The 144,179-nt window shown below is 38.1% G+C and overlaps 8 protein-coding genes across 12 annotated transcripts; 2 read left to right on the top strand and 6 right to left on the bottom strand.

Moving 5' to 3' along the window:
• Positions 1–22,880: 22,880 nt before the first annotated feature.
• LOC111908185 (pentatricopeptide repeat-containing protein At1g01970) lies at positions 22,881–24,711 on the bottom strand. The gene is made up of 2 exons (XM_023904021.3): positions 24,048–24,711; positions 22,881–23,819 (listed from the first exon to the last, which is right to left on the bottom strand). Exons 1-2 carry the CDS (start codon positions 24,483–24,485, stop codon positions 23,049–23,051), a joined length of 1,209 nt encoding a protein of 402 aa, XP_023759789.1. The 5' UTR covers positions 24,486–24,711; the 3' UTR covers positions 22,881–23,048.
• A 15,508-nt stretch (positions 24,712–40,219) lies between these two features.
• LOC111908186 (brefeldin A-inhibited guanine nucleotide-exchange protein 3) lies at positions 40,220–48,486 on the top strand. Its single transcript, XM_023904022.3, has 11 exons — positions 40,220–41,655; positions 42,329–42,646; positions 42,874–43,231; positions 43,326–43,748; positions 43,846–44,132; positions 44,209–44,482; positions 45,222–45,721; positions 45,832–46,153; positions 46,452–46,815; positions 46,894–47,564; positions 47,663–48,486. Exons 1-11 carry the CDS (start codon positions 40,427–40,429, stop codon positions 48,269–48,271), a joined length of 5,355 nt encoding a protein of 1,784 aa, XP_023759790.1. The 5' UTR covers positions 40,220–40,426; the 3' UTR covers positions 48,272–48,486.
• Positions 48,487–49,852: 1,366 nt separating this feature from the next.
• Positions 49,853–53,489, bottom strand: LOC111908187 (uncharacterized). Its single transcript, XM_023904023.3, has 7 exons — positions 53,043–53,489; positions 52,032–52,483; positions 51,603–51,717; positions 50,788–51,423; positions 50,458–50,535; positions 50,256–50,327; positions 49,853–50,174 (listed from the first exon to the last, which is right to left on the bottom strand). The coding sequence occupies exons 1-7, from the start codon at positions 53,391–53,393 to the stop codon at positions 49,944–49,946; spliced, it is 1,935 nt and encodes a 644-aa protein (XP_023759791.1). The 5' UTR covers positions 53,394–53,489; the 3' UTR covers positions 49,853–49,943.
• A 405-nt stretch (positions 53,490–53,894) lies between these two features.
• LOC111908188 (tobamovirus multiplication protein 1) lies at positions 53,895–59,184 on the bottom strand. The gene is made up of 13 exons (XM_023904024.2): positions 58,818–59,184; positions 58,126–58,176; positions 57,443–57,476; positions 57,178–57,264; positions 57,033–57,084; positions 56,363–56,552; positions 56,148–56,243; positions 55,833–55,893; positions 55,283–55,347; positions 54,812–54,886; positions 54,660–54,735; positions 54,317–54,483; positions 53,895–54,175 (listed from the first exon to the last, which is right to left on the bottom strand). The coding sequence occupies exons 1-13, from the start codon at positions 58,980–58,982 to the stop codon at positions 54,152–54,154; spliced, it is 1,143 nt and encodes a 380-aa protein (XP_023759792.1). The 5' UTR covers positions 58,983–59,184; the 3' UTR covers positions 53,895–54,151.
• A 1,956-nt stretch (positions 59,185–61,140) lies between these two features.
• On the bottom strand, positions 61,141–61,672 carry LOC111908150 (uncharacterized). Its single transcript, XM_023903985.3, has one exon. It carries the CDS (start codon positions 61,662–61,664, stop codon positions 61,428–61,430), a length of 237 nt encoding a protein of 78 aa, XP_023759753.2. The 5' UTR covers positions 61,665–61,672; the 3' UTR covers positions 61,141–61,427.
• Positions 61,673–74,343: 12,671 nt separating this feature from the next.
• Positions 74,344–87,903, bottom strand: LOC111908189 (vacuolar protein sorting-associated protein 53 A-like). Of its 3 annotated transcripts, none has more exons than XM_052765531.1 (25): positions 87,704–87,903; positions 87,481–87,599; positions 86,819–86,913; positions 86,646–86,702; positions 86,381–86,531; positions 86,220–86,290; positions 85,937–86,061; positions 85,690–85,850; positions 85,461–85,602; positions 85,181–85,244; positions 84,897–85,097; positions 84,750–84,779; positions 84,050–84,154; positions 83,904–83,963; positions 83,687–83,764; positions 83,206–83,313; positions 83,051–83,116; positions 82,813–82,890; positions 82,577–82,713; positions 82,395–82,488; positions 82,220–82,297; positions 82,046–82,108; positions 75,362–75,439; positions 75,193–75,288; positions 74,344–74,849 (listed from the first exon to the last, which is right to left on the bottom strand). In XM_052765531.1, the coding sequence occupies exons 2-25, from the start codon at positions 87,527–87,529 to the stop codon at positions 74,511–74,513; spliced, it is 2,526 nt and encodes an 841-aa protein (XP_052621491.1). In that variant the 5' UTR covers positions 87,530–87,599; positions 87,704–87,903; the 3' UTR covers positions 74,344–74,510. The 3 variants fall into 3 exon arrangements, with proteins under 3 accessions (XP_052621491.1, XP_052621490.1, XP_052621492.1); XM_052765530.1 differs by having other exon boundaries at positions 87,481–87,581; XM_052765532.1 differs by having other exon boundaries at positions 75,362–75,433; positions 87,481–87,581.
• A 2,171-nt stretch (positions 87,904–90,074) lies between these two features.
• LOC111908192 (pentatricopeptide repeat-containing protein At3g02650, mitochondrial) lies at positions 90,075–92,157 on the top strand. The gene is made up of 2 exons (XM_023904028.2): positions 90,075–91,964; positions 92,052–92,157. The coding sequence occupies exon 1, from the start codon at positions 90,150–90,152 to the stop codon at positions 91,935–91,937; it is 1,788 nt and encodes a 595-aa protein (XP_023759796.1). The 5' UTR covers positions 90,075–90,149; the 3' UTR covers positions 91,938–91,964; positions 92,052–92,157.
• An 847-nt stretch (positions 92,158–93,004) lies between these two features.
• Positions 93,005–113,259, bottom strand: LOC111908190 (BEACH domain-containing protein C2). 3 transcript variants are annotated; one of them, XM_042896225.1, is made up of 33 exons: positions 112,941–113,136; positions 110,535–112,558; positions 109,664–110,448; positions 108,708–109,355; positions 108,491–108,625; positions 108,312–108,416; positions 108,036–108,149; positions 107,588–107,664; positions 107,397–107,478; positions 106,751–107,062; positions 105,522–106,132; positions 104,952–105,036; positions 104,396–104,590; positions 102,992–103,555; positions 102,301–102,444; positions 101,764–102,216; positions 101,004–101,149; positions 100,781–100,850; positions 100,603–100,686; positions 100,035–100,091; positions 99,896–99,964; positions 99,735–99,821; positions 99,536–99,652; positions 98,464–98,613; positions 98,282–98,366; positions 98,074–98,194; positions 97,480–97,576; positions 97,284–97,397; positions 96,057–96,426; positions 94,603–95,381; positions 93,521–93,643; positions 93,304–93,402; positions 93,005–93,227 (listed from the first exon to the last, which is right to left on the bottom strand). In XM_042896225.1, the coding sequence occupies exons 2-32, from the start codon at positions 112,510–112,512 to the stop codon at positions 93,328–93,330; spliced, it is 8,832 nt and encodes a 2,943-aa protein (XP_042752159.1). In that variant the 5' UTR covers positions 112,513–112,558; positions 112,941–113,136; the 3' UTR covers positions 93,005–93,227; positions 93,304–93,327. The 3 variants fall into 3 exon arrangements, with proteins under 3 accessions (XP_042752159.1, XP_023759794.1, XP_023759793.1); XM_023904026.3 differs by lacking the exon at positions 112,941–113,136 and adding an exon at positions 113,143–113,259 and having other exon boundaries at positions 93,005–93,402; XM_023904025.1 differs by having other exon boundaries at positions 93,005–93,402.
• Between the last annotated feature and the right edge of the window lie 30,920 nt (positions 113,260–144,179).

The following is a 144,179-nucleotide window of genomic DNA, read 5'->3' as shown; positions in this document are numbered from 1 at the left end:
TATTCTTCATGTAGCCCGGATATAACAAAAAGGACCAGATCCTTGTCTTTAACATGTTCACCTATGTTGGCAAGTGCAGTAGCATATTCTTGTGCACATGCAAGGTAGGTAAGAGGAGTTTCATCGCCTTTCATAGCAAGTTTTAGCGACTGAGTTTTCAGTGTGTACTCTCTTGAAGATTTGTTTGGAGCATAAACACGTTCTAATTGTAACCAGAGATCTCATGAGGTAGTACCTTGGACATGTTGGAAGGCATACTTTGAGATGGTGGAGATGATGATCATATGAACATGAGCATCATTACAGATCCAACGAGGGTAACTAGGGTTGTCTGTGATTGCATCTCCTGTGCTAACTTTGAACTCCGAGCATGTTATTGTACCATCGACATAACCGAACAGATTGTTGAAGACAAGGAAATGTTCGATCATAGCCTTCCAATTCCCATAGTTCATGGGTAAGAGGGTAAAAGCAAACTTGTGAGAGTTATGAGAGTTTTTCTCTTGTGTAGTGAAGGCAACTATGGTCGCCATGAAGCTTCTTGATTGATTGACGATTAGGGTTTAGGCCGTGTAAAAGGTTGCAGACATGAGGGATAACTTGGCTCTGATACCAAGTAAAACCGTGTATTATTATTATTGATCAAAGATTAGACGATCCTAATATATATATATATATATATATATATATATATATTGAAAAATACTATTAGATAAATACAATTAGCTACCCTCTAATATAAACAATGTATTATGCTAAGCTAAACTTAGTCTAACATCCAGGATGGATCGATTTAGGGTTTCAGATAGTCAAAAGGTGGAATTTTGGAAGAAATAGGGCCTCACGACGTGACCTTTTAGTTGTCACGACATGAGAATGGTTGTTATGTGAATAGTGTTTTGGACTAATCTCACGATTTGATATATAGAGGCTCACGACATGACAGCTGATGCAGCCCAAGCCCATGATCTTTTAAGGTTTCCTCCAAAACCCTTTCACCTCAGAAAACCCTAGCATTCATTCCTTGTTTGAATCTTGGCCTTTTTGGAACATTTCTTTGTTTGAAGAAGAAGAAAAAAAGGGTGATCTTTTGGTGAGGCTTGCAAGGAATCATCATCATCTTCACTTCACATTGTTTTTGGACCCTTGTAAGTGTCAAAGCTTCCATCTTTATTGTTGTTTGTTGCTAGATCTAAGTTTTGTCCCACTTTTTTCTTTGAATGAGCAAGTTGAATGAATGGAAACCATAAAGTGGGCAAATTTATGGGTTATAAGGGTCTTTAGAGTGTCATGAAGTTCAGATCTAGTGAATGGTTGGGTTTTGGAACCTTGCATGAAAGTTTGATGACTTTTTCTTCAATTTTTGACCCAAATGAGATCTAGACATGTATCAGACATACATGCCTTAAAAGCATCGATTGTCAAGTATATTATGGAGTTATAAGACCTTCTGGAAAGTTTGAGTAAAAGGCTTAATGGATTAAGGACTTATGAAACGACCCAAAAATACGACCCAAAAAAATTCGTTTTTAATACCATCAAAACTATAATCAGAGTATCATATAGATAAACCATGCGTGTGACATCCCCAAAATCTCGGCCAGAAAAGACCGATTTTCATTTATGCTTTTAAATATTTTCAGAGTAAATCCTTTTGATTTGAAAGAATTGCGGAATTTGTTCCCAAAAACAAAACATGATAAAACATTGTTTACCGAAGCATTTCATAAAAGAAATGTATTTTCATTATAATCAAAACTCAGGGTGTCATGTTCCGATACAGACCAATAAGCATAAACGAATACATTACAAGTCATATAACAAATATAAACATATGCAGACTTGTAAACAAAACAACTTGATGGTTCATCCATCTCATGCCCTTCCGCCACTACCTGTAATACAATTTAAAACTGAGTGGGTCAGGCTTGGGAGCCTGGTGAGCATATAGGGTTTTCAACCCACAATAAATATCATATTTAATTTTCACCAACCAACAATAACCCAATTACCCATTCCCGTTATTCTCACTTTAATGTCCCTAAAACAACTAACATAAGGGACCTAGTCTAAGAATATTTCATCGGGGTGACAACACATGCTTCGGGGGTACCTCAGCAATATAAGTCAAATAAGGCAACCATGAGGGGGATGGAGTACAGCGAATGAACACCCAAGTTCATTAACACCTACAGGTGGCGAACCTGCTAATGTTTCCACAAGACTGTCTAGAATAGCCAGTGGTCGTCATCTAAACTCCGCTAGATGACTCAATCAAACAACAACGAGGCCTCTCATCTGTTTATTACACACCAACTGTCTACCCATGTTCTACCCAACATATTAGTAGATAAAAATATACATTTGTATACATAGTTTAAAGAAAACCTGTATAGCATGCTTTAATCAACACATATATCACATAACAGATGAGGCACACACACACATAACACATATCTCATAAAGAAATAAGCAGATCTATAAGATAGAAGAGAGTGAATACTCATTCACACATAACACAACCAAATATATACACATAGCACGTATTTTTATATAAAATACTTCGTATTATTGTATTAGAAGAAATAACTACACACTCACTTGATCAGAAGATGATCGGACAACACTACGGCTTATAGAAGTAGTAATCCACAGCAGATCTGGAAGATCTTCTTGAAAATCGAACTTCTCGCGGGCAGAGCTTCGACTCGGGAACCGCACTTTTCGGGATCTTCAGGATCTCGGGACTTGCCTCGGGGCTAGAGTATGATACCGGGACTTCGGGGTAGCTTCGGGGGTTTTTGCACAGAGCTTCGACACGAAAACGAGAGGGAATTGGCAAAAATACCCGGAACCCTCGCATCCTATTTATAGGAGGCTGGAGCCTCGGAGTACGCGGGGCGTACTGCGTTACGCGGGGCGTACTGCCCAAAACGTCATTGCTTACGTATCCGAAGTGCTCGAGTGCGAGTGTCGACATCCCTCGGAGTACGCGGGGCGTACTCGAGTACGCGGGGCGTACCTCGGATCAGATCGGTGACTCCTTCGGATAATGCTTCCGAATTTTGATTTAAATATAAATACAAAATGATTAATAAACTTCGGAAATTCATAACTTCTTCATACGAACTCCGTTTTCGACGTTCTTTATATCCACGGAAAGGTGAGACCATGCTCTACGACTTTCGTTTAGACTCCGTCGGCTAATTTTGACTTTATTTTTATTAATTATTTTTAATAGGCCGGGACAGAAACTTTCGTTATAAATTCATAACTTCTTCGTTTGACGTCCGTTCTCGCCTAACTTTTTATCGTTTCAATACCAACAATGAGATCTTCGATTCTCATTTAGATTGCTTCGGCTAACAACCGCTCGATCTCAAATCGAGTAAAACAGGCTGTATATCGCTAAGCCGGAACTTCGATAAATCATAACTTCCTCATACGAAGTCAGATTTGGGCGTTCTATATATATTCGGAAACCTCGTTTCAACTACTACAACATTAACCAAATATATTAAGTTTATTTTACACTTAAATTTTGACGCTTATTTTTATTCTTAATTAATCAAACCACATAATTAAGCAATTTAGCACAAAACACACAATACTCAAATAATACAATCTTATTATTTCAAAACGGGTTACAGAGGTTAACCTAGACTATTACATTGCTACAAATGGCAAGCCCGAAACACAGGCGTTACAATTCTCTCCACCTTAGAATGATTCCGTCCCCGGAATCACACATCAACAAACAAATGCGGATAGCGACTCAACATGTCACTCTCCGTCTCCCAGGTGAGATTCGGCCCATTCGTGTGTTTCCATCGGACAAGCACTAACCCAACCATTTTGCGTCGCAACTTCTTAGTCTTTCGGTCAACAATTGCCTCTGGTTCTTCAATCAACCTTTTGTTCTCATCAATTCTCAATTCAGAAATTGGAATTATATCGGGAACTTCTCCCGTGAACTTCCTCAAATAACACACATGAAAGGTGTTGTGAATTCCATTCAGTTCTTCGGGTAATTCGAGCTTGTAAGCTTGATTCCCAATCCTCTGAAGGACTCTAAACGGTCCAATAAACCTTGGACTCAACTTTCCCCTTTTTCCAAATCTTATAAGTCCCTTCCACGGCGAGACTTTAAGCAAAACCGAATCTCCAACCTCAAAAGTCATCGGTCTTCGCTTCTTGTCAGCATAGCTCTTTTGACGATCTTGAGCTGCTAACATTCTTTCCCTAATTATTTTCAACTTTTCAGCAGTTTGATGAACCAACTCCGGTCCCATAAACTGCTTTTCCCCAGCCTCAAGCCAACAAGACGGCGTACGACACTTTTGTCCATACAAAGCTTGGTACGGTGCCATCTTAATGCTCGAGTGAAAACTATTATTATAGGAAAATTCTACCAACGGTAAATGTTCATCCCAATTACCTAGGAATTCCAAGGTACATGCTCTCAGCATATCTTCAAGTGTTTGTATTGTTCTTTCACTCTGACCATCAGTCTGCGGATGGTAAGCTGTGCTTAAACATAACTTGGTACCCATTTCCTCTTGTAGACTTTTCCAAAACCTTGAGGTGAAACGGCTATCACGATCCGATACAATCGTTAACGGAACACCGTGAAGCCTCACAATTTCCTTCACGTAAGAATTCGCAAGCTTTTCCATAGACCATTTCTCCCTGGCCGCTATGAAATGCGCACTCTTAGTGAATCGATCAACGACCACCCAAATCATGTCGTGACCATTCTTTGTTCTGGGCAGTTTAGTGACAAAATCCATAGCAATGTCTTCCCACTTACCCATAGGCACAGGCAAAGGTTCTAAACTCCCGTACGGTTTCTGATGTTGTGTCTTGACTCTCGCACAAGTCACACACTCGGCCACATACTTTGCAACATCAAGCTTCATCGTCGGCCACCAGTAGTAGGGTTTCAGGTCCCTATACATTTTAGTGCTACCCGGATGAATCGAGTACATGGTCTTGTGAGCTTCTTCCATCAGAAGATCCCTAATTCCTCCTGACTTAGGTACCCAAATACGATCTTGGAATACCTTCAGTCCATGACCGTTAGTACCAAACACCAACGTTTTACCCAAACGTTCCTCCTTTCGGTCATTTTTCTCAGAAGCCTCCTCTTGAGCTTTCCTTATACTTTCCACAATAGTCGAGACAACTTCAATTTTCAACGCTCTTGGCCTCTTCTTTTCAAGATTGACTTTCCGACTGAGAGCATCAGCAACAACATTAGCTTTACCGGGGTGGTAAAGTATCTCGCAGTCGTAGTCTTTAAGTAATTCTAGCCAGCGTCGTTGCCTCATATTCAATTCTTTCTGATTAAAGAGGTATTGGAGACTCTTATGATCAGTGAAAAGTTTGCACTTCGTGCCATAGAGGTAATGCCTCCATATTTTCAGAGCGAAAACTACCGCTGCCAACTCCAAATCATGAGTCGGGTAATTCTTTTCATGCTCTTTCAACTGTCGAGACGCATATGCTATCACCTTTTCTCTTTGGGTCAAAACACAACCCAATCCAACACCAGACGCATCGCTATAAACAGCGAAGTCTTCGACTCCATCGGGTAGAGAAAGTATCGGTGCCTCGCATAGCTTCTTCTTTAACTTCTCGAATGCTTCTTTATGCTTCTCACTCCAAGCATAAGTAGCTCCTTTGTGGGTCAAGGCTGTTAATGGAGTAGCAATCGAAGAAAAGCCTTGGATAAACCTTCGGTAATATCCGGCTAATCCTAAAAAGCTTCGAATCTCCGTGGGACTTTTCGGTTGTTCCCACTTCGTCACAGCTTCGATCTTCGCTGGATCAACCATTATCCCTTCTTGGTTGACCACGTGACCCAAGAATTGGACCTCACGAATCCAAAAATCACATTTGGAGAACTTCGCATAAAGCTTCTCCTTCTTCAAAACTTCTAACACTTCTCGCAAGTGCCTGCCATGCTCCTCCTGGCTTTTCGAGTAGATCAGAATGTCGTCTATGAACACTATCACGGATTTATCAAGGAAAGGATTACAAACCCTATTCATCAAATCCATGAACGCTGCTGGAGCATTGGTTAGTCCAAACGACATAACCAAGAACTCGTAGTGTCCATATCTAGTTCTGAATGCAGTCTTCTCGATATCTTGCTCTCTTACTTTCAGCTGATGATATCCTGACCTAAGATCGATCTTCGAGAAATAGCTCGAACCTTGCAATTGATCAAACAGGTCATCAATCCTCGGCAACGGATATCTATTCTTTATTGTTGCCTTGTTCAGCTCTCTGTAATCGATGCACATTCTCATACTTCCATCTTTCTTCTTTACAAATAACACCGGAGCTCCCCAGGGCGATGAACTAGGTCTAATGAAACCTTTGTCCAATAACTCCTGAAGTTGCATCATCAGCTCCTTCATCTCCGTCGGTGCTAATCGATAAGGTGCTTTTGCTATTGGCGTGGTTCCTGGTAACAAGTCTATTCTGAACTCCACTTGTCTATCAGGTGGTAATCCAGGAAGATCCTCGGGAAATACTTCCGGATAATCACACACCACTGGAATGCTCTGCATCACCTTCTTTTCTTTCTTAGCATCAATCACGAATGCTAAATATGATGTACATCCCTTGGTCAAACACTTTCTGGCTTTCATTAGAGAAATGATTCCAGAATTCACTCTGCGTTTGTCCCCATACACCATAAACGAATCTTTCCCAGGCGGGTTTACTTTAACTATCTTCTTCTTGCACAAAATTTCGGCATCATTGGCGCTAAGCCAATCCATTCCCAAGACGATGTCGAAACCATTTAGTTCGATAGGCAATAATTCCTCGAGAAACTTATTCCCATTAAGGTCGATCAAGACGTTTTTCATACGATGGCTAACAGGTACAAACTTGCCACTAGCTACTTCGACTAATAAAGCATTATTTAGTCTATCAACAGGCAAAGCTAGCTTTCTACCAAACTCATGCGAAATAAAGGAGTAGTTGGCTCCAGAATCAAACAATATATGAGCAGGTAATTCGTTTACGAGAAAGGTACCTGAAGCGACATCAGCTTCATCTTTCGCAGCCTCAAGTGTCATCTGGAAGGCTCTTGCCTTCGGCTTTGGTGGAATGTTGGGCCTAGCTGCCTCCTTCTTCTTCGGACAGTCTTTCAAAATATGCCCCTCTTCATTACACCCAAAACACATCCTTTTGTTGTTCGGACATTCATTGGCAAAATGTCCAACCTTTCCACACTTGTAGCAGGTTACATCCTCGCTACATTTCCCAAAGTGCTTTTTCCTACACTTATCACACCACTTCGCTTCGCCTCCTTTTCCTCCAAACTTTTTCGAATCAAATTTCGAAAATTTACTCTTCTTACTGGAACCAGATGTTCCTTCAAACTTCCTTTTCTCACCAACCTCAACCTTGACGGTGGTTCTCCCTTTGATCATGTTCTCCACAGACTTGGCAGCCCAGATAGCTGCCTCTAGAGTAAGTGCCTGACGTACCGGCACCTCGTACTCCCATGGAAGTCCCTTCGCATACCGATCCACCTTTGTCAGCTCGTCTGGAACGATACGCAAGGCAAACTCCATCTTATCGGTGAAGTTATTGGTGTATTCATCTACTGACATGCTACCCTTCGTCAATGTCAGAAACTTGTTCTCCAACTCCAACAGATTTTGAGCCGAGCAGAACTTGCGCTTAAACTGCACCAAGAACTCTGCCCATGACAATTGCAGTGGCTCGCTAGGGCTTAAGGTCTTCCCTAGAGTGTTCCACCAACGAACGGCTCCACCTCGGAATTGTCGCACGGCATAGATAGTCTGCAACTTGCCTCTACAGCCACATGTCATAAAGGCTAACTCCATTTCGGAGATCCAATCCATAACCCCAATCGGATCCTCCTTTCCATTGAAGGTCGATGGTTTACAAGTCAAAAAGTCCTTGTACTTGCATCCCATTCCATCATTCCTTCCATCATGGTTATCTTGCCTAACTATCGGTGGGTTGGCTGGACCAACAGACCCACTGAAGTTTCCACCTTCCGAGTGCCCTTCATTCAGTTCAGGCTCTTCCACACGAATCGACAGTTCTTCACGATTTTGTTGAAGCAACCGTCTAGTTTCATCCATCTGACGATCCAACATCGTCTGAATCATCAATTGCACACCAGCCATGGTTATTGGCTCAGGTGCTGCTGCTACGACAGGTATTGGCTCAATCACTGGTGGTTGATTCCTGTTTTCGTCAGCATTTCCAACTCCACTTCTTGTTCTCACCATTTTGATCTACACCGAATAAGGTGAAATTAGATCCTCAATCATGATAGATATTCAAATCATCCTTATCACTCCGAAACGTTTACATGCTAGTTCTAATATCGTAGACGTACGCTTAGAATCCTACACACATAAGGTTTCTAGATCCGGTCGGCAACAGACCATAGATCCGAACAAATAATATCATATATGGCAACATATAACATTTAGCACATAAATCATTTTAGGCAACTTTCCTAAAATAAACTAGTGCACGCGTCTAAATCACAACAGACACACATCTCAAAACTTCACTTAGCATTCTAAGTTTAAGTCTAGAAATCCTACAAATTCCTAGTTCGCTTAAACTAATGCTCTGATACCAACTGTGACATCCCCAAAATCTCGGCCAGAAAAGACCGATTTTCATTTATGCTTTTAAATATTTTCAGAGTAAATCCTTTTGATTTGAAAGAATTGCGGAATTTGTTCCCAAAAACAAAACATGATAAAACATTGTTTACCGAAGCATTTCATAAAAGAAATGTATTTTCATTATAATCAAAACTCAGGGTGTCATGTTCCGATACAGACCAATAAGCATAAACGAATACATTACAAGTCATATAACAAATATAAACATATGCAGACTTGTAAACAAAACAACTTGATGGTTCATCCATCTCATGCCCTTCCGCCACTACCTGTAATACAATTTAAAACTGAGTGGGTCAGGCTTGGGAGCCTGGTGAGCATATAGGGTTTTCAACTCACAATAAATATCATATTTAATTTTCACCAACCAACAATAACCCAATTACCCATTCCCGTTATTCTCACTTTAATGTCCCTAAAACAACTAACATAAGGGACCTAGTCTAAGAATATTTCATCGGGGTGACAACACATGCTTCGGGGGTACCTCAGCAATATAAGTCAAATAAGGCAACCATGAGGGGGATGGAGTACAGCGAATGAACACCCAAGTTCATTAACACCTACAGGTGGCGAACCTGCTAATGTTTCCACAAGACTGTCTAGAATAGCCAGTGGTCGTCATCTAAACTCCGCTAGATGACTCAATCAAACAACAACGAGGCCTCTCATCTGTTTATTACACACCAACTGTCTACCCATGTTCTACCCAACATATTAGTAGATAAAAATATACATTTGTATACATAGTTTAAAGAAAACCTGTATAGCATGCTTTAATCAACACATATATCACATAACAGATGAGGCACACACACACATAACACATATCTCATAAAGAAATAAGCAGATCTATAAGATAGAAGAGAGTGAATACTCATTCACACATAACACAACCAAATATATACACATAGCACGTATTTTTATATAAAATACTTCGTATTATTGTATTAGAAGAAATAACTACACACTCACTTGATCAGAAGATGATCGGACAACACTACGGCTTATAGAAGTAGTAATCCACAGCAGATCTGGAAGATCTTCTTGAAAATCGAACTTCTCGCGGGCAGAGCTTCGACTCGGGAACCGCACTTTTCGGGATCTTCAGGATCTCGGGACTTGCCTCGGGGCTAGAGTATGATACCGGGACTTCGGGGTAGCTTCGGGGGTTTTTGCACAGAGCTTCGACACGAAAACGAGAGGGAATTGGCAAAAATACCCGGAACCCTCGCATCCTATTTATAGGAGGCTGGAGCCTCGGAGTACGCGGGGCGTACTGCGTTACGCGGGGCGTACTGCCCAAAACGTCATTGCTTACGTATCCGAAGTGCTCGAGTGCGAGTGTCGACATCCCTCGGAGTACGCGGGGCGTACTCGAGTACGCGGGGCGTACCTCGGATCAGATCGGTGACTCCTTCGGATAATGCTTCCGAATTTTGATTTAAATATAAATACAAAATGATTAATAAACTTCGGAAATTCATAACTTCTTCATACGAACTCCGTTTTCGACGTTCTTTATATCCACGGAAAGGTGAGACCATGCTCTACGACTTTCGTTTAGACTCCGTCGGCTAATTTTGACTTTATTTTTATTAATTATTTTTAATAGGCCGGGACAGAAACTTTCGTTATAAATTCATAACTTCTTCGTTTGACGTCCGTTCTCGCCTAACTTTTTATCGTTTCAATACCAACAATGAGATCTTCGATTCTCATTTAGATTGCTTCGGCTAACAACCGCTCGATCTCAAATCGAGTAAAACAGGCTGTATATCGCTAAGCCGGAACTTCGATAAATCATAACTTCCTCATACGAAGTCAGATTTGGGCGTTCTATATATATTCGGAAACCTCGTTTCAACTACTACAACATTAACCAAATATATTAAGTTTATTTTACACTTAAATTTTGACGCTTATTTTTATTCTTAATTAATCAAACCACATAATTAAGCAATTTAGCACAAAACACACAATACTCAAATAATACAATCTTATTATTTCAAAACGGGTTACAGAGGTTAACCTAGACTATTACATTGCTACAAATGGCAAGCCCGAAACACAGGCGTTACAATGCGTGATATGTCCCAAAAGATAATAAAGTACTGTGCGGAAAATGTAACATGCTATATCCAAAACAACAACTAAATCAAAACCAACTAAAGCTGAAACGGTGGTGTGTGCGATGCCGTCATCCAGAGCTCTTCCCTTTGCTTGCGGAAGTACCTGAAACCAAAACTGAAACTGTAAGCATGAAGCTTAGTGAGCTCCCCCAACTTACCACATACCATACAACAACATATAAACACATATTGGGCCTTGCCCACTGCATCGGGTCGGGACCCGGAAAAACTGCATCGGACCGAAGTCCGGAACTGACTGGGACCTTGTCCCCTGCATCGGACCGATGTCCGGAACTAACTGCATCGGACCGAAGTCCGGAACTGACTGCATCGGACCGAAGTCCGGAACTAACTGCATCGGACCGAAGTCCGGAACTAACTGGGACCGTGTCCCCTGCATCGGACCGAGGTCCGGGACTGACTGCACATAGTATAGCATATCATAACAATTTATACTACATACTGCATCGGGTCGTGGCCCGGAACATAACACATACACATAGCACATAAAACATGTCTGAACCACGAAGGCATCAACATACTAACTACTACATCGGACCGAAGTCTGGAAACTACTATTAACTGGACGGGCCGGCATTGTGGCCTTAGACCCGCCCCTACGGGAAGGAAACTCACCTCGTAAGCTAGCGGATGAGAGTACGGCTCGGAAAGCTAACGGCTGCTGCTCCTGAATCTCCTCGGCTACAAATCCATAAACACACTCAATCAATCACTAGCACTACACCCAGGGTAAAATGACTCTTTTACCCTTGGTCAAAGTTGACTTACTCAGGGCTGACTCGCCGAGTCGGGATACCCGACTCGCCGAGTCCTAGACTCTCCGCTCAACTCTTACCAGCTGTCACTCGTCGAGTGTGGCATCGACTCGACGAGTATCCTCTGGATCCAAAAACTCAGATGATCTTCATCCGACTCGCCGAGTCAGATGAACAGACTCGACGAGTTGTTCTTAATCCTCAAGGAGATTGCCTTGGACTCGCCGAGTTGTATGAACAACTCGCCGAGTCCCTCCATTACTGAGTCTACTCTTAACTCGCTGAGTCCACTCCCTAACTCACCTCGGACACTCGACACTGAAGAAACTGAAGAATTCGGGACTCGCGACCTGACTCGTCGAGTCGTTCCTCCGACTCGCCGAGTCGCCGCCATGCAACATATTTTTACTCGATTTCTCTTGAATCCATCACATGCAAATGATAGATCTAGGTCCATTAAGTTGTTTTACCACGTAAAGTTTCCAACTTTACGTGCACAACCACATGAATGAGGGAAAAAAGACTAAAATATGCACAATAAGGGTAGATCCATGGCTAATAAGCAATGTAACTCCAAAAAGACAGTGGATCTGGACTCTTCAACACCCCAACACTCAGATCCAAAGGTATATCGGCTCAATAACACAATCAAGCAAGCATAAAGCTTGGAACAAGCATCAAATAGCCCTTAAAAGAGCTCTAATGGAAGTTTAAGCATGAAACCAGAAGAGAACTCCGAAAATACCTCAATAAGTTCACACTTGGTCTTGGATCTTGGCACTAGAACTCGTTTCCTTGCTTCCTTCTTCTTCTCCTTCTTCACCCCTTCACAAAATGGAACAAGATCACTTATAAGCTCACAAGAGGAAGGTTTAGGGTTTCTCACAGTGCTCTCAGGGGGAAAGTGACGAGATGGAGGCTATAATGGGGTTTAAATAGTGAGCAAACCCAGGGAGTTAGGGTTTCACCCAGACGGACGGACTCGCCGAGTCCAGGATATGGACTCGCCGAGTCGCCGGCTCCCGCGTGCACAAGGTGCGCGTCCTGACTCGGCGAGTCAGGCTAGAACTCGCCGAGTCCCTCTTGAAAACTTAGCCCAAATCAAATTAATTAACATACCGAAAACGGGTCGTTACAATTCTCCCCCACTTGTCTCAGACTTCGTCCTCGAAGTCTGCTACGGCTGGACCTGCGAATAACTCCGGGTAGTGCGTTCTCATTTCTTCTTCAGCCTCCCATGTCCATTCAGACCCCTTCCGATGCTGCCACTGCACCTTTACCAGCTGAATTACCTTGTTCCTCAAGGTCTTGGTCTTCCGTTCCAAAATTGCTATCGGCTTCTCGATATAATTCAAGCCGCTATCGACCTGGATATCCTCCAAGGGAACGACCGCTGTCTCGTCCACTAGACACTTCCTCAACTGCGACACGTGGAAGGTGTTGTGTATCAAACTGAGCTCCGCAGGAAGATCTAACCGGTAAGCAACCCGACCCACCCGGGCCAAAACCCTGAAAGGACCAATAAATCTGGGGCCCAATTTGCCCCTCTTCCGGAACCTGATGACACCTTTCCAAGGTGAGACTTTCAGAAGAACCATGTCTCCTACCTGGAACTCCAAGTCTGAACGCCTCTTGTCGGCGTAGCTCTTCTGCCGACTCTGCGCAGTCTGCAGTCTACTACGGACCTGCTGGATCAGTTCCGTTGTCTTGAGCACCACTTCAGTGCTCCCCATAACCCGCTGACCGACCTCGCCCCAACAAATCGGGGTCCTGCACTTCCTGCCATATAACATCTCAAAAGGAGGTCGATCAATGCTCGCATGATAGCTGTTGTTATACGAGAATTCCGCTAAAGGAAGATACGTATCCCAACAGCCCCCAAAATCCAGGACGCATGCCCTAAGCATGTCCTCGAGAGTCTGAATCGTCCTCTCGCTCTGCCCGTCAGTCTGAGGATGAAAAGCGGTGCTGAAATGGAGACGAGTACCCATCTCGTCGTGAAACCGCTTCCAGAATCTGGACGTGAAGCGAACATCTCGGTCCGACACTACCGATACCGGCACTCCATGACGTGCCACAATCTCTCGCACATAGATATCGGCTAACCTTTCCGCCGATATACTCTCCTGGATCGTAATAAAATGGGCACTCTTCGTCAGCCGATCCACCACTACCCATATCGAATCTACTCCACGTGCGGTCCTGGGAAGTTTGGTGATAAAATCCATGGTGATGTCCTCCCATTTCCACACGGGAATATCCAACGGCTGCATCTTGCCGTGAGGTCTCTGGTGCTCCGCCTTGACCTTCCGGCAGGTCAAGCACCTCTCAACGTACCAAGCGACGTCCCGCTTCATGCAGGGCCACCAATAATCAGGTCGAAGATCTCGATACATCTTCGTCGCCCCTGGATGGATAGAAAATCGAGACTTATGAGCCTCGTCCATCAATACCTGCCGTACCCCACCCCAGTACGGTACCCACACCCTACCATGAAGCGTCATCAAACCCCGACTGTCGTAGTCGAACGAAGCTACTCGACCCACTATCCTCTCGCACTTCTGCCTCTCCTCCTTGAGACCCTCCATCTGAGCCTCCTTGATCCGCTCCAACAAAGGAGTGATTACCGTCATCCTCGTACACAAATCCCTGATAGGGGCCGCCGACACCTTGCGGCTCAGGGCATCGGCCACCACGTTGGCCTTCCCTGGATGATACAGGATCTCACAGTCATAGTCCTTCAGCACGTCCAACCATCTCCTCTGTCTCATATTCAAACTCGGCTGATCCATAAGGTATCGCAAACTCTTGTGGTCCGTGTAGATAGTACAGCGGACCCCATACAGGTAATGCCTCCAAATCTTGAGGGCAAATACAACTGCCCCCAGCTCCAAGTCGTGGGTAGGATAATTAGCCTCGTGAGGCTTCAACTGTCTCGAAGCATAAGCCACCACATGGCCTCGCTGCATCAACACTGCTCCCATACCCGTGATCGAAGCATCACAATAGACCACGAAATCCTCAACACCCTCTGGCAAGGTAAGGATCGGAGCCTCGCACAATTTCTGCCTGAGAGTTTCGAACGCCGCCTGCTGCTCAGGCCCCCAACGAAAAACTACCGACTTCTTGGTTAGTCGGGTGAGCGGCACTGCTATCTTGGAGAAATCCTGAATAAACCTCCGGTAATACCCTGCCAATCCTAGGAAGCTCCGAATCTCAGATGGAGACCTCGGGACCTCCCACTGCATCACGGCCTCAATCTTAGCCGGGTCAACCAAAATACCCTTCTGATTAACGAGATGCCCAAGAAACTGCACCTCGCGTAACCAGAACTCGCACTTGGAGAACTTAGCGAACAGTCTCTCCCTCCTCAAAGTCTCCAACACCTCCCGCAGGTGCTCCTCGTGCTGACCCTGCGTCTTGGAATACACCAAGATGTCATCGATGAACACTATTACTGACCGATCCAGCATCGGCCTACACACGCGGTTCATGAGATCCATGAACGCGGCTGGGGCATTGGTGAGCCCAAATGGCATCACCACAAACTCATAATGACCATACCGGGTCCTGAAAGCAGTCTTCTGTACATCCTCATCCCTGACCCTCATCTGGTGGTAACCGGAGCGTAGGTCGATCTTGGAGAACCAAGACGCTCCCTGGAGCTGATCAAACAAGTCATCTATCCTCGGAAGTGGGTAACGGTTCTTCACCGTTACCTTGTTCAACTCCCGGTAATCAATACACATCCGATGCGACCCGTCTTTCTTCCTCACAAATAAGATCGGAGCTCCCCAAGGCGAACTGCTCGGTCGAATGAAACCCTTGTCTAACAGCTCCTGAAGCTGTGTAGACAACTCCTGCATCTCAGGGGGAGCAAGTCGATATGGTGCTTTGGCTATCGGAGCCGCACCAGGAACCAGGTCGATCCTGAACTCAACCTGCCTCTCAGGAGGTATCCCCGGCAAATCCTCGGGAAACACATCCGGGTAATCTCGAACAATAGGAACATCATCGATCGTCGTCTTGCCCTTATCCCGGGCATCCAAGACGTAGGCTACGTAACCGGCGCAACCCTGCTGAACGTAGCGCCTCGCCCTAGCGGCAGAGCAGAAGGTCAACCCTCGCTGGGGCCTCTCGCCCTGAACCACTATCTCTCCCCCACTGGGAGTGCGAACCCTCACTAGCTGAAGCTCACAATCAATCACCGCCCCATTGGGGCTTAGCCAATCCATTCCCACAATAACTTTATTCCCGCGCAGGGGAATCGGAACCAAATCCGCTGAAAACTGCTCCTCAAATATCTGAAGGGAACACCCTCTATATACTTTGTCGACCCTCACGGTCCTATCATCTGCTATCTCCACCTCTAACGGACAATCCAGTTCCCCCGGAGCTCTGCTAAATCTCTTGCTAAGCGCAAGCGATACAAATGATCGGGTGGCCCCCGAGTCAAACAATACCAAAGCAGGGATGCCGTTCACCGAGAACGACCCTAAATAAAGCGTACCATCAAATAATATTCAAACGATATATTAATAATTAAGAGATGAAAGAAATATACATACCCGTCACCACATCAGGAGTCGCTCGCGCCTCCTCTGCTGTCATCTGAAATGCCCTGCTCTTCGCCACCGGCGCATCAGCTCGGCCCTGACGGCCATCCGTGATCCTCAAAGTAGCAGGGGCGGGTGCATGCACCTTCCCTGCTGCAGCTAAACTGGGACACTGGGACCTTTTGTGTCCCCTCTGATTGCACTGAAAGCAAATCAGATCCGATGCTGTAACCGTAGTGGCAGGGGCCGTACAATCCCTACTCATATGCCCGATCCGTCCGCACTTGTAGCAGCCGGAACTCCCTGCCTTGCACGCCCCCTCGTGCAACCTCCCACACTTGCCACATCGACCGTGGCTCTGCTGACCCCTGGACCTGTGATCTGAAACCTTGGGCTTTTTGCCCACACTGCCTGCACCCGAAACCGCCTCCGGTTTCCTCTTCCTCTCCATCTCGAGATCAATCTCCCTCTCTCTGGCTCTAGCAATCATGTCGTCCAGTGTTTTGCAACTGGACCGGCTCACAAACATACGAATGTCGCTCCGCAACATCTCGTGATAACGGGCCTTCTTCATCTCCTCGTCTGCTGCATACTGAGGAACAAGAAGGGCCCGTTCCCTGAACTTGGCGGTGATCTCCGCCACTGACTCGGTAGTCTGGGTAAGATCCTGGAACTCCCTGGCTAACTGTTGCACCTCAATGACCGGTGCGAACTCTGCTCTGAACCTGGTAGAAAAATCAGCCCAGGTCATGGCATCCAATGCCGCATCATCCCCGATGGTATGTCCTACCTCCTCCCACCAGTCACGTGCCCTGTCCTTCAGGAGACAGGACGCCAATCTGACCTTGTCCCCCTCGGGACATCTGCTAGTGCGGAACGCGTTGGCCACATCCGCCAACCACCTGGTACTCGCTATGGGGTCCCGTGCCCCGTGGTAGTCAGGAGCCCCGCACGCCCTGAACTCCCTGAAAGTGAGTGCGCGCGACCCCATCACGGCCGCCATCTCAGTACGGAAGGTACTCAGTCTCTCATCCATCATCTCCAAAATGCCCTCCTTGATCGAACCGAAGATCACAGGAGTCTGCTCAAGTATGATGCGAGTAATCTCGGAAGAAAGGAACTCTCTGGTCTGCTCATCCATCTGTCCGACCTCCGGGTCGGATCCCGATCCTGATCCTCCTCCGGCATCTGAACTGCCGGCTGCTGGCCTCGGACGCAAAACTACCATTCTGAAACATATCATAGCAACATCAGAACATTGAAATATTTCAAGGGATCATAATACGACTACTAGCTTCCTGGTCTAATCTTGGCCTTTCTTGATTCGAGTACGGATCCTCTGTTTCCAGTAGTATGGGCCCCTACTACCTTCCACATCTATCCGTACTTTCCTCAAGAACTGCCTCGACTTCCCCAAGTCACTTCTACCGCTGCTATTTTCTGCTACTCTCACCCTAGGCTTGCCCTAGAGAAAACTCGAGCTCAATACGACTGGTCCTCAGCTGCTGTAGGTCTCCTTGCACTGCCAGTTAGCCATCACCTGAACACCATCACATGTGATGAGGGTCGGATAATCCTTCAAGTAAAAGATCCGTCCCTACAACGGTTGGACTCAAACAAGAGCTGCGCAGTAGGGCCAGTTCCAGCACTCTGGGATTATTCAAACCTGATTACATGTGGTGTGACGTGTCCACCTAATGGCTAACTCCCATTACTCGGAATCCCACTAAGCACAAAGCAAGCAGCATTCGGACAAGGGAAACAGACTCACGCAAGCTATTCTTATAACAAGAAATTGCACTAGCATAGGATGCTAAGCTCACACTATCAGGCATAACCTAAACAAGCTATCCTACTGCTGTCTACTCAATTCTAGCATGCAATATTCATAGAGCTGTAACACATAAGCAGGCACATAAGGCATTCTCCTACACCCTTAGCCCTATTCTAGCATGCTGTTCTACTAAACTGAAATTGAACAAGTAACTTGTATGGGTAATTTGGGAGTACTTACTTGAGCTCGGTTGACCGCATGCACACACCTCTATCTTAAAACAATTCTTTTCCTTCTAAGTGTTCTCAAAATTCTTTTGTAAAAACATTTTATTAAAAATCTTTTATTTCCCCTTAGTTTGAGTTCAGATACACCCGAGAGTGTATCCGAATCCCTCAAACCAGGGCTCTGATACCAACTTGAAACGACCCAAAAATACGACCCAAAAAAATTCGTTTTTAATACCATCAAAACTATAATCAGAGTATCATATAGATAAACCATGCGTGATATGTCCCAAAAGATAATAAAGTACTGTGCGGAAAATGTAACATGCTATATCCAAAACAACAACTAAATCAAAACCAACTAAAGCTGAAACGGTGGTGTGTGCGATGCCGTCATCCAGAGCTCTTCCCTTTGCTTGCGGAAGTACCTGAAACCAAAACTGAAACTGTAAGCATGAAGCTTAGTGAGCTCCCCCAACTTACCACATACCATACAACAACATATAAACACATATTGGGCCTTGCCCACTGCATCGGGTCGGGACCCGGAAAAACTGCATCGGACCGAAGTCCGGAACTGACTGGGACCTTGTCCCCTGCATCGGACCGATGTCCGGAACTAACTGCATCGGACCGAAGTCCGGAACTGACTGCATCGGACCGAAGTCCGGAACTAACTGCATCGGACCGAAGTCCGGAACTAACTGGGACCGTGTCCCCTGCATCGGACCGAGGTCCGGGACTGACTGCACATAGTATAGCATATCATAACAATTTATACTACATACTGCATCGGGCCGTGGCCCGGAACATAACACATACACATAGCACATAAAACATGTCTGAACCACGAAGGCATCAACATACTAACTACTACATCGGACCGAAGTCTGGAAACTACTATTAACTGGACGGGCCGGCATTGTGGCCTTAGACCCGCCCCTACGGGAAGGAAACTCACCTCGTAAGCTAGCGGATGAGAGTGCGGCTCGGAAAGCTAACGGCTGCTGCTCCTGAATCTCCTCGGCTACAAATCCATAAACACACTCAATCAATCACTAGCACTACACCCAGGGTAAAATGACTCTTTTACCCTTGGTCAAAGTTGACTTACTCAGGGCTGACTCGCCGAGTCGGGATACCCGACTCGCCGAGTCCTAGACTCTCCGCTCAACTCTTACCAGCTGTCACTCGTCGAGTGTGGCATCGACTCGACGAGTATCCTCTGGATCCAAAAACTCAGATGATCTTCATCCGACTCGCCGAGTCAGATGAACAGACTCGACGAGTTGTTCTTAATCCTCAAGGAGATTGCCTTGGACTCGCCGAGTTGTATGAACAACTCGCCGAGTCCCTCCATTACTGAGTCTACTCTTAACTCGCTGAGTCCACTCCCTAACTCACCTCGGACACTCGACACTGAAGAAACTGAAGAATTCGGGACTCGCGACCTGACTCGTCGAGTCGTTCCTCCGACTCGCCGAGTCGCCGCCATGCAACATATTTTTACTCGATTTCTCTTGAATCCATCACATGCAAATGATAGATCTAGGTCCATTAAGTTGTTTTACCACGTAAAGTTTCCAACTTTACGTGCACAACCACATGAATGAGGGAAAAAAGACTAAAATATGCACAATAAGGGTAGATCCATGGCTAATAAGCAATGTAACTCCAAAAAGACAGTGGATCTGGACTCTTCAACACCCCAACACTCAGATCCAAAGGTATATCGGCTCAATAACACAATCAAGCAAGCATAAAGCTTGGAACAAGCATCAAATAGCCCTTAAAAGAGCTCTAATGGAAGTTTAAGCATGAAACCAGAAGAGAACTCCGAAAATACCTCAATAAGTTCACACTTGGTCTTGGATCTTGGCACTAGAACTCGTTTCCTTGCTTCCTTCTTCTTCTCCTTCTTCACCCCTTCACAAAATGGAACAAGATCACTTATAAGCTCACAAGAGGAAGGTTTAGGGTTTCTCACAGTGCTCTCAGGGGGAAAGTGACGAGATGGAGGCTATAATGGGGTTTAAATAGTGAGCAAACCCGGGGAGTTAGGGTTTCACCCAGACGGACGGACTCGTCGAGTCCAGGATATGGACTCGCCGAGTCGCCGGCTCCCGCGTGCACAAGGTGCGCGTCCTGACTCGGCGAGTCAGGCTAGAACTCGCCGAGTCCCTCTTGAAAACTTAGCCCAAATCAAATTAATTAACATACCGAAAACGGGTCGTTACAACTTAAATCTTTGGATTTTAGCCTCAGGCTGTACTCACGACGTGAGACATGAGGTCTTACGACATGAGATTAGAAAATCTCGTTTTCTGCTGGCTTATCTAGGGTTCATGACGTGATATAAGGCTGCTCATCATAAGGTCAGCTCATATGATTTTCCTTGTCTGAGTTGGCTAGGTTAAGTCGAGTCAAGTTGGAATCGTATCGAGTTGGCTCTCACTACGTGACCAAGCGCTGGTCACGACATGAGGCTGAATAGTTAACATCATTATGGGATGTTGACTTTAACCATTGACTTTTAACATGTGTTGACTTTTGGTCAAGATTGTTGATTTTAGTGTGTAGTCTAAGATTGGACCTTGGATGATGTGATAAGAGTGTTGTAATAGCGGTTGCGAGGCTTTTAGTTGTGATTTAGTTGATTCGTGATTCTGGTGAGTCTCCTCACTATACTTAGGGGTCGAAGGCACCAATATCGGCCCATTGGAATATGTTATGTAAGATGTTAGTTGTTTGTGTGACTCTTGCATTGTATGTTGGAGTGGGCCCAATGGTGTGCACGTAGGGTTGGGCCCATTTGCATGAGTGGGTTGGGCCCATAGTATATCGGGCTAGGCCCATTGTGGGACAGGCTAGGCCCAACTATATGTTGGGTTGGGCTCATTGATTATGAAGGGCTAGGTCCATTATTATGGGTTAGGCCCAATGCGCAGGCTAGGCCTAATGATATGTATAGTATGTGGTATTTTGGGGAACTCATTAAACTTTGTGCTTACGGTTTCATGTTTATGGTTTCGATACTTCTAGTACGAAAGAGAAGGGTCCGGCGTGACTGCATAGCATCCCCCAGAGTTTATTTTGCGCTAATAATTTTTACTATGATTTTTAAATATTATTTTTCACCTAGAATGTTTTGTGAACAAATTGCTGTATGGATTAATGTTTTAAAATTGAAAATTTTTCTTTGGGACGTTACACATATTTAAAAATATTTGAGCATATAACTGATTTTGTTACCATTAATCAACCATTTAATATTCTTCAATCACTAAATTATCAATTATGGTATCACATTTTATCTTTCTAATCAATAATATTTTTATTTTAACTAATTAATCAAAAATATAAATAATTATAATGAAAATGAGTATTTTTATAGAGACATAGTTTATAAAAAAAATCAATTCCACATATAATATATGTTTAAAATAAAGGAGGAAGATTAGAAAATGTTTCAAAAATATGATGATATACTAAACAAGCAATGAAAGTAGGTTGTTTATAACTAGTTAAAATTTGGTGTAACTATGTTTGGGTCGCGACAGATAAACGTAGCATGAAAACATGACTAAATTGGTCCTAGTTACTCTTTGGGACGGAGTGGAAGAAGGGAGGGGATTCTCGAACGTGGAAAAGGATCCAATAACTCCGAAAGAATTGAGCGAGGAGTCGTATCAAGTGAAAATCTCATGTACGGTTCTGTAGAGTGACAGTAAAGATGACTTATTTGTCAACTTTTTCACTATTACCCAAAAAAAACCAAACCCTACCTTACGTAAAGTTGCCAAATTACGATAGATTTCATGTTGGTGATGGTGGTTATGGGTACACATATTTGGAGGAATTTGAAGAACATGGTGGCAACTTGCCAAATTATGATAGATTTCATGTTGGTGATGGTGGTTATGGGTACACATATTTGGAGGAATTTGAAGAACATGGTGGCAACTACGATGTAACTACATGTAATTTTTATTGATTTAGGTTCTTTTCTAATGACGATCACTAAACACATGCACACAGAGACACACACATTTTTTTCATACTTTCTACTTCATCCATCATTTAATACTTCTTTAACATTTTTTACCTCGCTCACTGAATTGAATCTATTTTGGCATATTTATAATCTATTATCAACCCGCAATTAATTCTAACAATATTTCCTAGCCATTTTCATCGACATTAATAAGTTAAAATCTAAATAAAGAAAGTTTGATCATCTATACATTGGAAAAGAACATTGCTTCCTAGCCATTTTCATCGACATTAATAAATTAAAATCTAAATAAAGAAAGTTTCACCATCTATACATTGGAAAAGAACATTGCTTCTATAATATCCCTCGACTGGAGTGGAATATAGTTATAGAAGTTCTAATTCTCTTGCCTCCAAATTCATTGTTTTGGCCCCTACGATTGAATTTTTTTTTTGGTTATTATTTTTACCTTAAAAAATAGCAGTTACTCGGTGGCATACATAAATAGATACAATTTCATCTACAATAAAACTAAGAATCAAGTTGAATGATAATTTTCATTTGTTTATATCGTTTTTTCTTCTGAATCTACTTTATGTGGGTCCCATCTTAGTTTCGTATGCATTATAGAGCGGAGACTGCGTCATGCATGCATCTGAGATGTCAATGAGACAAAACTGCAATCTCTATCCATCTAAAAAGATGGAACAAGGTGGGATAGAAACTCACTCTCGATCTCTGTCTATGCAATAGACATGCATTCCTGATAAAAAAAAAATAGTTTGTCCGGTCCTATATGTACAATGTTATAATCAAAAGAAACAAAAAAAGGGGCAAATATAAGAAAGTAGTTTACTGATTCTTGCATTTAACTCGAGTAAATTCCCGTTATATTACACCTCTATTGAACCATAATCTCTTAGGACAAGCTCAACTTCTTCTACAACTCCCAATTCCCGAAACCAACGAGCCAATTTCTCGGAAGCTTCTTTCCCGATCATAATCCCATCACTCTCCAAATCCATCAAAAAATCCAACACTTCCTTAAGCTTCTTCTCCTTCTCATAAACATCCAACATCAAAGCCACACACTTATCATTGGGCCTAATACCCGCTCTCCTCATATTCTCAAATGCAACACAAGCTTCTCGATTTTGACCCGAAGTTACATATGCGTTAATTAAAAGCGTGCATATTTTATCATCAGGAATAATACCCGCAATTTGAATTGCATCAAAGATTCTTTGAGATCCCACACTATCGCCACTCATGGAGTATGCTCTTAACATCGCCTTGTAAACTTCACTTTTGGCATAAACTTGTTGAGATTCCATTTCTCTAAGTAGAATTTCTCCTTCTTTTAACATTCCAGCTCTAATGTATGCCATAACCATTGACCCGTAAGCTCGGTTATCTAAAGGAAGACTCAGAAGCTTCATTTTTTCAAATGTATCTTTTGCAAGATTGAATTTTCCAGATTTACTATACATGTGAATTAAAGACGTTAAAATTACTTGATCGCATTCAAGACCTTCATTTCTCATGGCTTGTAACGTGTTTTCAGCATCTTGTAATCGACTTTGCTTAGCATAACCATGAATGATCTTTGTATAGTCACGGATATTGGGTTCAAATGATTCTTCAAGAAGGGCAAATTCCGCCACCTATATCAAGATTTCAGAAATCAGGAAAATTAGTTAGAACTTATATATCGATTTGTTGATTGAAAATTAATCCTTTTCAACTCAAAATGTTGAAGCCCGATGAAGAGGTATGTCAATCATCTAAACATGAATAAAGAAATCGACACATGTATGCAGAAAAATGCAAAGGAAGGTTGACCAGATGCGCGAAAATTTTATCAGTGAGTAGAAAATTTAAGAAAACTATACCTCGAAACGCAATGGATGATTCATGTTTCCCATTTCTTTGAGAACAACAAGCCAATCAGCTCGAACAGGCTTCATACTCCTTACCCACGCAGCCAACAATATCGATAGGTTAGTTTTTTCAGGCGAAAAACAAATCAGTTGTTTCATCAAGGCTCTGCATCGATTAGTCATGTTTTTCGGCAATCGAGATATATGGTTCCTTTGCGCGTCATTGATTTCATCAAGGTTGATTTCCGCCCATCTAATCTGCGGTCTCTCATCTTCAACTTTCTGCATTTGCCCTAGGTCGCCAACGGCACATACCAACCGGAAAATTTGGGGTTTTAGAAGGTTTAAATTTGTTAGTTTTGTAAACGAAGATTGTTTCCATGAATGCGAGCAATGTGACACTTGAATTTTGCATATTAGAGTACAGTTATTGTTGGAGAAAGATAACATGATTACAAGGAAAGGGAACAGGTAAACCTAGACAAAATTCATGAAACTGAAGAGCATTGACGAAAAATCAGGTCATGGAAACAGAATCACATCGCAAACCTTGCTGATTTTTGGTTCTAAAATCAGCCGGAATTCATGATAGCCAGAGCACACAAAAAAGAGGGGATGAGTTTGCTGCAGGCGAGAGTGCAAACGAAGGATGAATCAGATAGGATGAAGGTTAACTTTTGTTTTTTTGTACATATTTTAGAAAGAAATTTGGTCCCTTGTTTACGAACAGAAGGTGTATAATGTCCAAAAAGTTTTAAACTTGTACCAATTAAGTCCAAAATAAGAATTTTTTGTGGTCTTGGTCAAGAGAGAAACGACAAGATCAGAGATGAGAAAAATAAGAAGAACAAATGTAAGTACCCATATGTGGGACGACGATGCAGTGGTGTTGTGACTGTATTGGGTTGGCGAATGGTGGTGAGATTCGGTGTTGAAGCACAATAGAACTCTTTTTTAAATACGGCATGCGAGGTGCTCGATTGTTCCTTATTTATTAGCAACTTGGTGCTTGAAAAAGGGTACATGGTGACATGAATATCAATTTTTCTTTCCTGGGTCCTTGAATCACCTAAGCCTTCTTCACCACACAATGTGTTATCAATTAGAACATGATTTTCGAACAAGTTTTTTGTGGATTTGTGTTATTTATGTAACATTCTAAAAATTAAGGGTAAAAATTTCGTTTTATTATGCACAAAACATTCATTAACCTTTAATCCAACATCTAGAAGAGTTTCAAAATAAAACAATTATCAGAGTTAAAATCCCAAAATCACATATTGCGGAAAACACGCGTGTATGCGCTGCGATAAAGTCGGGCCCTTCCATTTTGAACCGGAGATACCTGAAACCAAAAATCACAAACTATAAGCACGAAGCTTAGTGAGTTCCCAAAATACCACATATCATACATACAATAAACATCTAGTAAACACATAGTGGGCCTCACCCTGTCATCGGCCCCTGCCCAGCATCGGACCCCATCCGGCATCGGGCCCCGCCCGACATCGAGTTGAGCTCGGTAAAATGGGCCCCGCCCAACATACAATAACATATATCAAATAAACACATACACATGCAATAATCACATAGTTACATAGCATACAAATATTCATCAGGCCCTACCCCACATCGGGCCTTACCCAGAAAACATATAAACACCGGTATACTAACAACACAACACAAACATGGGTCGGCATTGTTTCCTTCGACCCGCTAAAACCGATAAGGAAACTCACCTCGAATGCAGAAGCTCATTAAAAGAATTCCCTAACTGTTGCCCTGACGACACCTCCGAACTATCAAATCAAAAATAACACCCAATTAGCATTTGAGTTCCAATCCATAACCACAACTTCATACCTGGGGTAAAAAGACCATTTTACCCCTAACCTAGCCTTGTCCAAATGCATAACCCAAACTACAATCTGAAAGGCCCAAAGGCCCACTAATCAACCAATGGCCCAATTTTTCAAATTAGGCCCAACCCCATATGGGCCTTATCCTAAGCCAATAATTCCCTTAATTACAATTCAGATTACCTCAAGTACCCTTTGGGACAAACTTGATCAAAGACATAAATTGAAAGTCAAAGTCAACGGTCCAAGTTGACCCAACTCGTTGAGTTGTCCTTCAACTCGCCGAGTTTCTCCATCAACTGCACAGATCGGAAAAAACCAAGTCAACTCTCCGAGTTGACCAACAAACTCGTTGAGTTCTCCCAAGAACCAACAGCTTAATGCATTAAGTTGCCTTCATCGAATCCAAGAGCTCCAAAGCTCAGATCTCGACCAAAATGAGATCAAGAAGGGTAAAGTTTCCAACTTTACCCCTAGGAACCACCTAAATGGGTCCAAACCCATACCCTAGACTTAAAAGAGTGAAGGCTTAATCATTAAGCACTTAATCATCAGAGACAAACCCCAAAATGCAGATCTGACCCCATAAGGCTAGATGGTCACGTAAAGTTTCCAACTTTACGCTTAAGCATGACTAGGAGGAGCTCAAAAGCTCAAAAAGGGGTAAATGACAGACTTAATGAATGCATGAAGTCCTTAAATCCATAAAGTTGGCAGCTTTATGCCAAAAGAGCTCATGTAGACCTTAGATCTAAAAGAATAATCATTTGGGACGTCCTAATCCCCAACATCCACCCAACCATGGCTAAGAAGCATAAACTCTTGTTGGAAATAACTTGTTAGTGTGGCCTTCATACTATTCTTGTAACGTATATTACATGTTGAGTACTATTATATTATGTACTATAGTGTTTGTCATAATGACGTGCTAGGTCCATATACATAAGTATATGTAGTATGATGGATATGACATTTTTTTGTAACATGAGGGGCTAAATATGTATGGTTCTATAACTTTTACATAAGGTGCAATTATGATCGATTAACACATACTGGGAGAAACATATTGTGTGAAGGAATTGATCGATCTCTTCCATATTAATCTTCATTCTCTCTTTATAAACACCATCATAATATGTGTTATACTCTCTCCATCAAGACTATCATTTTAGGGCACCACCATTATGGGAAGCGAGAAGGATCATGATATGGCACCACCAAATTGAACTCGATTGATGTTATCATTCTTTACAGGTAAGTATTCTTCATCTTTGATTTCATGTTTACAAGTAATTGAGAAATCGATCTTGGATTAAAACAACATGTAGTATCAAAGCATGATTTGAACTTACACTCGTTATACCCTAATTTAAAATTTCAATTTTGTTTGAAGTGACGATGCTTACTGATATGTTTGAAGAATTTTTTTTATGAAAGGTAGTACAGTTTCAAATTAAGTTACCAGAATCAATTTTTCTATAGGAATTATGTTTGCTCGCCTAGGGTTTGTAATTTCCTTGTTACGCGTATGGGCCATGTGCTTTCAGTAGTACGGGCCCGTACTACCTTCCACACTTACCTGTATTTGTCTCAAGGACCATCACAACAACCCTAACATTACATACTAGCATACACATACACTCAATCCTCACATCCTAGAGGAAAGTTAAACATCTCGAAACTGGACGACTGACCCCATACAACACATCTATGAAACTTCCACCAACCCTGCAACACTCGTGTATGCTAATCATACATAACATCAGACCCTATAAATAGTCGAATATTTGATCCTACCCTAAGCCCTTCATCAAACAGGAACAGTAAATAAGGACAAACCAAACATTCTCAGACTATATAATCTTAGTTATGTATAATCATGATGCATACACTAAGCAACTACTGTAATGATGTCAATTTCATACATGGAAGAACCCTAGGCTATCAGGCATCATACAATCAGACAATTCTATTATGCAATTCTTGAAGATCCCTAGCCTATCACTAGCATGTTGATCTAACATATCGCAAAATCAAATAACTGTTTAATAATTTGGGGTCTACTTACTGGCTCCGACTGATCGTGCATATCGCATCCTTTTTGGTTATTTTGAAAACAATTTGAAAATTGTTTTTAAAATCTTTTCCCCTAGTTCGAAACTGGATTTACACGACTGTTCCTCCAATTCACTCAAACTAAGGCTCTGATACCAACTTATAACGCTCATAAAAATCATGATAAATTAAAACTTTTTCAAAACCAACCAATTTAAAATTTTGTTTACAAACATAGTTTCAAAAGTATTTCAACATCAGATTTCTCAAAATCATAAGTCCAAAACATGAGGATGTGTACAGCCACGCCTTTGCTTTCCCACGGTCATCTGAAGTACCTAAAACATAAACCAAAACTGTAAGCCAAACGCTTAGTGAGTTTCCCCCACAATACCAACACATAACATAAGCATAATACAAACAACATGCATACAGAGCCTTCAGCCTGACTGGAACACCCCACTGACTTATAGTCTATTTGGTACGCTCACAGAACCTTCAACATAACTAGTACTTTTCACTGGGCCTTCAGCCTATCTGGAACGTTCTCCGGGCCTTCGGCCTGACTGGTACGCCTCTCGGGCCTGCAACATATCTGATACGCCCTGGGTCTCTTGGCCTTCATTATACACTAGTATGCCTCAACCCAACCATACATAAACCATGTCAACATTTACATAACAGATAAGCATACATATAATCAACCAATAGATAATCAGACATATCTTACAGATCACTAAGCATAACATCATCCTATTTATCAGGATACATATCTAACAAACCAGTACAACATACTGACATGCGATAAACCATGATAATAATCCAATGGGTTGACCTTGGTGCCTTCAACCTAAAATTACAGTGAGGAAAACTCACCTTACAAACTGAACAAAAACTAATGAGGTCCCTGACTCCGTAACTCAGCTCTCTAACCAGCACCTAATCCCACCAAAGACCAGTTCCATCAAAATCCCAAAATACCTAAAATACACTCAATGGGCAAACGTGGTCAAATTCAATTGATCATACCCACCAACTCAACTGAGTCAACCCAACCTAGTCAACTTAGGGTGTGTACGTGGGGCATACTCCTGAGGTACGTTGGGCGTATACGAAGCCTTGCAGTTGACCACCATTTGGGTGGTTGACCAAGTACGCGAGACGTACTCTGAGTACGCAAGGTGTACCCTCGCATCCTTCAAAACCTAATAAGTTCTTAATAGCTTAAGCACTCACGTCCATAATTCAGATTCAAGGCTCAAATACACTATAGAGTCATAAAGTTTCCAACTTTATGACTTTGCATGCCCATTAAGAGCTTAACTCAAGGTCTTAATCCATTAAGACCTTCTACAAGATGCATGGATCAAAACTAGCCATTAGGACTTCATTTTTATGACTTATGACCCCTCATAGGGTCTGAAAGGACAACTTAACTCGTCAAGAACATGCCATACTAAAGATAAGACATTTGGGACCAAAAAGTATCACTAAAACCCCCATTTCTTGATCTACAAGATTGAAAGACGAAGATGCAAGCTTTATACCTTAGAAGACTTGAAAATGAGGGATAAGTTCCAGATCCAAGGTGCTTCACTCGTCCAAGATGATCTTGGCTTCCTTCCTTCTTCTTCTAAGCACTCAAACACACACTGTAATGCTTGAAATGGCTTCACAAGATGGTTATAGGGCTTCAAACATGAATGGGGGGGGTGGAGGTCGACGAGATGAAAGAGAATAAGGCCATAAGGATGCTTAAATACCAACCAAACCCTAAAAGTTAGGGTTTCCCCATTTAGGAAGTACGCCCAGTGTACAAGGATGTACGCTAAGCATGGATGTGCACCCAACATATTAGGGCGCACCCTAGTATGCTTAGCGTACACCACGTACGCATGGCGTACTTCGAAGCCATTATTTACAAAAATGCCATTAAGGCCCCTTTTGCATATAATTCTTGACTTTGGGACCAATTGCAATATAAATAAGTTAAAGGGTTGAAATTTGAAGTACCTTAACATCGGGATGTTACAGTCCGTTTAGGAGTTTGGGCCATATTGGGCTTTGGGATGCCATTTAGGAATTTGGGCTTATTGAGCAAATGGGTTGGGCCTTGGTTTTGGGTCATGTAAAGAAAGGGTAAAACGGTCTTTTACCCTGGATGTTGGACAAGTAACTTAGATTCTTGAATATGGATTGTGATCCAATTATTAATTGGATATTATTTGATGGTATTAGCGCGGGGATTTTCTGGATCAACAGACCGAGATTTTATCTGAGAGATTCAACAGCTTGAGGTGAGTTTCCTCACTGTGCTTGGCGGGTCGAAGGCACCAATGCCGACCTATAGTTTATTATGATTAAGATGCTAGTTGTCTGTGTGACTCTTACATGTATGATATCTGATATATATGTCGGGCGCTGCCTGATGATTATATTGCATTTTATCTTTATGATTCTTGTATGTGTTCATGTGTTTGTATGTATATCGGGCGGGGGCCTGATGACCGACATATATGATTCCAAGCGGGGCCCGATGACGGACAGGGCCCATTATATGTTTGATATGTACGGTATGTGCTATTTTGGGAAACTCACTAAGGTTTGTACTTACGGTTTTCAGTTTATGTTTCAGGTACTTCTGGTTCGAAGGGGAAGAGCTTGGGATGACTGCATTCCACACACCATATTGTTCCGTATTTTACATGACTATGATGTATTGAGATGTTTATTGACATACTATGTGACGATGGTGAACCATGTGACGATCTATCATGTACTATAACTTATTACGATAGTCAAAATGCGACATGACTCACGAAGAATTCGATGTTCCACGAGCAAACAAAACATATTGGCATACAACATTGTTACATCAGATATGTCACTGCCCAAGACAATTTCAAGGTGAGCAAGATTGTCAAACAATATTAAGGTGAACAAGATTGCCACCAACGACAATTCCATCGACATGATGAGAAAGTCGGTTCCGACCATCAAATTTAAACTTTGTTCGTATTTAGTTGTATTCTAAATTAATTCATTAGGAACTTTAATTGCTACTTTGCTAAAGATTGGTTTCGTCTCAAAGTGAAGTTAAATATGTTTTGAAAAATATTGATAGAGTGTTGATACAATTGTCAATTTTCTTTTTTATGCAATGTTTTTTAGGTTTTCTATCCAACCGTTCGTATTTTATCAAGAAACTTATTTAGTTTCTTATACATAAGGGTATTAGATCGTATTTTTATTATACCATTCTTGATAGCTATCAATGATATTTTTGATATTAGTGTTTTTGTAACGCCCGTAGATCCGGGCTAGTCAATTTAGAGATAACAAGGGTCGAAAACGACTTTTCGACAAAAGATTATTTAGAATAAATAATTTTAACCAAGTTGTAAAATATATCTCAAAGGTTCCGTACATATAAAGAACGTCGAAATCCGAGTTATAACGAAGAAGTTATGGCCCATCGAAGTTTTTCGGCAAAACCGGCACGGCACCGGGAGACGTAAATAGTGAATTTAAGATAGAGAACTTTTTAGCCTTAGTGATCTAAACAAAAGTTGTAGTATATGTTAAACCGAGAACATACAAAAAAAGAACGCCCAAATCTGACTTCGTATGAGGAAGTTATGATTTTTCTAAGATTTGACATAGCAATGCACGACCCGAAACTCGAATTTTAGTTCGAGTGGTTTTTGGCTTACGCAACCTTAATGAGAGTTGAAGATCTCATTAATAGGAACTCAACGGTAAAATATAGACGAAAACGGAGTCCGTATGAAGGAGTTACAAATTCTTCGTGGTCATTTAACAGTCTAATCTCCTCCTACCGTTAAATTTAAGATCGGTCGAGAATTAGCCGATGGAGTCTAAAGGAAAGTTGTAGATCTTGTTTTTACCTACGCGTGGAAAAAAAGAACGTAGAAAACGAAGTTCGTATGTGAAAGTTACGAGGTTTAGAAGTCGGCAGGGTGCTGCTGCAAAAGGGGTGACGTGGCTGAATATGGGTGTTGGGGTGCAAAGTTCATCATGTATGACTTTGTAATGGGTTGACTTGTGTAGACCCACTTGCATGTGGTGCATTAGCCTTTAGACTCATGAGAGATAGAGAATGAGAGAGAGAGACATGTAAACACCTCTATAAATAGTGGGTTTGTCCACTTATAAAGGTGTGCTTGAGAGATGTAGTTCATAGTGATTAGTGAGTGAGATATTTATGAAGTTCTAGACTAGATCCATTTTTGTACTCATTTACTATGATCGAATATATCTTTTAGCACCCAAATCACCGTGTTCAATTGTGCAAACTTTAATTCCGCATGCCAAACCATGTTCTTTGTCACTACAATTGGTATCAGAGCGGGTCTTCAAGATCAAGGTGATTTTTGAAGAACGATTCTCGGTTTGGCAATTTTTGTCGCAATTTGAACAATTTTGGTGAGTCTCTCTCTATGATCTCTCGTAATATTTTAATCGTGCGTTGCGTTTTTAAAATTTTTGATCGTTTGACTCATTGGATCAAATTTTCTTTGAAAAAACCCATTGTTGATCCAATATTCTTTTTATTGATCATATTCAAAACAAAATCATTTTAGATCTTTCAAAATCCAAAATCCGTTGTAACGACCCAAAAATCACGACTAAAAATTTCTTTTAAAACACTACTAAAACCATATGTACAAAACTGTATCATAAGTCATAACATAATTTTTAGAGTATTAATTCAAAACATAATCTCATTATCAGAGTCAAACATTCCCAGGCTAACTGACTATGGTGTGTGCACTGCAATCTTCCCGAGCTCCTCTTTTGAAAAATGAGTACCTGAAACCAAAACTGAAAACCGTAAGCACGAAGCTTAGTGAGCTCCCCCAATCTACCACATACCATGCAATAACATATAAAGCACATACTGGGCCTTGCCCACTGCATCGGACCGAAGTCCGGAAACTGACTGGGACCTTGTCCCCTGTATCGGACCGAAGTCCGAACTAACTGGGGCCTTGCCCCTGCATCGGACTGAAGTCCGGAAACTGACTGGGACCTTGTCCCCTGCATCGGACCGAAGTCCGGACTAACTGGGGCCTTGCCCCTTGCATCGGACCGAAGTCCGGAACTAACTGAACATCACATAACATAAACATATCAACTAGCATGAACACAGATATACTGCATACTGCATCGGGCCGTAGCCCGGAACACATAACACATAAATCCTGTCTGAGCCACGAAGGCATCAAACATACTAACTACTGCATCAGATCAAAATCCGGAAACTACTGCTAGCTAAACGGGCCGGCATTGTGGCCTTAGACCCGTTCCTACTGGAAGGAAACTCACCTGAACTGCTGAGCTCCGCCGATAATCCTCTGGCTGCTGATCGACAATCCCCTGAGCCGCTGCTCCTCTAGCTCTCCGAGCTACCAATATCAATATGACACTTAATCTGACAGTCCTCTAAAAGTCAACTATGGTCAAAGTCAAAGTCCTGGTCAAAGTCAACCTTCCAGGTCAACCCTACTCGCCGAGTCCACCTAATGACACGCTGAGTTCATATGCTCAGGGTCTTTCTATTCGCGACTCGACTCGCCGAGTCAGTCCATGACCCGCCGAGTCCAACTATTTCCGAGTCCTGACATGTCCAACTCGTTGAGTCTCCACCCGACTCACTGATTCGAATCTCAACTCGAAGGGTTTGGGGTTTCACGACCTGACTCGCTGAGTCCACTAATAGACTCGTCGAGTCCAAGGCAATCTTCAACCAACTCGTTGAGTTGTTCTTCCAACTCGCCGAGTTCATGCCTAACTTCATCCGACTCGACGAGTTGTTCATCCCACTCGTCGAGTTCCTCCTCATCTCCATGCTACTCGCCGAGTCCACTCGAAGGACTCGCCGAGTCCATTCAGATCTACATACATGCAGAGGACTTTTGAGTCATGCATGGACTCCAAACTGTAGATCCACTCTTCTAAAGCCTATTCCTTACGTAAAGTGGCAAACTTTACGTGTAGCTAACGAGATCTAGGCTCAAATCACTATAAACTAGGGTTTGAGACAAAGGGGCTCAACAATCAACCCATAGACTGATGCTTTATGATTCTCTAGGCCAAGATACACATAGATCTGAAGTAGCAGCTTCAGATCTGGGCTTCTAACTCGAAATGGTTCATAAACTTGTCCTAAAAGCCCCAAATCCCATGATAAAGGTTGATCTATATGCAAAAGAGGGAAGGTAGTGACTCATTACCTTCAAAAGCTCTGGAAGACCTCACAAACTCTGGATCTACTGCCAATTCTTGAATCCCCAATGTGTGCCTTCCTCCTCCTTCCTTCAAATCACCCAAATTGGCAAGAAAGCTTGATTGAGCAACAATGGAGGCTTAGGGTTTCTGGTTCTGGACTATAGGGCCGAGAATGAGCCCTAGGGAAGAGATTAAGATGCTTAAATAGGGTACCAAGTCCCGAAATTAGGGTTTCCCAACCCAGACCTGACTCGCTGAGTCCACTTGCTGACTCGCCGAGTCGGTCACTTTCTTTACACCCGGATCCCGCTCCGACTCGCCGAGTTCCTCCCTGGACTCGACGAGTCAACCCTCTTTAACTTAGGGTTTTTCCTTTCCTTTCTTGACCTTTCTGATTTCGGGTGTTACATTCGTTACTGTTCATGTTTAAGCCCAAAATCATTTTCATTAGTGGTTTATTTGATTCATGTTTGAAAGCCCAATCAAATAAAATCATGATATTGTTCATGATTCACATATTTGAGTCCAAATGTAAAATACATTGTTACTGTTCATGATCTGTTTGAGCCCAATTCATGACCTAATCCGAGTACTGTTCTTCATCGTGTCATTTATTTGTATTCGTTGTCATTACCAGCATTCAATTCAATCCGAGCAAAATTAAGTCATTCTTATATTTGATCGATTTTATCACCTGAATCAAAATCGGAATCAAATTTGGAAATTGTTCATCTGAGATCGGTGGTCGATATTTAAAGCTTGGTTCACGTTAAACAGTAGAGGTCGGAAGAATGGATTTGCGTCGATTGAAATCAAATGAGTTTGACTTTGATCGATGTTGTAATAATCGATTGAATTGTTTGTTTCAAGTATCGATTTTTAGTTCTTATGATTCTTCTTGATATTTGTTCAAGAACAGATGAAGAATGTAATAAGGTTTGTTGAACTGGTCAAAGAGGTAATCAGATTTGATTTTGATATGGTGAAGACGAGTTCAAGTCAAATGGGTGTTCGATGGAATCGAAAGGTTTGGAGCATCGATTTGATCGATTTTTGGGTTTGGTGTAGATTTTTGAATGTTTGATGAATGAAGGATTAACTGGGTCGATGGTTAATGATTGAATGAACAATTTTTTTTTTTGTTTTGGGGAAGAATTGTGATGTCGACGATCTAGATTGCAGTCAAATGTCGATGGCTTGGTTATTGAATTCGAAGAATTGATATTTGGAATAGATGTGCGAAAAATTGATTTTGGAATTGGGGCGTATTGTTCGAATGTTTGGAGTTGATGGGTGATGATAGAACGAACGAAAGTTTTTCGTTTTGTGGAGATTTTTGGATGTCGACGAGTTTTTGGATGTTTGGTGAGCTGAAAAACGAACGAAAAATGATCGATTGTGTTGATTTGGTGATTAAGATTCGAAGATTTGGGAATCGATGATTTGTGGAAGAACTGTAAGGAACGGACTGTAAGAACGAAGAATTTTTTTGGGTTGAATGTCCGAAGTGAACAAAGTTGATTCATAGATATTCAGAGGTTACTGTACATTCAGAGTCTTCGTATGCTTCGAATTCATACGTTTGGGAAAATTTTGGGGAAGATGATTTTCATACGAAGAGGAGAGAGAAAGAAAATCTTCGTATGTTTGGGTGAAAATTTTTCGTGTGTTTGGTACCTAAGATTTTCGTACGAAGCGTTTATAAGAAACGTACGAAGCGATCATGTGAATTGATGAAAAAGAAAGACATATTTTCGAAAATGGTCCTTGAAAATTCGCATGTTTGTCACCTGAAAAGTTCGTATGTTGGGTTGCAAAATTTCGTATGCTGGGTTGCAAAAGTTCGTATGAAGCAAAACCAAAAGTTTCGCATATGACCCTTATAGCTTCAAATGTTTGGCTAAATGCTTCGAATGTTTGATCACAAAATGCTTCGCATGAATTGAAAGGAAATGGCAAAGTTTCGAATTTGACCCCTGAACCTTAGAATTTCTGACACTTCGAAAAATAACTCAAGTTTCGAATATTTGGCACTTTTCACCTAATTTTGAAATTTTTTTGACGCTTCGAATGTTTGGGGTGATGCTTCGTATGATTTGTGCACAAGGGCAGAATTTTCGAAGATGGTCCCTGAGACTTCGAATTTTTGGCAGTTTGCACCCAAATTCGAAAAAGGACTGTTTTTGCTGAAAATTGAAGATTGTGCATTTCAGGCCCCTGCAGTTTGTGCAAATTGACGCTTTCTACCCAAATTTGAAAAGGGGGAGAGTTTTGCATATTTTGCTGTGTTGGGCGCACTGGGTCACTGCAGAATTATGAAATTGACAATTTCTACCCATTTTGAGAAATTTTGTCAAAGGCGATCCGTGAACGAAGCTAAAAATTCAATATTTTTTGGATTTTCCGGATTGAAGCACAATGTTTATGCCACATGTTAAGGGGGAGTTTTGACACGAAAAATTCCAAATAGAGCACGTTCTTTTTCCTTGGGAGTTTTATAATCATTTTTTGATGGAAATTCGAACTTGAATTTTTCATATTACGTGGATTTGAAGACCGAAGTGATCTTGAAGTTTTGAAGCTTACGAGATGATGCAATTGGATGTTCGAAAATGATGTATTCGAAATGAGTTTGGTTTTATTGAAGATTTTTGGGGTGTGTTATTAGCGCAAATTTTGGGTGATTATTTGGAATTAATCATTCGTTGATGCTCGGTTTGTATGGTCTCACATCCTAGAGCCCAAATTGAAGAATCATGGAAGAATTGAAGATTGAAGTTCGTTTCGACATGTGTCTGTAACATCCCCCTCTGGCACGTATCACAATATTGTCCGCTTTGGGCCACTCGGCACGAGGACTTCCCAGGGGGTCACCCATCCTGGTACTACTCATGCCTGAGCACGCTTAATTGCAGAGTTCTTATGGGATCTGCTGCCCTCACGGCTTTAAAACGCGTTGTGACAAGGAAGGTATCCACACCCCTTTATAAAGAAATGTTTCGTTCTCCTTCCAAGTAGATGTGGGATCAGATCTAACCCACTTTAAAGTGGGTTAGATCTGATCTCACATCGGCTGAGAAGGAGAACTAAGCATTCCTAATAAGGGGTGTGGATACCTTCCCTATCACAACGCGTTTTAAAGCCGCGAGGGCAGCAGATCCCATAAGAACTCTGCAGTTAAGCCTGCTCAGGCAGAAGTAGTACCAGGATGGGTGACCCCTTGGGAAGTCCTCGTGCCGAGTGGCCCAAAGCGGACAATATTGTGATACGTGCCAGAGGGGGATGTTACAAATGGTATCAGAGCCAGGGCACGGGGTCAATGTGTTCGACGGGGACGTCGAACCCTATAATGGGGGGTGAAAGTGGGTTAGATTTGATCCCACATCGGCTTGGAAGGAGAACGAAACATTTCCTTATAAAGGGGTGTGGATACCTTCCTTGTTACAACGCGTTTTAAAACCGTGAGGGTAGCAGATCCCATAAGAACTCTGCAGTTAAGCGTGCTCGGGCGGGAGTAGTACCAGGATGGGTGACCCCCTGGGAAGTCCTCGTGCCGAGTGGCCCAAAGTGGACAATATTGTGATACGTGCCAGAGGGGGATGTTACAGTGTCACCCTTGAGGCTTAAACCGCGTAGTTGCTCGACTTTGGAAGATTTGAAGTGGGTCATCCATTCCTAACTTTGAGGGGGAGAATGTTGGGGTGCAAAGTTCATCATGTATGACTTTGTAATGGGTTGACTTGTGTAGACCCACTTGCGTGTGGTGCATTAGCCTTTAGACTCATGAGAGATAGAGAGTGAGAAAGAGAGACATGTAAACACCTCTATAAATAGTGGGTTTGTCCACTTGTAGAGGTGTGCTTGAGAGATGTAGTTCATAGTGATTAGTGAGTGAGATATTTATGAAGTTCTAGACTAGATCCCTTTTCGTACTCATTTACTATGATCAAATATATCTTTTAGCACCCAAATCATCGTGTTCAATTGTGCAAATTTTAATTCCGCATGCCAAACCATGTTCTTTGTCACTACAATGGGCCAATGCTTTCTCCCCAAGGCAAGCCACCAGAGGGTGACACTTGGCATGGAATCGACGAGTAGGAGGACCTAATCGACGAGTAGAGCTATTTTCCAGCCTATAAATAGAGGTGTCGGGCTCCCTCATTCTTCATACCTTTCCAACTCCACTTTCTCTCTCTAAACTCTCTCTAACCCCCCAAACCCCCCAAAAAGCCTAGGGAACCTCCCTAGCACCAGAAGGAAGCCCCGAGGCTCCTAGATTCCCAAGAAAAGAGCCTTTCGGCTCAGAAATACTACTCCAGCGAAGCCCGATTTTCGAGAAAACCCGTTGTAAGTGAGCTATGCCTACCCTATCTTTAATATAGCTTATGTTTCAATATAGTAATGTTATTAGGACCTTATAAGGAGTATTTGGGATGTTATTATGGGTTATATAAGTATTTTTTAACGCTTATATAATAGTAATAATAGCCAGACTGTTAATTAGTCTCGGCGAATATTATACTAAACTCTAGTGGTAATGATACTAGGTTTTGTCCGAGGAAAATTGTGTTGAGAGTAACGAAGTGTTGTTCAAGTGTCGAGTCATCACCTTCCAAAGTGAGTGCATAGTTACTTTCATGTTACACATAGTTATGAAGTATTTTATATAAATTATGTGCTATGTGTGCTTATTATCTGAATACTTGCTGTCTATGTTGGATGAACGATTTTATACATGTTTTAAATGATTTAAACTGCATATGTATTTTATATCTACGATAATGTTGGGGTAAAACATGGGTAGATGTAATAGATGAAGTATGAGTTGGATGATGAGTTGAGAGGTGAAATAGACCGTGAGGTGAGGGTGAGAGGTGGACGATGTGAGAAGCTTTTTTTTCCCAAATGATGGCCCCATCATTTAGCAGAGTATGGATGACAACCACATACTATTCTAGACAGTCCATTGGAACACTAGCAGGCTCGCAACCTGTAGGTGTTGTGAACGATGTGTTCACCCGGTGTACTCTAAACCTTGGTGACCATGCAGACTTGATGCCTAAACCCTGGTGATCATGCAGACTTGATGCCTAAACCTTGGTGATCATGCAGACTTGATGCCTAAACCCTGACGACTATGCAGACTTAGTGCCCGTTGTGTAAACCGTGGCAACGATGGACTTCGTGCCGATTCCTTAGGATGATCCTTAGGAATGAGTGAACAAGAAATAGCTGATTCTTAGGGTAGATCCTTAAGAATAAAGAAGATAACGAGGATGGGTAATTGAGTTGATTGCTTGATTGTTTAAACATAATAATTATATTATTGTGGTTTGAAAACCCTATGTACTCATCAGGTTTCCCAACCTGACCCACTCAGTTTATTTATATCACAGGTGTTGTTATGATGTCACATTACACTAAGAGATTAAGGAGATGTAAATCACTAGTGATAACGAATGTAAGTTCTGTTTATGCTTATGTTTTTGTATTGACGATGACATCCCAAATGCTTTAAAATAAATAAAAATACTTTTCTTCGGAAATGCTTTGATAACGTATTTATCATGTTTTACTGAGAACAAATTCCGCAACATTTTTATTAAAATAGGTATTCTGATTTTTATAAAACATAAACAAAATTGGTTTTTCCTGACCGAGAAAATGGGGATGTCACAGTTTTATAATGGTTTTCTTGATTTTGGGTTTCCACTGGGAATCGTAGATGGTGTTGATATTAGTGTATTTTTGATATTAGGTTTCTTATATAGTGTATTTTTGATACTAGGGCGAATTTGATGTTGAGTTTCTTGATATAGTGTATTTTTGATTTTTGATATTGGGTTCTTGATACAGTGTATTTTTGATATTGTGGATTTGTGGTTGTGATTTGCATTTACCTTACTACACTAGTCCCCAATTAGGGAATTTCTGTCACTATTGGTTTATTCAATTTATAAGTGGCTAATTTTTAGTTTTTTACGGTTATTTAATAGTGTAGGCTATATTCGAACATATTGTAGACTTCGCATCAGAACTCGGAAGACCAGAAAAAAGTACTGCGTGATCCAACTCCATATCAGGCTACACACAAACACTTTACTCAGACGCAATCGCCACCTCAGATCACCATCGTCGACATCGGAGCCACCGTACTTTACTTCAACTAGATCATCATAGTTGACCGTATCGTGGCCAGATCTAACCCGAGAGACTGAGGGGATGGCTTCTCCGGAAGTCGATTCCCGCCTTATCAACAGCGTTCTAGTTCCAGCCCTAGAGAAGATAATCAAGAACAGTTCGTGGCGCAAACACTCTAAACTTGGTAACGAATGCAAATCTGTACTCGAACGCATTACATCTCCTGAAAAACCTCCTCCGCTATCCCCTACTTCCCCTTCGTCAGAGGAAAATCAATCAGATGCCGAGTCGTTATCACATTCACAACTTTCCGGCGTGCTGCACGGTTCTGGCGCCTTCGAACTAAGCCTAGCCGAATCGGAACTTATTTTAAGTCCTATTATCAAGGCTTGCTCTTCGGGAGATCCGAAGATCGCTGAGCCAGCTTTAGATTGTATACAGAAATTGATAGCTCATGGATATCTACATGGCGAATCGGATCCTACCGGTGGATCCGACGCGAAGCTGTTGTCCAGATTGATCGAATCGGTTTGTAAGTGTTGTGATTTGGGAGATGAGGGAGTGGAGTTGTTGGTTTTGAAGACAATTTTATCAGCTGTGACGTCTATTCAGCTGAGGATACATGGTGATAGTTTATTGCAGATTGTGAGAACTAGTTACGATATTTATCTCAGCAGTAAGAATGTGGTCAATCAGACGACGGCAAAGGCTTCCTTGATCCAGATGCTTGTGATTGTGTTTAGGAGGATGGAGGCGGATTCTTCTACAGTGCCAGTGCAGCCGATAGTGGTTGCCGAGTTGATGGACCCGCCGGAAAAGGGGGGAGATGATGATGCATCAATGGCAATGTTTGTTCAAGGGTTTATTAGCAAGGTTATGCATGAAATAGATGGGGTTTTGAATCAGGGAACTCCGGTAGCATCTAATGGTGGTGTGCATGATGGGGCGTTTGAGACCAAGACATCGACTACAGAGTCAACAAATCCTGCTGATTTGTTGGATTCTACTGATAAGGATATGTTGGATGCCAAGTATTGGGAGATGAGCATGTATAAAACAGCTTTGGAGGGGCGGAAAGGAGAGTTGGCAGATGGGGAGGGGGAGAGGGAGGATGATCAGGATGTGCAGATTGGGAATAAGCTCAGAAGGGATGCGTTTTTGGTGTTTAGGGCTCTATGTAAGCTATCAATGAAGACTCCTCCGAAAGAGGCACTGGCAGACCCTCAGTTGATGCGGGGGAAAATTGTTGCATTGGAGTTACTTAAGATTTTGCTGGAGAATGCTGGGGCCATTTTTAGAACTAGTGAAAGGTACGTTTTTCCTTTGGAGATATTGAAAACGCAGTCACATTTTCCCCTGTGAGTGTGCTTATGGGGCCTTTATTTCATGAGGAAAATTCGGGTCTGATCCTTTTTGTGGATCTTATATTGATGATAATGCCTGTACTTTTTGCATTGACAACGACACAGAAAATTAAGTGGTGTAAAGTGGTCAGAGCTTTCCCTGTTAATAATTCCATCTTGAAGCCAAAAAGCTGTATATGTGACTAAGTAATCTCTTTATGATAGCAAAATTTGTTCAGTGCATCATTGTAATCACACAGTACACACCTTCTGCCACTGAAAGAGTTTTCTTGTGATACGCGTTAGCTCATTTTTAGTCAAATTGCAAATAGGGTTTTTTTAAAAAACTTTGCCTGGACAATACTGTAGTTAGAAAGTCCATGTTGAATCACACTTATCATTTACTTATGGTAGATCTTACTAGTTAAAGAACATTTTTGCGGATTGGTTAATGTAAGAATTCATGGTATAGGAGGACTATGTTCATTTACAATAACCATCCTCTTTACAAAGTGAATACTAAATTATCCATTTGTTTGTGTTAAAAGATTGTTAATTTGTTGTTCTGGTTCAACTTCAGAGTTCGGATTGTTTATACTTACACATTACTCCCCCTTACTTTCTTTTCTTGTTGGAACAGATTTTTGGGTGCCATTAGGCAGTACCTATGCCTGTCTTTGTTGAAGAACAGTGCATCGACCCTTGTGATTATCTTCCAGCTCTCCTGTTCAATTTTCTTTAGCTTGATTTCAAGATTCAGAGCTGGATTGAAAGCAGAAATTGGAGTATTCTTTCCAATGATAGTTCTTAGGGTTCTAGAAAATGTTGCCCAACCTAATTTCCAGCAGAAGATGATCGTACTTCGATTTTTTGAAAGACTTTGTGTCGATTCACAGATCTTGGTAGATATATTTATCAACTATGATTGTGATGTCAATTCATCAAACATATTTGAGAGGTATGCTCGCTCTTTTCTAATTCCTACTTTAATTTCTTCAACTACAACATCTTCCCTTGAAAAATGTATCCAGTTATAATTGGGTAGATTTTTCAAAGTACAATGTCCTGATAAAAAAAAAACATTGAAAGTAGAATATGATATAATGATACAGTTAGACAGAAAGAAATGAAAATAAAATGGTTAATATAGAAATAAAATAAAGTAGGTTGGTATTTGTTTAATAGGACGGTAAATGGACTTCTTAAAACGGCTCAAGGGGTCCAACCTGGGGCTGCAACTACTCTTTTACCACCTCAAGATGCAGCCTTGAAACATGAAGCAATGAAGTGCTTAGTGGCTATTTTAAAATCAATGGGGGACTGGATGAACAAACAACTGCACATTCCGGATCCTTACTCAGATAAAAAATTTGAGGTTGTTGAGAACAATCATGAAACTGGAGATTCTCCAACAGAAAATGGGAATGCAAATGAAAGTGAGCCTCAGCCTGTTGATGGATTGGATTCTCATCCAGAAGCTTCTAATGAAGTTTCAGATGCTTCAACAATTGAGCAACGCCGGGCTTACAAACTTGAACTTCAGGTTATTTATTATATTATATTATATTATATTATTTAAACAGTCATCAGATGACATTTTTTCAAAGATCTAATGTTAAATATAATGGCATTGGCAGGAGGGTATATCTCTATTTAATAGGAAACCTAAAAAGGGGATTGAGTTCTTGATCAAAGTGAACAAAGTGGGGAATTCACCTGAAGAAATAGCAGATTTCTTAAAGCAAGCTTCTGGTTTGAACAAGACTTTGATTGGGGATTACCTTGGGGAAAGAGAAGATCTGTCCCTGAAAGTCATGCATGCATACGTTGACTCCTTTGACTTTGAAAATATGGATTTTGATGAAGCAATCAGATCTTTTCTACGTGGATTCAGATTGCCTGGTGAGGCACAAAAGATTGATAGAATTATGGAAAAGTTTGCTGAACGTTACTGCAAATGTAATCCAAAGGCATTCATTAGTGCTGACACAGCCTATGTTCTTGCCTATTCTGTTATACTTCTCAACACTGATGCTCATAATCCAATGGTTAAAAATAAGGTATCAATCCAATTCATACATACATGACAGTTTATTTTTACTCATACATGGGAAAAAAAAAAAGAAACATCCCCTGATTATATGTTTGGCTATGCAGATGTCAGTGGATGATTTTATAAAAAACAATCGTGGCATAGACGATGGAAAAGATTTGTCCCCAGACTACCTGAAATCTTTATATGAACGAATTTCAAAAAATGAAATTAAAATGAAGGAAGACGATTTAGCCCTTCAAAAGAAGCAGGCTGTAAATTCAAACAGGATTTTGGGTTTAGACAGCATACTGAATATTGTGGTGCGTAAGAGAGGTGATGAGAATAATACAAGCGATGATCTCATGCAACACATGCAAGAACAGTTCAAAGAAAAAGCACAAAAATCAGAGTAAGAATAATTGAATAAACATCTGGTATTTGTTATAAAAAATGTTGTAACCTTTTACGATGTGTGTTTTTTTCAGGTCAGTTTATTATGCTGCAACAGATGTGTTTATACTGAGATTCATGGTGGAGGTGTGCTGGGCTCCTATGCTGGCTGCTTTTAGTGTTCCACTTGATCAAAGTGATGATGAAATAGTGATTGGTCAATGTTTGGAAGGCTTTCGGTATGCAATACATGTGACATCAGCAATGTCAATGAAGACTCATCGAGATGCTTATGTGACATCACTCGCAAAGTTTACTTGCCTTCATTCACCAGCAGATATTAAACAAAAGAATATAGAGGCCATCAAGGTTTGTCTCATTTTTACCTACAGTGTTTCAAGTATCAATACATCATTTTTTTTTTAGTTTAGGGATAATGTCACTAAATAGCAACCAAGTTTCATACTTAGGTACCTCAAACTTATTTTTAATAGGTTTAACCACTTAACTTTCAATTTTGTTCCATTCTTGTGAAAATTTTATGTTCTGTTCTTATGAGATTTTTTAACCTTTAGTGATGACATGGGTCAACGTGTTGCTGAATCATGCTGATGTTGACTTATGACATGACAGACTTGTTGAAACAGTTTCATTAAAATAATCAAGTTTCGCTGAAACACTAACTGGTAACCTAGTTTCAGAATCATATCATTGTTATTGAAATGTAGACAGTTATATTAATTTTTTGGATTTGAAAAGTTATTTAATTTACTTGATACGTACAGATTTATCTCCGTATTCTTCAGATTTCGAATGTACTTTTTAAATAAAATATTATGTGTTAAAGAAATTTAATTATAAAAAAGCATAATTATTTTTGTAACTGTGCGTTATCTAACAAATTACAATTTTATACTTTTTCTATAAATTAAAAAGCTAGATCTACAAATGAAAGCCTGAAGGAATACAAGGATTGTGATATATTGTTTGTGAACAAGAAGTTCCTGCAAATCCAATACCCTTGCATAATTGTTGATGATTAAATAGAGAAAAAATTTGTATGCTGAAAGATTAAACATTAGGTAATTTGTTTATTTCACAATCACAGGCAATGGTTACAATTGCATATGAGGATGGGAATTACCTACAAGAAGCCTGGGAGCATATTCTAACATGTGTTTCTCGATTCGAGCACTTACATTTATTAGGTGAAGGGGCGCCTCCAGATGCCACTTTCTTTGCTGCTAATCCAAATGAAAACAACAAATCACAGTCAAAGTCAAACATCCTTCCTGTTCTTAAAAAAAAGGGAGCTGGAAGGATTCAGCAGGTGGCTGCAGCCATGAGAAGAGGTACATATGACAGTGCTGCTGGCATTGGTGGCAATGCTTCTGTAGGGATCACACCAGAACAAGTCAATAATTTGGTCTCTAACTTAAGCATGCTGGAACAAGTTGGAGAAATGAATCGTATATTCACAAGGAGTCAGAAATTAAACAGTGAGGCTATAATTGACTTTGTGAAGGCACTTTGTAAGGTGTCTATGGAGGAGTTGCGCTCTACTTCTGATCCTAGAGTCTTCAGCCTCACAAAGATAATTGAGATCGCGTATGCATCTAATCCCTTTTGTCTCACTTTTTTACTTTAATGGAAAAAAACTAAAGTAGGATGCTATGATAAACAAATAAATGAAAGTATATATTTTCTTTGTTCTGCAGACACTACAATATGAACCGAATCAGGCTTGTGTGGACAAGCATCTGGAATGTGCTGTCTGATTTTTTCGTGACCATAGGCTGTTCTGAGAATTTGTCAATTGCAATATTTGCAATGGATTCCTTACGGCAGTTATCCATGAAGTTTCTAGAGCGGGAAGAGTTGACCAATTACAATTTCCAGAATGACTTCATGAAGCCTTTTGTGATTGTCATGCGCAAAAGCAGTGCTGTTGAAATTAGAGAATTAATAATCCGGTGTGTCTCTCAGATGGTCTTATCACGTGTCAACAATGTCAAATCCGGATGGAAAAGCATGTTTATGGTAACAAAAACTTCTCCTTTATCTTTTTCGAATATAAGTTACCTTTTTAGTCCCTAAATATAGCTGACTTTGCAGTTTTGATCCCAAAGCGTTCTCTTGACTTTTTGGTCCCTGTGCCCAGGAAATGACTATTTGTGGGGCCAAAATTGCAAAAATCAGCTATATATAATAGTCAGGGACGATAACTAGTCATTTTACTTGGAACAAGGACCAAAAACCAGCAATACTAAAGGGAAGAAAATTGTAGAGTTTATGGAATAACACACATTTTTCATTTGGTTTGTAAAACATTTGCCAGGTGTTTACAGCAGCAGCTTCTGATGAGCATAAAAGCATTGTACTTTTGGCCTTTGAAATAATCGAGAAGATAGTGCGAGATTATTTCCCGTATATCACGGAGACCGAAACAACAACTTTCACAGATTGTGTAAATTGTTTAATCGCATTCACAAACAATCGATCCGATAAAGATATCAGTCTGAGTGCTATAAGTTTCTTGCGCTTCTGTGCTGCTAAACTTGCTGAAGGAGATCTTGGATCCTCTTCAGCGTATGAGGAGGACAAGGAAGCTTCTGAAAAGATTGCCCCTTCGCCACGTCAGCAAGGAAAAGAGTTGCCAGACAAGGATGATCATCTTTACTTCTGGTTTCCGTTATTGGCTGGTGAGAAAATTAATTAATTAATTAATAATTGGTGTGGGTGTTTTGACTTATTTGATTTTAATAATTTTATTTTATCAGGATTATCCGAGCTAAGCTTCGACCCTCGACCCGAGATCAGAAAAAGTGCACTCCAAGTACTCTTTGACACCTTACGAAACTACGGTCATCACTTCTCTCTACCATTATGGGAGCGTGTCTTTGACTCCGCACTCTTCCCCATCTTTGACTATGTCCGTCATGCTTCCGATCATGATCATGATCATTCCTCACTCCACCCACCACCCACTGGTTCCAGTGCTGCTGATGTGGACGAATATGAACTCGATCAAGACTCATGGCTATACGAAACATGCACACTCGCCCTCCAATTGGTCATGGATCTTTTTGTCAATTTCTACGACACCGTGAATCCCCTTCTGGAAAAGATTCTTTCGTTGTTGGTGAGTTTCATCAAGCGGCCCCACCAAAGCCTTGCGGGTATTGGTATTGCTGCTTTTGTCCGTTTGATGAGTAGTGCTGGGGAGTTTTTCACTGATGATAAATGGGTTGAAGTGGTTTTGGCTCTTGAACAAGCTGCTAATCAAACACTTCCTGATTTCTTCATTATTCTTGATAAAGATGGATTGGAGTTGAAATATAAACAAGAAGATGTTTCAATGGGAGAAACTCAGGATGACGACAAAGATCGCCTTTATGCTGCTATTTCTGATGCCAAGTGTCATGCTGCGGTTCAACTTCTATTAATCCAGGTATGTTTATATAGTTTTGAATATTTACCTGTTTTATTTGTTTGTTTGTGTATAATAGTATATAAAAAGTATTTGACTTGACAAATGACAAATGACAGGCAATAACAGAGATCTACAACATGTATAGACATCACCTGTCAACAAGCAACACCATAACCTTGTTTGATGCAGTCCACAAAGTAGCAACACACGCCCACACCATAAACACCAACACCACATTACGATCAAGTTTACAAGACCTGGCCCACATAACCCAAATGCAAGACCCACCGTTGCTCCGTCTGGAAAACGAATCCTACCAAATCTGCCTGAATCTAATCCAAAATCTCACACTTGATAAACCACCCTTTTACAACGAATCAAAGGTCGAGTCATCTCTCGTTTCCCTTTGCCAAGAAGTGCTTCAATTCTACATCGAATTAGCACTTCCTAGACAAATGACGGATTCGTCCCCTACCACCCCTAGGTGGTTGATTCCGTTGGGGTCTGGTAAGAAACGAGAGCTTGCGGCTCGTGGTCCTCTGATTGTTGTGACTTTGAAGACTATTTGTAGTTTGGGTGATTCGGCATTTGAGAAACATCTTGGGGGATATTTTCCTTTGATTTCCAGCTTGATAAAATGTGAGCATGGGTCGACTGATGTTCAGGTGGCTCTGAGCGAGATGTTGAGGTCTTCGGTTGGGCCTGTTTTGATGCGTTCCTGTTGATAGTATTTGATATAATGATATTTTCAAATTTCAAATTGTGTGTAATATTGTGATTGTTCATGGCACTTGTTTTATTTTTATTATTATTAGTTGTAGTCAGGGAAGGGAAGTTGGCATCTTTTAGGAATTAATACGTCTGTCTGTCTGTCTGATAAGGAAAGGAATTTTGTTGTATCGTTCTGGGCTATGGATTCCACCATGTTGTAACGTGCGTATATTGCATTTTTTTTTTTTTTTTTTTTTTTTAGTTTGATATAGAAATGAAAGACTCCTTGTAACAGAGTTTATGCACGACTAACTTGTATTGGAATGAGACTGTGACTGGAACATAACTATGTGGCTTGTCGGGACAAAAATTGTAAGGTAGGATAAGGTGAGATATGATTCACTCTCAAATCTTTTGTACTTGGTTGCTTCTTTCAAACAGATTTTTCTATTCATATCAGATTAACCAAATCTCAAACTTTTCAAAATAATTTTTGGTTTTTCCCATCATCAGTGTCAACAGATTTTTCCAAACCGTTTTTCTTTTCAAGTATTTTTATAAAAATCAATCTATGATATTATAAAATCATCCAAATCACAAATCAATAAAATTAATGTGTTTTACCAACCGGTAAATATTTTTGATTTCAATGTAACTGATATACAATTTTAATGTAACCGATATAAGGACATCGATGTTACATTACATTGTTATAAATTAAATTTATGGGCTTTGATATATGAACACTCGTATCACTATCACTATTTACTGAGAGGACATTCATGTATTGAATAACCGACTTACTATTTACTAAGGATCGTTATTATATGAAGATTCATAGCACTATTATTATTTACCAAAGACATTCATGTATTAAAGAGCCAAGTTACTATACTAAAGTTGTTATTATATGAAGAGTCATAATGCATTTAAAAATCCAACTTACTATTACTAAGATGGTTATTATATGAAGAGCCCTCCCTCCCGTGATCTGAGTTGTACAATACCAGAAACATCTTCAATCTTTTCAAACCATTTGTACTTGCTTCTTTCAAACACATTTTCTACTCTTATGAGATTAACCAAACTTCCAACTTTTCAAGATAAATTTTAGTTTTACTCATCATCAGTTTAAAGAGATTTTTCCAAACCGTTTCTCTTTTCAAGTATTTTGTAAAAATCAATCTATAATATTATAAAATCATCCAAATCACAAATCAAGTGCATAACATTAGACTAGCTAATTTGATTAAATTTAGAAAAATAAAATAAAATATAGAACCATTATACAAAATATGTATACTTGTGATTAAACAAACCTTTTCATTCAAGCATGTAACTGAAAAAAAATACTGATGTTTGATAATACTTTCCATCTATTTGAGTAGAAATGCATATCTCAATCTCAATTATTTATAATTTTAATTTTAAATAAATAATATTAAAAGAATATATTAGTTGTCATTTGTCAGCCAAACTCAACTCCTATAAGAGAATATTTACTTTCAACGTAACCAAAACAAAAGCATCCATAAACATAAACAACTCAATTTCCCATTCCACTCATCTTTGGTACGAAAAAAAAAAAAACAATATGAAAATAATTATTATTCAATCATAATTTAAGGAGTAGAAGAATACATTGTTACAGCCTTACAGGTTACAAAATCAGAATGATTAATTCATTTATTGATCATCGAGAATCTCTTTGTGAAGATGCATGCATGTTGTGGTGCAGTATTTATAATTATACCTATGAAATGGAACTTTACCAGCCAACGACACGTGGCAACAAGAACATAACATGTCTGATTCTGTTGAAGATGAGGTGGATTGAAGGGCAAGGGCTGCTATTCTCCTCTCGGCTGCAGCAGCTCTCTTCTCTCTCTCTTCATCCTGTGCTCGTTTTGCTTCTTCCTACAATTACAATACAATGTCAATAATAATCATTTTACATAAAATTAATAATAAAAGAGAAGGATGAAGGATGGTAGGTACCTCTTTAGTCAGCTTTGGTCTTTGTGATTGAGAATGAGATGATGAAGCTTTCTCTAATTCCGCAGCCTCTGCCTGCATTTTATAAATCATTTATTTGAGGTATGTATAAATTATAATCAAGAATTTTGATTCAAGTCTTGCATTTTGATTTTATAACAACACTGTCTGCTCTGCTAATAAGAGAAAAGAATAAACAGCTGACCTGAGTCTTCTTTTCTTTAGCTTTGCGTAGCTTCTTCAGCTCTTTTGCTCTTGCTTTCCTCTTTGCATCTTTCTCTGCCTGAGTGTCAAAACTCAAACAACCAATCAAATACCATTCTTTCTACTTTATTCAACCACAAACAAACAAACACCCAGCCTCTACTAGCGCTTATTTTAAATACTCATCATTTTTCAATTTTCCTTAACACATAACATATTCAGTTGTTATGTCTTTTTATTTTTAACTACTACATCTATCTGGATATCAAAGAAATCACTATAACAGTAGAATATTTTGTAGGTGCAGAAGCGAAATCACAACAATTGTTACCTGCTTAGCATTCTGAGATTCCTCCATTTCTCTGGTTAAAGGGCTAGGAACTTTAGCAGCTTGCCAATCCCACTTATCAAGATTCAAAGCCATAAACCTTCTAAACGTATTCCTTACTTCCTTTTCATTTGCAACCATATAAGCAGTCCTCCCTCTTTCATCCACAACACAAGGATCACACCCTTGTTCTAATAACTCCACAACCTTCTCAGCATCCCCAGCCTTTGCTGCTTCATGTAAAGGAGTCTCAATCAAAACAACACTCTCTTTATCACTTGAAGTTGACACACACAGATCTTCCACATTATTAGAATCAGCCACACCTTTGTGTGGATTTTCCAACTTATCACTTCTAGAAACTTGTTTATCTTTATTAATAACAATGGGAGCTGGAGCTGCTGCTTGTTCTTCAGCTTCAGTGGAAATTTGAGTTAAAATGTTGTATAGTCGGCGAGCCTCTTTGAATGTTGGTCTTCTAACAGTCAATGGGATTCGTCTGATGCCACTTTTATGACCACTAAATAACGGAGTTTCACCTTCAAATAACAGCTGGCGATTGTCTGAAGGGGCGTGAATGAATATACAAGAGGAACCTTCAAAATATGGCTTCCAGGATGTCAGTAGCTCTCGAATTTCCTGATTGGAAATTATAGTTAGTTGAGTGATATTTATAAGGATGAAAAAGACTTAATCTGGTATGCTATACATGACTGACTGCTTAATTTTCACTTGAACTGGAGTACTGTAAAACATTGGTGTGACTCTTTTATTTAGTATATACAATTATACAAAATTAAATCAATTATGTAAAATACCTTCTTTAAGGCAAGTTCATTGTGGCGACGAATTGAAGCTCCTGCAGAATGTGCAATTTTGCCACTGGCATCTTTTGATGACTGCTTTTTACCAGACTTTGCCCTTATCACATATCTACATATCAAATAGGTGGCTTTTTAGCATTTCACTCCAGACACCTGATCATGCATTCTGAATAACAACAGGACATTGATAACATCTAACAGACAACTTCAATTACAAGTGAATATAACAAAAATAATGTAGCATATAAATTAATTTGCAAAAAGAATCCACTATGTTTCTAATCATGACATTAAAGAAGGTCAAATATTACTTTCGGATGTCAGAAACGAAGGATGAATGGTGTATTTGTAGATATAAACTTTGGATAATCATAATGCCACTTTAAAACATGATTAAATTTGAAGGATGAGATAAGTACTAACCTGTGAAATGTTTTGTGGACCACAACAGAGTTTCCGTCAAAGACACAACCAGCAAAATGGCCACCACTAGCAAGCAACATAACCCTAAAACGGGTATTGTCCCTACTTTCATGGATCACATCATGCAGTCTCTCAATCACTTCCTTCTTTGTTACACAAGGCATACCACCATCCTCCATAGATTCAAAAAGAATCTTCACATTGTCTTCCAGAAGCAAGCACTTCCAGAATGAAACCATTTCTCCATTTGCTAAACGTACAAAGATTTTGCTTTTAGTACTTCCCAGTAAGCCCTTGTTCATATCATTTCTAAGGCTAGATTCTCTGTCATCTTCCTCATCTGAGCCTGATATACTTGATACATCATAATCTTGAACTAATAATGAATTACATGTCCATTCATCAAAATCATCCTCTTTCACAATATCCTTTCCAGCAACCGCAAGCTTTAGCTGATGATATCAATTGATAAGTCAAAACACAATGAACTACAATCATCAACATATGCCATTAACATTAGCCGACTAAGTTTCAAAGTAAGGTCTGGATTGGAATGGTTTACCATGCCTATCAAAAATCAATCTAGGTACATATGCGTCTGACTTGTGTACTTATTTCATAGTGATTTCTAGTAGTATGTATATTCATGCTAAGAAACAAACAAAACAAAACAGGCGTCAATGCTCAGATTCCACAATTGGAGTCCATTATCTTCTAACAGAGACATATCACTGTTAGCTAACTCAATGTCCTTTAGCTTTGCGATTTTTTAAGAGTTATAATCTAGTGGCGGCACGGAGATGGTACTATACTCATAAATATGCATCGATTCAAGCAAAAATAAAGTAAAGTTAAACATTTATTTTAGCGTTGCAGTAGTATACAGAACGTATGTTAAAGTTCATTTTCATGAAAATTTCAAACCTGTTGAAGTTGCAAAATACAAACACACGAGCAGATGTAAAGTTTCAAGAAAAGACAAAACAAGATATTTAATGTAAGAGAATTTACATTGAATCGATGAAAATCGGACTTGAAGTGAGACCGTTGATCTTGAAGCGACTCGAAACTGGATTTACAAGTATTGCACGTCAATCTCTCACTAGAACTAACATTATTATCCTTCTCTGACTCTGCTTCTAATACAGTATTTTCCTTGCTACTAGTACTAGTAGTCCAGGTGGCGGCGAATTCAGGGATGAAGGCGGTTGATGAGGTTGATGGATATTCAAGTAGGCCGCAGGAATCGAAGAAATCCGATGGAACTTCGAAGATCGAACGGTGACTTTTAGATTGATTATGTTGTTCTAGATTGACGGCGGCGACACGGCGGCCGGAAGTAAAATCCGTTCCCGTATCCATCGGTGTTAGTCGAATTTTGCCGCACGCTTTGCGAATAGCGGAAAGAATTTGGAACTCGTTTTGATGATGCCTGATGTGATTAAGTTCGGTTGGAACTTAGAACAGTTGAACTCTTAAATAATAGGGACATGTTAGGCCCAAGCTGTTAAAAAAGATGGTAAAAGGCTGAAAGGAGCCCAAATCTTTTGAGGCCAATTCCAAGCGTCCGATTCATTTTGTTATTTTTAGGCAAAATTGCAGGATTAGCTTAAAAATATTATTTTGGTTCAAAAAAGTTTTGACTAATCCAAAGTTTTTATTTTGTTGTGAGATTCGTTCAAAAGTATTTAAAAATTCTTCAAATGACATGATTTTTCTATATAAAAAAACAAAAAGTTAATTACCCCTTCACATCAACCCTATTTTATTACAAGTGTTTATTTGGAAAACTATATCCAAATATGCAATGTAATCCAAATAAGCAACTTTCACATAGACTTCTCAAAATATAATACTCCAATAAGAAAAGAAATTAAAGTATAATGTTATAAAATATAACAATTTAATAAAAACATTAAAAGTACAATGTTGTAATAGAAAAACATATCAAAGGAAAAAGAGAGAGATTGCTGATATATAATTTATAATTTTATATATACAAAAGAACCTAATAAACTATCAAAATCCCTCCGCCCTTTTCATCCACTTTCATTTTCACGGTTGTTGACTTGTTGACTCTCGAGCAAGTAGGTTGTTAAATATGGTTTGGTCAACTTCAGTCATATTGGACTTGCCCTTGATCCCTGCACTTAAAAGTCAAAGTTAACATTCTCATTTTTTTTTCTTTTACACAAATCAAGATGTTTTGTACCAGGTAAATAAAAAGCTAAGTGTTGTAGATTCTTCCAGAACATTAATGATTAATATATAGAAAGCATTTGAACCTGATTTTGTGCAGTTGTAATAGTAGTCCAATGTTGTGGTTGTGTTGTAGTAGTTGAATAGTCACTTACAAAAGCAAGTGTTCTAGATTCTTCCGGAACGTTAACCGCAACCGAAGGTGGCAATTCTCTCATTACCCATAGCACAAAACCTGAAGGTACGGATGAACCTGGACAAACATGGCATGATGAAACTATGGATTAGGGTCAAATATCCAAAAAAATAGCAATGTACTTTCACTCATTTGTTTATTATTACAAAATTCCACCCAATTTAGCAATGTCATCCAAATACAAAGTGATTAATTTCAGGAAGAAAAAATGGCGATTGATTTATTTAATTTACCTATGAAGTAGTAGACAATGAGTAAAAGAGAGGCATAGAGTCCTCCAATTCCCCGCCACTCACAATGATACAGAACCTGTGAAAATGAATGAATGCATTAAATTAAGAGGTTGAGGAAAATGACTGAATGAATTAAGCACAAAAATACATACGGGTATATTTGTAAATATAGCAACGACTGAACTTGAGGTGAAACAAACAACAGAAACTATAGCAAGTCCAGCAACCTGAAAAACAGAAACAAAATTGTTTGGTAGTATAGTAAAGAAAGACCTATTTACACTTTTGGTCCCTCTGTGTAATTTTTATTTTATTTTTTTGCATTTTTATTCCCTATATACGTTTTAGGTCCGTGACTTGCACAATGTTTAGAAATGGGTGTTAAGCCCATGTAAGATTACCTATTTGCCCTCCAAATTTATATTTTATTATTTTGGTGGAGCGAAGGACTTTTCAAAGTTCTGGTTTATAGATTTGAAGAGCGAGATGAAAAATATGAGGGGCAAAATGGTCATCTTCATAAAATTAACGAACCCACGGATGAAAAACGTTAAGAAACAGTGAGATAGGGATGAAAAATACAACAAAAAATAAAATAATAATAATAATAATAATTGGGATACCTTCCACATTTCGCAAGAAGTCCTCTCAGATCGAACTTTACTCATTTTTGATACCAGCACATATCCTGTACAATGAATCAAGGGTTAAATGCAAAAAAAGAAAAATGGCAAACTACTTGTATTGATTAGAGTTTATAATATTAGCAGCATCCTACTTTCATTTTTCATATTACAACATTGCAGTTTCAGATATCAACCCAATTATAACAATCTCATCAAAATACAATGAAGTTTTCCCTGATATACCTAGACAACCTTTTCAAAGGAGAATGTCCTCAAAAATACAATGCTATAATTGGGTAGATTTTCAAAATACAATGTTATAATAAGAAAAAATAAAAATGAAAGTATAATGTCGTGTTGTAATAGAAATTAGAAAGAAATGAAAATATAATACACAAATAAGTGGAAATAAAAAACGTAGCTATTTCTTGCATAAACAGAAGAAATTTGTAGCATTAATATTTAAAAATTTAAAATAATAATAATAATAATAATAATAATAATAATAATAATAATAATAATAGTAGCAGATACCGAAGATGCTGACCGTAGCATGCTAATGCGCCTCCTAGGAAAAACATTGCAACAGCAAAAGTATCTACATACACCTGCATCATATTCATATCATATGTAACCTTATTACTTTCATTTCTTCCTATTACAGCATTGTACTTTGATAAATTATCTACCCAATAAATAGATTTTTCAAAGTATAATAATGTCTGAAAAGAAAAAAAAAATGGAAGCACAATGCTATAACTGAGTAGATTTTTCAAAGTACAATGTCTTGATAAGAAAAAGATTGAAAGTAGAATGATGTGGTAGAAAGAAATGAAAGTAGGATGCTATTTGTTGCATTTACCCGTGCCACAACGGAGGAATCAATAGGGTTTTTTCCAAGGCCAATCCAAATAAGCACAGCAGATGCCAGCATTAACACAAGTATTAACAATGTCACCTGTTAAATCAATTATATCAGTCAACATTTCATACATATCATTAAAACATGAGTAAAAAAATCAAATAGTCAATAGGGGCAAAATTGAGAATTTATAAAATTATGCATAGCATACATACCAATATGACAACTTGTTGGCGGCTGCCACCAGGGAAGATTCGAATATTGCAACATCTTCTGCGGGTATAATTAATAACCTTCAAATTTGGATTTGGATTTGGCTTATTTACTTTCTCTACCAAAGCTTCATAAGGACTACCTTCCGATTCATCCTCATCTTCATCATTTGCCTGATGGCAAAGGTCAACCCTATGATTGTTGAATGTTGACCATCAATTTATATACAGATAAATTTATAAAAGAAAAAGTACACTGATAGACTTGGGAGTTTAAAAGTAAGGGTTATATGCAAGAAATAGCAATTTCCTTTCATTGATTTGGTTATTACAGCATCCTAAGTCCTAACCTTGTTTTTGTTTTTTTTTTTAAACTATATGCATACCATGTTTCATACAATTATATTGCTTCCCTCAAACACATCTAAGTTATAGGCTACCTCATCCAAAACTATGCTTCAATTTTGAGTTTTAAATATCTAATTTAAGAACTATGTAAATAAGCTATTTCTTTTATATTTGGACTAATTTATCAAATAGATAAATATGAATCCTAATAACCTCATTTTTCAAACTAGAAGAACATGTAATTCAAATTACAGTTGCATTACTTTAACAGGCTCATAAATCTATCAAGATCTTTTTAAAATTCCAGACACCAAATGAAACGTACCAGAAAGATAGAAGAAGAAGAAAAGCTGCAAGAAATAGAATCTTGGGCAATGCTGCAAAACAAAATATTTTTTACTTTTTATAATTATCCAAAAGAGTGTAATTGCAATACTATAAGAATTTCTTGTATATAATTAACAACATACCCATAACAACAAAACCACAAGAACTTGACCAGCATATCCACTTCTTACAAGCAGCAACAAGAGTCAATACAAAATAAAGACCATAACCTGACACCAAAAAAAAAAAAGCAAAGCCATTTAAAAAGTGAAGATAAAAACCATGTGTTGGAAATAGATGGTCTTTTTAACTTGAAAACCATGTTAACAAAATGTATTATAATAGCATAAGGAAATTTAATGTCTCAAAATTAATACAAAGAAAAAGTCTAAAATATAAATATCCTACCCGTGTTGGCAAAACCAATCATTAGATGAAACACCTGCAATTAGATTTTTAAATGAGTTACTATAAGTTACATTTGATGACAACTAAAGATGATTATAAAGTAGAAATCATAATATGTAACCATAATATGATAATAACAATGTACTTACATTTGTATACACAAAATAGGAAATACTTAAATTCCTTACCCATAAAAGCAAATTATTTACATTTCTCTACCTAGAACAATAATATGGAACAAAATTTAATATATTGCCCATATTGGTAGCAAAATGTAAATATGTTGCTATTATGGGTACAAATTTAAAAGTGTGTTGCAATTATAGGTAAAATTCAAAGTACATTGCTATTATCAGTAAAAAATGTAAGTATGTTGCTATTATGGGTAATAATATAAGTATGTGAAGAAAGTGATGCTTACATACTAGTATAAAGATAAAAAGGATATTGACAAATAATGTATGAGGAAATTTTGTCAAAAAGTTAGGACTCAATGGGGAAAGCCTCATTTTCCTAACTTTTTTAGTTAAATCATTCTTTCGGCATTAAGTCAAAAGGAACACTCATTTATAGTTTAGTGGATTAAGTCACCCATTAAGCCAAAAAAAAAAAAAAAAAGGTAACAGTATTTCTTCATGCAAGTTATGAAAATAAAAGATATTTAAGGGGTATTAGTTACTTACTTTCTGTCGAGTCCAACCCCTCTGTGGATTCCTAGAATGAATTCTCAACAACTGACATAAGAAAGTGCAAAATATCAGTTGTCGGTATTAAACAAAAAATCTTACTTAGAATTGAAGTATTGAAATTTAACATCAATCAGAAACTTTGTGATTTAGTACTATGCAGCATGATAAAAGTTATGATCTTTGAATTAGAAAAAGCTATAAAAAAGCATATTCCGTTTCTGATTTTGATTCTACAGAAATGCATATTCTCATTTCTGATTCTCAAATTTTTCTGCATTAAGCATCGTATCAAAAAGAAACACTCCCATTAACTGCTGAAGAATCAGCACCATAATGTACTAAATAGTTATACAAGAATGCTTTCAGTCTTCAACAACAAGGATATTTAGGAACTAAATCCTACAGCATTATGAAGAGAAACTAATTCTTCATTTAGGGTCAGCAAACAAATCCCATTGTCAACCAAATCACTACATGAACTCACGAGAAAATAACTCGTTAACTCAGAGACAACTAAAAGCAATTTACCCTATGCTAAAATCGGCATTAAGTTTGACAAATTCGAAGTGAATTTTCGATTTCTTCAATCCAAACAACAAACCTTTTGAGAAATGGAGTGTTATAGCAAACCTAATAACCCAATTTGAAAAGTCAAAATGTGGAGATTGACTTAAAATAGAAGAGACCTGATAAAATGCAAGGACGGCAATAGCGATATCGACAAAAGCAAGAGCAAGATTGACAGCCACTAAGGCCTTTGAATAACAACCAGGCTCTGTGAACTCCCCAACCATCATCTCGCTCCTCAAGCACGCGGGCCCCATTTGTGTGTCTTTTTTGTATTCATACATGAAGAATTGGAGTCTGAGGGCTTGGGTCGATAGCTAGAGAGTGTAGGGTTGGAATTTGGAAAACAAAACCTTGGTGTTGCTGTTGAGGTATCTATCAATGGCGGATCTGCTAATTGATAATTGGCTTTATATACCACTACTTACTATAAAATGAAATGTCTTTGGACTTGGTAGTGCATCTTCCGTTCTTCCTTATATTTGCACACGTATGTAATGATGTGGCGTTGTCCCTCGTCACTTTTTGAACCGTTTGGTTTTTTTACCAAAACCCTTTGACTTTTGGTCCCCGGTTTTCGGCCCAATCCGGTTATCTTGTTTAAATAATGATTATATTATAGTTCTATACTTCTATTACTATGAAAACATTGAGGGATCAGAATGATATATGTTATTGTTAAATATCTCTGTTAATTGGTCTCGCAACCAATATAAAAAGGTAAATCATAACTTCCGGTGAATAAAATAAGTAATATTTACACTTAAATCGAATTTTCACTTGCTTAGGCCTAGAGGAAGCATGCTACTCATGCTCAAGGTCATTTGGTTTGAGCTCAAACACAAAATAATGTTCGTTTAGTTATACATATTATGTTTCGTAAAGTAAATACTAAATACTCAGGTTGAATCGTATAATCACTCATTTTCTTTTTCAAACTTTATGATTATATAAGCTTGCATACTTGGTAATACTGTTAATAATTGAAATGTTGATTGTAAACAATGAAAGATTTCGAAATGTTGATTGTTTCAATATCGCCCATGCTTGATTTGAGATCGTTGCTGCTGCAATACATGAAAAATAAAGCATTCGCGTCCTTTTGGATATAGATCTACATAACCACTCTCCACCAAATCTCATAGCTCTTGGGACTTCAACATTGTCTTCGATAACCCCCCCCCCCCCCCCTCCCCTTCCTTTAAAAAAAAAAAGAATTAAAGGTTGTGGTGTAGAACCTATACCAATGCTAGTTGTCATGGTTCTGGCTTTAATACCAAATTTATTGGAAGAAATAAGGGAAAAGCAAAAAAAGAATTTGTACAAAACCTAGGAAAAATTTGCTGTAAGAACAACTCCAATGGACTTGCAAACTTGTATTTTGCATGCCCAATTTCCTCCAATGAACCTATATAATGGCCGACAATGTGGTGTAATGCTATAGTAAGACAGCAAAATGGTGTGGAACTATTCATCAACGCTAAACAATATATACATATTATAATATTACATATATTCACTTTTATCCTTTTTGTAATAATAAGAAATCATTAATTTTATTATTCTTCTGTTTTGGAACTAACTGAGATACTATATTAAATACTCGTTCGTTATATATTTATAATTTTAATAATTTAGCAAAATCAAATAATTAATACATTATGATTTCATTATTTTACAAACTTAAATATATATTTAAAATTTAAGCTTTAACAAGCATAACATGATATATGAGAATCCCTATCAATTAATACTATTATTATTAGTAATTTACATATTATAATAATTAAGTTAAATGAAATCATATAATATTAAAGAAAATATTATTTTATAATTATAATATTGAAATATGTTTTTAGTGTTATTTTTCGGTGTGTGATTGGAATTAAAAATCCTTGTTGTGAGATTTTTACACAAAAATTGTGTAATTTATAGTGGTAGCCTTGGAGATGATCTAAAGAAACAGCCAAAAATAAGAAAATTATAATCCCTACTTGTTTATGTGCAATCATTGACAAATTAAACTTAATTGAAATAAAGTAAAAGCCACTAAAAAAATTGATTACTTAAATGCCAAGTAGTGGGACAAAAGCTACTAGAAGTTTTGAGCACCGTTAATTCGAATGTATTGCCATTCACAATCGATTGGAAGATATCTATTTTGTTAAACGAAATATCTTAATTTCATAACCTAAGAATATCATAAATTCAATCATAAAGGCCATTTAAACTTTCCTATTGACTTTCTTCTCTTTGGATTCCTTAGGATCTTGAAGTCGTATTCTCACATCTTAAACTTATTGAAAGACTCAAACGTAAATAGTAAAAGAATACTTGGTTGATTGTGCAAAACGCAGAAAAATGTGAGAATAAACATAACCATTGGTAAAACAAAACTATAAACATAAGTTATACTTGACAAAGATAATGGTATCGCTTAGCCACTAAACTGAGAAAATAATCAAATATCTTTACTATATTCAACATTGTAACATCAAAGAAGGCGCAAGAAAAAAAAAACAAATTGAATCCTTTTCCGATCTATAAATGTATATTTCCAAAAAGAATAAATAAATAAGAAGGTAATACTTCTGGTTCCTCAAAAACCATAATCATTTAGTCTTGTGCATCGTGAAACCTGTCATGGATACAGTTCATCCTTTCCTCAATCAATATTAGTATATCAGTGTCGAATCAATTAAGTCGATCACATGTGCTTGCTTAACAATTCAGATATGGCAACCACAACAAAGGTAGAAGAAACAAAGTGTGGATACCAAAACAACTGCTTCTACACCCGAAAGAATCTTGAAGAGAAACCGATCAACAAACCATCGATGCACATTGAACTTGGTCTTCCATCGAAGCCCATGGTTCCCCAATCCCAATCTCTTCCATATTCCCTCTCGGTTCTTCCCTTGTAACCTCTTGAAACCAAACATAAATAAAGGCTTTTTTTCTTCCATTTTTTTAGCCTTTATATTGTTATATAACGTTTCGAAGGTGTATGCACTTTAGACTTTAGAGGTATTTATATTGGTTTGTGAGGGTATCATAACTCAAAGAAACAGCCGTTGAAAGTTACAAAAACGAATGGATTGATGATTATGCCCCTTGGGTTTTGGTTATGTTATGGTTATGGTCCTTGAGCATACGTTTGTGAGATGTCATGGCATGTTTTGCTGATCTAGTCCTAAATGTTAGGTTGCTAAAGTTGACCATCATTGTTCTATGGTTCTTAAAAGAATAAATATATTTCTTCTTGAATTAGTTACTGAAAAACCATGACAATTTCTTATTAATTACTTATGCTTATCACTAACGTGCCTTATTTATTGATGAATCATGATATATTCAAAATTTATTTATAAGAAATATCAATCATCCTAAAATCATGGAAAATTACTTGCAACACCAAGATTTTTGCCTCAAATATCGCCATTCACCGTATCTTTTAAAAAAAATATATTTGTAAGTTTTTATGTAAATTTAATTTTGCACTCTTTTTGTTGTTTGTAAATTTGAATTTTGTTCGCAATTGTGTTTTTCTTTACTTTGTGGGAGACATTTTACCAATGGTTAAGTTTATTTTATGTTAGATTAGAAGACGTTAATCTAAATGTCTATTTGTACAAATAATTATTTTTTGTTAGCAAGTGCCTTTTTCCTTTATTTTGTGTTAGTACTAGGAAACATTGTGTAACAACGGAAATTTTAAAACAAAATTTTCATTTCTAAAAATGTATTTTCATCCAAAACAAAGCATAAATATCCAACGTATCACGTCATAATACAATCATATAAATCCCAAGATCATAAATCATCCATCAGTGTGTACAGATCACGCCGCCGCCTTCCCACGGTCCTCGCTAGTACCTGAAACACATACACAACAACTGTAAGCATAAATGCTTAGTGAGTTCCCCAAAATACAACTTACGCACATACGCCTTTCCAGGCCCTGACCTTCCGGTCCATGCGTCTCAGGGGACTTCCGTCCCTGCTGGGTAAACCTTCCGGTCCTACCCACGCCAACCTTACGATCCACATTACAACGCCTTCCGGCCCATAACATAATGCCTTCCGGTCCATATCAAGCATATCATACATAGCACATATAACAATTAACTTAGCACATATGTCTCATACCATATCCGACCTTCCGGTCACACAGTCAAAACCCTTCCGGGTATAGTATAGTGAGAAGACTCACCTCGAGAATATCGATAGCTAGCAAATCCGGAAATCACACGTGCTCGATCCTCCGAGCTACAATCTCCCTATATCATCATACGTCTCTTATTAACATTTTTACCACTAAGGTTGACTACCCTTTTTAAGTCAACACTAGTCAACTCTTGGTCAACGGTCAACTTTGACCGGACTCGGCGAGTGCACTATGGCGACTCGGCGAGTCTAGACGTTTTCACCAATCTCTCTAGGATTCCCTTCTGACACGTCGAGTACTCCCCCTGACCCGACGAGTTCCACCTGGAAGAATCGCGGGGCCACCCCGACTCAACTCGCCGAGTCTCAAGAACAACTCGGCGATTCCCAGTTCAACTTAGACCACCTGTCAACCCTCTCTGACTCGCCCTGACTCACTGAGTCAACCTATGACTCGACTGGACCACCCACTAGGCGATCTGAGGGCAATCTTCAAGCTACTCGCCGAGTCTGATCATCGGACTCGGCGAGTCCATGCCATGCAATCACTCAAACTTGCTTCTAAGGTCAGATCTGTTCCAACAATTCATAGATCTGGCCTTCCTAGACTGAATCAACACGTAAAGTCCTTATCTTGGTGTTCATAACACACCCCATGGCTCGCTCATAAATGGCATTTTGACCTAAGGCATAAGGATTCCAATCCAAAACCTCCATTGATTCACAAAAAGCTTGGGCAAAGGGACACTCTGGACCTCCAAGGGTCCAGATCTGGTCTAAATCGCTTAAGGGACCAAGGGGGCATTCGATCTAGCCACAAAGGGCTCAACAAACCCTAAATCAAATGAAAACATCAACATAGCAGAGGATAGCTCGAAGATATTACCTCAAATGCGATGCTCTGGACCCCAAACTCTCAGGAAGTGGCTCCTCTTGCCTTTCCTTAGCTGATCCTCCCTTTTCCTTGCAAGATGACACCTCCAAGATCAATAATGGCCTCCTACTATGCTCCAAACGCTCACACTCGATTAGGGTTTCACTTAAGGGACTGGTGAGCACAAATGACGGCCATAAGGCCCTTTAAATAGGTCCCAAACCCGAGAAATTAGGGTTTCATTAAACAGCGCGGACTCGCCGAGTCCATACCTTGGACTCGCCGAGTCCAGGCGCGAACCCGCGTCCAGAACCGCGGTCCTACTCGGCGAGTCTGAGCTCCAACTCGCCGAGTCCCCTCTCAAAACACCAAAAACATAAGCATAAAAGATACCTGGAAATCCGGGCTGTTACAACTCTCCCCCACTAGAACTAGACTTCGCCCTCGAAGTCTCGCTCTGAAAATAGCTCCGGATGCTGCTCACGCATCTCACGCTCCGGCTCCCAGGTCATCTCCGATCCCTTCCGATGTTGCCACTGAACCAACACCAGAGGTACCTCCTTGTTCCTCAGAACCTTGATTTTCCGATCTCTAATGGCCACTGGTCTCTCGGCATAATTCAGACTCGCATCCACCTGAATATCCTCTAATGGAACCACTGCCGACTCATCGGCTATACACTTCCTCAACTGCGACACATGAAAAGTGTCGTGAATCTGCCCCAACTCTGCTGGCAACTCCAAACGATAGGCTACCCGGCCTACCCTCGCAATCACACGAAATGGTCCAATATATCGGGGCCCCAACTTGCCCCTCTTCCTGAATCGGATCACTCCTTTCCAAGGAGAGACCTTCAGGAGAACGAGATCGCCGACCTGAAACTCAAGCTCGGATCGACGTCGGTCCGCATAACTCTTCTGTCGGCTTTGGGCGGTCAACAACCTCTGTCTGACCTGCTGAATCTGCTCTGTCGTCTGAAGCACGATCTCTGTACTGCCCATCACTCTCTGCCCAACCTCTCCCCAACAAATGGGGGTCCGACACCTCCTCCCGTACAACAGCTCAAAGGGCGGCATACCAATGCTCGAATGATGGCTGTTGTTGTAGGAAAATTCTGCCAAGGGTAAATACGCATCCCAGCTACCCCTAAAATCCAACACACATGCTCGGAGCATGTCCTCAAGCGTCTGAATCGTCCGCTCACTCTGACCGTCTGTTTGGGGATGATATGCAGTACTAAAATGCAGTCTAGTACCCAATTCCTCATGAAATTTCTTCCAGAATCTGGAAGTGAAACGCACATCACGGTCCGAAACAATCGAGATCGGCACCCCATGCCGAGATACCACTTCCCTCACATACACCTCTGCCAACTTTTCCGCTGAAGAACTCTCACTGATGGCAAGGAAGTGAGCGCTCTTCGACAACCTATCCACAATCACCCAAATTGCATCAACTCCTCTGGCAGTCCTCGGCAATTTGGTGATGAAATCCATGGTGATTTGTTCCCACTTTCACTCGGGAACCTCCAATGGCTGCAACTTGCCATGAGGTCTCTGGTGCTCGGCCTTAACCCTACGGCAGGTCAAGCACCTCTCAACAAAGTATGCGATGTCCCTCTTCATACAGGGCCACCAATACTCTTTCCTCAAATCCAAATACATCTTCGTAGCCCCCGGATGGATCGAAAATTTCGACCGATGAGCCTCTTCCATCAAACTAATACGTGTACCGCCCACAAACGGTACCCAAATCCGACCCTGAAAAGTCATAAGCCCTCGCCCATCCGTAACGAACTCCGAAACTAACCCAACGACTCGCTCCTTCTTCTGCATCTCCGATTGCACAGCCTCGGCCTGTGCCCCACGAATGGCATCCAGTATCGGAGCTATCACGGTCAATCTCAAACATATATCCCGCAGTGGAGTGCTCTCCGCCCTGCGGCTCAACGCATCGGCTACCACATTAGCCTTGCCTGGGTGGTATAGGATCTCACAATCGTAATCCTTGACCACATCCAACCACCTCCTCTGCCGCATATTTAGGTTGGGTTGATCCATCAAGTATCTCAAACTCTTATGGTCCGTGTATATCGTACACTGAACCCCATACAAGTAGTGACGCCAAATCTTGAGGGCAAACACTACTGCCCCCAACTCTAGATCATGAGTGTGATATCTCGTCTCAGGAGGCTTCAGCTGCCTCGATGCATATGCTATCACATGCCCCCTCTGCATCAGTACCACTCCCAACCCCAAAATCGATGCATCACAATATACTACAAAATCCTCCATCCCTTCCGGGAGAGCTAATACCGGGGCTTCGCACAACCTTTGGTGAAGTGTCTCAAAGGAGGTCTGCTGCTCGGGACCCCATGAAAAAGCAACACCCTTCCGGGTCAATCTGGTGAGTGGCACTGCAATCTTGGAGAAATCCTTGATAAATCTCCGATAATACCCTGCCAACCCAAGGAAACTCCTGATCTCAGAGGGTGACTTCGGCACCTCCCAATTCATTACCGCCTCAACCTTGGCCGGATCGACCAATATCCCTTCCTGGTTAACAAGATGTCCTAAGAACTGGACCTCCCGTAACTAGAAATCACACTTGGAGAACTTTGCATAAAGCTTCTCCGATCTCAGGACCTCAAGGACCTCCCTCAAATGCTCCTCATGCTGCTCTCTAGATCTCGAATATACCAGAATATCATCGATAAATACAATCACCGATCAATCCAACATCGGCCTACATACTCTGTTCATGAGATCCATGAACACCGTCGGGGCATTGGTGAGCCCAAAAGGCATCACCACAAACTCATAATGTCCATAACGCGTCCTGAACGCTGTCTTCTGGACGTCCTCATCCTGCACTCTCACCTGATGATATCCAGACCTCAAATCGATCTTGGAGAACCAAGATGCTCCCTGCAACTGATCGAACAAATCGTCGACCCTCGGTAATGGGTAACGGTTCTTGACCGTTAGCTTGTTCAACTCCCGGTAATCAATGCACATCCGGTGTGAACCATCCTTCTTCCTGATGAACAAAATAGGTGCTCCCCACAGCGAGCTGCTCGGCCTAATAAATCCCTTCCCCAGCAGCTCCTGAAGCTGCGAGGATAACTCTTGCATCTTTGGAGGTGCAAGACGATAAGGCGCGGCCCCCGGGACCAAGTCGATACTGAACTCCACTTGCCTCACAGGAGGCACACCCGGCAACTCGTCGGGAAAGACATCAGGAAACTCACGCACCACCGGAACCTCCTCAACTGAACTCGGCCTCTTGGAAGTTACTCGCGTATCCATCACATACGCCACAAAACCCATACAGCCCTGCTATAGACACTGCCTCGCCCTAGCGGCCGAACAAAAAGCTGATCCCGAACGTGTACCCTCGCCGTACACCGAAAGAAATCCCCACTAGGGTCTCGTATAGTCACCAACTGACGCTCGCAGTCGATAACCGCGCCGAATCTGCTCAACCAATCCATGCCCACAATGTCACAGACATCACCCATCACAATAGGAACCAGATCAATCGGAAACTCAACCTCGAAAATCTCTAACACACATCCACGGAGAACCTCCGTGGCACAAATCAATCTCTCGTCAGCTATAGAAATTCTCAGAGGCCGACTCAACGGCTCACGGCTAACACTGATATGCTGACTAAAGGCCATAGATACAAAAGACCGACTCGCACCCGAGTCGAATAACACTAAAGCAGGTACAGAGTTCACAAGGAAAGTACCTACACATAACATAACATAAGCATAATATCTCAACATCAAAATAAATACATGAAATAAACATACCTGCCACAACATCAGGCGCAGCGCGGACCTCCTCCGCAGTCAACTGGAAAGCTCTCCCACGAGCCCTCGGGGCCTCGGCCTTCACTAGACGAATCTCAGTAGCCCTGGCAGTAGGTGCAGATCCCTGATGAAGCTGAGGGCACTCGGCCTTCCGATGGCCGGTCTGGTTGCAATGAAAGCAAACCATAAATCCCTTGGGGCAATCCCTAGCGATGTGCCCCTCCTTGCCACACTTGTAGCAAGCACCTGCTCGACATGTCCCCTCGTGACCCTTGCCGCACTTTCCGCAAGTGCGGCCCTTCGGACCTCCCGTCCTCGAATCGGCGGACTTAGTCCGCTTGGCTGCCGGCTGAGACTGAGTCGGCCGCCGATCCACCCGTTGAGACTCGGCCTCCTCCCTGGCCTGGGTCTCCAACTCGATCTCGCGCTTCCTGGCATTCGCCTGAAGCTCAGCAAAGGTATGATATGTTGAGTTCGACACGAACTCCCGGATATCCCTCCTTAACACACCCAAATACCGGCTCATCCGAGCCTGCTCTGTGGACACCTGCTCGGGGCAGAACATCGCCCTCTCATGAAACTTCCGCGTGATCACCGTAACTGAATCAGTACCCTGCTTGAGGGTCAAGAACTCCTGAACCAACTGTTCCCTCTCCACCGGGGGAACGTACTCGTCTCTGAACATAGAGGTAAACCTCTCCCACATCACCGTTGAAATCTCTGCCAAAGTGAAGTTCGCCGTCACGAACTTCCACCAATCCTTCGCTCCCAGACGGAGCTGGTTCAAGGCAAACCGTACTCTCAGATGCTCCGGACATGAACAAGTGTAGAAGCATCCCTCAATATCAGTAATCCATCTCATCGCAGCGATCGGATCCTGCGTCCCGTCAAACTCAGGTGGCTTCGTGTTGTTGAACTCCCGAAACAGCAACGAGTCACCTCTCTGAGGTCTGGCAGCGGCCACAGCTGCGGTAGCTACAGCGGCTGCAGCCTCAGTCAACGCGGCGTACTGCTCATCAAAGGTCTCCATCAAAGTGGTCTTAATAGACCCAAACATCTCCGGAATCTCAGCCCGGATCGCTGCAGCCACTTCCTCATGAATCATCTGACGAATCTCCTCGTCACTCACACTGCTCGTACTCGGTCTGTGGCGTGGTCCAACCATGATGCCTCTGAAATACAACATAGAACTATCAGAGACTCTATCGAGCATAATCGCACTCGATAACGCAACCCTACTCAGTCTCCGATACCCAGGGATTCTTACTTGGGTCGCCCACTGACCCGATGTCTTCGGTAGAACGGGCCCAATACTACCGACCACACCGCATCAGCATTCATCCCAAGTCCTCCTCCCCAAACCCCGGATCCTGAGTACTCTACTCTTGTTATGCACTAACCACCCGCTTATTCACAAAGCATCTCATAGCAAAAGACTTCCCTAGACTAAGGCATCACAATTCAGGCCACTCTAGTCCTATCATGAATACCTAGTCTTCTAGCATGCATAACAATTCATATCATATCATATCTCTTAACACATCATTGTAAGGGTATTTTGGGGATCTTTACCGTTCGGGCGCTGGCTGATCGTACACACTGCTTCATTTTTGTTTACCACAAAATCCTTTATAAAAATTTTATGCCTTTGTTTTTAAAAGTTTTCCTCAAATCCTCGATTTGAGTTCAGTTACGCCCGAAGGTGTACCCGAATCCCTCAAACCAAGGCTCTGATACCAAATTGTAACAACGGAAATTTTAAAACAAAATTTTCATTTCTAAAAATGTATTTTCATCCAAAACAAAGCATAAATATCCAACGTATCACGTCATAATACAATCATATAAATCCCAAGATCATAAATCATCCATCAGTGTGTACAGATCACGCCGCCGCCTTCCCACGGTCCTCGCTAGTACCTGAAACACATACACAACAACTGTAAGCATAAATGCTTAGTGAGTTCCCCAAAATACAACTTACGCACATACGCCTTTCCAGGCCCTGACCTTCCGGTCCATGCGTCTCAGGGGACTTCCGTCCCTGCTGGGTAAACCTTCCGGTCCTACCTACGCCAACCTTACGATCCACATTACAACGCCTTCCGGCCCATAACATAATGCCTTCCGGTCCATATCAAGCATATCATACATAGCACATATAACAATTAACTTAGCACATATGTCTCATACCATATCCGACCTTCCGGTCACACAGTCAAAACCCTTCCGGGTATAGTATAGTGAGAAGACTCACCTCGAGAATATCGATAGCTAGCAAATCCGGAAATCACACGTGCTCGATCCTCCGAGCTACAATCTCCCTATATCATCATACGTCTCTTATTAACATTTTTACCACTAAGGTTGACTACCCTTTTTAAGTCAACACTAGTCAACTCTTGGTCAACGGTCAACTTTGACCGGACTCGGCGAGTGCACTATGGCGACTCGGCGAGTCTAGACGTTTTCACCAATCTCTCTAGGATTCCCTTCTGACACGTCGAGTACTCCCCCTGACCCGACGAGTTCCACCTGGAAGAATCGCGGGGCCACCCCGACTCAACTCGCCGAGTCTCAAGAACAACTCGGCGAGTCCCAGTTCAACTTAGACCACCTGTCAACCCTCTCTGACTCGCCCTGACTCACTGAGTCAACCTATGACTCGACTGGACCACCCACTGGGCGATCTGAGGGCAATCTTCAAGCTACTCGCCGAGTCTGATCATCGGACTCGGCGAGTCCATGCCATGCAATCACTCAAACTTGCTTCTAAGGTCAGATCTGTTCCAACAATTCATAGATCTGGCCTTCCTAGACTGAATCAACACGTAAAGTCCTTATCTTGGTGTTCATAACACACCCCATGGCTCATAAATGGCATTTTGACCTAAGGCATAAGGATTCCAATCCAAAACCTCCATTGATTCACAAAAAGCTTGGGCAAAGGGACACTCTGGACCTCCAAGGGTCCAGATCTGGTCTAAATCGCTTAAGGGACCAAGGGGGCATTCGATCTAGCCACAAAGGGCTCAACAAACCCTAAATCAAATGAAAACATCAACATAGCAGAGGATAGCTCGAAGATATTACCTCAAATGCGATGCTCTGGACCCCAAACTCTCAGGAAGTGGCTCATCTTGCCTTTCCTTAGCTGATCCTCCCTTTTCCTTGCAAGATGACACCTCCAAGATCAATAATGGCCTCCTACTATGCTCCAAACGCTCACACTCGATTAGGGTTTCACTCAAGGGACTGGTGAGCACAAATGACGGCCATAAGGCCCTTCAAATAGGTCCCAAACCCGAGAAATTAGGGTTTCATTAAACAGCACGGACTCACCGAGTCCATACCTTGGACTCGCCGAGTCCAGGCGCGAACCCGCGTCCAGAACCGCGGTCCTACTCGGCGAGTCTGAGCTCCAACTCGCCGAGTCCCCTCTCAAAACACCAAAAACATAAGCATAAAAGATACCTGGAAATCCGGGTTGTTACACATTGTATGTTTTATCTATTTAACATTGTATTTTTCTGAAGTAAAGAAGTTAAATGGAAATGAAAATTTTAACAAAGAAAATATATACGTGATAAAAAAAAAACAAAAGAATTACGTAGTTAACCTAAAAAAAATATTATTGTGCCATTTCTTTATTAAAAAAGAAACAAAATGTGAATTTACAAAAATAAAAAGTAGGGGGGCATTAGTGAATATTTGAAAAAAGTTATATTGAGGGCAATTACGATATCGCGTTTTCTTGGGTCAATGATCGCATAAATGGGCGGGAAAATGACTCTTGAGGGTAATTAACTTTTGCGTTTGTACTCATTTGGTCACTTTTCTTTTTTTTTTGTATTCAATATACCATCGAACTTGTTGTTGGTGTTTACCATAGCCCTTTTGACCTGTGATAGCCGGTCAAAGGGTTATGATGAACACAAACAACAAGTTCGATGGTATATTGAGTACAAAAAAAAGGAAAGGGACCAAATGAGAACAAACGCAACAGTTGGTTACCCTCCTGATTCAGTTTCCCTTTACTCATTTACAACAAATCCCACATCATCTCCTACTGATATTAATGACTTTATGAGATTCATTCTTGCTTCTCTTCAAAACATAACCTACGAAAGGACATTATTCATACATGTACAACTTTGTAATGCACTTGAATATTTATTATGGGAATCTTGACTAAGCAGGCGCATTTCATGACTACATTTACATTTCCAATAAAATGATTTATTGTATCATGGATTCTAGACAAAGTCTACAAACGAGTGGAATCACAAGTGCTATGATTTTTGAGTTTACTTAACTTTAAGATCGAACTCATGGGATAAGATACAACATCAATATGTACAATATGATGGTGATGTGTCTACAAAAGCAGCATGATATTGTACATATTGATGTTGTATCTTATCCCATGAGTTCGATCTTAAAGCTAAGTAAACTCAAAAATCACAGCACTTGTGATTCCACTCGTTTGTAGACTTGTCTACAATCCATGATACGATAAATCATTTGATTGCAAATGTAAATGTAGTCATGAAATGTGCCTGCTTAGTCAAGATTCCCCTAATAAATATTCAAGTGCATTACAAAGTTGTACATGTATGAATAATGTCCTTTCGTAGGTTATGTTTTGAAGAGAAGCAAGAATGAATCTCATAAAGTCATTAATATCAGTAAGAGATGATGTGGGATTTGTTGTAAATCAGTAAAGGGAAAATGAATCAGGAGGGTAACCAACTGTTGCGTTTGTTCTCATTTGATCCCTTTCCTTTTTTTTGTACTCAATATACCATCGAACTTGTTGTTTGTGTTCACCATAACCCTTTGACCGGCTATCACAGGTCAAAAGCCAGTCAAAAGGGCTATGGTAAACACCAACAACAAGTTCGATGGTATATTGAATACAAAAAAATGGACCAAATGAGTACAAACGCAAAAGTTAATTACCCTCAAGAGTCATTTTCCCTAAGTGGGCCAACTTGAAGTTGATTCATTTCAAGGAAGACTTCCCTTTTAATGATTTACAAGACCATCTCTAGACTAGACTAAGGTGTAGTTTGTTTTTTTTATACAAAATATTAATGGATTATATATGCACACCTCTGTAGTAGAAGAGATAGACCAAACGTCTGCAGTATGAAAGAAGAAGATTGTTTTTTAACATCTGCAGACTGCTAGAACAAACTAAAATCTAATTAAACTGATTTTTTTTAATCTTAAAAGAGTTTTTCAATAACTTTATAACTAAATTATAGATAATTAATAAATGTAGTTTTTTTGTCTCACCCAAAAAGGTGGAACAGGTAGGTCAGGGACTCACTCTCTATCTCTTGTCTGTATAAAAGACAAAAATGCCCTCATCAATCATCATCGAAAATAGCCTTTAGAAAGCTCACCCAGTCCCATACAGCCTTGGCCGCATTTGTTACATGTGGCATGACGGGACTGGACAAACTTTTTAGAGCTATTTTTAATAATTAGGATGAGGAGGGCATTCATGTCTTTTACACATACAAGAGATCGAAAAAAAAGTCCCTATCCATTAACATTGGTTCCTGTCTTAGTCCAATTCATGTCGAGCGGAGTATAAGATCGATTTGTGTAGTGTCGTCCCACATATATTTAAAAAAAATTAATAATAAAACATTTTGACTTTTGATGTCAAATTTCCCAAGTTGATATTGTAGTTATTAGATGTTTAATACCAGTAAGTATTTTCAGGTTTCGGAAGTTTTTTGTTTCATTTTCTAGTTATATGTATGTCAAACACTTTGAGGAAGATCAACAATGGTCATGTTATATAGTGTGCTTCAAAAGTAACATGCATTTTTATTTTAGGAAAATTAGAAAAATTCCCCCTAGGTTCATTCTCATTCAATTTGTCCAATGAATTTATGTAAACATGATAGGATATAATCTTCACATGTAATATGATCATTTTACTTCAGTTTTAGCATTTATTTTTTTTAATCATTGTATCCATGGATGATGGATCATGCTTTGTTTGTTTTATTGAGACGTTTTTTTAACAAATGTACAAATACAGTATGCGCATATATATATATATATATATATATATATATATATATATATATATATATATATATATATATATATATATATATATTAGTTTTACGTGGAGACGAATAGACCAGTAAAACATATAAAGGTTATATTGACAATAGACATAGAAACAAGCATAGGTTCCAAAAAAGAAAGGGTTATTTTTGGATGATTGTTATAATAACCGTAAAGATCTTCATTCAATTTTAATTAAAAAATTGTAAGTGAAAAAAAAATCTACCATAATAAATGAAAATGACTTTGCCGCATGTCCTTCTCTCATAAAATTAGCCACATGTCATTTTGTCATAATTTGAGATATATTTATTTTCCACTTGTCATTACTTTAATTTTCATTTTCAATATATCATTAATTTAGTTTCCATAAATTCTATTAATTTCAAATTTTAAATTTCAAATAAATTTACAGTTTAAACCTTTATATTTAACATTTTGTTATAATTAACCCGTTTAGTACACACTAAACACATAATTTTAATTTATTTATTTTTTGCAAGTTTTTTTTTCTGATAATTTTCACTTATTTCAATTTAAAATTCAAATAAAATTTCTATTTAATCATTCGTACTTAACATTTTGTTTTAATCAACCCGTATAATATACGGGTCTCACAACTAGTTAATCTAACAAAAATAATCATAAAACGTTGTTTAAGCAAAGTATATCTCATATCTTGTATGAAAACATATACCCAAATGTAGTGAATTTTATATAACCTAACAAAAAGTCCAGTCCACACATAAAAAATAAAAGTAAGTTTTGATAATCATGTCAAAAATAGTAATTAAGAAAAAATACAGGTCATTTGATTGGTATGATATGGTAGAAAATACATGCATGGAGTTGAAAGAATGGTCATGCATTGAAGAGTTTTCTGAAAGGACCATCGGTTCGGTCTTTTGCGGCTTCAGTGAGAGCAAGGAAGCGTTTAAAACCAGTAGTGGCAGCACCTCTACCCAGTGCTGCTGCTCTTGTCAGCACATCTTCTCTTGATGCACTGCTCATCATTGCTGCACCATAAGAAGAACCACCACCTTGCTGACTCACCACCGCCACTGCCACTGGAGGAGGAGGACCTGCTGCACCTGCACCTGTGGTGGGGACCACCTGGACTGCTGACGTGGCGATTGGGATCCCGGACCCACGTTTGCTGAAATCTTCTAATATTGTTTGTTGGTCTGCTTTTTTCAGCCCCTGTACGATATAATTAAATGTCTCAAATACAGTTTCTTTATTACTACATGACATGGACTTCATGAAATTCATATGACTTAATCTGGTAAAGCTATATTATATATATTAATATGTGCGTTGTTTTTTCTTTAACTTACTGAAGAAAGAAGCACTTAGCAGAAGGCTTTCCTCGTTAAGTCCTAATTTAATTACTTTTACAAATTTTCCTTGGTTTATATTTTCTTTTTATTTTTCCAAGAAATATTTTTTAAACATCATGTATACAGACATCATGAGTTAATAGGAAAAGAAAAAGAAACACATGCATATAATTTGATTACAATTAGTAGAAGTAGAAGGTAACCTTGAGGTCTAGGATTCGCTGAAACTCAGAGTGGGTTCCCTCAGGTAGTAGTGCACTGTATGTATCTGCCACTGAGTCAACCGGGGACAGAATAACCTACAATACAAAATAACTCATTACAAAAATGGTTCTAGATTATTTAAATTCAATCAATCAATCAATCATTCACCTTTAAAAGTGCTTCGGCTTTGCTCATCTCACGACTCACAAATTTGGAGTAACTAGCAGCAGCTCCTGATGCCTGTTGCTTCAGATTAAGTTTTTAATCAAATTCAAACCAATCAATTTTTAATAAAATAAAAGCTTGACTGACATGATTAATGTATGTATGTTGTTGCAAATATATACAATTTGACAAAGCAAAAACTCAATAACTGAAATGTGAAATTACAGTTTCAGTCCAAAGGTAAATTGTGTTTTTCTCATCTGTATTAATGATCAGAGAGAGTAAATTACAGTTTCAGCCCCTCTTAATAGAGCTGATTTTTTTTGTCCAAAAAAGTTCTCTTTTAATTTTGGTTCTTATTTCAGGTTTTTTTGACGTTTTGATCCCTGTTCCAAGTACAATGACAATATTTTTGAGACCAAAATTGCAATAATCAACTAGTATACTCAGGAAGCAAGAATAGTAGTTTTACTTGAACGAAACAGGGACCAAAAACATTACAAGAACCTCAAGTAAGGACCAAAATTGCAAATAATAGCTATACTTAGGAGCCAAAAATAATAGTTTTACTTGGAACCAAAATTGCAAAAAATAGCTGTACTTAGGGACCAAAAATGTAATTTACTTTTACTCTAATAATAATAATAATGATAATAATAACAGTAACAGTAATATCAAAATCATAAGTAGAGGTGAGCAAAAACCGAACCGCAAACCAAAAAAACCACATAAACCGAAACCAAAAAACCGAAACCGATATGAAAACCGATGGTGTGGTTTTTAGTTTTGCAAAAACCGAAAATACTTGGTGCGGTGCAGTTTCTAGTCTCGCAAAAACCGCAAAAAACCGAACCGCACCGCATATATATATATATATATATATATATATATATATATATATATATATATATATATATATATATATATATATATATATATATTAAGTGTTGATATTTATAAGAACCAAGAAATTATGACAATTAAAATTTCTATAAATGTAATATTTATCTTATCTATCGGAGAATGATTGTATATTTTTAAGCATACATTCAGTGGTATTTACAATAACAAATAATATTTATGATATTTTTTAACATTTAAATATGAATAGTACTAGTGATATAGTATCATTTTTATGAATACATTAATTGATATTGTCGTATGTACTTGTGAAACAAATATTATATTAAATTCGCATTATATTGAAACATTAGAAACATGTTGAATGAATGGTTATTTAATTTGATTTTAAACCAAGAGATGGTGGTATATATGGGTTTATGTCCAATAAATGATTAGCACTCCTCATCTGAGTCAAATTAACTCGCTTACTTGAGTTTTAGTAAAAAGGCAAAACGGGGAAAAAACCGCAAAAAAAGCGAACCGTAAAAAACCGCAAAAACCGAACCGCATAAAACCGAACGGTGCGGTTTCTAAATTTCAAAAAACCGAAGTTGCGGTTTTCGGTTCGGTTTTGACCAAAAACCGCACCGAACCGCACAATGCTCACCCCTAATCATAAGTGGCCAAATTGATAAAATTGCGAAAGTAGGTTGTGTTTTTCTGTACTTTAAACTGATATCAAATATCAGACCATGTAACCAGGAAAAATGGGTTTTTTAAAAAATATAAACCGGTTTAATCACTAGTCAGGTTGATATGGCTTAATTGATAAAGTGGTGAAGGCCAAAACCAAGTTGTTGGAAATATTACAGCTGTACCTTATACAGCTGTTGACTGCTTTATTTAACAGTTGTATATTGGCCTAAATTAGCTCTCTAATTGCCTTTATATTAGATTTATTTTTAGACCTTAATTCTGTAATTAGAGTAGATTATCTCTTTCCTAGTTTAGGCTAATTCTTCCCTGTATATAAACAGTTGTAATGTGAATAAGAAAATGACTGAAAAGCTTTCATCTTTTGTTTCATGGTATCAGAGCAGGTCCATCCTAGACCTGATCAAACTAAGTTTTATTTCCTAAGTTTTTTTTTCTCTCCAACTTAAACTACTTATGGCCGGGGGAAACCAATCCGATGTCACAAGCGATTCTGCTTCATCTGCAGCAAAATCCACTCTCCTCTCTACTCCTGACCTCGGACATACTCTGCAAATCACCCAACACAAACTTAATGGGTTGAATTTCAGAGAATGGTATCAATCTGTTTTGCTGGTCATCCGAGGGAAAGGGAAAGTAGGCTATCTTACTGGTGAAACTTGTCAACCAAAACAGGGTGATTCAGGTTATCAACAATGGGAAGCAGAAAACTCCATTATCATGGCATTACTTATCAACTCCATGGAGGCACGAATCGGCAGAACATTTTTATTCTACAGCAGCGCTCACGAAATCTGGAAAGGTGTCCAAGATATGTACTCAGATCTTGAAAACACATCTCAGTGTTTCGAGATTCGCTCAATCCTAAGGTCCACTCGCCAAGGAACAATGACGGTTACTGAGTATTACAACCGGTTAGTTGATTTATGGCATAATATGGACCTATTCTATTCTATTCCTTGGAAGTGCAGTGTGATCGAAACACATATAACCAAATGCTTGAAAAAGACAGAGTTTTTGATTTTCTTCAAGGACTTAATAAGGATCTTGATGAAGTAAGAGGGCGTATTCTTGGAGTCAAACCGCTACCTTCGCTTAGAGAAGTTTTTTCTGAAGTTCGTAGAGAAAAAAGCCAACGTAGAGTTATGCTCACATCAAACGAGGGCATTTTTCCGGAAGAACAACCGCAAGGATCAGCCCTTATGTCTTCTCATTCTCAAAATCATAAGGCAAACAAGGATGCTCGTCATTGGTGCGAACATTGCAAGAAACCTTTCCATACGAAGGCAACCTGCTGGGAAATACATGGAAAGCCAAAGGATTGGAAGTCACGAAGTCAGCGTAGAGAAACTCCTTCTGCTCATGTAGTCGAGCAAACCCAGCCACTAAGCCCCGACATCAACAAACTCACTCCACAAAATATGGAGACTCTAAGGTCCCTTCTTCGTGAATTACAATGCTCTGGAGCACCTAAACCAGCCCCTAAAACAGCAACTACGCATCACGGTAACATAAAAATGTCTCTGTTAACAAAGAAAACAGATTTAGATGACTGGATTGTTGATACCGGTGCCTCCGATCATATGACCGGAGATTGTAGAAACTTAAGCAACTATAGAACATGTGGTGATGAACCTGGAGTATGTGTGGCAAATGGAACTGTGTTACCGGTTATAGGAATGGGTGATACAAAGTTTCAAGGACTTCACTTAAAATCAGTCCTTCACGTGCCACATTTAAAATATAATCTTCTGTCTGTGAGAAAATTAACAAAAGATCAGAACTGTCAAGTAATTTTTCTTTGTGATTTTTGTGTATTTCAGGATCTGCGTTCGGGGAAGATGATTGGCAATGCTAAGGTACAACATGGTCTCTACTACCTCACTGGTCATTCTCATTTTCCAACCTCATGTCTAGCACTATCTGCATCAAGTATCTTAAATTCTGATGTAATCCTTTGGCATAAACGGTTAGGACACCCTAGTTTTCAGTATATGAAGCTTTTGTATCCAAACCTCTTCATCAATAAAGATGTCTCTTCATTTTATTGTGAATCATGTATTCTTGCAAAACAAACACGAAGAAACTACCCCATTCGTGTATACCAACCCTCAAAACCATTCCATATTATAGATAGTGATATTTGGGGTCCTTCTCGTGTCAAGGACCTAAGTGGCAAGAGTTGGTTCATCACCTTCATAGATGACCATACTCGTGTATGTTGGGTTTTTCTTTTAAAAAACAAATTGGATGCTGCGGATGTGTTCATAAAATTTCACAGCATGATAAAAAACATATTCCAAAGCAATATTCACATACTTCGAACAGACAATGGGGGGGGGGGGGGGGAATATTTCTCTAGTAACTTAGGAAGATACCTCTCAGAAAATGGTATTTTACATCAGAGTTCGTGTGCTTCAACTCCCCAGCAAAATGGGATTGCCGAGCGTAAAAATCGACATCTTTTAGAGGTATCACGTTCAATCATGTTCTCTAGTCATGTGCCACAATCTTTTTGGGGAGAATCAATCCTAACTGCTTTCTATCTAATAAACCGACTTCCCTCAAAACCTTTAAAATTCCAAACACCAATCAGTGTTCTTCAAAAAACCTTTCCCGAGTCCAGAGTAATTAATTCTCTTTCTCCAAAAGTTTTTGGGTGTTCAGCATTTGTTCACAATATCAGTCCCAACAAAGGAAAACTTGATCCAAAATCAACAAAATGTGTATTTGTAGGTTACTCATCTACACAAAAAGGGTACAAATGTTTCAACCCCCACACAAAAAGGTTCTCTACATCTTATGATGTCACATTTCTTGAAAATCAGCCATTTTACTCTTATGATTCTCTTCAGGGGGAGACTTCAAATGAAGAGAATCATTGGGATCCATCTATATCTCTTCCAATGTTGCCTATTTCTGAGTCTATATCACCATCTATACCCCCGGTGACAGAAAATATCATCCCTGAACCAATTCAAATTTCAGAACCTGTTCAAAGAGAAGAACCATCTTTACGTGTCTACTCAAAAAGACCACGTGTAACTCAGCAAAACCAGCCATCAGAACCAACTTCAGATCCTCCACAAGAATTACAGCAAGAAAAATCCAAAGTGGATGATCTTGATGCTCCTATTGCAATCCGAAAGGGGGTAAGATCTTGTACTCAACATCCTATTTCAAAACACTTGTCCTATGGAAGGTTATCTAAAAAACACAGGGTCTTTGTATCTCAACTTGATGACACCACTATTCCTTCAAACATTCATGAAGCGTTAAAGGATCCAAAGTGGAAGGAAGCAGTCTTTGAAGAATTAAAAGCATTAAATGAAAACAAGACATGGGATGTTGATATGCCTAAAGGAAAGAAATTAGTAGGTTGTAAATGGATTTTTAGTGTGAAAGTTGGCAAGAATGGGATTATTGAGAGATACAAAGCCCGTCTAGTTGCTCGAGGATATACTCAAACATATGGAATCGATTATGAACAAACATTTGCACCTGTTGCAAAGCTAAATTCCATAAGAGTATTGTTATCCATCGCAGCTAATCTTGACTGGGAATTACATCAAATGGATGTATCAAATGCTTTCTTAAATGGTACACTAGAAGAAGAGGTGTACATGAAGCTAACCCCTGGTTTCGAGCACAAAGAAAAAACCGGATCAGTATGCAAACTGAAAAAGACTTTATATGGGCTAAAGCAATCTCCCAGAGCTTGGTTTACTCATTTCAGCAAGGTAATGAAGAATTTTGGATATCGCCAAGGACAAGCAGATCATACTCTGTTTGTTAAAGAGTCGAAGAATAAAAAACGATGTATCTTGATTGTATATGTCGATGACATAATAATCACCGGAGATGATGTCGACGAGATCAACAACCTCAAACGGCTACTGCAATCGGAATTCAAAGTCAAGGATCTAGGAAAATTACAATATTTTCTTGGAATAGAAATTGCTAAAAGCAAAGATGGAATCTTCATTTCACAAAGAAAATATATCCTAGACCTCCTACAAGAGACAGGAAAGCTTGGTTGCCGACCAGCAACTACTCCAATGGAAAAGAACTGGAAAGAAAAGTTGACTGAAGAAGACCCTCCAACAAATAGAGAAAGATACCAACGAATAGTGGGAAAGCTGATTTATCTATCACTCACTAGGCCGGATATTGCCTATAGTGTTAGCCAAGTAAGTCAATTTATGCACGCTCCAACTATTCGCCATCAAAATGCAGTTGATCAAATCCTTAGATATCTTAAGGGAACACCTGGAAAAGGAATGCTCTATAAAAAAACCGAGAACCGAAAGATTGAGGGATTTACTGATGCAAATTGGTCAGATAGCAAATCAACAACAGGGTACTGTACCAAGTTTTGGGGAAATGTGGTCACTTGGAGAAGCAAAAAGCAATCAGTCGTGTCAAGAAGTAGTACCGAAGCATAGTATCGTGCTATTGCACAAGGAATTTGTGAGTTAATATGGTTGGATAGATTATTAATAGAATTGAAAATTGATGTTAATGGTCAACTACACCTCTACATTGATAGTCAACCAGCGATTGCAAATGTTCATAATCCTATACAACATCATCGTATGAAACATGTCCATATTGATAGGAATTTCATCAAGTCAGAGATTGAAAGCGGAAAGATAAAGCTCTCATATGTTCCCTCAACCGATCAAGAAGCTGATATTCTGACAAAACCACTGTTGAGAATAAGTTTTGAGTCAAATGTATCCAAGTTGGGAATGATTGATATACATTCACCAACTTGAGGGGAGGTGTTGGAAATATTACAGCTGTACCTTATACAGCTGTTGACTGCTTTATTTAACAGTTGTATATTGGCCTAAATTAGCTCTCTAATTGCCTTTATATTAGATTTATTTTTAGACCTTAATTCTGTAATTAGAGTAGATTATCTCTTTCCTAGTTTAGGCTAATTCTTCCCTGTATATAAACAGTTGTAATGTGAATAAGAAAATGACTGAAAAGCTTTCATCTTTTGTTTCAGAGGTAACTGGGAAAATGTTTTTCCTACCTAATCACTAGAGCAGACAAAATGAATGGTTAAAAAAAATGATTAAAGTAGAGTAGGTTGTTATGAAGAAAAGAAACGATTATTACCTGTTTTCCAAGGGATGGAATATCTAAAAGTATCGTCTTTACAGCCTGAGTATCTAACAACATCTGCAAAAAAAAAAAAAAAGTAAAAACATGTCAAATTGTAAGCTGCTAGCTATTGTACATTTCTTTTTTTTTTTTTAAAAAAATACATAAAAGGAAGAAAGAACAATGTACTTGTTGAGCTCCAGTCTCTGAGATCTGCTTGCATTTGAAGATGTTGAGATAGAAGCGTGGGCCCAGGGACGAAGCAAGCTGCACAATGAAGCACAAAAACAATATGAATACACCTAAATTATAAATTATAAATTATAAACAGTAGGTAGGAAGGAAGGAAGGAAGGAAGACTGACCTTGTCTAAAAAGAACTGAAAGTAAACTGGAGAAAGAAGGGTTCCAAGTACAGGGATGCTACCACTAAGGATCATTTTTATGTTATTCACATACCTGTATTGTATGTTTGTATGTAGTAAAGTAAGTAAGTATGTAAGTAATCATAGTTTCAATTGATATGTATATAATCATCTAATCTTACTCTGATTGGTCGCCCACACTTTCAAGTGTAGCCCATGGGACACGTGTGGTCATTGCAACCATTTCAATGTCAAATTTGGTTTCCAACCCATTCACCAATGTTACTAATGCTTTTGTTATAACTGCTGAGTATTCATCCTGTACGTACGTACATATAAAATTATAAGACAAATAATAGGATATATATATATATATATATATATATATATATATATATATATATATATATATATTTACCTCCACTTCTGACATGTCTACACCATCAGCCAATTGGGGATCTATGATTTTGGAGACATTCTCAGCCAACTCACCAGCCTGTAAAACCAATCAACTTAAAAAACTAACCAACTCTTTTTAACACAGGAAAGGCTTTCTAATAAACCTAAAAACCAAATGTATCTTTATTATTTTTAAACTGTCACATAACAAATACATAAACACAACATGATACTGATAGGTGAAGGCCAAGGCTAACCGTTTTATGGCAATATTCTGCTGTATTCACAATATAACATATCATCCTCTCGTCTTTATCAGATGTCTGCATTAATAAGATTCACACTACATTAGGATTAATAAAATAAAAACAAAAATAGTAAAAATAAGGTGAGAAAGTAAAGTGGAAGATACCTTAATATGTCCATCCATCCCAGTGGCAGCTGCAACAATCCCTGTGCCACCTTTAGGCAACTTCATGAATAGCTTTGTAGCATAAGCTTTTAGAACCCTTTGAAACACCTATCACCCAAATCAACCAACCAATCATAAATAATACCATCCTACTTTCACTTTTTTCTATCACACCATTCTACTTTCAGCAACTTTTCTTATCAAGCTACTGCGCTTTGAAAAATCTGTTTATATATTATAGTTATCAGGGCATTATACTTTGAAAAGTCTACCCCATTATAGTAGTGAAAATTGTTTTCTATATGGGGGTAGGTTTTTCAAAGTACAATGCTGTTGTAACTTGTAGTTGAAAAAAAAAAGAGTAGGATGATATAATAAACAAATCAATGGGAGTACTCACCTTATTAAAAGTCTACTCAATTGTAGTAGTAGACAATGTATTAAGAACGAGAACATACAAATAATTTATTCCAAAACTAACCTTGAACAAGTTTAGCAGAGTTTGGTTCTTAGTCAAGGCTGAGCACCTTTTCAAGCTCCTTCTGATAATCAAAAATACCTTTTATAGAAAGAAAGAAAAAAAAAACTGTATTAGGTTAAGTAATAGAAGACATTCTTTATTGTGGGAAATGTCACAAAGTATGATTTTATTTTTGTTTTGGTAAATATTTTCCAGCTGTTTGGCTAGAAAAAGTTACCTGCATGCTACTGGATAAAATATTGGTCTGACCTCCATCATCCATATCCCATGTTTCTTCCTGTAATATCAAAGATATATGCATATAATATATGGAAATAAGAGTCAAGGACAAAAAAGTCATTTGACATAAAGGCTGATGAAAACCTGAACAAGCTTCTCCAAATTGTCCATAAGTGTCTTCTCTTCAAAATCCACATATACCATCAGGTGTGGTTCAAAGCAAGATGATATGATTCCACGAAAATTAAACTGCCAAAACATAACAATGGAAACAAAGTCATACTCATACTTACCATCAAATTCTAATTGGAACAATATATATTGCATAAAATACAATATAAACCCTAGTTCTTAGCCTACATATTTAGAGGGAGATTATAATCATGGGTTATATAGTTCACACTAGAATAAGGATAGATGTTTTATGTGCTGTTTGTTTTTCAGTTAATGGGAACAAAACTTAATCTGGACATATATGTACTGTTGCTTCTTTTTGACTTAATATAAACAGATAGACCTAATGGGTTAAGTGAGAATAGGGTATCTTTATACATAAAGACAAAAATGAAAAACAAGTCATTTGCAGTTCAATCTATAACAGTTGTTAATTAAACAATCACTTCTAGACAGAAGGGTAAAATGGTCTTTTTATATATTTAGACTGCATTCAGTCCAAAAAAAAAAGCAGTCTTTACTTATACAACACTTTACCCCTAGGGCAATTGATGAGGAAAAAAAACTGCCACTTAAACAAATCTAGAAAAGAGTCTTTCTTTTTTTCTGTAATCAAACATATAAATGTAAGAAATATAAAGAAATTGCAATTGGAAAGGTCAAAACATACCCCTGCTCCAGGCACAGCTAAATCTTTATCCTGACAACAGAAGGTTCATATGTTATGAATTACCCCAACCAGAAGCAGAAGATTTCAGGAATTTTAGAATAAATATAAAATATAAATAAACTTAAATAAGCAATCAGCATCACTTACATCATCCTGATGTGCAGCAAGCTTTTTCTCATACTTCTTACGAATGTCTTGTACAATCTGATTATTATTATTATTATTACTATTACTTTCTGCTTTATCTTTATCTGTTTCCTCAAAGTCATTTGTTACATTTCTGGTACTACCACTACCACCAAATTTCTCTGCCAACTCTTCCTCGAATTCTATTGTCCGTTGCAATGCCTACACACATGAATAAGTCCCAAATTTAAAAAAAAAAAAAGGAAATAAATATAAGTGTCAAATAATACTACTTCAGAAATTACCATCAGTAGTGTTCCCACATCTGGCTTCTCTTTCAGGTTTTCAAGTATGTCCTCAAGTTGTGACCTAAGATTACCAATTTAGCCCCATGAGTAGGGTAGAGAATTTAATCCAGAAAAGTAATAGTATTTACCAGGATTTGTGTCATTTCAAACTCAAACATGCAAGGTGTTTTTTAAATCTCATATTAAGTATAACATAAGGTAGTAAGGGAGCGTTTGGTTTGTAGAATGTTTTTAAAAAAGGAATGGAATCAATCAAAGGAACTGGAATCTAACGAACCTGGTCAATTTACAGAACTGGATACAGAGCAGATAATCAACATGCCATGAAGTTGGAAAGATTTTCCAAATCTCCTCATTTGTTCTTAAACGGCGTTTCACCCAAGCATATCTCCTCTCTGTTTTATCCAACTTTGCTAGCTCTGAGAGGAAGCAACAACTTTTTAGAAATGAAATAAATAAGTTTTTTTTTTTTTTTAATATCTGGAAAGTAGTTATAAGAAACAAACCAGCTCCTTCAAATATCTGCTGATAAGAAATAAGTTCCCTATCACAAAAGTTCTTCACTAACTCCTCCCTCACTGATGGCTCAAGTGCATCAACAACTAAACAAGCATCTGTTAAATGCTGCAACAAACTGCTTTCCTCTGTCTCTTTCCCCGTACCTAAGCTGGGATAAAAGAAAGAAGGGTAAAAATGGAAATTAGACTTGCCAAGATAAAAATAAGTTGTAAACATAACATCAAATTTACACACCTGGAGAAATCAGAATACACATGAGACTTGAGAATTTGTTTGATGTTCTTGAACTTATCTCTTAGCTCAGTGATCTTTGGGTTATCTCTGTAGCCATCAAAATGACTACATAACTGGCTGACAGCCTAAAACACGAAAAATCATGTATATTAAACGCCACTTCATTGAAAACAATTTAACTTAGCTGTATAATTTAAATGTGTTTGATATTATAACTTTCATTGAATACATGTTTTTGTTATTAACTTGTTAACAACTACCAATATACAAACATCTTACACACCTCTAACTGTGCAGAAGCCTCTTTATATTGTCGTTTTGAAGCCATTACTTGAAGTTGTTCGATGGCAGACACTGTCATAGTTAAAATAGGGATAATTTTTTAATGCAATATTTAAAACATGACATATTTTTTGAACAAAAAAAAAGAAAAAGAAGACTGACCAAGCATATTAAGACGATGGAGGGCGGTGATTGTAGTTGTTATGTGTTTTTTTGCAAAATCCAGCTTTTTGATGTCACGACATATTTCTTGAACCATTGTTTCACTTTGTTCAGCTTTGGTTTTAATTTCTCTGACTTTATACATGAGTTCCTGCAATTAATGATAGCAATAGAGGCAACATAATGAGTTTGATTCATGGAAAAAAGAAAGTCTATTGATTTTAGTATAAAAGAGACATAATTGACAACAAGATTCAACACAGACCTGAACAGCACGTGTAGCTGCAGCCAAATCCTCCTTTGCCTTTGTACCTGAATTACTCTGGATATAACAATATTCATCAATAAAGTGCTGAGTTACCCTCAAATCAATGAATGAATGACTACATTACCAAATCACACAATCATTTGAAGGGGGGATATTATAAAGATAATCACCTGTTGACGGACAGCAGCAAGAATTTCTGTATCCACAACGCGTATCTCATTGTGTACTTTTTGCATCAGTGGCTCCACACCCACTAAAGATGCTTCTGCATAGTGAATATTCCATAATGTGAAACTAAGAGAAAAGCTTACTAAAAGAAGATTCATCATAAAGATCAACATATATATGTGACTTAGGGTTATTGTACAATTGGATATCAAGTAATTTTATATGATAGACATTGCTTTCTAGGTGTAGGTGTGCCTACAAAATGATGAAGCATTCAACTTTTATAATTTCTAAACTCCTAAAGGAGTCTTAACTATTTTTAAGTACATTACTGATTACTCTTTCCTAGACATATGCAGGACAAGCACTCAAGGTCTAAATTGACATTTTCCATTGCTTGAATGTGGACACATAAACAGCTTTACTCTTCAACTGTGCAATTCATGCCACCGAGTAGGCAAGTATCTAGTTCATCCATCATTATCATCAATTTTTCTGTCTACTTGCTAAAATGAAAGGGGCGCTAATAAGAAAGTATAATCCAATCAAAATTCAAAATTGTTAGGTGTGCAATAAGCAATAGTTCTCTGCTGTCGGAACTTTTAAGAAGACAGTATCTCACTATGATCTGATCTTGAATCCAGAGAAAGTGAGATAAACTGACCTGTAGGGAACATCTGGTTGATGTAGTCCAAAGTACTCGACTTCTCCATTCTCTCTCTACTGAAAGCTCACCACTCCTCCAAATCTTCTTATAGCCAATACCTAATCAAACCAAAAATACTCCATAATGAAGAAATAGCTAAATTAATCATCATATCAGGTGTTAATCACTGTGAGCAACATCAAGCACAATCAGACATTACAAACATAGAGATCCGGATCACCTAATTCGCCTGGGGTGCCCGTAGATCATCGAATTCTATGGAAATATGTATAGCTAATCCCTCGAAATATTCTGAATCTCCGATGAATGAGAAGGATAACGGTAGAATAACGGCGGAATACGGTGACGTCCGGTGGCCAGTAACGGTGATAGTTAACTTGGGGTTTTTTTAGAGGATTTTGACTATTTCTTGCATTCATTCACTTCAGTCAAGAATCCTATAATGACGGTGCTCGGCTAAGTTTCAAAAAGAACCCTAAACTGTTAAATTATGCGAATTTAACACTTGTACTTGTGTTTTATGCAACTTCTTCATGACCATTGAAAACGCAAATTAACGACTTCTGTTTGTTTTTACTAAGGTATGCCGAAAATTTATAAGTATGTTATTAGTATATAATTTTCTCTTTAATATGTTAAAACTGATATAATTGGGTATCATATATGTTTTTGGTTCAAAAGAAGGGACTAAAGAGTAAATTTGACATTTAAAGATATTAATTAGGAGGTGGTATTAAAAAAAAATCATCATCTTTTTCTTATGATTTTTGAAAATCTAAAGGACAGAGGAAGGAGATTGGCGATTTCAAGCATCCAAAAAGGAGATTTCATTTGAGTTTGTAGAGTCGTTGAGTAATTATAATAAGTTTTCTTAAAGTTTCTTTGTGTTTTTATTAGTAACCAGAAATAATAAAAAGAAACCTATGGATTTCAAATCTTAGAGATCATTAGATGATTTCTTTTTGCATTCAACGACAATAAGAACATATAGATTGGCAATCTCTTGTGGTTTGGGAGTACCAAAATCACCTTATATCTTATACGCTCAAAACATATATTTTCACGAAAACTCATTTAAAAAGGAAAAGAAATTGAAATTATGAAAAAAATAATATATAGATTTATTAAAACCACCATTAGCTGTTGTGGCATGGAAAAAGCAAGAGGCAAATATATATGGCCTTAGGACCGACTTCTTGCACCTCTCGTCATTCTCGTTTAAAGTTTTTATTATCTTGTATTTTAGACGTACGGACAACAAGTTTTGTATGTGTTGTTATATTAAAATCATATCCCAATTTAGCCCTTTGTAATAATGAGATTCCACAATTGGCATTTCCTTTTGTTTGTGGTTTAAATAATTATTGAAATCTTTCCAAGTCGACAATAATTTCTCCACTTGGCTCGTTTTTTTCTATCTCCTTCTCCGTTGTCTCTTCCGGTAGATGAGTTTTCCGGCGACGAGAAAGTTCTGGCGATTAATGTTTCCGGAGACAACCATCACGTTAACCATATCGCCTTTTTCTTCTTTCAAGATTCGTTGTCGGCGCCGATGAAAACAGAAGGAATCGAGAACTCCTGACTCATAAACCCTTCGTATTTTTCTTTCTCGATGGAAAAATAAAAACCAAACGTGACATTCCTCCACTTCTCGATTTGATCTGGCATCTTCACCACCAAGACACTTCTCTATGTAAATTCAGGAAAGAGACGTCAGTCTTGCTATTTTTCCTCCAAAACAGAACCTTTCTTCCTCAACTCCTCTATCTTTAAAGATGGTTTTGATTCTAAGAACAAATTGATTGTTTCCAAGTCCTTTCCAAATCAATTTCTGGACCGTTCCCAAAAATGGGTAAATCGATTTATTCCTACTCTAGGTTTCAAATTTGTTAATCAAGCAAAATCACACACGACAAGACCCCATCAAGCGAAATCACACCTCATTGATGAAGAATCTGCATTAGGAAATCAACAATCTAAAAACCCATAACACTCGGTCTATCACTTGTCTATGACTCTAGAATCATTAGCTACTTCATTGATTCAAAACCGGATATACATGAGGCATATTCCGACAAGCAATAAACAATGTCGGTGGTGAAGAAGCATGTAATTAGCACCCAAGCTTCACGAAAATCCTATGGTGACACCCATTTGTTCATCGAGGGCGAACAGGGAGGTAGAAAGGCTTCGGGGTAAACAAGGGAAGAAGGGGGAAAGTGCTTCAGGGGATACTAACATTGATTTGTGGGTTTGAATCTAGCATAAGAGAAAATTAGAGGAGAAAGAATGCAAGAATGATCCGAATTAATTTTTGAAAATAAGAATCGAACGCATTGACAAACTTAAGTGGTCCTGGATCACTTCTCTGTTTCTGCTCCGTTATGTAATTTTTTTTTTCTATTAAGGTGCAACATGTATAAAAACTAGTGTCACTGCTATTTTTTGTGCCACTGCAATAAAAAATATCAGAAGTATTTGCATCGTCCATTTGAAAATATATTTTGGTTGCACAAGATGATTCGTATAATTTATTCAAAAAACAAATATGACAATTTATTCCACCGGCCCGACCCACCAAATTCAAACACCCAAATCCTAAAACCTAAAACACGCCAAGGGTTTTGCCTTTTTGGATACTGCTCCAAACATCACACTCAGGAAAAATGTGGCGATCTAGAGTGATAGCACGAAGAGTTCGATCTATCAGAGGATTCTCGCATTCCAAATCCGATTTTCCACAATTGCATTCTCAGGTACACAACCTTCAAACCCTGGCATCATATCGCCACCTGGAGAATTTCAGATCAAAAGATCTTTTTCCACAATCAAACGCCATTAGATTCTTTAGTTCCAGTTCGACAGATTCAGTTACGGATGCTGAAGTGAGTACTGGTAACAACAGTGATGTAATTGGGGCTGAAAACGAAAACAATGATAGCTTCAGTTTTGGCGAAATGTGGAAGGATGGTATTAACGAGGCTAATAGCGTGTTAGAAATGGATGTTTCTGATTCGGAAATTAAGGAATCGATAGAAGTAGTTAATGAAGAAACGCACGAGGTTGATATGGATGAATTACAGAGAGTGCTATCTCTTCTTAAAATCAGAGATGGTGATTCTGATGTTATTACTGTGTCCTTAGAATCGAAACTAGATGATATGAATTTGAATCTGAACAAAGAGTTTGTGGTGAGAGTTTTAGAAACTCCACATATTCATGGGGAGAATTTGATTGCTTTCTTCAAGTGGGCTACTGGAGTGAACAATGGAGAAGTGTTCTCTGTTACAACAAGGTCTCTCGATGCACTTGTGAAGGCTGTTTGCAAAGAGCTCAAAAAGAAGGTTGCTTATAGTTTGTGGGATTTGATTAAGGATCTGGGTGTCAAAGAAAACAATGTTTTGACCACAGAGATGCTTAATTCTCTAATCTCTGTGTTTTCAAGATTGGGTAAAGGAATGGCTGGGTTTGAAGTTTTCAACAAGTTTGAAGATTTCTCATGTCCGACCAATGCAAATTCATATTATTTCACCATTGAAGCTCTTTGTAGGCGATCCATTTTCGACAGAGTTGGTTTAGTTTGTGAGAGAATGCTCAGTGAAGATAAACTACCTGAAGCAGGAAAACTTGGAAGCATCATATCGTATTTATGCAAAGCTGGAATGGTGAAAGAAGCTCATTCTGTTTATCTATCAGCAAAAGAAAAACAAAAATTCCCACCTCAACCATCTGTTAACTTTTTAATCACTTCTCTCTGTGATCGAAAGAAAGTAGATTCCGATTCTGTCCACTTAGCTTTAAAGATGTTGGACGATTTCAATGGTGAAAAACAGAAACACGCAATCAAACAGTTTTCTTGTGTGATTCAAGGGCTGTGTAGAGTTAACGATTTTGAAGGGGCAAAAACTTTGTTGTCCAAAATGATCGATGAAGGTCCACCTCCTGGAAATGCAGCGTTCAATACTATCATCAATGGGCTTTCTAAATCGGGAAATATGGAAGAAGCTATAAAGACAATGAGGATAATGGAAGGTAGGGGATTAAAGCCTGATGTGTTTGCTTACAGTGTGATCATGAGTGGGTATGCAAAAGGTGGTGAAATGGAGGCAGCTGAGAAAATGTTGGTGGAGGCAAAGAAGAGCCACTGTAAGCTGACACCTGTCACGTATCATACAATGATCCGTGGGTATTGTAAGCTTGAGAAATTTGGAAAGGCTGTGAAGCTGTTGAATGAGATGGAAAGTTATGGGGTTAGGGCTAATAGTGATGAGTATGGTAAGTTGATTCAGTCTGTTTGTTTGAAGGCTGCTAATTGGAGAATGGGTGAGAAGTTAATGGAGGAAATGGAAAGGAAAGGTTTACATCTTAATGGGATTACTAAATCACTTGTGAGAGCTGTTAAAGAACTGGAAGAAGAGGCAAAAGGGACTGAAAATGTGAGTGTTGAAACATGAAGTTTTTGGTAGGTGGTTATGAAGAAGGTATGACAGATCTTGTATTTTGTTTTTCTTGAAACAAAGAGTCGTATTTGAAGTTAGGCCTTTTTTTGTTGTTTTTCCATGCTATAGATCGAAGAGAAAACTATACAAACATGATTTGTTGAAGACCTTTTCATGTAGCTTTTACCATTTTAACCATCAAAAGAATAACAAGGGCAGTTGGTTGGTATGTTAAGTGACTTCTTTGGTTTGTTTTTTGATGATTGCCTTTATCATAAGTTGTTTTCTTGTTCTATTTGTTGACTTGTTATTGAAAAAGTCAAAAGTTGTTGAACAAGTTTCATCACTATTTGGATACTACTTATATAATTTTGGGTAAAAGTATCATCACAAAGTATATTGCTATTATCGATAAAAAAAAATGTAAGCACATTGCTATTATGGGCAAAAATATAAAGTCCAAAACCCATATTATCTTGCTACCTGTAGTTTTTTTAGTTACATGCATCATTAATATATTCCATGGATATAATTATAAAACTAGTGTTGAGACTTGAGAGTTAGAATCCAGTTCTCTTGTGGATCGAAGCTAAAGTTGTTATCGTCAAGAATAAATTAAAGTTTTGGTCACTATGGTTTACACTTATCTGCAATTTGAGTCCAAGTTTTCAAAACATGATAAGGTTGTTTTTTATGGTTACAAAATCTTTCACGGTTGGTTCCTATAAGTACATGTAAAATGTCAAAGATTGGTTTTGGTTTTTGTCATTTTCTTATTATATTTATTTTAATTTTTAAATAAAAGAGGCCCGCGTACCATTCCACTCTGAACCTCAAATCTTAAACCAGACGCTTGTCCACCAACTGCCACCACCATTGATATCATCATCACCATTAAATTGAAATCCCCAAACTTAAAATTAAAACAAATTAAAATCCTAGCTTACAAATCAAATGATAATCACAAATGGGAAGTACAGATGTAATCACAATCAAAATCACAAATAGAAGGGACAAAATTTAGAACCAAAATCAAACTGCTGAGAGTTAGGGACCAATTATACTTACTGGCTGCATTGCAATGTAGTAATCAGCTTTCTTTCACAAATAGCAAAACATCATATCCATCATCCATCATCTAGTTTTACATCAAAAAGTGCACAACCTCAAAATTTACAACACCAAACTCAAATACCACATAACATAACGTGTAGGTCAGTCTATTATTGTACATCTAGATGTATAGTTTTCTAGTTTATATATACCATCACCAACAACTTGTTGCCTTGCCTCGCCTCACCTCACCTATTATATGTTTATGTTACACCACAAAGGAAATCATTGAAGAAAATAATGTGTTGACTCAACCTCATTACTCAACTAGTAGTAGCAGGACCAAAAAGAGTTATTTCATGAATGGACTAAGCCCATCACCCTCCCAACCAAGCTTCAACATCTGATCTACCACCTTCAAGCTCAACTACAATACAATTACCACCAACCAACCAACCAAAAAGTAAGTCAACAACACTGCATGTCATGTCAGGTCAGGTCATATCAATATTAGAATTCTAGAAAGGCTAGTTTTGTCAACTTACAGCAGGATCTGTGAAGACAATCAATTGCTTGTCGGCTGTTGAAACCAAGAGATTTGTGTTGTCCTTATTCATCGCAATTGCTGTTATATCTTGCCCTTCTTTCAGCTGCAAACTGTGAAATACCTGCCACAGTTTTTTATGCTTGTCAGCAATTATTTTCTTATTAGGGAAAAATCTACCACGAAAATTGCTTTGTATTTGGATTGGATCACATTTTCTATAATCAGATTTAGCTTTATCTTTTAGATTACAATGTTTGTTTGTAATAAAAGCATGTTACGATGCTCTAAGGGAGGAGGGAATCATTCCCTCCCAACCCACTGACATATCATTTTTTCTCTTTTATTTTTCTTCATCTTTCCGAACCCACAACACACGGAAACCCTATCTTTTTGAACCCACTCAATTAAAAAAAATACAAAACAATCAAATGTAAAATCTTAATTTGCAATAGAGTTATCGGCGGTACCATTCCCGCTTCAACGAATGGGTTGATTGGTTTCACTAACCCACTTCATCATCTCTCTCTACTTTCTCTTTCTTATTTTCCTCTTGTATCATGTGTTTTAAAACTTGTACCTTAGTTGTTTTGTATTTTTCTTTTTAATTGAGTGGGTTCAAAAAGATAGGATTTCCGCGTGTTGTGGGTTGAGAAAGATGAAGAAAAAGAAGAGACAAAAATTGATGTGGCAGTGGGTTCGGTGGGTTGGGAGGGAATGACTCCCTCCTCCCTAATCAATAAAAATTCTTTGCATTTAACACATTTCTTTATTCCCAAGAAATCACAAGACTCACACCCTGTTTTGTTTTTGAACTTCAAATATTGTTTTTTGGGTTGAGTGAAAGAAACAGCAACATACTTCTGTTTATGTTTTTTATTATATATAGTATCCTCTACTTTCCTTTCTTTCTATCACAGCATTCTACTTTCGGATTTTTCTTACTTTGAATGCAATAATTGGTTAAGACTTTTTAAAGTATGATGCTATAAAGATAATCAACAAAAGCACATTCCTATTTCTTGCATTTAACTCTAATCTTTTTGACCTCATCAGTAATCACAACTTGCAAATTAATAATACCTCAAGCGTATGAAGATTAAGGAAGCAAACCGAAGGAGATGTAAACTCCAATCTTTCAACTTCACCATATTCATTCAACTCAACATCATCACCATCAACACCTTCAGTTTCTTCCCTTTTGGACCGGATACTGCTGAAATCATCATTTCCGGAAGACGAATTCAACCCAATCAAAAGACTTTGTCCATCAGAAGAAACCTCCATACAGCTAACGGTGCATGATCCCGGAATCTGGGCTCGAGCAATCATCTTCCCATTAAGCGTATGAGTCGAGAGAGTACAGGACAACCGATTCCAAGTCACCACAACGCCAGCTGGTGAAAGGCAAACCATGTGTGCCTTCACACCATCAAGCCTCCTAAGCAACCGACCCCGACTCACCGAATGAAGCAAAACATCCGATGAATCAGAACATGAAGCAACGACTCCAAGATCGGAATCAACACAGCAACAAACCACTTCCCCAAAATGCCCCCGGATGACCTGGACGGGACCCTCGATGCGGCGTTTGCCTGATGAAAGTAGGTTGTTGTTTGTGGATTTAGCGGAAGTTGGTGTGGTGGAGGGGGGTGGTGATTCGGAGATGCTGGTTTTTTGAGGGTCAGTGGATTGGTGGATCCGCCAGACAAGGACCATTGTGTCTCGGGAACCGGTGACGAGGTAGTTGCTGTCGGGTGAGAGAGACATGCATGTTACGGGTGCGGAATGGCCTCGAGCTATTTCTAGGGTTTTTGCAGCATCTGATGATATTAGTCTCACACTGTTGTCCACGTGTCCACCTGGTTGGAATCCAGAAAACTTAAAGTGAGGTGTTGGGGACTTCTTATATAAAAGGGTTAAACGGAAGAAACAGCAATGTAATTTCATTTCTTTTTATTACAGCATTGTACTTTGAAAATGTCATCCAAATGCAAACTAATTTTTGGTAGATTTTTCGAAGTATAATGTCATAATAAGAAAAAAAACTGAAGTACAATGCTTTGATAAAAACATTGAAAGTACAATGCTATAATAGAAAGGAATAAAAGTAGGATGCTATAATACACAAATAAATGAGATTAACTGAATCACTCACAACCTACTTGTAATTAAGGAGGTTAAAGTAATCATGAAAATATCCTATAGCAGTGACAAAAGAGAAACATTGCATTTATTTAAGGGATTCAAAAAAAAAAATCTGTTACATATATGGCAAAATACAAAAAAGCACTTGTGACTTTCACATTGTAATGATTTAGCCACTTAACTCTTTTCTATAGCGATTAAACATCTAAACCATTATACCTTTTTGACAGCTGAAAAAGACATTGTATACAAAAAGGTGTTTTCTGTATTTTGTTCTTAGATGCAGTTGATTTGGATTATATTTCAATCAAGCTTTTCTATAATTTTAGCCTTACCATTTGACCTTACAATATAATTTAATATAGTGATAGAAGGGAAAAGTTGTTTACCTGTGATAATTTCATTGTCATGTGTGATGCAGACAATGGAAGAGCTTCTAAGACCTGGTGCTGCATACGCAAGAGCCTGTGGATATAGCCACTCCTCTGATCCAGACACTGATGGTCCTTTAAACATACGCATGAAACTTCCACCACTTGAGCTTGCAGTAGCCTTGGCATGTTGAAACAGGAACGGTGTTCCTTGCCCATCTGGTGTATTTGGTTGCCACCTGTGTTGTGCTATATGAGCTGCTGGAGCATCCGTATCAACAATCACAAGAGAATCTGAAAATGCCCGAATAGCAGAAGCAGGTAGATTGCATCGCTCTGGGGATGAAACGTTGTATGGTTTCACTTCTTCTGGATTTCGAAAGATGGTCTGAAATGCAAGAAATAGAAACTTACTCTTTTTTTTAGTATTATAGCATCCTACTTTCATTTCTTTCTGTTACAGGATTGTACTTTCTGTTTTTTTTTTCTTATTGTGGCATTGTACTTTGAAAGCCTTACCAAATTATAGCATTCTACTTTCAACTTTAGCAGTGAAAAATGCTTTGTATATGGATGACATTGAATTGTATGTCCGTTTTTTTCTTAGTAAGGCATTGTACTTCAAAAGTTCTACCCAATTATAGCATTCTACTTCCATTTATTTCTGATACAACATTGTACTTTAGAGGAAAAAAAATATTAAGGCATTGTACTTTGAAAGATACTCCCAATTAAAGCAATGAAAATTATTTTGTATATGAATGATTTACACAATTATAGCATTGTACCTTCAACTTTTTTCTTATTAGGGCATTGTACATTTGTAGTTTTGTACTATGCAAAATTTTACCCAATTATAGTAGTGAAAATTGCTTTATATATATACAAGGCATTGCTATATATCGGGTAGATTTTTCAGAGTACAATATTGAACATTCATTTCTTACTACTACAGCATTGTACTTCACTTTTTTTTATTATGGCATTGTACTTTGAAAGATCCACCCAATTATAGAATTGTACTTTCGACTTTTCTCTTTAGGGCATTGTCTTTTGAAAATTCTACCAAATTATAGCATTGAAAATTTCTTTGCATATAAATGAGATTTAAATAATCTTGTAGATTTTTCTACAATACTGTAATAGGAAAAAGTAGAAGTACAAGGGTGTAATAAACAAATGCATGTCCTTAGGACTATACAAAGGGCATGGAAATTATATTAGTGACAACATTAATAACTTTACCTGCATTTGAAGAACATCTGGAAGTGGCATCTTTTTTATGTGAGGAGTAGTTAAAAGTTGTGACGGGGTTTGTCCAAAGTAAGCAATTTGATCTTGCATAGCGCGTTGTTGGACCTTTTCATGATCAAAAATAAAAGAAATAAAAAACCAACATATAAAAAAAAAACTTAATTAATCGACTAACAATTAGACTTACTGGATCCGTGATTTTGTCTATATCTACAGTCCCTTCATATGTGATGTAAAAGAATACATTGTTTGCTGAAATAGCTTCTTTTCCTCGCTGCTTATACCTGACATATAAAAAGTTGTCATGTTGTCTTACAGTATTTTCAGGGTGTTTGGATGTGCATTTAAACTAAATAATCAGTGATGATGTTTCGGGAAAAATTCTGATTATTAAGGTCAAAATAATCAGATTGGGAAATCTAAAACACAAGTTGCTCAAGGAAACCAATTGTTAAGTTCCACATAAAAATGACCTATCTCCAGTTTTAATCAACTGATTATTTGATTATGATCTATTTCTTTTGAGTTGCAATAGTTTCTTACAAAACGCACATCCAAACACCTTAAAATTCTTTGCATGTTTATATGGTGCAAGGAGAAATGAAGATATGATAATGGGTTCAATATATCAGAATTTTGAAGGAACCCACAAAATGAAGAAGAATGTAAATGGCATACAAGACTAGCATCCGAATTGATTTATTTCAACCTTTTACAAAGTCAAAGCATCAAAACAAAATAAAACCCATCACTATTAGAATATGAATGAAGTAGAGCTCACCCGAATATGAGATCTATCCATTCATGTAAATGTGCAGAGACATGCTCACTCTCAAGAGCCATGCGATGCTTATGCACAAAATCAACAGGGTTTTCGGCCCAAGGAGGAAGCTTAACACAATCTGAAAAGTAAAACAATAGTATCAAATTACAACCCTTAAAACAGAAGAATAAAAAAAAAGTGATCACTTAAAGTTCATAGTCCATACCTAGCTTATCTCCAAGTTGCGTGGTACCAAAATCAATCGAATTCTCATTTAATAATATCTCTGGAAGGTAAAACAGCTCAGGAACCTAAGACAAAAAGAAAAGCAGGTTTTATTCTACATTTTGACATAAGAAGCTAAAACAAACAAAAGATCAATTTTGTAGTTTTGTTATGTATTTCTACCAATTCTTTCACGTCACTCATGTCCTCCATAACACCATTCCAAGTAGCAGGAATATCTAAAAACATTCTGTCTGCATGATCAAACTTTCCACCTTGTAATTGAATTGAGAGAGTAGTAAATGGCTCCACTCGCATGAGATAATACAAGACCTGTAACAAACAAGCGAATTTTAGTTTTACACTTGCACATTGTCGATTGAAAGGGTCATAATGTCATTAAAAAAGACTCTGGGAAAACTAGAGTAATTTGGCTAGTTTACCCTTTTATCAATATGATGTTATAGTCAAGGCTCATTAAGGTCAAATATCTCTTAAAGTGAGAGATTTTATCAGAAACAGGAATGATGAACAAAAAGTGATTGAACTATGAGGCATGATGACCAAATAAAATACATACATACATATATATATATATATATATATATATATATATATATATATATATATATATATATATATATATATATGTTTGTTGACTACAATGGCAGAAAAAATATTTTTCCCTCAATAGCATATTTAATTATATGACATGAGGAGAAATGAATATGTATTTGTGGGTCCCATTAACTTGATACGAGGAGAACTTCGTTATGGAGAATGGAAGTAAATGATACAAAAGGAATAGAGCCTAGATTTGTGATGATAATATCTGAATTATTGCATCTTATTCCATATATATAAGGACTAGCAACCTACTTTCTTTATTTATGTATCATAGCATCCTACTTTCATTTCTTTCTATTACAGCATTGTACTTCCGGATTTTTTTGTCTTAAAAATGCACTGTATTTTGCAAAGCTTGCCCAATTATATCATTGTACTTTCAACTTGTTTTCAGCAAGACGTTATACTTTGAAAAAACCAACACAATTATAGCAGTGAAAATTGTTGTGTTTGTATGACATTGCTATCATTGCATAGACTTTTCAAAGTACATGTTGAAACAGAAAGAAATGATAAGATAGTAGATACTATAATAAACAAATCAATGAAAGTACATTGTTATTTCATGCACTTAATCCCGTATATAAACCATCCTGTAAATCAATAAGAAAATGATTAGAAAACCTACTGTCCCGGCACTTGAATAATGGGAACCGTAATGGAACTTGGGTATGACAGTATCGTTGAAGCTGTAGTATCTCTCCTGAATCTTTTTCAACCGATCATCATTTAGTGCTCCAACAGGCTGCAAAAAATATAATATCAGGGTCAATAATCAACATCTCATCCTAAAATCTGTTTAAAAAGAAAAAGCAAAGCGTTGTGACCTTCGATAGATCTCGGTAAGATGAGGGGTTCGCAAGATCCAAATGCGTTGATTTGTAATCCGAAAGAATCCATGGGAAAACAGGGTACTGCAGAAAAAGAAAAGTTAGTCCACGCATTTGGATTAGATAATTAAGAACGTTTGTTATTTTATTATATTCACCTGAGTGATGTCATTATAACTACGCCCAGCCAGTGTGTTGAGTTGCATAAGATATTCGAAGTTGCTGATCTGCAAAATTTGAAGTGAGAAGCTGAATTTTTATAAATGGACAAAAGACATATTTTATTCTTTATTGTACCTCCCATCTTGCCCAACGTTCCATAAGTTGAGTCCTTTTGAGAAGTTGATCCGGTCTCTAAGGAAAAGATTAAAGCACAGTGATATGAGTCCTCCAATAAAGTAAGTTTTGGTAAGAAATAGCAACGTACTTTCATTTATATGCTTATTATAGCATCCTACTCACATTTCTTTCTATTACAAAGCATTTTATTTTCTTATTAAGGCATTGTAATCAATTTCTTTCTTATTAGGACTTTGTATTTTGAAAAATCTACCCAACTATATAGCAATGAAAATTTGCCTTGTATTTGGATGGCATTGCTATAATCAGGTAGATTTCTCAAAGTAGAATGCTGTAATAGGAAGTATCTGGTGAAGTTGTAATAAGCAATTAATATGACAAGACAATGGGTATCATCCTCATCAGTATATTCTGTTTAAAAAATTAGTAGAATGCTTAATTTTAGAAATGTTATGTATGATTTAGTTCATGATTAATGATTCATAAAGCTAGTATAATTTTTCTCGATTTGGTTAACAAATTGACATTTATGATCCAAGTCACAGAAAGGGAAAAACATAAAAACCTGGGTAGCCAAGTATATATTGTTCAGATGAGAAGGATGTGCTTGAACAATGGCTCGGTATGCACTCCTCCTACCCTCCATAGTCTGAACCAAGAAACAATAAACCGTTTTATAAGTAGAAAGTCACCAATATAGTTGACCAAAGAACATATAGAGATGAAATTGTGATGGTAAATACCCCAAAATCAAAGAAGAAATTTGACCGGTCAACCATAAACAATTCCAGAGCACTTCTTCTTAGAAGATATCTGTCATAGCGGTATAACTGTGAGGTGAGTAACAACCAAAAAAGGAAGTAGAAAGAAGTACTATAAAACACAAAGATCGCGACAGATGAACCATCATTTTATCTTAAAATAATCATTAGATAAAAGTGAAAAATAATAAGCTGTTCATCTGACCTCCTGCTGTATACTTGATGAAGAGAAGACATTAACCAACTCCGATCCTTATCTTCAACTTTGCTTTCAGTTTTATTATCCAATCCATCCTCAAGGACATTGCCCTCAGATTTGTTAAGAAGAAAGTTGATCTTTTTCGTTGTTATCTGGAAACGACCATCACACATATGTTTTATAAAAGTTCAGATAATAAGAGAATACCACATGCATAAAAGATGCCGAGTATAGAAGTTTAAATATTAACCAACAATCTGTTTGTTGATACCATTTCTATCCGTTATCTCTTATCACACAATATCATAGGACCCATAAAACGAAAAAATTGACTGGCCAACACAAAATTAGACCAACGTTCTCTTTTTTTACTATATGAAATTAGCATATGTTTATTTCATGGTTGATTATAAATAGTAAGGAATTTCAATCATTGTCTGAAAAGGCAAATACATAAACAAACAATTTACTCAAAGGCAATACTAACTACTTGTTCACTTTTCCATTTTTGGATGATCCACTTTATGGTCATACAGGCCAAAGGTCGAGAACTCATAACTTACTGCTACACATTAAAAAGTTTTGCAGTTAGTTATTTTGAGAATGAAAGGTGTAAAATACTAAAATACCCATTTCGTCCCAAGAAAATAGCTAGAATACCCTTCAATAAAATTTAAATTAAGAAACTACTGTCATTGTCATGGGACACCACAGAAAAGGTAAGTGTTGCAATTTGCAAACGAGATGAATGACAATTAAAGCTTACCTGAAATGTTCCTTGCCAAACCTTTAATGGCCGGACCATAGATGCTGAAATCTCAAGAATAACTCTTTCGTCATCCTCACTTGGAATATAACCAGGGCCAACTGATGATGAACTCCCAAAATCTTCATCATTCCCAACTTGAGACGCTGTAGAATCTGGCACTTGCAATGGCTGCTCTGCATTCCCAGATTGCCTTGTTTGAATATCATCCGTCTTTCCCTCCACATTACTAAAATCTTCTTGTTCATCATCCTCATTGACTAATTCTATTGAAATAGCTTCTGAAGGCAAAATAGAAGCTTTAGGACTGACTACAGTCTCTTTATCATGTTTCGGTTCCACATGATCTTCAAAATCTGCAGCAGCACCAAAATGATCCGATCCCTCAAAATCCCTCCTCAGACATGTCCGCATCCTTGTAGAACTTTCCATGTGATCTAGCTTCCAGAAAATCTATAAAATATATAGTTTTAGATATGTGAAACTTACATGAGAAAGCAATTAGAAAGATAATTAAGGCCATGGCCATGAACATACTCGCTCAGGATTGTAAAGATTTTCACTGATGGGCCCAAAGAGACATTTTGTTTCTATCAAGTAATGGATGAGTTTCCGCCAGGCGCGTATGCCAGTGAGTGCACGATGCCTAGCAATGGAATCAACTTGAGCCCGTCTATCAACCTGAAAAATATGATTCAGATTACATTCCTAAGCTGTTCATTATAGTTAGTATCCTACCTTCATTTCTTCCTATTACAACATCATACTTTGAAATTTTAACCAATTATAGCAATGTCATCCAAATAGAAAACAATTTTCACTGCTATAATCAGGTAAATGTCCTAATAACAAAAAAAAAATGGATGTACAATGCTATAATTTAAAGATTTGTAAATACAATGCCTTGATTAAAAAAAAAAAAAGACTGAAAGTATAATATTGTTGCATTTAGCCCTATGTTGTAATCTATTTTGGTTCCAATTTTGAAGTACTCATCCAAGATCATTGGTGGTAGCTATATGTTTCAAAGATCATTGTGCTCAGTGCTCAACTATATATATGTTTCTTACAAGTAACGGGGTGCATCATCATTTTTTAGGGTTCAAAGCAAGAAACAGCAACGTACTATCAATTAGTTTCTTTTTTTTTTCTATTACAACCTTTTTCTTATTAAGGCATTGTACTTTCAATGGTTTTTTATGCGGACATTGTGCTTTGAAAACTTTACCTCTGATCGTTGCAAGTTTCTTGCTAGAGCTAAGCTTCCGACTAAAACTGCAATAAATTTATACGAAAGAGCATTGAGATCTTTCTTATAAACTGGTTTGTTGTCAGCAGATGGCAAACATTCCATCCAAGCGGTTCCCATTGCTTCAGAAACATTCCATCTCTTTACACGATCCATATCACTTCTATTCCGTCTTTGTGCAGCTGTAGCCATTGCAACAGCACTCAAACCTCTTCCAGAACCAATCTTTGCATTGCGTTCAAGATCACGAGCAGCAGCTAGTGCTGCTGCTTTTGCAGCAGCCTTGTCTTTTACAGATGATGATGATGATGATGACGACGACTTGTTAGGTGCCTCCATTGGTTCTCGAAAGCTAGAAAAAGATTGAAGTCTAACTGGCTTTCTATCGACTACAGAAGAGTCACGTTTTAGATGATGCACGGCTGTTGCAGGAGTAGCAGCTTCACCTCCACCAGCACCTGCAGCAATCATTGCTAGAGCCAATGCAGCAGGTGGAGATGCAAAAGCAGCAGCCCATCCAGGTGAGATCATAGCAAGAGCACCCTGATTGCATGACTTCAAGTGTCAAAGTTTTGGCAAATATGATGATGTCAAAGTAAATATACATTTATTTATTATCAAGAAAATTAACAACATGATTTCACTTTGCTTCTGATTTGGTCATTGGATTTTGAAAACTATTGATTAAACCACTTAACTTTTCCAAATTGGTCTCTTTCAAAAAAAAATACTTTACCAGATTGGCTATTGGGGAAATATATATATATATATATATATATATATATATATATATATATATATATATATATATATATATATATATCTTGGGTAGTTTTGCTGTTTAACCGGTACACTTTATTTTTTCCAATCAAATCATATAAGTTTCAAACATATTTCCAAACTAACCATTTTGAGCAGCTATATCGGCTTTCACCAGTATTTTTGTTGGTAATTTCTAAAGTAACAATTCTGTCCTGTTATATCATGTCAAAATGGTTGATTTGGAAAAATGTCTGGAACCCAAAATTAAATGGTTCTTCTGTAATTTACCCTTGAATATTCTGGATCATTTAGAAAAAGAACCATGTAACATGCTGACAAGTTGAACGGTTTTTATAACAGTTTCGCAAAGTTGCGTTATTTTTACAACATTTATCTAAAAGTGGATGGTTTCAGAATCTATTTTTAAAGTCCAGTGACCAAATTAAATGAAATGAGAGTGTGTGTTACTATTTTTGCAATTTGCACTTAGGTATCGAACAGAGAAAACCAAGAGACCAACTACATATTGCTGATATGGAAATTGTTTAATGAAGCCATGAAATTTGAAAACCCTAGAATTAAAAACAAAACTTTATAATCGGCCAATTTAGTAAATTTTACCTCTATAGGCAGTGCATCAGCAGCTAGGGCTGGGTCATCGACAGCCAGAGGATTTAAACCATCGGTGGCAACAAGCTCATGAATTCCAGCTAAATAAGGTCGCCATCTCCTTAAAATAGAAACAAAGGGAGGCAAAATAGCTTCTAGATACTGTTTTCTGAGAGGGACCCTGTCTCTGCTAACTGCATGCCACACCTACAAATGCATTTCATAAGATAACAAGACAAGGATAAAAGAATGCTCCCTCTGTCCCATGAAAACTGCAGATTTTCCTTTGTGGGAAGTTCCCATGTCAAAATTACTTATTTACGCCCCCTCCCCCCCTCCCTTTGCCACCTTTAATCATTACAAGGAATTGATGATGTTGATTTCGGTCCACTAGAAATTTTTATTTTCTCCTTAACGAAAGGTGCTTGAGATATTTGATAACTGGTCAAACGTTTTCTTAAACTATGTGCCAAGCCAATGATTACAGTTTTCACAAGAAGGGAAGCGTATAAGGAACAATTTAGGAGAAAAAAAAGAGTTAAAAGAATTTCTATATATTTGAAAAAACCTCGGAATATAAGACGGAGGATGCAACCAACACTCTCTGTCGCTTGGACTCGGAAATTGGCATGTTCAAGAGGGGTGAAAGCACGCTGTTCATCATCAATGAAAAAGTTAGTTCACCCATCAAAGCCTCAAATGCCTTACGAAAATATGTACACAAAGAATAACTAGAATGAGCATTGAGCAAAGAGATAATTGAACTTATTGAAAATTCATTAAATCAAGATGATTTATAAAAGAGCAAATTGCAGAAAACAGCAACATACTTTACTCTTTTTACCAATATAGGCAATGTACTGACATTTTCTTTACATATATTAGCAACGTACTTACAATTCTTTACTTGTAATAGCAACGTACTTGCATTTTTTTACCGATAATAGCAATATGTAACAAATAAAGTATAATACCCATATTGGCAGCAAAATGTAAGTACATTGCTATTATCGGTAAATAAATGTAATTACAACATTTGTATTATGGGTAAAAACTAAAATACATAGCCCATATTGGTGTAGCAATAGTAAAATAAGTTGCTATTCTCAGCAATTTTCCCTTTATAAAATAGGCGTACCTCCACAATAATACAGAGCGGGGCTGCCTCATTGATGTCCGTGGACTATTTTCTAATGATGATGGAACAATCTTATCTTCAAATGACCCTTCATCGACACTAAGATTCCTTGTAAGCATATTACTTTCACCATCATCTTCTTCCCTCATGGAAACAAGTATCATCCGAAGCATACACAAGAAAGGTTGGTCACTATCCAACAACTGATAAAGAGCCGCCATGCCTCCCATCCCTGTACCAGAACCTCCTCCAATACCAAGGCCACCACCAAGTCCAGACTCATCCAACAACAAAGCTTGTAGCATGGAAACACACTTATTTATTAAAGGGAGTTCAATCCAGTTACCATTTGAATCTTTTTCCAAAGAAGAATTCCAGGCGTCCCACCCACTGCCACCACCACCAAAGTCGGAAGCTTTTGAAGGAAGACCGACTCCATACCATAATCTACTTCTGTATTTCCAACCTTCTGCTAAGTCTACAGCACAGCTTCCATATGATACAAAGGCGCAGGAAACCGAGTCATAGGGTTCAGCTGCTGCTGCAGCTGTAAGCCGTTCCATCACTGTTGCTGAGATTTGCCCCTTGGTGTCGGCCATAGACGCAAGCACCTTTTAAGAATAAAAACACTGATTTAGAACTAAGGGTTTGTCTGGTATAACGGAATGGAATATTACACTCCATTATCATGTTTGGTTGGGTGTAAGGAATGGAATAAACCATTCGATCATGTTGTTTGCTATATACTTATATGTGATTTAAAAACTAAATGGAAGTAAAATGATAGATAAAGGAAAATGTTATTTGTTTATATAAACATATTTCATGTCGTGTCATTTGAAATATATACTATATGCATCAAATGGTCACTTTATTTATAACTTTAAAAAACTGTTTACAAAAGTAAAAAATTAAATACCATGAAATCTTAAAATAGAATGATAATTAAAAATGATTAAATTGAAGTTTTGAAATTTTTAAAAAATATAATTGTTATTGAAGATCATATAACACCCTTCCCCCATGGAACGAAAATTAGTTCATGAGAAGGAATCACATTCTGTGAGGAATGTTCCGTTCCATTCCATTCCTTTGTGGCAAACAAACATGTTTTTTCCATTCCATTCCCCTTTGATTACAGCATACCAAACACTGCCTAAGGGGTAACATGTTAACGAAAATGGAATGACACATCAGCATGGTAACCATGAAAGTAAGTGCAAACGTACATCAAGGGGAAGAGTTCTAGAGTCATTAGAAGACGCCCGTGCTTCAAGTGGTTCTGGGATTGTGGGGAGATTTGTGCTGTTGCCAACACGAACCACAGATGGAAGAGAAGAACCAGAACCCCCTTGAACGAGAGAAAAACTAAAAAGCTTGCTTTGTAGGCGTAAATGATCTTCAACAAGCATTAACACCACAATTGCATTCTCAACCAAAGCCACAGAAAGTTGAGCAGCATTCTCTGCTTCTGCCTTAGAAACCTCTGGTGGTAATCCATAAGCAGCAACACCAGCAGCTGCTGCAGCAATCACTTGAGTCTGCAAGGGAGGAAGGAAAATATAAATATTAGAGTCAATTACAAACTTAGTCCCTGTGGTTTACTCAAAATCACAAGTTCAGTACAAGTATTGAAATTGTCACAATGTGGTCCTTTAATTTGCATTACGTTATGGATATGGTCATTGTGCTTTACTCAAAATCACAAGTTCAGTCTAAACTTTGAAGTCATTTTATATGTGTCAGGGACCATATCCGCAACGAAATGCAAACTTGAGGACGAGATTAGGACAATTTCAAAATTTTGCAATTTTGGGTAAAGCATAAGGACCAAATCTGTAATTTACTCTAAATGTTAAGATGTGGAAGGTCTACCTGAGTCTGCAGCTCCCTAGCAGCAAAGTCCAGCAACCCACATAAGAGCCTTCTTTTAAAGATGGGCAATGATTCCTCACGTCTGTCAAATTAATAAATATTAGAGAAGTTAATTACATGAAGCAGCATTACATATAGTCAGTCATATGTAAAAGTGTATGTGTGTGTTTGTAGTGAATGGAATGGTATACCTTTTGCGCTGTTCTCCTGTGCTAGATCCACCTACCATAGAAAGCCACTCTGCACAATGAATTGTAGCTTCAATATCCTGTCAAAGGGAAGTATGACCAAACAATATAAATGAACTGATAGTGATTGAAAGTTCAGACTACACATGCTTCAATCAACTTTGACAATAAAGGAAACAAGGAGGGAGCATAGTTTAATAAAAATATTTGACTAAAAGCCAAATACCAAAAATACTCCTTAAGAAGACAAAATGGAGAATACATATGGACCAAAAACAATATCATCATGAACATCTTGTAATATCATCATGAACATCTTGTAATAATTGTTAATGGGACAAGATGTAATTTTGGGAATGGATAAAAGAAAATTTATGTAAATTCAGAAAGGTATCAAAGAAAGCTTATAAAAGAAAACTTATGGACCACAATCAATATCACTGATATCTACCTTCCATCCATCCTTCTGACGCATGGAATGCTCTAACATGATAACAAGGAAACTGTGTACAAGGTCTTCAACATCTCTGAAGCTTGAAGACATTGAAGCATTCTTCCCAGACGTCTGTAGGAACAAGCATGCATATATATATCATTTAAAATGAAATTAAAAATAAAGTGTATAATCTTTTAGAGGAACAACTTCCAAATTTACTATACTTGTATCAGTTGCAACTTGAAAGAAAAAAAAATTGGTGGTGATAGTTAATATTTAATATAATGTCACCTCGTAATTAGAAATAAGAATTTCCAAGATCCATTCAGGCCATTCATCCATCTTAGTGAGCCTGTTTCTATTTTCAGCATGACTGCAAGCCAAAATCAGAAGATCCTGAAATCAAAAGGAGAAGTAAATATACAAAATAGATTTTTCAGGGACAAGGGTATAAATGGAAACAGCAGTACCTGTAATGCGCGACACTGAAAAGACTTTGGTGCATGTGGTAGTGAACTCAAAAGAACCAACAGAAGCTGTGAGTGCTCAAAGCGATGTTGTGAGTCATAGAAGTTTAGTCCCTCATCTGTTGTGGATGCATTTAACTGGTACAAAAAGATATTCTTTTTTTAGTTTGTTAAAAGGGGAAAAAAATTCATAGATACAATACTGAATATGAAGTCATACTGAGGCGCCCAATAAAGCCAGGTAGGCATTGTTAGTCATAAGCCTGTTAGGCGCTGCCTGAAAAGCCCTTTGCAAAGCATAACGTAGAAGTGAAACTTTATCTTCAAACATGCTACCCCCTCCCTCAAGCAACCGATGCATGCCACGTGTCATATCGTTAGAAGCTTGAGATCCGGACTTCAGATGCCCAGAAATAACTAAAGCACCAAATAGCCCAATTATTGCAACGACAATACCATCACTTTTGTCAACATTGTACACATTGTTCCTTGCATTGTCAGCACTGATGGAAAAATTTATACCACCCAAAATCTTTTTTAACTGACTCTCAGAGACCGAGGACTTGCTTTCGATTCTAGACCCTATGAGAATGGTATTGACACTGGTATGAGTCTGAGGTTCGTTAGATGACAACTCATCATTATTGCTATTTTCCAAACTATCGCCACCATTGGCTTTAGATTCTTCATTATTGACCAAAGGGTCTGATAATGTTACATCATAATCTCCAGCTTTTGCTTCCCGTTGCAATAGGACAAGAAGTGTTTCTATGCCACCACATGATAAAAATGCTTCTGCAAATGTTTGAGCTCTAGAAGCTTTTGGTTGTACTACCAACCTGTATATCAAGTGCAATGCCCTTGCAACCTAAAAAAACAAATATCAAAATGTTCTTCACTTGATATTATTCTCTTCAAAACTAGAGTACATTACAAAAATGATCTATGTGCTTTTTGATGTTTACCGTGTTTAGTCCAAAGTTGATGCGTTTTTCATTTTTGGTTCTAATTTCAAGGTTTCATATCGATTTTGGTCTTTATTTCAAAGGTTCCAAGGACTGAAACTGAAGAAGAATTCAAATTTTGAGTTTTGACTAAACACGGCAAAAATAGAAAGCACAAGAACCATTTTGTGATTTACTCATAAAATTATGTTATGCGTTATAATATTATTACCTGATTTGGTTGTGGAGAATCAACCAAGAAGCCGAGCAGACAACGAATATCATCCACAGCCATTGAAGGAGGAGCGGCCCCCACAAGAAGTTCAATAAGTACTAAAAGCTCATCAACTAAAGCGTTCACTTCACCAACCGGACGTGTGGCTCCATTAATAGATATAGTATTTACAGAATCCTTTTCACGAATTGTCCAATAACATCTCCTGCATCCATCAAGAAGAGTCTGAATAGCTTTTGCATCACGCATCACAGAAGCCTCTGTGAATGCCATATCAGCTAAAGAAGACAAAAGCTTCTTCTGTAACCCGTAGCTACATAAACTCCAAATTTTCAAATCCAGTAAAAGCGTACTGAAAAGCTGCACTTTAAGTGCATGATTATTCTTCTGAGATTGACATAAAGAAACAATTGCTGCAACGATTTCCTCATCACCCACTCCATGCTTGGAACAATCAAGTGAAGATAAGGTTTGTAGAAGATAGGTTAAGATAACTGACAAAACCTCTGGCCCTTTAGTACGACACAGCTCGTTATTGTTACCTGGATGTTGAATTGCAAGTGACATAATCCTAAATATTGGTGCAGCAAGAGCAGTTGTGGCTACTGACAAAGCAAGATCGCCCTTTTGTAACTCCAAACTTTTATTATCAACTTTGCTTACTACAAATGGAAGTAAAGACATTGGACCCCCATATGCTAAAGCCCATAAAGCTTCTGCAGGCCGCATCCTTGTAGCTACATGTACTTGCCCAAGCACCTCAGCAGGTCGTCTAAGCATTCCTGAAACAAAAACAAGTATCTTTTCAGGCACCAAAATTACCTTTTTGCCCTTAGTAATCAATTACAATATAAGAAATTTATAAAACCTGCAGCGCCAGAAGGTGAAGCATCGGGGCAGAAACGACCACTTAGTAGACTAGGATGGTATAGAAGGTGCAGGCACCCTGCAATGTCTGCGTCTAAACGTGCACTTTCTTCTGAAACCTTTTGCACATGAGAAAATGTCGATAACCATGGTGAACCTGCAGCATTACCAAATGATGGAAGTGCATCTCCACCTCTAGAAGCCAACTGGCCCATCCTCTCTGGACCAATTGGTTCTTTAAAGATATACACGGGTCCCATCTCAGCAAACAAAGGGCATTGGCGTCTTCGTCTCTGCAAACCAGCCATTGTTGGTGGTGGATTTGTCCCAATGCAGCAAAAAGCAAGTGGCTTAGAGATTCGAGGGAACTCAAAAGGACGACTTTCATACAAGGTTCCATCAATGTACAATCTCAGTTCACTTTCTGCCTTACCAAGTAACCCTTGTTTGGAAGTATGCTCAAGACCAATAAAATACCAACATTGTGGCTTAAATGCATGGGTAAAATGTAAAGAGGCCTTCCTACCCTTCCCACTACCACTTTCAACCACCAAAAATTGAGCGTGAAAATACGCTTCCATTCCCTGATTATCAGCAGATAAGAAACTGAAAAGCCGAGGCATGTGTGCCATACCTTCACCCGCTAGTGCACTGGCTGCAGCAGCTGCAGACACAGCTGATGATTTCCCTGATTTAGCTGCTGCTGCTGCAGCAATGGCTGCAGCAGCAGTAGCTGTGTTTAAAGTGTCTGCAAATGATTCGATATAAATCCAAGTCGCGAACGCGTACCCATTAGGGAAAGGCCAACGGCTCTCTCCTGGACCAAGTAAACCAGAGCTTTCACCATCAAACTCAAATGAAGACATTGGACCCCTTGACTCTTTGCTGCCCAAAGCCCTCTCCATACAAAGCATCAATCGAGCTGCCCATGGAGTGTTGATTGTTCTTGTAATTGTGGAAAACCACTTGTTCAGATCCGTTACACTAAGGGAATGTCCAGCTAAGTATTGGATACAGGAACATAACGGAGTTCCATCCCATTTCAATTGCTTACTTGAATCATCAAGAAAAATCTTCTCAGCTGACTGCAAAAGGACCCCTAGCAAACCTGATGAACAACACATAGCTCTGTTTCTTGTACAAGCTTGCAAAATAGCAAGCAATCCACGAACCATCCGTGTTCTTGGGGACATGAAACCGACAGTATCTGATAACCATGGAAGCCAAGGAATAAGCTCGCCTGATACCACAGCAGCTCTGGAGTTCAACATGACACTAGGTGGGTTATTATCCTCATCTTCCTCAAAAGATTCAACGCCACCCATTGTGGCAAGAAGTGAATCAACCACTAATAACGCGATGCTTTCTGCCTCTTCCCCATCCCCAAAGCTTTCTACACCGCTTACAATGTTCTTCAAGCTCTCCATGCTTTCTGCCTTCCCCATGATAACAGAATCCACCAAATGCAAAAGCTCAGGTGAAACATTTGGCATGGGTTTTGGTTTAGGTTTTGGAGGTGAGTGCCCATGATCCCCATATGCATATAAAGGGGAATCATAACTGGTCCGAGCAGATGATTGCTCAGAGAGATGAGGTGATTTTCCCCCTGATCCACGGCTTGAGACATTACTATCCTGGTGTACTTGAACAACAGCCAGTGAAGAATCATCCTCCATTGTTCCCCCTTTAATGGAAACTCCAGATGTCTCCTCATTTCCACTAGATGAGGTCCTTAGATTATCCAGATCCACAACATTCTTCTCCTTATCTAATGATACCTGCTCAAACATGCCCTCATCTACATATCCACTTTCAAAATCAACCCTTCCCACAACATCTGCAATGTTTATATTAACAGTACCGATTTCTGAATCAGATGTCTCCACTCTTAAATCCGACCCACTGCCTCCACCTACTTCAGGAAGTGAATCACCACCAGAAATTTCTACGTGTTCTAGTTTTTCTTCTTCTTCTTCCATAATATTACGGCTATTAGTTGTCAATTAACAAATTTTTATCGGTCACCTGAAAGAAGAGTTAATCACAGTCACTTACAGAGATCGAAAAGACATTTCAAATAACGAACTCCAGTAATCATCTCAATCCAGGTTATTTGCAAGTGAAATTCACACATGTGATCTGAATAAAGTTCAAAGACTAGTTATAAATGTTCTAATTCGAGATCTAAAGCGATACAGACACTAATTCACACACATTTTAGAAAATCAGAACTTACTTCTCATCTTAAAACCATCAAATGAACTAAAAACAATGACGATATCAAAAAGCATTTTCAAGTTTCAGCCATGGCACTAAATACGCATTTAAGATTTACATTGGCACATGAGTCTCTTCGAATTTCCGCATGGACTACTGGACAAAGGAGAGTAGAAACCACAAAAATTACCTAATTTTCTTAAAATCTGATCAAGTGTTTTGCAGTGAGATCGCTATCAATGTTGAGCAATAATGACTGTGCAGATCTATACAGTGTTTTAATGCTGACGATTGGTATAAATCGTGAATATTTCGAGGGTTTTTCTACTTCAAAATATCACTTCCACGGAGATACGGAAGAACACTGGATGAAATAGAGGAGGAAGAATAACCTGATTCCGGCGATGTTAATACGACCGAGTTTAGAGGATTGTCGACCAGCCTGCGTTTGTGTTTGGGGCTGCAACATGTATTTTGGCCCCTATACTATGCTTAGGTGTTTATTTGGGTCATTTTTTTTATTAATATGTACATATAAAGAAGCCCCTTATCAACAATATCTAACGTGTTTACGGGGTTAGTTAGTCCATAGGGTCACCGCCTTGATTGATCGTCTTATCATTTTCAGTACCTTCCATCGTTCTTTCTCCTCTCTCAAACACACAACAATTGACTCTCTCGTCTTCTACCGCCTCTTTACTCCGCTCCATCCACTTCGGTGTATCTGCACTGAAGAAGACCTTACATAACATGTTTAGGTTGTGTGATTCCGGTGGAAAGAGATACGATTGAAGTGACGATCGAGATATGAGGGTGTTTTGCAGACGATTTAGCAAGACTATGATAATTTTTTTGGTCTTAGTCCTAATTTATTTTTTGTTTTTAATTTTGGAATCGAAACACAGTCGCCGCCCACGATTAACGTCAGATAATCACTACCACCTTCAAGACCATATTTTTCTACGTAGATTAAACTCTGGACTACGCAACGTCTTCCTACTTCTTTCTCTCTCGCCAAAAACCGCTTCAGAAGAAGGAATCAACTGTACTTGTGCCTCCGCTTGCTTTAGCTTCTATCATACGCTTCTAACCCTAAACCTACGCTACTCTTTGTTGCCATCACCAACGTCTAATGTCTGTAAGTATTCTCTGCTATCTGTCAAAAAAATCATGGAGGCCTAAGTTAAGGTAATTTTAAGGTAATGTATCATTGAATAATCATATTACCTGAACAATATAATGACTTATTCATCTCCCAAAAGCCCTCATATTTTCGAATTTGATGGTTTGTTGTTTTCAATTTTGGGATTAATCCTTTGAAGCCGATAGGTACACTTGCCACGTTTCGTTGGGAACAGGGCTAGCCAGTGTTGGGAACTTGCATAAAACTTCTTTTAATTGCTAGAGCGTTGCCTCTACTGTTGGTGTCCACTAGAAATTGTTTTTTTCGATGCACCCTTTGAGCGTTTGGAAAAGTGGCATGGATTTTTTTGTTGATTTGAAAATGAACCGGCTTAAAGCGGTTAGTTTGCCATTTAAACCTTGGGCATCCCTTAAGGTGTTTGGAGATGGAACCTTTATCAATTCGACCACCTTTATGGGGCTCGGTTGGATCCCTTCCTGAGTAACGTAGTATCCCAGGAATTGCCCTTCCTCTACTCTAAAGGTGCACTTCCCCAGGTTTAATATCATTTTGACCCTCTCTAGGTTCCTAAGTGTCTCTTCCACATCTTCCAACAGTCTTCCTTCGTATCGGCTTTTTATGACCATATCGTCTACATATACTTCGATGTTCCTGCGAATCTGCTTTGCGAAAAGCAAGTCGACGAGCAGCTGGTAGGTTGTTGTCACACCCCCAAACCGAAACGGCGGAAACGTTCGGGGGCGGAGGATGTCATGTACAGTATCATAACAATGCACAATAGTAAACAAGCAACAACATCATCCATTGCATTAATAATATAATTTAATACAAGTGTGTTCTGTATATAGTTTGAAAGACACCAACATATGAATCAAAATAAAAGAAGAGTCTTGAACACGCTCTGTCTTCTCAAAACCTGGTCCAGTATACCTGTCTACTGGTGACCTGAGAATACAAGTTATTTTGAAAGAGTAGATCAGCATTTAAGCTGGTGAGTTCATAAGTATTTTAGTGTCAATGTTTGTATAAGTTTGATGAAAGTGTTTGTAAATGTTTGATGTAAATGTTTGTAAGTGTTCGATGTAAATGTTTGTATCTCCTAGAAAATCCTATATTTTCTACTTATAAAGAAATGTAGTCTTCTACCAAGACCCTACTATTCTGTATGTTTGTTCTTTTGTAAAAGTGAGTATTTTTCCCAAGTATGACTATCATTACCAAAAATATAGTTTACATTACCGTTTATGTGAGAAAATCACAATATGAATGTAATGGGAAAATAAAGATGTATTGTAGTATTGTATATAGTAACTACCATTGTATTAACTACCTTAAACCAATTGTTTAATTAAGGTAAAATGTGATGAGATCATAACCATACTTGATCGACTTAGTAAAACACGATGTTCGAAGACGTCGAAATGGTATGACATTCGTCACCGTAGACCTGCAGGTCCCACTATAGCTAGCAGCAAGGTGTAGGATAGTCAATCCCGTATAGATCTATACACAAATTCACGCTCTCCCTCCAGGAGACTCTGGTTATAAAACGTGACACAACAATATATTGTCATGCCATGAAGTAGTGGCTCACATTAATGTTATAGTATTCTTGTATTTGTATGGTATGTTTTCTCTGTTCTAGTGTATAGTATGTTCCTCCCTGTTTCTCTTGATAGTATGTTCTTTCTGTTTCTCGTTATAGTATGTTCTTTCTATTTCTCGTTATAGTATGTTCTTTATGTTTCTCGTTATAGTATGTTTGAACTAACTCATGTATGAACTAACTCTTGTATGTTTCATTGTTCTATAAATAGTGAGTAGTAATCCTCTAAACTATACCTATTATAGTTTACTAGTAATGTTGTTTGAATGACTGATCCTGTTTGTACACCTTTGCTACCCAATGGTAATGAACTGATGAAAGAACTTTTATACCTACATACATATACATAATATATATCTAAGATTCAAACGACACTCGGACAAACAACTGATACCCTAAGTCCACAACCAAACAAGGAATAGGAAATAAAGCGAGTTATCATTCCTAAGCCCTTTCAATCTTATTTATATAACAATGTCTATATAGACATGATTTTGACAATATATAAGTTTAAAAGAGTTTGATAAAGAGTTTAGCATATAAAAGAGTTTTAACCATTTGAATGGTTATTGATGACTTGATGTCGGCTTATTAAATGTTTTGAAATAGTTTGCTTGATAACACAGTTTTGAAGTATAAGGAATCCACTTGTTTGACAGTTATTAATCACATGTGATTAATACGATAACTATAATGTTTTCTACTTGTATCCCCCCCCCCCCCATAAAAGTATTTAAAATCATTTAAAAGATAAGTTTAGGGGTATGAACTCACCTATAGTGGATGATTCGAATGTAAGATCGATATAGGATGTTAAGTGTCAAGTGAAGTCTCGAGCACAAACGGATCCTATTAAGCATACAATGACACATATATGTATATAATTAGTGTATATAACAACTAATCATGATAGGGAACAACCTTAGGGACTAGGAAACACTTGAAATGAAGTGTTACAATCACATATGATTGCACAAAAGGTGTTTACGGCCACACAAGGGTGTGTTTACGGCCCAGGGGTGTTCACGACCATGACCTAAAGGGTTTACGGCCATATAAAGAGTTTACGGTCGTAAACTCTTGATGATCATGCTTAAATGGTTGTTTATTGGATGTTAAACGTGTGCTTCTAATGAATAACAAGTATATATAAAGGATACTTATGATTTGTAAGCTAGAAAGGACGTTTACGGCCCAAAGAAACTAGTGTGTTTTCTTGGTGTTCTTGAGAGAGAATTGAGTGTTCTTGACTTGGTAGTGTGAGAAGTGAAGAATAATGAAGGAATATCCTACTTATAGGACTAGTTCACGGCCAAACAAGAGCTTACGGTCGTAAGCTCTAGTTTACGACCGTAAACTCCACATGATGGAGTTTTCCGGCTTGAATGTTGCACAATGAACTCCAGTATATACTTCCTAACACCCAGTCCTTGAATGGAGTTTTCGGGTTGTCACAGTTGCCCCTGCGTTCTTTAGATCGAACAAAATTTTTTGGTAGCAAAATGTCCCATGGTCCGTGTAAAAGGCAGTCTTGTTCTCGTCCTCCTTGCTCATAAAGATTTGATGATACCCCTTGTATGCGTCTAGAAAGCATTTCAGTTTGAACCCTTGCAAGGACTCCACCTTTTGGTCAATTTATGGTAAGGGGTAACAGTCTTTGGGGAAGGCCTTGTTTAGGTCGGAATGATCGACGCACATACACCACATGTCATCATGCTTATTGACTATGACCGGGTTTGTAATCCATGTCGGGAAGATTGCTTCCCGAAGTATCCCTAACTTGGTCAATTTGGCTACCTCGACATTGATCACTTTGTTCCTGTCTCCTCCTTGGACACATTTCTTTTGTTCTACCTCCTTGGTCCCTGGCTTTATCATTAGCTTGTGTTCTATGACCTCCCTGTTCACCCCTACCATGCTTGTAGGTGTCAATGTGAAGGCATTTTTGTATTTTTTCAATAAGTCATTAACTCCTGTCTTATTGCCGGGGGGGAGGTTGGCTCATATGTTGACCGGTTGGTCTGAGTGGTTCGTATTGACGATCACCCTTCCGCTAGGAAACTATGATCGTGGCTTTTTGGCCAATTTTGTGATTTCCTTTGGATGCATGATCTCGTAGCATCGTAATTATTTTGGTGGTGTGGCTAGAATTGTCCCCGATCCTTTTGTCGTGTCGAATTTCACTAGTATGTGTATGGCAGATGGTATTGCTCTGAACCTGAACAAAGTTGCTCGTCCCAATATAATGTTGTGTTCTATTGGGCGTCGTATGACGACAAAGTCAATGATAGTCGTCTTCCGCCTCGTCTTGTCATGGCTAGTTAGTGTGAACGGTAAGTAGATCGTGTCTAAGGGCCACAAGCTGTGCCCCGTAAATCCTATCAATTGTCCTGTCGTGGGCTTAAGACCCTCCTTCCATCTATCCGGAAGGAGGCAAAAACAATGTGCGTAGATGATGTTCGTTGAGCTGCCAGTGTCCACATACACGCGATGGATAATGGTGTTTCTTATGGATCCTTGGGTTATCAACGGGTTGTCCCCCTACCATCCTTCACACACAGATCTGACATTGAGAAAGTTAGGCCTTGCATGGATCTTATGATATTGTCTATTCCATCGTTGTCCCCTGACCTTCATCTCTTTTCCAGTATGGTCAGGATTTCCTGGGGATGATCGTTTGCTTTCGTGCCATCCTTGGCACTCTTAACGTTGAATTTGGCATGGAGGCTTCGTGCGATCTCTATCTGGTTCCCTTTTAATTGTTTCTCCTCCATCTCTCGCTTTAACATTGAGCAATTGATGGTATCATGAGTCTTGCTTTTGTGGTATTTGCAGCAACGTCCTTTTCCCCCTTTCCTATCTGTCTATCGGTGACAACATAGATGTCCGATCGTTTCCCTTTTCTTTCGTCTCGTGGGAATGGCCTGAAGCACCCTTGTGGGTGTCTCGTTCGTCCAAAGTGTCTGCTGCCTCCCTGGCTCTCTTGATGGTAGGTAGGTTGATGATGTTGTTTTTTGGTTGAGGCGATCATGGCATTGAAGTATGTTTGCTTTGCTACCTCTCCTTCATCCTGCCTTAGGTAGCGTTCTACTTTCTCTTTCAACTCGGCTTGTGTTTGGGGCTTATTTCCCATGAGTTTCTAAGATAGGGGTCCGGGAAGAAGAACCCACGTAAAAGATCCCACTATTAGCCCTTCATCGTGTCCTGGAACGTCTAAGGTGACGTTGGGTGAATCTCGCAAAGTATTCTCTCACGTCCTCCATCCTTTTGTTTACAACTGATAATGGAGTGGGAGTCTCCCTTGTACTTCCGTAGTTGCATGAAGTTCGTCAAGAAAAGATACTCTAGCTGGCCAAAGTTATAGATGTTTTCTGGGGGAGTGTCTTAAACGACGTTCCTGCGTTGCCATCTAACGTTGTTGGGAAATACGTGCATCGGAACCGTTTGTCTAGCTATAGCAAGGTCATAGCCCATTTGTACATATTGATATGATTGTATGGGTTTGTAGTCCCATTGAATGTTTTAAGGTGTGGTAACTTTGCAGTATTTGGTATTTCGTAGCCTAAGAGCTCCTTTGTGAATGGGGATGTCACACTTTTGGACAAGCAATTTTCGTTTGGGATCTGAAGGATGTGATTGGAGTGGAACTGTTGGGTGGTGAGGTATGGTTACACCAACATGTTTTTGTTTGTTGAGAAATGCGTTGGAGTTAAGCTATAGAAGCTTTAAGGTTGAAATGGGAAGGTAAGTGGCAGATTTGTTGTAAATGGTTGGCATGTTGTCAACGGATGGGTTGTCGTGAACGGCTGGTTCATCGAGAGTAGTTGATTTTCTGTGAAAAATGGATGTTGTTGTAATGGCGTAGAGAGAGGCGTGGTTGTTCTAAACGAGGTTGGGTGTGGAGCGGTAGTTTGTTAGCAGGCAGTTTGGTTTACCAACGGGGGTGACGTTTGAGTAAAGGCGAATGCTCCACCGGTGGCTTGTACTATCGGCGATGTCGTGCTGCTGAGAATTAACATCGTTTGATGTTTGTGGAAATAAAAGGTATGTGGCGACATTGTGGTAGAGGGTATCGACTTTTCCATTATTGGTCTCCAAAGCTTGCTTATCATGGTGTTGATTGTCATTGGACCACCGGACTACGATGCAGTGGTCACGACGGTTGTCGACTGACTTGATTTGGTGATGGGAGTGATGCCTGGTTCTAACGGCATCATGGATCTGATTAGACTTCTCGACGTTTCGCTAGCTTTGTCGGTGTTTTAGACGTCATATTCGAGGTTGATGATGTGTGGTTTTTAGTTATCGTTTGTCACACACCGAACGACGCCAAATGATGCGACCTGATCCTCCAGTTATCTGCAGCGGTGGTTTTGATCACTGCGGGTGGTTCCGAATGCTCTAGGAAGACCTGCAATGTCACAACAAGGGAAAACTTGCAACCATTCTCCGGGAGGCGCTCCCAAAAAAACGCTCCAACGGTCAAATTAGTGACTAAACCAAGAGTGTATGGTTTGAGATGAGGGAGCATAGCTTACTGTTTGAGGTGGCAGAGGAGACCTTTTATATTGAGACCTATTGCGAGTACGTACGTGGGACAAGATCGTCAGATCCGACAGGATCTGGCGCCTTGATTGGTTAATTGTGCTACTAGTTATGCCAGAGCTAACGATTGGTTCAAGTAGTAATGTTCTGAGCATAATCCTTGTCGCTTGGAGTCGTTGGGTTTGTCCCGGAGTGGAAGGCACACGATGAGGGTTAAGCCTTCCACATGGGCGTCCAACTCTATAGGGACACCCGCAGGCGCAAGGCTTCGTCGGGCGGCTACGCTAGGAGTAGCTTGGTCTATCGGCCTGCCTTGGGGGGCCTTTAGAATGACTGAGCGCAACTTTTTGCCCGTGCTAGGGGGCACATTATCAACATTGGTGAAATCTAAGTGGACCGGTAACTTCTAAATCAACTTAAATAATGGTATCTTTGCACTAAATGTGTATAAAAATTGCAATATAGATATCATAACCAGTATGAGAAGTTCTGACGATTGGAATTTGGATCACAACTTTCCAACATGAAGCCGAATTATTGAAGATAATCATCACATGATCTTAAATTTTATTCGAAATCAACTTGTAAACAAAAATTCAAGAGGAAGAACATAATCAATGAAAGTATTTCTCAGTTAGTGTCTACTGTTTACAATATGTTGGTGATTTGTATCACTAATTATTTAAGTGTAATATGATTAACTTGTTGACTATTTTAATATTAATAAATATTGAAAAAATAAGGGTGGTATGGAGTGCATACTAGTTTGAGGTTATTTAGATTTAAAGTATATTGTCATTTAGGGGTGAATGCCCTGAACCACGGGGTCCTGAGGCAAAGCCCCTAGTAGTAAGGTCCAAGGGGTGGCAACCCCTAACGAGTCCAAGGGGCAGAACCCCTACCTATTTTTTTATTTAGGTTAATATTGTTTTATAGAAAATGCATGAAAACTCGAATTTATGAATTTTAACCTGGTTTTGACTAGTAATTAGAAACCCGATTTTGGTGACAATTATTTTTATGGTTAAGAAACTGTCATATGGTAGTTCTTGGCAGTTTTGAGACAATGAAGTTATTTTCTTGTTGATTAGTCATTCTCGTTTTTCTCTGGACACAAGAAAACTATACTTCTTCATTCTCTACTCTTGATTACTACCATTGAGTTTTATCCAACTGGGATTTTGAGGATATCATTGAAATACTTCAATTTGATAGTGTAATCATGAATTTCATTATTCCAAACAATCAAAACCTTGATTTTCTAACACATTAGATAAAAGATACGGTCAATAATGAGCTACAATTTATTTCTAAACAATAGGCCATCTAGTAAATTTTAGGGAAAATGTCATTGTAGCCCCACGAACTTTCACATTTTGGTTTAAAAGGTCCCTATTATTATTTTTTGGCTTTATAAAGGCATGAATTCTCTTTTTACCAGCTTTTAAGACCATTTTCTAGAAAGTGAAGGGGTCACCCGGTCACCCCTTTCACAATCAGCCAGTTATCTTGTACACATCATTAAAAAAAGCCAACTCATTTGCCAAATGAGATGCCACCTAATGTATACGAACAAAAGAGCACGAAATTGAGGGAGAACAACCATGTGGAATCCATCGCCATTATCATCACTTCCCCTCAAAATAGCATTCATCATCTCTTTCTTTCTTTCTCATTGCTTCTTCTTCGTCTTACTCTCCCCCAACCCCAACCCCCGTTATCATTCCATCTCAATTCCGAAAGTCGACTCCAAGAAACAACGACCACTGCCACCACTGGAGACATACTCGCACTCCTTGGCACACCTCAGTAGGCTGCATCCGTCGACCCCCAATTGAGAATCTGAGATAAGTCAAGTATCCAACAAAAAACCCATTCGTCCAAATCGATCAAACACAACGCCAATTCTGAGCCGAACGTTCGCAGGTAACATAATTTTGACTTTCCCATTGACCCGTAAGAACATTTGTTCAATTTCCGATGGCAGATGAAATTTGTGCTTCTGATATTTGTACTTCAAATCCGATTACACCGTTCACAGATCAATAATTCCAATTTTGACCTTTTTAGTTTGACTCACAAGAACACCCTTACAAACGCGATTTCATTCCATTGAGTTCCTATCATGATTTCATTCGCTCGTATGACACAACCTGTGAGTTAAATTAACCATTCGGAACCCAACACATCATAAACACCAAATCCCACTTCTTCAAATCGATTTTAAGATCAAATAGCTCATCAGTCGAGTTCATTACCACAATTATCTGTATTTTCAAAACTTTAAAACATCGAATCTTCATATCATCATTAATTTCATCGAATGACATAAACAAGAAACTAAATTGATGTTGAAACGAGAATGAGTAGATAGACTTTTTTAAACAAAGAATCAATTGATAAAATCAAAATTGATGTCGATAATGCCATTACTCACAAAGATCGATTCCAGAACAGATGAGCAAAAGATTTAACAATCATGGATAAGAATCGTTAATTGTTGTTCGTTGGCTCCGACTTCTGCCCCCATCCCTGGATGCCCTTTCCACCATTTCGATGGCGAGAGCCAGGTCAAGGACTTCATCCATACGCTTCTGCATGATCCAAAAATCCCTAATTCGATTTCATGTTAAGATACAATGAGATGGCTGACAACCTGACATTTTGGTGAATCTCACAAATTTGGCAATGAAATGGGTGATGAATTGGGTGACCACTGTACCCTTAGGGCCCAAGTAAGGCAAGTCGTTAGTGAGTCGTTGATGTGTCATCTGAGTTGGGTGAGTTGACTCTGCAACTGAGTTAGGTGACGACTAGACAAAGAAACTGGTTGAATTGGGGCAAAATCCCTAATTAGCCAGTAAAAAGAGAATTCATGCCCCTATAAAGCCAAAAAATAATAATAGGGACCTTTTAAACCAAAATGTGAAAGTTCGTGGGGCTACGATGACATTTTCCCTAAATTTTATAGTTAGCCCACTTACAAAGATAAAAGAAGGCTTTTTACTCGGTTTTTTCTATATCCCACTACTAAAATTAGAAGAAATAAGTATATATTATTTTGTTGATGTGTACAATATATGAATATAGCATGTAATTTGACATGTTGAAATTTCCACTTTGCTTCTAATTTATATACAAATTAAAAGTTTGTTCCTTAAGGAACAATTCTTTGTTCTTATTGGACCAAAACCTTTTTTTTTTTCTAATTGTTGCTGTCACTTATCTCCTCAACATACCACCGCCTAGTGACCACAAGTATTGTTTGGGTTAGTTCCTAAACCAGGGTCACCGCCTTTTAAAGATATATGTTTTCTCCTCCCAATTAGGGGTGTTCATTTGGATGGATCAGTTTGATCCGATCCAATCAAGTGAATCCAAATTGATTTTGGTTTTCAAAAAATCGAAACATTTTAAAACGACATATAATTATAATATTACCCAACTTTACACAAGAAGCAAAAATAATTTATTTAATTGTGATTTGAAATTTATAAACAATTACTAAGAAGATGTATTATAATTAAATATTTTATAGATAGAAAACTTTTGAGAAAAAAATGCATATTAATGTTTTTTATCGGGTATGACATTTTGAACTTATTTGAAAAAATAAATTACAAAATTAATAAATAACTATAGATATATATTATAAATAAATAAATAATAAATGTTTATTCGGTTTTTTTGGACTATTCGGTTATTATTTTATAAACCAAAACCAATCCGAAATCCAAAATAATAATTCGGTTTTGTTGAAAACCAATCTAAAAATCCAAATATCCAAAACAAATAGTCCAATCCAAATTTTATCGAACAGCCCTACTCCCAATTCTCTATATTTCTTCCGATCGACAAATCCTAAACCCCACCGCCATTACATCTTCTGCCTATATGTCTTTCCTGCTTTCATGAAAAGGTTTACGACATCGCAGATTTCCTCCACCATCGTCTTCACCGAGAAGCGAGCCTCACCACCACCATTGTCGTCAACAACTGTTAAATCAACGATATAATTGTCTTCTCTTTCTCAACTACCTATTTCCTTTTCGATTTAATTACGTGTGTTGTGTAATCCTTTTCATTTGATCCTTGCAGATGACAAATTCCTTTTCGATTTCATCACTTACCACCTACACCCCTTGTGCTCGATATGAATCTGTTGGTTGATCCCTAGCCCAGCTAAAATCGAAAGGAAAATCAAAGAAGAAACCACACATCCTCAACAAAACTATCCAACCACCCTCTAAGTATTCCGGCACCGGATGTAAGTAAGAAAAAACATGAATTACGACCCTTTATCCTTGTGGTTACGTAATTTGTGATGAAAACGAAGCTTTTACCTCAAATGACGCATTCCTTCACACGCTGTGTTCATTAATAAATATTGCACTCTAATTGTTTGTTGATTTGCCAGAGCCTATCAAGGATAAATCAAAAGAGGGTTAAGTCCACGGAGGTAATTCAAACAAAATAAATAGAACACACTCGGTCATTCCAATTTTGGTTTTCATTTTCAAAAGTTTAAACAGATTAATTAATCGTTTACTTCTTCAGATGCTGTTCTTGCTAGAGTTTCAACAGAGAAAAAAGACATTCTAATTAGACCATGGGAAGAAAACAAGAAATCAAAGAACAGCAAAAAAGCAGACTTACAAGCTGAACCGAAGAAGATTAAGGTAACATTTACATCATATCATCGATAATCGATAATGAAATATGTTGAAATAAAATCATGTAATTGAAAAATAATTGTAAGTACACCCCTTTTGGCAAGATCAAAATTTAGTTGAGTATGAAGAAATTTACACTTTTTTTGGTAAGATCAAAATCAGAATCATCAAAGGGTAAGGGTAAAATTATTTATATACCTTTATTCCATATATTACTTTCTTAAAATACGCATAATTTGCCAAATAAAACACCATAAAATTATCAATCTTCAAGCAATAGGAGCAGATTCAACCATTAAATTGAGGGCATTTTTTGTCCTTTGTTGCATTTGCAGAAAAGATCAACAAGGAAGAGGTATTTATAATGCCACCATTTATGTTAAATCTTAATACTTTCTTTATATGGTGTTGGCTACGTGCTATTGTTCTATATAATTTCTTGATTACTGATTTGGTTGCTTTGATAAATTGTTAGAAAGGTGGTGGAGATTACTCGGTTTGATTCACAATATTCATATTATTTTTTATTTGCTTATTTCTAAATTAGAGATTTGGCTTTAAATGTTATACGTATAACTTCTTATTTCAAGATCTATTGGAATATTCTTACATTTTAACAAACATTCTTGGCTGTGGAAATAATGTCATGAAATCTCTTCATATTTGCCGGTTAATGGATCGAGAGGTTGTTAATCTTTCTGGTGGTGAATTGTAATGTTGTCCATATTTAACTAATAGATGAGTCAAGTGCTATTTGTTACACGTATGTTGCTTCCTCTTTCTCATTGCATATGGCATATAATTTGAAAATTCATTACATTTTCTGTTTTGTTTTATTTTTGACAATTATGCAAGGTGCACAAGCTTTATTTCAATTGGTGAGTGGACTTTTGTTTCAAATATAAATTTGCGTATTTTATTTTCTTTTAGATTTTTTGTTTATTAATAAATAAATGTTATGACATGTGAATGTCTAATGCAGTGCCACCTGCATACAATATTCATCTGGCTGCATTCCGGGCGACATTTTACATGGAGCCAGATACATTAGACAGTGGGTCAATGATAAGTGGTATGTGTATTCATGGTGCTCTTATCTTGGTTGCATTTTTCATGTCTTTTGTGTTCCATGAGGTATATTTGTTAACCTTTTTATTGGTGTTCCTTTTGTTAACCAATTTACTTAGTTTCATTTTAAAAGAATCCCTTTAGTAAAATTTGTCATGGATGCTTAGTCTGGTGATGCTAGAGATTAATCATCTAGTAATCCTTACTTTCATTATTCCATATTTTTCATAAAAATGGTCTATTTATTTTTCTAATTGACTCCAATCTATCTAATTTTGATTATCTTTCATAGAATCAACATAAAATTCAAAAGATTTGGAATCATCAAAGAAGCTTCCGAAGATGTAATCCATAGTGTTATAGACTTCTTGCTTCAAAAATACCTTTTTAATCATTCGGGAGTTGTTGGTGTTTGTATTGATGTATTTGAACCTTCATGGTTGGGACTTTTATCGTCTCATAGCTGTCCTTGTGCATAGCTGTCCTTGTGCTTTATTAAATTAAACCTATAACTCACACATTTATGATTTTTTTTTTCTTTCGGTGAATTTGGAAAATGCAAAGACACAATATGAAAGGAAGAATATTGAGGGCTATATTTCAAGTTGACTCAATTTCTCCACTTCCTTCAAATAAGTAATGACCATATTAACCTTTTAAAATAAATATCATATTTCATATATAACTAGATTTATAAGTTTATGTTTCTATAATAAGTTCCACCTTTCTTTTATGTCTTTTAGGACTATATTTGAAGTGGATATTGATGGGTTTGAGGAAAAGTCATGGAGACTTCAAGATATTGATTTATCAAACTTTTCCAACTTTGGTATGAATGAGGAACCCTGGAAGGAATATTACAAACACCTGGTGACAAATCCTAAAAACATTATTACATTTGTAACGAAAATTGTAAATCTTGATTCTTGAATTCTTAGTATGAATTTTTTTATTTGGATTTTTTTTGTATTTTCAAGAAAGAATAAGGTTCATATAGTTGGAAGAGCCAGCTCAAAATACCATTATGCCTCTAAATTCTATCCGCGAAGCAGCAAAATATCTGCGACTTTGCTTTATTCCTATAAAAACAACGTACTTATAGTTTTTAACCATAATAAGAACCTACTTTACAGGTATGAATTTGTTTGTATTTTGCTTCTATATTTAAAGAAACATAGTTAGAATACTATTATTGGCAAAGTACCAATCAAGACAACCTAATCCACTTTTACATATTACTGCACTATGCTTACACAATTAAACAAAAAACAAAACCTCTCCTGACCCATACATAGCATGGGTTTCTTCCCTAGTTACTATAATGGAAAACTTGATTAGTTTGCATATTTATTTATTTAAATTGGATTGGTAAAGTAGCATTATAATATGATTTGATTATTTTGATGGTTTTGACCCGAGCCAACTATTATACTATGTATATTAAAGATGGACACTTCTTAGGAATAATGAACTCCAACTGTTTTTGGCAAGAATGGTCATTTGTTTATCCCCGTATGTGATGTTTTGGGTTGGTTTCTATTATGGGTAGTATTTGTTGTTTTGTTAATAGTTTATGTCCACGTGTTTGCCTTTTGTTACGCGTATCTTCTTTACCGTTTTCATATCCAATCACATTTTGACTGGTGTAATTGTTTTCCAGTTTTTGTTTCAACGGACTATCCCATAAACCCACCGCTTCATCTTTTGTCGCACTGTTTTTTTTCTTTTAAATCGTCACCGGTTGGGATCGACACCGGTTTCATTTATGCATTTAAAATAATTTCAGAGTTAATCCATTGATTTAAATGAGTTGCGGAATTTGTCCCCAAAACAATACATGATAAAATAAAGTTTATCAAAGCATTTCTTAAAGAAATGTATTTTCATCATATATCAAAACTTGGGATGTCATGTTCCGATACAGACACAAAAGCATAAACAATAAAAACATAGACCTTACACAATTATATATAACTACTGATCTATAAACAAAAACATCTTCACAAGCTCTCCAATTTATGCTCTCGCGCCACTACCTGTAATACAACGAAACTGAATGCAGGCTTGGGAGCCTGGTGAGCATATAGGGTTTTCAACCCACAATAAATAATTATATTTAATTTCACCAACCAACAATAACCCAATTACCCATTCCCGTTATCCTCACTTTACGTCCCTAAAACAACAATCATCACGAGGGACCTAATCTAGGATTTTCATCAGGACGGACAATACTGCAAAGGGGTTTCCTCAACAATAGATATCCTAAAGGAAACCATGAGGGGGATGGAATACAACAAATGTACACTCAAGTTCACCAACACCTACAGGTTATGAGCTTGCCAGCATTCCACATGACAGTCTAGACAAAGTCTGTGGTCGTCATCCATTTTTTGCTGAATGACTAGATCACAATCACATCGAGGCCTCTCATCAGTTTATCACACATCAACTATCTACCCAAGTTCTACCCAACATTTTTGTAGATAATAACATACATATGCATTCATATGCAACTTAAAAACTGATAAAGATACTCATTCAATACTCATCCCAAATAAACAGATAACATATATATACACGTATATTTATACACACGTAACATGTATTCTAAAGTAGATACTTCATATCTATGTGTTAGAAGAAAGGGAATATACACTCACTTGATCAGAATATGATCAGACAACACTATAGCTTTAAGAATAGTATTTCTTCGGTGAAACCGGGAGATCTTCACAAAAACCGGGCTTCTCGCGGGCAGAGTTTCGGCTCGGAAACTTTACTTCTCGGGATCTTCGGGGCTTCGGGTCTTGGGATGATATCGGGGCTTCGGGGTATAATTTACACGTAGATCGATGAAATAAGGTTGAGAGAGAAGATATTTGGCAACCACAAATGGTTTCCCTTTGATATCTATTTATAGGGTGAAGTCTGCCGCGAACGCAGTGCGTTCCCCGAATGCAGTGCGTTCCCTTCGAACGTGGTGCGTAGGAGCGGGGTTCTGATCCTATCCCTTATCCATTGAGTTAGCATCGACGTGGCCAATCAGGAGCCAAGCATTGAACGCAGGGCGTTCCCACTTTGGGATGCGTGCCTCGAACTTCAGAAATTCATAACTTTCACATACGATCTCCGTTTTTGACGTTATTTATATCCACGCGTAGGTAGGATTATGCTATACAACTTTCGTTTAGACTCCGTCGCTAATTTTGACTTTTATTTTTATTGTATTATTTTTAGTAGGCCGGGACAGGAAAACTCCGTTAGAAATTCATATCTTCTTCATTGGACATCCGTTTTCGTCTGTCTTTTTACCGTTGGACTACTATCGATGAGATCTTCGATTCTTGTTTATATTGTTTTGGCTAGAAATCCCTCGATCTCAAATCCGAACTTCGGGTTGCATACCGCTAAGTCGAAACTTAGAAAAATCATAACTTTCTCATAGGAAGTCAGATTTAGACGTTCTTTTTATGCATGCTCTCGGCTTAACGTATTCTACGACTTTCGTTTAGATCACTAAGGCTAAATATCGCTCTATCTTAAATTCATATTTTACGTCATACAGCTTCGTGCCGGTTCTGTCGCAAAAGTTCGACATGTCATAACTTCTTCGTTATAACTTGAATTTCGACATTATTTATATATCCGGAACCAATGTCACGGCCACTACAACTTCCTTCATAGATATTGGGCTTATCTAATATTTTATTTTTATGCTTATTTTTATTCTTGATTCATTTAAGCCGCACAATTAAGCATAAAACACATAATACTCAAATAATACATTCTTATTATTTCAAAATGAGTTACAAAGGTTTACCTAGACTGTTACACCATTATTAATGTCTAGCCTAGAAACACAAACGTTACAATTTTTATGTTATGTTGGGTCAGTGTTGGATCTCTACATGGTTGGAGCCCTTATTTTTTCTCTTCTTTTTTAGATTTGGAATGGAGATGGTGGAGATGGAGGATATTACTAGCTGGGACCGGAGAATATGGAGATGGAGTCGGCCACCATAGACATTGGCGAGTCTACCTCTACCGCAACAGACGTTGACTGGTCTTCCTCCACCACTGCAAACGCAGGCGATCCCTAATTTCCTTTATCTCTTATTCGATTCCGGTCGCTACTGACTTCAATGAGTTCAATTTATCTCACAGTAGATGCCATCCAGTCACCCTCTACCACAACACGCTCCGGACAAGCCCGAAATTATTGTAAGTCCGATTTCTACCCTTTCTAACACTCTCAAACTCTTGGAAAGTTTGATTTTGGTAGGCATATGACTTCGCATTTAATTTGATAGGTATGTTAGTGGGTTTGTTGTTTTCATTTATTTCGTATATTGTTATTGCAAGTTTTGTTTATCAAATTAATTAAATGTGTTTTACAAGACCAAGTAGATGAACGTCGCTCTCCACCACCACCCTGTCCTGCCTAGGTCGGTTTTTGTTTCTCTTTACAATTCAATTCTGATAGCTTCAAAATTATGCTTTCATTTTTGTATGTAGGCAAATACTTGGGTCCATCAGGAATTACACAGGGTACATAGAAATTATTTGATCCATGGGACAATCCCTGAATACGTGGGGAATCTGAGAACACTGAAAACTCTGTAAGTATAAAAGTTGGTATAGGTTTAAAATTAAACTGTCTTGTAGCTTATTCATGATATATATTGACTGGTGAAATCCCATCATCTTTTTTTGAACTAGGAAAAATAGATTACATGTAACTGAATTATCTTCAACAATATTATGTTGTCTTCTAATAAGTATAGTCGATTTTCTAAAAAGTGACATTGTTTTATAGTTATTTGACAGACAATTATCTTACTGGACCTATACTTGGATGGGTCTTCTCAAGCTACAAAACTGTGTAAGTACAATATGTTCTTAAATAGCCATATTTCCCTACATAATTTACATCATTAAATAATCAAAAAGTAAAACTAAAAGTATAATATTTTCCCAATATATGTTTTTTCAGGCCTTTTTACATGGGATTCCTTTGGCCTAAATGAATGTCCACGTGGGACAATGTAGGTTTTTCCACTTTTTTTTTTTTTTTTTTTTTCATTCTCATGTTTATGTTGTTGGTGATTTTAGTGTCACCATGTCATTTTAAGTAACTGGAACCAACATGTGAGCTAAGGGGCTTCATGATTTATTCTCTAATATATGTACGAGGTTGTACGGAGTGCACACATGTATAAGATCGAATCAGAAGCCGGTTCGACGACTAGTCGGGGGTTCCGGGGCAGCACCCCCGGGTTCGGGCCGCTAGCGGGGTCCAAGGAGCAGAGCCCCTGCCTAGGATCCCGCTGCCAGGTCAGCGGGCGGGGTTGAGGGGTAGAGCCCTCGCGGGGTTTGGGGCAGCGCCCCAAAACCTCACCGAATTTTACATATGGGAACATAATGGAAAATTCAATTTCTTGAGGATTATTATGGTAAAACTAACGAAACTCGTTAGTTTTTGGTAACCCTAAATCTCCGGATTAACATTACTTGCTTCCGAAACAACTAATGACGACCCAACCCTAATGAAACCCTAATCGTGTTTAATATATAAACAACTCTTCCTCTATAAAAGAGGGTTACGATCTTAAGCTCTTGTTTTCATCAGACTTTCACAGAATCCTCTAGCATATTGTCTTACGTCTTCTGTGCCTAGAAACTTAAGTGTCCACTTGGATTATCCTAGGCTGAATTTCTTGTAACCCATACATAGGGTAGAAATATCAATTCGGAAAGTGATATCACGATCCAAGTTAGTATCCAGATCTCCACCACAAACCCTAAATTCCCAACATATGCTTAGATTTTTTCTACTTTAATCGGAAACATGGTGGAAGGATATTCTTTGTCTACAAACAAACAGTAAGACATGTGGCATTTAGATTTTGTGAAACTATCAAAACTTAACGATAACTTGATTTTGTAAGTTTTTGTTGGTGAATGGATGCTTTTGGATATGTGAAAGTTTGTAGTTTATGTTGTTGATTATTGGTATATATGTGTGGTATTTAGATATAAGGGGTTAACCTGTTTTTGTCAAGGGGTTTTACTGTTCTGATAAGTTTCCAGACTCTCATTTTTCCTTTTTTGCTATATGCATTTACAAGTGTTTTTTGATATTGCTCAGGTGATTCAAGGCTTGCTAAATATATAACTTGGGATGGAGAAGGGGCAACATGTATCGTAGAGGTTCACTACTCTACTTGATCAATCATAATCTGTTTAGTTTTTAGTCCGAGAAATATTCCTATATATAAAATCTTTTTCACCTAATGGAATTAAGTAAATGTTGTTTGGCCGTAACTACATGCGATGATTCATGCTTTGCTATATCCCATATCAACTAAACTTTCCCTTACCAAAACTTCAACCTAAAGTTAACTACTTGATGGTTTTCAACATTACAAATGATACATTGTTATAATTCTAGACAATGACATTCCGTCTTTTTCATTATTCAAGCGTGTTTTGGAAACGATTTCAACTATATGAGCTTCGTTTCCCATTTGAATAGCCAAAATATAAGAAATTTTCACATTTCCTTTTTTTTCAATAAATAATTTTTAAGAACAGAGTAATGAGAAACTTCTTTTATGTATGGATTGGAGCGAGTAAGTATGGGGGTATTAATCACTTTACTCAAGCACGTTATTTTCCCATGTCATCTTTCATTTAAACCTCAAATTCATTTGGGATGTTGGGATTGGAATCTACATGACATTTTATACCCCTAGAAGTAGTTTGGAGGAAAATGATGATATAGTGACTGAGATGGTATATAACTATTGTTTCTAATATTATTTATAATTATAATTGTCAATCTATTAACTTTTAAATATCTAATAATTTAATTTATATAACATTTCTACTTTACTAAGAAGAAAAATGATTAATGTAAAGAGTTCCACTTCGGAACAACCGCTTGCCTCTTAAAGACTTTGTTCGTGTTCATTGTTTGTTTACATCGGTACTGGTTTTTAACAAAGAATATCTAATGGATTTAACATGTAATTTTTTCTATTCAATAACCTTTTTTCCCATTCTATTTTTAATTTATTACTGGATAGAGGTAAACAAGGAAGGTCCCTAAATTAAATTCTCATTCTAAATTTATTAAAAATATTAGATATAACTACATTAAATAGAAACACAACAAAAAAAACATTTTGACCAATTTGCGTGGCTTTTTGTTTAAAACCAATACCACTGTCATTTACCACCTTTTATATTATGATAATACATTTTATTTTATACTTTCATTTGCAAAATAGTTGATTGAATTGATGCATGCTTTAAGAAATATGAGCTTTGGGAAAGAGCGATTATTCTTTGTTTGCATTATCTTACTTTCGTTTGATTCATCATTTACTTGACCAATGGCGGTTTTTGTTGCTTCTTGAATGGGTTTAAAGGGTAGAGTCAATTCCCTCTTCATCTTCATCATTAGAAAAATGACTTCAACATACATTTGGGTTAGTTGATGGAATTCAATTCCATTTCTTTACGCTTTGCATATGAAGGAATGGAATTTGATGAAAATTCAATACCAAGGGTATTTTTGTCTTTTTTTATACATGACATCTTTTGTTTTCTATAGAATGCAAAACGAAGCATTTGAGTTAAACAGAAAGATAAAAATTGTTAATCGAGAAAAAAAAAATCATCAAGTAACTTTATTTTTACTAAATATAGCAACAATTAATCTGACTTTTATTGAACATATTTTATTAATTTCGCATATAGATGATTTGGATAACTTAGGTAACCTACATGCATTTAGCAGCTAATAATAAATTTTGGAGATAAATGCACTTTCTTTGTGTAGAAATTAGCATCACAACATACTACAAAAATATAAATCTGTGACTTTTTAGTGTCTAGGAAATGTATATAGTTGTTATTGATGTTAAGTACATTGTTATTTTATGAATTTCAAACCAACTCAAAGGGTAGAAAATTAGAAATTCATCAAATCACATACCTTAACAGCAGGTTTATCCCCAACATATTTTGGGCTTCCTCACCACAGGTGGGGCCGATTATGATATTAAGTTTTTTTTTTCCTGAATCTATCTATGTATATTTTTGTAGGTTGTTGTTGACATATGAATTGGAATTCCACAGCTATGTGTAATAACTTCTTACTAAATTTATGTTAGTTATGGGATTTTATTAGATATGGTTAAGTTCAAATGAGAACACTATTTAATGTGAGAACATGAGAACACTACTTTATGTTACTATTCTACTATGACATTATTCATCAACAAATATACGAACAATCACACATTAATATTCACATTAAAATTTTATATGTACAACTTTATGACATTATTCATCACTGAATATATGAGCAATCACATGTTTAACATTCACATTAGAATTTACTAAATTACTACACACACACACACACACACACACACACATATATATATATATATATATATATATATATATATATTGTAGTAGAATAGCAATATAAAATTGAATATATTCATATTATAATTACTACAATACTATACATATTAAATTCATAGAAGAATAATAAGAACTTGAGTCAAAACCCAAGAGCCCTTCCTGCAATTTCGAGCTTACAGGCAAACTCCAGAACCTTTCGGCAGTTTAGTAATTGCATAAAAACCTAAAATAAACTATGAAACACTTTAAATAGGGTCATGCTAACAAAGAGCAAACAAATCCAAAACCACGTGATAACTATTCATCATAATCAAAAGTATTTAGACTTATCCTAAAAAAACACTTTATTAAGAAAAACTCTTTAATTCTCTTTTATCCTTATCTCCTCCTGTAAACCTTGCCAGAACGCCGAGACATAACATTACTCCCCTCTCACACCAAAACCTTGTCCACAAGGTTGAAATCGGGAAACTGCTTATCCAATGTTTCTAGAAGCTCCTACGTAGCCTCATACTCCGACAAGTCTTTCCAACGAATCAACACCTCTTTCCCAGCTACCCCTTCGCGTACTCCCTCCACCTGCCCCGATTGAAGCAAGACTTTCATATCCTCCGTTAATGTAGCTGGCAAACTCGGAGTAGATGTACGATCCCCAATAGCTTTCCTTAACTGCGAGACATGAAAAACGTTATGAATGCGGGACGTCTCAGGCAATTGCAACCGATACACAACATGCCCAATTGTTTCTAACACACGGAAAGGTCCAAAGAAACGGGGTGCCAGTTTCTCATTCCGTCTTTTTGCCACTGTATGTTGCCGATATGGTTTGAGCGTCAAATACACCCAATCGCCCACTTCAAAAAACAGCTCACGCTTATGCTTATCTGCTTGCATTTTCATAGTCTGTTGAGCTTTCAGTAAATACCCCCGCAACTCTTGGAGAATCCGGTCCTTCTCTTCCAATTATTGATCAACAGAACCCACTTGAGACCATTTTGCCCATACTATAACAAGTGTGGGGGGTCCCTTCCATACAAAACTCGAAAAGGTATTGTCTTAGTGGAAGTGTGAAAGGAAGTCTTATACCAGTATTCCGCCCATTTCCGAGGAGAATCCGCCACGAAACAACGTAGGTACGTCTCCAAGCAACGATTCACCACCTCAGTTTGGTTATCCGTTTGAGGATGGTAGGTTGTGCTTCGCTTGTACCTTGCCATTTAAACAACTCCTTCCAAAATTGACTTAAATTTTTTTTTTATCTCGGTCTGACACAATTGATTCAGGAATTCCGTGAAGCCGAACCACTTCTTTAAGGAACACAGTAGCTACTGTGACTGAGGTATATGGATGCTTTAAGGGTATAAAGTGGGCATACTTGCTTAGACGATCCACAACAACAAAAAATACTGTATACCCTTCGGAACGCGACAACCCTTCAATGAAATCCATGGTAAGTTCTGACCATACTTTGCTCGGTAAATCCAAGGGTTGCAACAGCCCACCTGGTGCTAAGGTGGAGTACTTATGTCGCTGACACACATCACATTCCACCATTCTCCTAGCCACCTCCCCCTTCATGCCCTTCCAAAAGACCTCTCGCGTAAACCGCTGGTAGGTCTTTTGAACATCGGAGTGCCTTCCTACAGTACTCGCATGAAATTCTTTGAACACAACCGGTATCCATACCGAGTCACTTGGTAACACCAGCTGTCCTTTAAACAACAATCTATTTCGCACCAAAGTATAACCTGCCATAGTTTCGCCATTAAGTAGTCGTCGCCTAATGGTGCCCAGTTCCTCATTCTCATTAATTTCCTTCCATAAACCCTCCCAATCAACTAGACTCGTGGCTACCAAGGCCGAAAACTGTGGAGCCCCCGCACATCTCGACAGAGCGTCTGCCACATTGTTATCCTTACCTGGCCTATATTCAACCACAAACTTATAACCCAATAATTTCGACAACCACTTATGATGATCTTTTGTTACAGTACGTTGTTCTAACAAATATTTCAAACTTCTTTGATCCGTTCGTACCTTGAAACATTTGCCCAACAAATACGGACGCCACCTTTGTATTGCAAGCACAATAGCCATAAGCTCCCGCTCATACACAGACTTCAATTGGGCCCGCGTTCCCAAAATATGGCTAAAACATGCTAACGGTCTTCCTTCTTGCAACAACACAGCTCCCAAACCGTATCCCGACACGTCAGTTTCAATAACAAATTCCTTGTTAAAGTCGGGCAAAGCAAGAACCGGAATCTCAGTCAATGCCTTCTGAAGTTTCTGAAACGCTTCTGAGGCTTCTTCCGTCCACTTAAAATTGTCTTTTTTAAGCTGTTCAGTTAGCGGCTAAGCAATCTTCCCATAATTCTTAACGAACTTACGGTAATAGCCCGTTAAACCTAAAAATCCCTGAAGCTCGCAAAGCGTTCTAGGTAAAGGCCAGGTTAACATGGCTTCAACTTTAGCTGGGTCCACTGCCACCCCCTCCCTTGACACTATATGACCCAAATATTCAACCTGCTCCTGACCAAAAAAAACACTTCTTTTTATTGGCATATAACTGGTGTTCACGTAACAAGTCGAGCACTTTCTTCAGATGTTCCATGTGCTCTTGCTCAATTTTACTGTAAATGAGTATGTCATCGAAAAACACCAATACAAATTGTCGCAAGAATGGATGGAAAACCTTGTTCATTAGAGACTGGAAAGTAGCTGGTGCATTAGTCAACCCAAAGGGCATTACCAAAAACTCGTAATGGCCCTCGTGGGTTCTAAAGGTTGTTTTTGGAATATCTCCCATCTTCATTCGAATTTGATGGTAACCCACTTTTAAGTCGAGTTTCGAAAACACGGTCGCCCCGTGAAGCTCGTCTAATAACTCATCAATAACAGGAATTGGGAATTTATCCAACACCGTGACTGTGTTTAGCACGCGGTAATCAACACAAAACCGCCAACTCCTATCTTTTTTCTTCACGAGTAGAACCGGACTGGAGAACAGACTCATGCTTGTTTGAATAATCCCGACACTTAGCATCTCTCCCACGAGTCTCTCGATTTCATCCTTCTGAGCATGTGGGTAACGATAGGGTCGCACACTGACCGGAGAAGTTCCCTCTTGAAGGGTGATGCTATTATTAGAGATAAATCATGACCTAATTTAGATTTATTAAATTAGTCAAAGTTATATCTATTTACCTTGTATAACTCCGATTTTACTGTTGTATTTTTGTATTTATACCTCTTCATTTGTTCAATTTTTTATTGAGAGAAGATTATTAAAGTCTATTATGGTATCAGCCAAACTTTTGATCCTCTCTTCCTCATAACCCTATTCCAGCCGCCCCCTTTTCTTCTTCTCGGCAAAATTCTTCATCAGCTATGTCTAATTCCACAAATTCTTTACTTCCTATGAACACTCTCATCCATATGCTTACAATCAAGTTAAACTCTTCCAACTATCTACTCTAGCGAAATCAAATCAACCCTCTGCCGCTCCATCAAAATTGGATGCGCATTGTTGATGGCTCATACCATGCTCCTCCAAAAACAACTCTAATTGAAGGCAAAGAGACTCAAAATCCCGCTTATATCTCATGGGTTGAAATTGATCAGAAAGTGCTTCTTATTCTCCAATCTTCGTTGTCTGAAGAATCAATGGTTGAAGTGTTAGGTTTCTCTTCCTCTCGTGAAGTATGGAAAGCTTTGGAGTCGGCCTATAGCCATGACTCGATGGAGAGATCTCAAAATCTCAAAGACTCTCTACGACAATTAAAAAAGGGTACTCTCTTTGTTTCTGATTTTGCTGAACAATTTAAGTCCATTTGTGATAAACTTGCAGCTATTGGACAACCCGTTCCTGATATAGACAAATGCCATTGGTTTCTTTGTGGCTTAGGGCCAGCTTTTGAAACCTTTTCTACTGCTCAAAGGGCTATTCAACCAAGACCTTTATTTCGTGATCTTATTACTCAGGCTGAGGGACACGAACTTTTTGTCTCTTCTCTTCATGGTTCTAGTCTTTCCCCTGCTGCCTTTACAGCCCGTCAAGTTTCTCAGCAGTCCTATCGTGGACGAGGCAGGGCTGGTCGGTCTCAAAATCGGGCAAATTCTTCCTCTCGGGGCCGTGGTCGACGACCCCTTCATTGCCAACTATGTCGTCATGAGGGCCACTATGCAACATCTTGTCCAGAATTGGGTAACTATGCTCAACAGTCTTCTTATTCGGCTGCAAACTGATGGGTTTTAGCCATAAGAACATCCTATGTGCTCATGCAAACCCTAATGCTAGGATCTAGGTTTCTCTATTGTATATGCTTATTCATCCAAGACTTTAAACCCTAAATCTAGCATATGATAATCAATATTAGCATAACAATGGGTTAAGATATTACCTTGATTGTTATGTAGCAATAACAATCTCAAATCCTCCTTGTAATGACTTTAGAAAGCTTAGAGTCACAAATGTCACTCCTCTAATGGTTCACAAACACCAACTTCTTACTTAAATTACTTACCACACTTGTCCCATGCTCTTAGCATGCACACAATGTTTACATACGGTTCTTGCTTTATGAAATAGATCAAATGAACACATTTCCAATCATACTCATTTCACAACTCCTAATCCTTTCCACAAGTGAAAGAATATCAAATTCTTGCCACTTATAGAATATGCTAGATTCTAACATTTTATGCAATGATCCTTTCGTAATGTCATAGCACAAAAGTCACAATGACTATTGCCAACGAAATTACAAAGTCCTCTATCGGGGATTGTTACAAGACAATTCCATAGATGTGATGTCTTTTACTCAAAGTACATTCCTTTGAACATCCTTTTGCATAAAAGTTTCTAATCTAGACATTGATTCTTAATATCCAACTCCCAATATGGAAACATTTCCATATTTTCCATATGACAACTCATTCTTAATAGAATCTTATCTATTCAAAATAAAGTCGATATGGTCCATCCAATATCATACTTCCAACTACTCACAAGCGACCAATCCTCGGCGAACCCTGGATTGTCCTTTGATAGTTGTTTAATTATCTTAGTCAAAACCGATTCTTGTCCTTTTCCCTCTAAATGTGCTGGACATTTGGAAAATTTTAGAATGGTCAAATATTATAGCACTTGCAATCGATCCTATACCCGAAGTGTATGGGACACGATGCATAATGTCTTACATGAAGATTTAATACTTTATCAATCTTCTGCCATAATATTTTATGTGCTACGTTCTTATAATTCGAATTATGAAGAGGGATGCCGTAATCACAATCGAAATTCAAGAACACACTATGTATCCTTGACTAAATTTATTAACATTCCACAACGTAAGCCTTTAGATTTGAAATGAAGCATAATATTCGCTCCCTTAATTATAGCAAAACAACTATTCAACCCTTACAACTTTGCAAAGTATGACTCTTGTTTTCTATAATTAATATTGCTAACTTGCAACACTTGCTTTAATAATCATACAATCATAACATTTATGCTCCCACTATCATGATGAATATTTTAAACATAACGCTTATGCTCCCACTATTTTTGACATGTATTCAGAAACAACTTAACTTTCAGAAAAACAATGCCTATTGAATTTCTTTAAGTTCATATTTCTAATACCCAATGCTTTGATAATCTTTTATCAAGGCTTCTTGAACTAATACACTTTTCTTTTAGATAGCTCATATGTGTGTCTAAATAATTAAGACTAAGTGCCAAATCTCACAATTCGAATCATGGAAAGGGATACTGTAACCATAATCGAATTCGAGAATACAATTTCACAATCACTATCTTCTTAAAATCTTTCTTAGTTAAAGAATTTCCTCACAGTCATTTAATGAAGGAGGAAATCTTATGACACTTCGATTTTAATGGTGTATGTGTTCCTATCCATGTGAATTTGTTAAAACCAAAGTTTATGACAAATTCAAACTCATATGGACCGAACCTTCTCAATCTTGATTTCTTGCCTTATGGTAACACGGCTGCCCACCATGTCTTTCAAGTAGTTAAACATCTCACCTTTTCCAATCAATGTACTTTTCATTGATCAAGGTCCTTGCCTTTTATGCATTCAAATGAGAACTCATAGAACTCATATGCATAATTAACTCGATTGGAACGGCACATAACAAGATAATGTCAACACGATAGGTTGTAGACCTCTACTCGTGTGCTAATGATGATCGATAAGGTTTATTCTTGATTAGTTCATGAATCCTTTCAAGACCATTAAGACTCCCACTGACTCCTTGACATATAAGATTTTCTTGTCAATAAACATTTCTTGACAAACAAATATTCAAGAGTTAGTGTAGCTTTTATCAAGACAAAACATCATATAAAATTGGTCCTAGTTGGTCTTTGTCTTATCCAAGACATCACAACTTTCCAATTTCAAATGTACGAAAATAAGAAAATCCTTTTCCAAATTCTACACTTGATGAATGTTATAAACCTTCTTAAGACTGTTCACTTAATGTCATAATCTTAACTCTAAGACTTGTTTTGGAACGGAGTATGATTGACTTCTTGATTTAACCATTTCTTCAATTCTTAATTCCTCTTCTTAGACATACAATTGTACTAAGATTTACTTAGAGGATCAATTGAGATATGGTTCTTAATCATTAAGACCTGTCATAAAACATAATAAAAGGTACTATCCCTTCTTCTTAGAATAGAGAAACTTTTATCTTTCTGCCTACTTGATTCTTCTTATTCGTTCTGCTACTGATTTAAACTCTTTCAATCAATTCAGAATTACACTTAATCTTATAAGTATAATCATATTTACTAAACTTTGGTAAATCATGACGAATATCTTTGTTACTCTTGTGATGGACTTGATCAACACACAACTTTGTGTACTCGATCTCCTAGTCCTTCACTTGACACTTTGTCAACGAATTAGTCTAATTTCCAAATTTGAAATTTCTCATTCATCATGCAACCAAGTTGCGTGATTCCAAATTTCTGTCTAATTGAAACTTGGGCGATGGGAAACTCTCCCTATTTGGCAAATTCTCGACATTTCACAGTTATCATAATAAGAATCACATCCATTCGTTGTAGAAATATGCAAACATCAATTTTTTCATAACGATTTTATTGCAAGGAAATAAATAAATAAATAAATGAGTCAAACCAAAATTTATTTTTTATTCATAACAGCAGCGGAAAACATTTGTCCTTACAATGCAAAATCAACTGAAAAACTATGTAATCAAATATTCCTAACAATTCTATCATAACTTTCTAAGCTCAAAATCTAATCTTCAAGTCCATGCGATCGAGATCCATTTCTTTGTGATCAGACTCATTTTGCTTTTCCATCAAGCTTCCTCTCTTTTCACTGATCCTGCAGAACATTCAAATGTAATCTCATCACATTATGTATTAAGAATCAACGAATAGGAACTTAATGGAGTTAGACAGTGGATTTTACCTGAAGCACAACCATACTCTTTGACTCTCCCATCTTCTGGACTCTTCAGGCTCTTAGGGCAGACTTGTATCCAACACCCTTTCTCTTGGCAGCAAACGCAGGTCAGTTCTCCTAGAACGTCTTCGGAAGCATGGTTGGTTGACTTTCCCAACAAATATGCTCCGTTGCTTTGCCAAATCATTCCTGATTCAGCAGCAATGAGCATGTAAGTTAGGTCAATGAGGTTTTCGTCATGATCCATCATATAATACTTTCTTTTGAACTCATTATATGATTCAGGAAGTGACTGCAGAACCCAGTTCACAACCAACTTATCAGGGAATGACGCACCCAACATTATCAACCTATCGATGTATGATTTCATTCCTAGAACGTGGGCACACACGGGTTTACCATCTTCATGTTTCATTTCCAATAAGGCTTTAGTGACATTGAACCTTTCAATTCTTCGATCTTGTGGGTTAGGGAGAATAACGGGAGGAGGTGGAGGAAGTGAAGCATGATTTCTTGTTCCTCGATCGAATCGTGGAATATCATCTTCATGTGGAATGCTTGTTCCACGGGATTTGGGAAGACCATAGTTGTCGTACTTTGACATCTACAAAACGGGAGAAAACAAATTCAAGTTAGTTGATCGATTGAGTCCTTAATAAATCACCCAAATGAGATATTAAGGCTAGGACCCAACACAATATTCCACAACTCGGGAGAGGGATGTCGTAACCCAAATTGCAGAACATTTGAAGGTAAGTGAATGACGATTCACTAATTTCCACCATTAAAAACGAAAAACAGATTAAGTCTTAAATATATTGAAAACTCCTAGATCCTTTGAGATTCATTGAACCTTTTCAATGGCATGTTTAAATCTCGATATGCCCCTCTAGTTTGTGACTGGGATGCCGAGGATCACAAAGCGGGTGTGAATAACCATGCAAATCTACATGGTGCCCTCACATGTTACAGTCACCTATTCGATGTCCCGGTAAACCACACACGCTCCACCGAACTATGACAAACATTGAGTCACCCTTTGCTATCTTTGCTTAGAACCATTTAGTGTGCCAATAAACCACACACGCTCCACTAACGTCTTCGCAAGGGCACAAAGTGTAATTTCATGGAATTGCATCAATTCGCTTTTGCCTAAAGTAACTAAGATTGGGAATTTGTAAAACATTTAGTTACTTTTGTACTTCATTATACTTATAATGGAAGGTTCTGTCCTATCCTACCCGTTTGGCTAACGACCCTCCATTAGTCAAGAGTGCGGTGGGTAAGAGTGGATACCCATTCAATCGTCATTTTATAGGCAATTTCCTTAAACACCCCTTATAGACCAACTTTGTGAATGAGGCCTACTAACGGTAAGATTGACTTTTACTCATACATATATATAATGTTAGACTTTTAATGTTATATATAGTATAAGGTGTATTTTACACTTTTAAAATACTAGGTGGTCAAATTTAACAATTATACTTTTAATTCAATTAAATTGTAAACCAAAACTTTATGGATTTATTAAACCTCTTTTAATTATACACCTTAATTAATTAATAAAACCATAAGGGTGTGATTTGAACTTTTCAAAACAATACTAGGGTTTTAGAATTTAACATTCCTAAATTAAACTTTTAATCAACTTTTAAATTCCAAAACTTAAGGGCAAGTTTTGAAACATTTCAAAACATTAGGGTTTAGAATTTAAATATTTCAAAATCAAACTTTTTAATCAAAATTTAAATTCCAAAACTTGAGGGCAAATTTTGAACATTTTCAAAACATTATGGTTTCAACTATTTAAATTTCAAAAACAAAACTTTTGAGTTCAAATTTAAACTATAAAACCTAAAGGGGAAAACTGAAACCTTTCATAACACAAGGATCAAATAACAAATAATATAAATTAAACAATTAATTTCATCATTATCTATATTTGACCTAATTTCAATTTCTTGCAGAATAAGTTACCCAATTCATACAAATAATCAAACTTTATCTTATAAGGAAGTTATTATCTAATCAATTGGTAATTATCTTTTGTTTAATCAAGGATACACTCACAAATATGAATAAAATCGGATTTTAATGACCTAGAACAGATAAGGCAAGTATCCATAAGTAAAACAGCAAGAAATCCCGAAAATATCTCCATCTGACGCTCGAACTCGCCGAGTACCACACTGTACTCGCCGAGTTGAGGCCTACTCGTCGAGTACACTGTGGTACTCGCCGAGTTCATCAGGCAGGGAGCTCAAAACTCGATTTTGCAACTTGAACAAACATACAAGGCATCAATACAATAGAAACCAATCAAGGCTCTGATACCACTGATGGGTTTTAGCCATAAGAACATCCTATGTGCTCATGCAAACCCTAATGCTAGGATCTAGGTTTCTCTATTGTATATGCTTATTCATCCAAGACTTTAAACCCTAAATCTAACATATGATAATCAATATTAGCATAA

Source organism: Lactuca sativa, chromosome 7, assembly GCF_002870075.4.
Source record: "Lactuca sativa cultivar Salinas chromosome 7, Lsat_Salinas_v11, whole genome shotgun sequence".
Lineage (NCBI taxonomy): Eukaryota > Viridiplantae > Streptophyta > Magnoliopsida > Asterales > Asteraceae > Lactuca > Lactuca sativa.
The sequence above is the reverse complement of the archived record's forward strand: the minus strand, read 5'-3'. Positions and strand labels throughout refer to the sequence as shown.

Excerpts from the sequence above, each read along its gene's own strand:
- LOC111908186 (XM_023904022.3), top strand. The coding sequence starts at position 40,427 with ATGGCTTCTCCGGAAGTCGATTCCCGCCTTATCAACAGCGTTCTAGTT. Across the intron at positions 42,647-42,873 it reads TCATCAAACATATTTGAGAG|GACGGTAAATGGACTTCTTA; the intron begins GTATGCTCGCTC and ends TTTGTTTAATAG. Across the intron at positions 47,565-47,662 it reads TTCAACTTCTATTAATCCAG|GCAATAACAGAGATCTACAA; the intron begins GTATGTTTATAT and ends GACAAATGACAG.
- LOC111908189 (XM_052765531.1), bottom strand. The coding sequence starts at position 87,529 with ATGGAGAAGTCGAGTACTTTGGACTACATCAACCAGATGTTCCCTACA. Across the intron at positions 84,155-84,749 it reads TAGCTGTGCCTGGAGCAGGG|TTTAATTTTCGTGGAATCAT; the intron begins GTATGTTTTGAC and ends ATGTTTTGGCAG. Across the intron at positions 83,117-83,205 it reads GGATGGATGGACATATTAAG|ACATCTGATAAAGACGAGAG; the intron begins GTATCTTCCACT and ends TTATTAATGCAG.
- LOC111908185 (XM_023904021.3), bottom strand. The coding sequence starts at position 24,485 with ATGTTATCTTTCTCCAACAATAACTGTACTCTAATATGCAAAATTCAA. Across the intron at positions 23,820-24,047 it reads ATCATCCATTGCGTTTCGAG|GTGGCGGAATTTGCCCTTCT; the intron begins GTATAGTTTTCT and ends ATCTTGATATAG.
- LOC111908190 (XM_023904026.3), bottom strand. The coding sequence starts at position 112,512 with ATGGAAGAAGAAGAAGAAAAACTAGAACACGTAGAAATTTCTGGTGGT. Across the intron at positions 109,356-109,663 it reads ATTCTCCACAACCAAATCAG|GTTGCAAGGGCATTGCACTT; the intron begins GTAATAATATTA and ends TTGTTTTTTTAG. Across the intron at positions 95,382-96,056 it reads TGACAATGAAATTATCACAG|GTGGACACGTGGACAACAGT; the intron begins GTAAACAACTTT and ends GATTCCAACCAG.
- LOC111908192 (XM_023904028.2), top strand. The coding sequence starts at position 90,150 with ATGTGGCGATCTAGAGTGATAGCACGAAGAGTTCGATCTATCAGAGGA.
- LOC111908187 (XM_023904023.3), bottom strand. The coding sequence starts at position 53,393 with ATGGATACGGGAACGGATTTTACTTCCGGCCGCCGTGTCGCCGCCGTC. Across the intron at positions 52,484-53,042 it reads CCGATTTTCATCGATTCAAT|CTAAAGCTTGCGGTTGCTGG; the intron begins GTAAATTCTCTT and ends TGATATCATCAG. Across the intron at positions 51,424-51,602 it reads ATGAACTTGCCTTAAAGAAG|GAAATTCGAGAGCTACTGAC; the intron begins GTATTTTACATA and ends ATTTCCAATCAG.
- LOC111908150 (XM_023903985.3), bottom strand. The coding sequence starts at position 61,664 with ATGGAAGAAAAAAAGCCTTTATTTATGTTTGGTTTCAAGAGGTTACAA.
- LOC111908188 (XM_023904024.2), bottom strand. The coding sequence starts at position 58,982 with ATGTATGAATACAAAAAAGACACACAAATGGGGCCCGCGTGCTTGAGG. Across the intron at positions 57,477-58,125 it reads GGGGTTGGACTCGACAGAAA|GTGTTTCATCTAATGATTGG; the intron begins GTAAGTAACTAA and ends ATCTAATTGCAG. Across the intron at positions 54,736-54,811 it reads CTATATTTACAAATATACCC|GTTCTGTATCATTGTGAGTG; the intron begins GTATGTATTTTT and ends TCATTTTCACAG.